The sequence below is a fragment of the Mustela erminea genome, chromosome 3, assembly GCF_009829155.1.
Source record: "Mustela erminea isolate mMusErm1 chromosome 3, mMusErm1.Pri, whole genome shotgun sequence".
Classification (NCBI taxonomy): Eukaryota; Metazoa; Chordata; class Mammalia; order Carnivora; family Mustelidae; genus Mustela; species Mustela erminea.
The window spans coordinates 91,647,132-91,790,782 of NC_045616.1; the positions used below are offsets into that span (position 1 = coordinate 91,647,132).

The 143,651-nt window shown below is 43.0% G+C and overlaps 5 protein-coding genes across 13 annotated transcripts in view; 1 reads left to right on the forward strand and 4 right to left on the reverse strand.

Moving 5' to 3' along the window:
* Nucleotides 1-4,309: 4,309 nt before the first annotated feature.
* Nucleotides 4,310-35,070, reverse strand: CATSPER3 (cation channel sperm associated 3). Of its 4 annotated transcripts, none has more exons than XM_032336677.1 (8): nt 34,562-35,070; nt 32,252-32,405; nt 12,439-12,678; nt 8,004-8,186; nt 7,191-7,331; nt 6,724-6,843; nt 5,699-5,856; nt 4,310-4,760 (listed from the first exon to the last, which is right to left on the reverse strand). In XM_032336677.1, the coding sequence occupies exons 1-8, from the start codon at nt 34,660-34,662 to the stop codon at nt 4,655-4,657; spliced, it is 1,203 nt and encodes a 400-aa protein (XP_032192568.1). In that variant the 5' UTR covers nt 34,663-35,070; the 3' UTR covers nt 4,310-4,654. The 4 variants fall into 4 exon arrangements, with proteins under 4 accessions (XP_032192568.1, XP_032192571.1, XP_032192569.1 ...); XM_032336680.1 differs by having other exon boundaries at nt 12,439-12,646; nt 34,501-34,588; XM_032336678.1 differs by having other exon boundaries at nt 34,501-34,588.
* A 6,057-nt stretch (nt 35,071-41,127) lies between these two features.
* Nucleotides 41,128-92,269, reverse strand: PCBD2 (pterin-4 alpha-carbinolamine dehydratase 2). Of its 4 annotated transcripts, none has more exons than XM_032336686.1 (4): nt 91,590-92,269; nt 88,082-88,213; nt 42,604-42,684; nt 41,128-41,379 (listed from the first exon to the last, which is right to left on the reverse strand). In XM_032336686.1, exons 1-4 carry the CDS (start codon nt 91,671-91,673, stop codon nt 41,284-41,286), a joined length of 393 nt encoding a protein of 130 aa, XP_032192577.1. In that variant the 5' UTR covers nt 91,674-92,269; the 3' UTR covers nt 41,128-41,283. The 4 variants fall into 4 exon arrangements, with proteins under 4 accessions (XP_032192577.1, XP_032192581.1, XP_032192580.1 ...); XM_032336690.1 differs by lacking the exon at nt 91,590-92,269 and adding an exon at nt 86,482-86,689 and having other exon boundaries at nt 88,082-88,187; XM_032336689.1 differs by lacking the exon at nt 91,590-92,269 and adding an exon at nt 69,834-69,892 and having other exon boundaries at nt 88,082-88,163.
* A 3,208-nt stretch (nt 92,270-95,477) lies between these two features.
* On the reverse strand, nt 95,478-111,408 carry TXNDC15 (thioredoxin domain containing 15). Of its 2 annotated transcripts, none has more exons than XM_032336683.1 (5): nt 111,226-111,408; nt 103,132-103,613; nt 101,477-101,640; nt 97,945-98,075; nt 95,478-96,216 (listed from the first exon to the last, which is right to left on the reverse strand). In XM_032336683.1, exons 1-5 carry the CDS (start codon nt 111,290-111,292, stop codon nt 96,020-96,022), a joined length of 1,041 nt encoding a protein of 346 aa, XP_032192574.1. In that variant the 5' UTR covers nt 111,293-111,408; the 3' UTR covers nt 95,478-96,019. The 2 variants fall into 2 exon arrangements, with proteins under 2 accessions (XP_032192574.1, XP_032192573.1); XM_032336682.1 differs by having other exon boundaries at nt 103,132-103,619; nt 111,226-111,407.
* Nucleotides 111,409-118,580: 7,172 nt separating this feature from the next.
* Nucleotides 118,581-120,382, forward strand: LOC116586555 (leucine-rich repeat-containing protein 42-like). The gene is made up of 2 exons (XM_032336681.1): nt 118,581-119,494; nt 119,727-120,382. The coding sequence occupies exons 1-2, from the start codon at nt 118,788-118,790 to the stop codon at nt 120,187-120,189; spliced, it is 1,170 nt and encodes a 389-aa protein (XP_032192572.1). The 5' UTR covers nt 118,581-118,787; the 3' UTR covers nt 120,190-120,382.
* A 14,649-nt stretch (nt 120,383-135,031) lies between these two features.
* Nucleotides 135,032-143,651, reverse strand: part of C3H5orf24 (chromosome 3 C5orf24 homolog) — an 11,499-nt gene continuing 2,879 nt past the window's right edge. For both annotated transcript variants that reach the window (XM_032336685.1, XM_032336684.1), the window contains exon 2: nt 135,032-139,524. In XM_032336685.1, coding sequence (XP_032192576.1) covers nt 138,955-139,521 — 567 coding nt within the window. In that variant the 5' untranslated portion in view covers nt 139,522-139,524 and the 3' untranslated portion in view covers nt 135,032-138,954. The remainder of the gene's footprint in view (nt 139,525-143,651) is intronic.

Sequence of the window (143,651 nt, forward strand, 5' to 3'; positions counted from 1 at the left end):
AAGGGGAGGGGGGCGTTCCGTCACCTTTCCAAACCTCAGTTTTACCACCTGTTTAATGGGAATCATGAAAAACACCTAAGTGTTGTGATATGATTCGGATGGTGTATGTGAAAGTATCTTGGAGGCAGAAATGCCAACAAAATAGATGGTAACGTTTCCACTGTCAACAATGCGAACGGGCTGTACCCTCAGAGCCTGGGCCTGAACTCTGCTTGGACACGTCCTCGGTGAAGAGGTCTTCTCATCTCACACCGCCATTCCAGGCGTCAAGGTCCTATTGGGGAAGGAGGGAGTCAAGGGCCACATGTGCTGACCTGTGGGCCAGTGGGGGGGCCCCTGCTATGAGAATGTCATTGTCCCATCACCACCAGCTTACAGAGCTTGGAGTCAGTCCCCAGTGTCCCAAGAGTTCTGGAACAGATTCTCATCCCCCTTAAGCTTCTTCCACACCTTCCTTTGGAAACTTAGGTTTTGTTTTGCAAAGGGCTAGCCATACGTGGTGCCACCAACCCCGGGGGTGCTTCACCTAGAGGCCTCTGAACCCAGGTCGGGCTTCAGGTGGGGGTTTATAAACCCCTCGTCACGTTTCCCAGTTTTAGCTTGAGAGGTCTCTATTATACCACATGATCTTTGGGCCCCCTAAATATAATCCAGATTCTATGTGGTCAAATCTATTCAGGGGCTGCCATTTTTTTTTTTAAGATTTTATTTATTTATTTGACAGAGATCACAAGTAGGCAGAGAGGCAGGCAGAGAGAGAGAGAGAGGAAGCAGGCTCCCTGATGAGCAGAGAGCCCGATGCGGGACTCGATCCCAGGACCCTGAGATCATGACCCGAGCCGAAGGCAGCGGCTTAACCCACTGAGCCACCCAGGCGCCCCAGGGGCTGCCATTTTTAAAAGGCAGAGTCAGCAACCAAAAATCATCTTTCAATGATTCCAACCACGACTTGCCTCTCTCAAAGAACATCCGGGAGGAGTCCATCCTCACTCCCCAAGGACACCTGTCGTCCCCATTTCTCCACTTTGCAAGCCTCATGCTCCAGCTAGGTCAGAACCTCTGTGTAAAACCTCTGACTCTTGGCCCTCGGCTTTTACTTCCTTTTTCTCTCCCTGTCCCAGCTCCTGATGGTGCAGACCCATCAAACCTGGATGGTCTCATTTGCTCTCTGTTTTGCCCATTACCCTGGCTCTCCAGCATGGAGGAGACCAAGAGAGGACGAATGCTCCCCTCTCCTCCCTTTCCTGATCCATCCTGCCTCTCCCCCATTCCCCAGCACTATGTCACCCAGAGTCTACATTAAATCAAAGACAGAACTTGGGGACGGTGAAGCGTGGGATGGACCAGCACAGAGAGAGCTCCGGGTGGTGGGATGTGGATAGGAGCGGGGCACTCACGTGGTGATAAACCTGTCTCCGTCACATTTACCCCCTTCTCCACATTTCCCAAGCACTTGGACTCGTATTGGCAGCCATCGCCTCTCCCTTCTGGGCAGGCTACTTAAGAATTCAGAGCCATCCTCTCTCTTGAGAGCCTGTGAACCAGAGAGCAGTCCCCGGCAAGCTGGGCCAGGGACAGAGACCAAAACGGGGCAAGAGACCACTGAGAGCAGAGTCTGACTGGGTAAAGGGCTCTTTGAATTAGCACATGGCCTGTCTCACCCACATTTGATGAAAACACAAGGTGTGCAGTTCCCAGCATCTCTGTGTAGGATTTCTAGGGGCTGTTGGAATAAATAGGAGAGTTTATATTCTCACTCCCTGCCTGGATCTCCATCATATAGGGAGTGCTTCCTGCTGGTGGAATCAACAAGCAGTTAAACAAAAACAAAAAAATCCAGCCACCTTCCAAATACCTCCAGCCTTAGATTCCAGATCCTTCCCACAGGAGCTAGGGGAAGGCCTGAGTGTGACCCAAAAAGACTCAAGCCCAGGTCCCCTGCATCCCAGTGCAGCTACCAAGCCACCAGACTGCCAAGATGGAGATGAAAAAGCCATCTGGGGACAGCTCTGCTGGACCCAAGGCCTAGAGGGTAGTGAGAAGGGTCCTGCTTTCCACAGCCAGGCCTGGGCAGGGCAGAGCACTTCTGCCCCAAGCAAATCAATTGAAAGTTGTGGCCAGGCCTGTTTGAGTTGGTGAGAGCCCAAGTGGGAATTCCAATCTGCCAGTGTTTGCTCTGCAGACGAATAGAGCCAAACAGAAACACTGCTTTGGGACTTTGCGCCAAATACCCGCTGGCTTGTTCTGCCAGTAGTGCTGGGCTGGCCCTCTGCACGTCATCCTCTCCAGGCTTCCTGCTTGGTGACAGCCTTCTGCTTGTGCCCTTCAAGGCAGCTTGCCTTCCCCGCTGTGGCCCAGAGCCCTGTGCCTGGGGCTTCCCTGTGGGAACCCAGGCCTTCCAGCTCATTCCATGCCAGCTCCCCATGGAGACCCCTTTACCGCCCACCCCCAATCCTGGCTCCTGACTTCTGCTTCCTGCTCTCGGTGCCATACTGTCCTCCCTGACCCTGACATTGGCCCAGGCCTTCTCGGCCCCTGACCAGCATGGCCCGCTGCGGCTGGCCACCCAGCAGAGGCAGAGCTGAGCCGGAGGAAGCACCAGCCACAGCTGCCTCCAGCCTTCTTCATGCTCTCACATGTATTTCGTTCTGTCCTCAGAGTGGGTCAGTTTTATCAGCCCATTTCTCAGAGGAAAGAGCTGCATTTTCAGATGATTTGGCACCTTGCCCAAGGTCACCCAATTACAGAATCCAGACCTCCCTGCTCCAAAACCGGAGCACTTTCCAACTTACCTCTCTGAGGCTAATTTTTTTTAGTCTTTTGTTCACTTCCAGGGGCTTAAGGCAATTCTCGGGATTCCTGGTGAGAGCAGGGGAATGTGTTTTCATATTCTCCTGAGCAACACAGGCACACAGCAATGCCAAGAGTGTCCACAGCAGTGTGAGCAGCGGGCTGTGTTTGTTTTGCCCCAGGTCTGAACCAGAGCTGTGGCCTGAGGCCTGCCTGTCCTACAGGCAGGGCCACAACCCCAGAGTGCCATGGAAGCCCCCAGCCTTCAGGGTCAGGCACTGTAGGCATAAAGCCCTGGGCCGCTCCCCACTCCACGAGGGTTCACATGTCCTGCATACTTCAGTACCCTCCCTCTCCACTAAGGGCACTGGCATAAAGTTTTCTGCACCTCCAGAAAGAACGAGTCTACCTCTCCCGCCCTCAGAGGGCTCCCCAATAGCATGGTGACAGGTCTCACTCTTCAAGGCAAGCCTCTTCCACATCTTTACATGATGGGAGTGTGAACATTTACAAATGGCAATGATTTGACTCTCTTAGAAGACGCATGCTCTCTGCAGGCAAACAACCATCACTTCCTCAAGGAAATGTCTCTCATCCAGTCTGGCTGGATTACTGATTACCAAGGCCCCCAAGAGGACCAGGACTGGACTGTGGGTTTTTTCATGACAGCACCGCAGCACCTGGCACATCTCAGTAAATAGTAGTCGGATGCATGAACAAAACCACGAGGAAAGGTTTCCAAGTGCACTTGTTCCATGGCCTTGGAGGAGCTGTCACCCATGCCCACAGACCACGGGTCCATTCAGGGGGCCCTTCGTCCAACCGCTCTCCGTTTTACCCCATGTGTTTTCCACTGACCCAACTGCCCAGTGGGTCTGGGGCTTTTTTCCCTCAACTGTATGTGCTGGTGTCCCACCCCAGCTCTGCCCAGGACTCCCTTCTCCCTCTGTCAGACAGGGCCTGCTAAAGTAACGGGCCTCGAGAACAGCCCCCAGCAATGGGAGCAGAGGGGCACCACAGGCCCTCCAGCCTGGCCAGTCAGGGACAAGGGGTGTCAGCCAACCCTGCCTCACCTGTGCCTTCAGAAAATTCCATCACGGTTGGATCAAGGGAGCGTCAGGAGTGCGGCAACTCTGCTAGTCATGTGGCCAGGAGGGACAAAGAAGAGGCCACCTTTCAAGTGAAAAGTCCTAACTGACCATACAAGGGGCAACAACCCAATACTGCTGCTCCTCTGACCCCTCTGGGAGGTCCCCCCTGCACCCACTGAGGGATCACAACCACCATGAGCCTAGAGAAAAACAGAGCCAACTTCCAACAAGGGTCGTCACAGGAGTAGGTGCATAGAGAGAAATGCTACTCTTCCTGCTGTGGGGCACCCACAAAGAGCCACCCTCTTTGGTGGTGGCTCTTTGTGGGTGCCCCACAGCAGGAAGAGTAGCATTTCTCTCTATGCACCTACTTTGAGAAGTTCCAAGATCACTGGGGCTGCACCAGCTCAAAGGAGCCATTATACATGTAGGGGGCTACTGGAGGCCCTTCTTGGTCTGGGGTCCTCCGATGGCTTTCCCAGGAGCCCAATGAGTCCTTGCTGCTGAGGTCAAGAGAGGAGAGAGGCAGTGTGGCCCCTGGATGAGCTGTCTGGCCAAGGGCAAGTCCTGAGCATCCTCTCCCCACCCCCCCAGGCCGAGGGGGGAGCAGACCGGGCAATTGGACTTTATGGGCGCCTACCGGGACCCAACCCCCTGCGGCAGGGCAGTACCATGAGCTTAAGCAACTCAGAGAGGGCAGTTCAAAAAGCCTTTGTTGAACGAGGGCCTGTCACAGCCTGTAAGACCCCTTGGTGTCTCGATGCCCACGTCCCCTATGTCTCTTCAGAGTTTTCGGAGGTCTGGGACCGTTTCTTCTGCGGCAAGTCTTCGAGCATCAGGCTCAATACGTGTGCGATCTCGTAGTACAGCTCCTGAAGCCTGGAGGTAGGGCCAGGGGGGAGGGCCTGGGCTTGGGGTGGGCTCCATGCCCCTTGAGCCCCCCCACCCCACCGCATGCCCACCCCCGGGATTCCCCTGCCTGGTCGTTGTGGGTGCAGGGAAGAGCAAGGGCTGTAGAGGCCAGATCGGGCCAACTGGTCCAGGTCCACTGCTCAACCCATGACCTCCGAGTAAAGTATTTCAGTACATATGTCAGGTTGGAGACACCAGATCCTGGGCTGTAAATGAGGTGACTACGGGGCAGTGACCAGACACTGCCTGGCCCACTCTTAAGCCAAACGTGGAGGTTCCCTGACCCCCTCCTTTGAGTTCCTCCAGGCCATGAAGCCCTCCAGGGGGCTTCTGTCATGAAGCCAGCCTACTGGTGCCCGTCCTCACTCAAGAGCTCACCATGACTCCCTAGCAGCTGTGCCCCCGCCTTTCTGCTCAGTGATGGCCAGGTTTCCTTCCAGCTAATGCACACAGAGCACAGCCCTGGGCTGGGCCAAGTCAAAGCCTCACACACTGCTTTTGTAGCATTGGCTCTTGTGTGACAGGTGGAAAAGGGGCAGAGACGTCCCCAGAGTCACAAAGAAATGTCATGGCATCACCAGGCCAGGAGCCTGAGCTCTTGCCTTGCTAACTTCTGGAAAGGTGGTGGTGAGGAAGGCCCTGAAGAGTCCAGGGCCCAGCACTGCAGGGCCAGTGAGAGCAGGCTGGGGAGGGCCAGGGAAGCAGGGGCCTCTGAGCCACAGGCCTATGTACACATGGGGGTCAGCAGCCCCAGGAAGGGCTGCAGTTCAGCCACTCGTAGACAGAGCAGCGTCCCCTTGCTTTCCCAAGGCACCTGCCGTGCCCCACCCCGCCCCCCGGAGGAAGTTTAGGGACTAGGAGAGGCCCCATCTCCCAGGATCAGGGGCAGTGGGGCAGGTACTGACTTGTAGATCGTAGCGTCCTGGTTGTCCAGAGTGGACAAGTAGACATCGATGAAGGGCAGGCTGGTGCCGAAATCATCCAGGACCATGGGGTCAGTGTGCTGCAGGGTCCTCTTGAAGTTCTCCACGAGCTCACTGAAACTTTTGTAGTCAGCATTTTTCTAGAGAGGATAGCATAAAGAGGGCAGTGAAGAGGAAGGCACAGGGATCCTTCACGAGGGGCCCAGGCATAGGCCTGACCCCAGCCCCAGGAGAGACCCTGCGCCGAATCACAGCTTCAGCTGGACTCCCTCCAAGTCTCAGCCCCCTGACCACAGCAGCCTCGTGAGCCACCATCACTGACATGAGGACAGGTGACACAGAAAGGAACCAGTGAGAGCCTGAGCATGGCTCGGCGTGGTCTCACCCTGCCCTGCACAAACTCAGGCACAGTCAAGACAAGCAGATGACTCCAGCTCAGAGAAGGGGCTCAGGAGGGATGCACTGGCTGCATGGGGGAGGGGAGGGGGAACAGGGGTTCAGGACCCAGCAGAGCACTCAGTGCCCGGCCTGAGGAGGTCAGAGAGCTTAGGCTGAAAAAAGAAGGCTTGCCCCCAGGGTTTCACAGGCATACCCCTCTTGACGGAAGATCTCCAGCCTGCTGTGCTCATCCTAGTTCCACCTGAGAAAAACCGAAGTTGAGGAGCACCTGTCAGGACCTCCATGGCCTTGCCCAATGCAGTGGATTGGCCCCCTATGGCTGCCCAGCGGCTAGGGGCCTCTGTAACAAGAGCATTCCAGACAGAGGGCCTGGCAGTGGAGTTGTGCCAGGAAGAAGGGAGAAACGATATCTATAGTCCTCAACTCCCTGAGAGGTCCAGAGAGATACAAAAATACAGAGAATAAAGCCCAACTGTGGAAAACACAGGGCATCAGAACCTGCCCTCCCTAAGACCGGAGAGGGCTGACAGCACCTGCTGCCTGCATGGGCCCCAAGGCCCCCTTTGTCCATGGGCCTGCCCCCCACCCCCAGCCTGGCGACAGCCTACCTGCATCTGCATCAGCCTGCTGACCTCTTCCTGCTGCCGCCTCAGAATCACCTGCTTCTCTCCCATGAGCGCCATGTGCCTCTCGGCCATCAGGTCCAGCTTGAACTTCTTAAAGGAGGCCTAGAGAGGGGGGAAAAAGGGGGAAGATACAGGCTCTCACCACACACCCACCCACCCCGTCTTTCTTCTTCCCTAGACTCGTGTGGCTCCTCAGCAAGGGTGACACCATACAGGGCCGGCCCCTAACTCAAGCTGCTGTCCACAGCTGCAAGGACTCCTCAGGCCCCTGTCCTGCTGACCACCAGCACGAGGCAGGGAGATGCCCTGGCCCAGGGAGAAGAGCAGGACTGGGCAAGGGAGGGCCCACGGAACCCCCTCCCCACGCACCCCCACCCCGGAAATGGGGGCCTGTGGCTCTGCCTGCCACGAGAGCGCCAACCCGGCCATCCTGATGAGTGCAGCCTCACCTCAGTGTGAATGATCATCACACCCACGAACATACTGAGGAAGATGAAGGTGGCAAGCAAGATGAAGATGATGGTGAACGTCCGGCTGAGAGCCAAGTTGCGATTGTCCAACTGCTCCTGCAGGTCTGTCCAGCCATCGACCTGCGTGGGCAAGGCATGGTGTGCCGAGTGCCAAGGCCCCACGGGGAAGGCCTCCCCATTCCCTGGGCTACAGCAGCCCTGGCCCCACTGAGGATGCGGCTGGCTCTGCCTTCACATCAGCCCCACACCACCAGCCCCAGCCAATGACCCTGGTCTATGCATGGTGGCTGGGGACGCAAGGCTCCATGGGGTACAGACGCTACTAGCCAAGGTGCCCTGGGGGCTCTTTTCCCAAAGGCCTCCCATCCTTCCAGGAAATACACTGCCTCTCTACAAGGCCCTCCTATGCAAAGACCCCAGAGTCTACCCTTCTGGACTTGGGCACTGCAGACCGATTTTGGGTGGAGTTGTGACAGCCTAGTCCCAGAAAGGCTATGTGACATGGCTTTCATTTCTAAAGTAAACTTGATCCAAATGAATTATCTTTTGAGAACTCCTTGAAAGTTTTTATAACCCTGTGGGTCAAATGGGAATGCTTTAGGGAGCCACAAGATCAGAGAGAGGAATGGACCCCTGGCCAGGGCCCTGGCATCTGCTTAGCTCTGGAAGGCCAGCCCAGCTAAGTACCTGAACATGAGGACGATCCCATGTGAGGCCCAAGCTGTCCACACACCCACACCAGCTGGCACCCCCTTCCTAAGGCCACTTCCCCAACCCCTGTTCCCACAGTACCGTGGCCAAGCTGAAGAGAGTGAAGAAGGCCACAGCCAGGTTCCCCCAGTTATTCAGGTCACCCCTGTCTGGAGTTCCAAATAGGCAGAAGCCCAAGATAGCGAAGATGAACATGAGGACGAAGAACAGGATGAGCACGGAGGCCACGATGTAGGCTGTCTGCCCCACGGCAGTGATGAGGGTCTGCAAGGCAGAGGCACAGGGGCTAGGCCAGGCTGCCAGGCTGAGTGGGGCTCAGCGGACAGGTCCAGTCTGCCCAGACCCCAGCTGGTCCCAGCATCCAGTGCCAGGCCCCATAAAGGGATGGATGGATATATGGATGGATAGATAGATGGGTAAATGGATGGATGGACAGACGGATGGGTAGGTGGATGGATGGGTGGATGGGTAGATGGGTAGATGGATGAATGGATGGATGGGTGGATGGGTGGGTAGGTGGATGGGTGGGTGGGTGGATAGATGGACAGGTAGTGGATGGATGGATGGACAGACGGACGGGTGGGTGAATGGATGGATGGATGGGTGGGTGGGTAGGTGGGTGGGTGGATGGATGGGTGGGTGGGGATGGGTGGGTACATGGGTAGATGGATGGGTGGGTGGATGGATGGGTAGATGGATGGACAGGTGGATGAATGGGAACTGTACCCAGACTGAGGGCTGGACCAATCCAGTAGTGCTTGAGCAGTACCTGACCTCTGCCCTCAGTCCCCCATGGGCAGATGGTCCTCAGGCCTGGGTGTCTCCCCATCAGCACCACTAGCAACCCCACTTGAGTCCCAGCCTGCCTCTGTGGTCATCCCAAGTTGTCCCACTCTGCCTCTCAGCTAAGAGCCAGCCCTGTATGCTCTCCCAAGCACAGAAGGAAAGGGGAGCTACCCTGGGAGTGGGAATGATGAAGGCTCAGAGGGATATTGCTTCTTGTTCTTTCTGGGTCCTACTCCACAGACAGGTCTCCATCCCATGACCTCAGTCTTCCTCTAGAAAGTGCTCATATGTCTTGCCTCTCACTGTGTTCACCACTCCTGGGGAGCACAGCATATGGCTCTTCATCATTCATTCTCCACACCCCAGTCTTGCATATGCTTGGTGCTCAAGACATGGTCACCTCCCTAGATGCTGCCCCAGACATTATTTCAAGGCAAGTGGGCATTATCACTTGTCATGTTTTGAGATGAGGAAGCAAAGGCTCAGAAAAGCAAAAATTGTTGGCCAATACAGTGGCAGAGCTAGGACCAACTCCCAAGCCCTTTGCCGTGTAGCTCTTCACCTACCAAGGCCCCCCCTTGCAGGTCAAGAAGCTGTTTACTGGCTTCACACTAGGAATGGAGGCACTTGAGAGAGCTGCGCCCCGGGACAGTGAAGTGTTAGTCTGGGGTAACTTGGGAAGCAGAAAGACAAGGGGAGAGCCCTGGCGCTGCCTTCCACATGGACTGGCTGGATAGCCGCCTACAGAGGGGAACACATCCCTCTACTTAGGAGAAGAAAATCAGTGTCTGGGATTAATTCCAGAGGCGAGATGTACAAAACTGCCTCCCTCCCTGTGAGACAGAGACAGAGCTTCTTCCCCAAGAACTACTTAAAAAGGGAAGAGACAAGATCTCGTGAGAAATGCTGCCCTGGGATATAGTCCACAGAAGAGGCCTGCCCAAGCCCAGATGTGTGGAGAGTGAGGCGCTCCAGGGAGCAGGAGACCAGCACCGGGAGGCTGTCACCAACCCCCAGCCTCTTTGTCCCTTAACTCCTTCATCCCCATTGACCCCTACACCACTTTCGGCTCCTGCTCCCTTGGTGCCCAACACCTGCAAAAAGTAGCCATGCTTCCAACTGTCTGACTGTCCCTCGGTCTGACTTGCCTATCACCCAGCATCCACCTCCCAGGGACCTCTCGTCTTTTCTGTCCACCTGCCTTACCACCATCCCTACCAGCCACAGACTCCAGTGCCTGGCACCTCTGATGCTCCCTTCCCCCGCTCCTAGGACACATTATAGGGTCTATTTCTAGCCTACAAATAAGGGGAGCCACTCTCGGGTTTGAAAGGAAGGCTGCCGTGATTTGAGGTACCCTTTGAAGACTCTCCCCAGCAAGTGCTCACCATCACTTGGCGTCAGGGAACTACAAATCAAAACTACAATGAGATACCACCTCACGCCAGTCAGAATGGCTAAAATTAACCAGTCAAGAAACGACAGGTGTTGGTGAGGATGCGGAGAAAGGGGAACCCTCCTACACTGTTGGTGGGAATGCAAGCTGGCGCAGCCACTCTGGAAAACAGCGTGGAGCCTCCTCATAAAGTTGAAAATAGAGCTAACCCTAGGACCCAGCAATCGCACTACTGGGTATTTACTCTAAAGATACAAACGTAGTGATCCCAAGGGGCGTGTGCACCCGAATGTTTATAGCAGCAATGTCCACAATAGCCAAACTACGGAAAGAGCCTAGATGTCCATCAACAGGTGAATGGATAAAGAAGAGGTGGTATATATATGCGATGGAATACTATGCAGCCATCAAAAGAAATGAAATCTTGTCATTTGCAATGACGTGGATGGAACTAGAGTGTATTACGCTAAGCGAAATAAGTCAATCAGAGAAAGACAATTATCATATGATCTCCTTGATATGAGGAATTTGAGAAACAAGATACAAGGGGAAAAGTGAAATGAGTCAAAACCAGAGAGGGAGACAAACCAAAAGAGACTTTTAATCTCAGAAAATAAACTGAGGGTTGCTGGAGGGGAGCAGGGTGGGAGGGATGGGGTGGCTGCATGACGGACATTGGAAGGGTATGTGCTATGGTGAGTGCTGTGAATTATGTAAGACTGATGAATCACAGACCTGTACACCTGAAGCAAATAATACATTCTACGTTAATTGAAAAATTAAAATTTAAAAAAAAGATTCTCGGCCAGCTGGTGGGGGGGCATTTTTGCCCCAGGGCTATCTAAGGAGTGTGGGAAGCCAGCGCAGGAATCCTGACAAAGTTGGGTGGTGATGGAGAAAAGATGAGGACTGGTCATGAACTACATAGCAGGTCACGCGATAGGACTTTGAGACAGAGACGTCAATGCTGACACTCAAATTTACAACCTGGCTGTTATGTAACGACACAACACAGAAGGATGGGCCAGGGTCTGGGGATGTGAGGGTGGGGGAAAGCGATGACATACAGCTCAGATGGCCTGGGTTTGAGGAGCACGAGAGACGTCCAGAAGGCCATGCATCTGAAGGTCAGAGAGAAGCGTGGGCAGGTGATGATCCCTGAAATGTAGGAAAGATCACCCAAGAGGGTACGCAGAGTGGGGTGCAGGTGAGAAGAACGTGGGGTACAGTCTTGAGAAAACAGCATGCACCCAAAACGTTAAGCTCAAGAGGCTGGAGGAACCCCAAGAAAGGGCAGTGATGGGGTGCCAGTGGGACTGGCCAGGGGACCTGGTGACGAGGAGGTTGCTGACTACCTCAGAGAGGCCAGTTCCTATGGAGGGAAGAAGCCAGGGTACAAATGACAAGTAAGGAAGTGGGGAGTAGCAGTTACGCCCCCCTCTCTCCAGGAGTCTCACCATGAAGGGGAAGGCAGGAGGCCTGTTTGGGAGGTGCTCCAGGGGCCAAGTGACCACATGAGAGCATACAATGAATGAACGGGGGTCTGTGCCAAGGGGAACTCTTCAATGCAGTCTTCGTCTTGTCCCCCAGGCCTGGGGCTGCTAAGTATAGGGCCCAGGTTCCAGACAGACGCCCGGCTGGGCAATCTCTCAGCAAAAGAGGCCAACACATACCCAAGCTGGTCAAATGCAGCCAAGGCCGCCCCTTCCTGGAGAAGCACGGACACGGGGCACAGAGCCACGGCAAACATACTGTGCCTGGGATGGATGCTTCAGGGCAGGCTGGGTCAGCTATGAAACCTTCCAAGCCAAACAAAGACTGGTCACCCCATGACTTCTAGCAGGAGCCCCATTCCTGGAGCAGCCTGAACAAAGTAATGCTACTATTTCCGTCAGGAGAAGCAGCAGATTTTTAGCTGTATGGGGAAAGCACACAATTGGAATTGAGTGGCTCATGCCACCAAGGCGCCAGAGACTCCTGGGAATGCAGCTCGAAGGGCCTGTACCGTAAGCAAGTTTGTCCCTTTGGTAGCATGGGAGAAAGGAAAAGTTAGCGTGGCCTCTGGAGTCAGCCACACCTTTCAAATCTCGGTTGTGATATTTAACTGCTGCGTGACCGTGGGTCTCGATTTCTTCGCCTGTAACACAGAGCTAAGGACACTCTTCCGCAGTTGTTTTAGAATGAAATGAGGTAACATGGGTGAGGAGCGACCTGCCCTACAGTAGGGCTCCATAACCGGATGGTCGGGGGAGACGGATTATTTCCTCGGGGGCTGGTGGGCAGACAGGCCCCACGGCCGGCGCTTCCAGCCCACGGCAGCCCCAGGTCACTCACCCGGATGCCACGGCTGTAGGTGATGAGCTTGAGGATGCGCAGGGACTGCATGCCGTCAGCAATGTTGAGGTAGGGGTAGTGCTTGCCCTTGAATCTGTGCAGCCCGTAGGGGATGAAGATAGTGACGATAATGATGACATCCAGCAGGTTGTAGCCGTCCTTCCAGTAGTTGATGGGGTCCACATAGAGCTTCATGCAGAACTCGGAGCTATAGATGGACACAAAGATCAGCTCGGAGACCTGTGGGGGGTGGGGTGCCGAAGATCAGAGGGTCAGGCCAAGTGGCAGAGCCCCATCGTCCCTCCCTCTCCCTGCAGGAGGGGCCCAACCAGCTGTGTGCATCTCGGCAGACGGAGGGTACGCCTCGGTCAACCACGTGACAGGGAAACCCAGGCAGAGCTGCAGGCACACAGCAGACACACGGTGGGCCCTATTCTCTTCCCGTTCTGCAGCTTCCCTCCCTGCAGCCCGAAACTGGGGCTAGGTCACACCCAGGGGGCTTGAGAACGACAGACTGACTGGAAGACAGAATGACCACCTAGACCCCAGTCTAAGTCAACTGGGCATGTGAGGCAACCTGAATGTAAGCTTTCCCAAAGAAAAGATCCCAAGAGTTTTCTGGCCAACCTGAATTTCCAAACTTTCAGGAACAGAGATGAAATACTCAAATATCTATTAATATTTATCCATTCATCACAAATACTGAAAATCAGTTAATTGTTTTAGAACAGCAAAATATTCTGCTTTTTTCCCACTTCTATACTTTATGAAATAACCTTATTCAAATTCTTCTCATGCATCTACAACCCCAGTGGCTTTGATTTTACCAAAAGGTGCTTCCTGAGTGATCTTTTTCCTTATTATCAAAACACAACAACGAATTAGACAGAAAATATTCAGCCCCCAGGAAGCATATGATCTAGTAGAGGGAGACAGAAATGAAGGCTCAAACAAATACGGAAATAATATGACCCCAGTTGGGTAGGAAGGGGAGTGAAGGAAACAGCCAAAGGAGATGAAAGGGCTGGTTGCGTTGGGGGAGAGTCGTGGCAGCTATTTTAGAAAAGGTGGTGAGTGGAGGCCTTGGAAAGGAGCCGTGCTAAAATCTGGGGCAAAGTTCCCAAACAGCAAGTACAAGGGCCTTCAGGTGAGAAAGGGTTTGCTCAAAGAACAGCAAGATCCACGTGGCTAGAACAGAAAGGGGTGAGGAGGGTGGGAGATGCCATTGAAGGGGCAGGCCACAGAGGGTAGGCCTGGTGAGAGCTTTGAATTTTAACCTCCACCTTGGAGGATTCTGAGCAAGGGAGTGATAATTTATATTTTTAAGAGATCTCCATGGAAAAGCGACTAGTGCGGAGCTGATGAGAAGGGTGAGTGGGGTGGGGGGGGGGGGTGCTTAGGGAGGAAGAATCAGAGAACAGGAGTTCTCTCTAGCTAGTTACCCAGCTAGAGGGGAGGTTAGACCGGACTGGACTGGGGATGGTGTGGAATCAAAGGGAAGAGGGAAAAGTCTGTCTTTTGTAGGCTGCCAAGTCAGGACTTGCTGCTGGAGCTCGGAGTGCACAGGGAAGACAGGAGGCCAGGGAAGATTCTAGGGCTTGAGACAGAGCAACTGGGTCAGCAGTGATGCTTTCCCTGGGATGAGTTTGGGATGCACTGAAATGGGCTGGAGAGAGTTTCTGGAGAGAAACAGGAAGGCTTTTGAGATAGAGCACCTTTTAAATATATGTCAGATACTGCCACTGGAAGATGTAACTGAGGCCACAACTATCCATTCCGATAATATTAGGGCAGCTGGGATTATTTGTCCTGCCTACTTATGTTTGTGGCCCCCTAACTGGCAACTATTTATATACATTGTTATTTTTTAACTACTACCTAATATTTAAGATACACAAAAAGACATAAAGAATATAATGAACAGCCACACACTACCACCCAGCTTAAGAAATAAAATATTATTACCATTGCAGGCAGCCTCCTGTGTAGCCCTCAGGGACCATATGTATCCCCAAAAGTACATGGCATTCTTTTGCATTTTTTTAGACATCACAACAAACAGCATAATGTTACACTGAAGTGCTCTTGGCAATTTGTTGAGTTTTTTCCATTTAAAATTATGTTGGAACACCTGAGTGGCTCAGTCAGTTAAGCATCTGACTCTTGATTTGAGCTCAGGTCATGATCTTAGAGTTGTGAGATCAAGGACCCCCTCATACACACACACACACACACACACACACACGCACTCACTCTCTCTCTCCCGAAAATGAATAATTTTTTTAAAGATTATATTTATTTATTTGAGAGAGAGAGAGAGATAGCACAAGCAAGGAGAAGGAGAAACAGGCCACCACACTGAGCAGGAAGCCTGACACAGACTCAATCCCAGGACCCTGGGATCATGACCTGAGCCAAAGGCAGACACTTAAATGACTCAGCCACTCAAGTGCCCCTAAAATGGATAAAGCTCTCTAAAAATAAATAACACTATGAGATTCATCTATGTTGATATGTGTAAAACTAGTTTATGCAAAACCTAGTGGTTTTACTACTATGTAGCGATACCACTCGTGAAAATACTGTATTTATCTAGTTACCCATTGGGGATATTTGGCTTGTTGGTAAATTTTACTATTGCAACAGCACAACAGTACAAAAAGGGTGAGTAATTGGTATATATCACATATATATTTACACATATCCATGTGTAAAGCTTCCCTTGGGTACAGACCCAGGAGTGGAATTAGGGAGTTGTAAGGTAAGAGCACCTTCAACGTGACTGCAAGGTGAGAAGTGTTTTAACTTTTAATCCCACAATGTTCCTACTGCTTCACGTGCTTACCAATGATTCCCTCTGTGGAACTTCTCCATTTTTATCAGTCTGATGAATATACAATGGTATCTTTTTATGTAATTTCTATAATTAATGAAGCTGGACACCTTTTTATACACTTAATTGTAACTGCCTGTTTCTTATCTTTTGCCAAATTCTCAGCTGGATTGTTTTGTTTTTTTCTTAGTGGTCTGCAAAAGAATGAATTTTTCCAGATATTTTGAATCTTGATTCTTTACCTGTTAGATGTGTTGCAAATATCTTCTCCTCCGCTGACTTATATTTTCACATTTTCAATGATCTTTTGATGAACAGAAGTTTAAAATCTTAATGGAATCAAAGGAACCAAACTGTTTTTTCATGACTTACGCAGTTTGTTTTTCATGACTTACAGAGTTTGTATTTTAAGAAACCATCCCCTCCTGAGATTGTGTAAATATTCTATATTTTCTCTAAACATTTTGAAGTGTCACTTTTCAGGTTGGGTCTTTAACCCAGTCGTGTCTGCCATGAAGCAGAGATCCAGTAACATGCTCTCTCCATACCTACGACCAATGGTCCCAGTATTGTTTCCTGCAGAAGGTGCCCTTTTGGCACCAGCCCACAGGGCCCCCCGACAGGTGCAGGGTCTCTGTCCAGACCAGGATCTGTTTCCCTCTTGCCTGTTGCGCTGGCCTCTACCCTGCCTTCATTACGAAAGCCCTACAGTCTGCTTATCTGGTTAAGTCTAGCCTTCTCTCCCCTTTAAACTTTCAAAGTCATCTCGTTTGCTTTTTCTCTTTCATTCTTTTCCCTAAATTTTAGCATCAGCTAAACCTTCACATATTTGAATTATTTTCTCCTAAAAGATCACACAAATCTGGGGCGTCGGGAGGGCTCAGTTGGTTAAGTGTCTGCCTTTACCTCAAGTCATGATCCTGGTGTCCTGGGATCAAGCCCCATGCTGGAATCCCTGCTCAGCGGGGAGTCTGCTTCTCCCTCTGTCCTTCCCCCTTCTTGTGCTCTTGCTTGCTGTCTTTCCCTCAAATAAATAAAATCTTTTTAAAAAATCCACATCTTTTTTTGATTTATTAGATTTTATTAAATCTTTTGTCAAAGTACTTTTCATATTCCATTAGAAGTGCTGTTTTATAACTGATATATTAAATGTAATTAATTTTATTTATTAATCATATAACCAGCAAACTTGCTGGGCTTTATAATAACTTTATTAATTAGCATTAACTTTATTAGTTAACAATTTTTTTCAGATTCTTTTGGGGGTTCTATGCAGAAATGACATTATTTTTCTGAACTTTGAAAGAGAATACTGCTAAAGTTTCATCACTGTGTTAATTTTGATACAAGTTTTACATAGATACCCTTAATTGGGTTAAAAATAAATCCTTTCTATTCCTAGTTTGCTAAGCTCTTATCTCCCTGTTTTTTAGATTTTTAAAAATTTATTTATGAGAGAGAGTGCATGAGTGGGGAAAAGGGGCAGAGGGAGAAGCAGACTCCTGCTGAGCTCGGGGCCCCACATGGGGCTCCATCCCAGGACCCTAAGATCATGACCTGAGCTAAAGGCATATCCTTAACCAACTGAGCCACCCAGGTGACCTGCTAAGTTTTTATCTTAAAGGATATTCATGATATATATTTTTTCCTGCATCTCTTGAAACTATCTGATGGGCTGTTTTTTTCTCCTTTAATATTTTAAGCTGGTTAATAAAATATGTGGATTTTTCTAATACTTGAATTTCTGAAAAATTTGGCAATGATATATATATATATACTCTTTTTCTTCCATTTTCTAATTCAGTTTCTTAATTTTCCTCTTTGGGATTTTTGTGTTAATGTTCATATAATTTGGTGTCATTTTTCTTTCTCATATTTGTCTAGTTTGGCATGGAAGTTATACTAGCCTCACAAGATGAACTGTCTGTGGGCAAGGCAGATATACTCATTTATCTAATCACTGTAAGCACTGTATATGTTTAGAATGGTATCTTCCATGAAGGTAAAACTAGCTAGTCTGGGTTAGTTCGTAGTTTTCGGGGGTAAAGTTTTGGTTTTTTTGTTTTGTTTTGTTTTAAAGAATTTATTTATTTATTTGACAGACAGAGATCACAAGTAGGCAGAGAGGCAGGCAGAGAGAGAGAGAGGAGGAAGCAGGCTCCCTGCTGAGCAAAGAGCCCGATGCGGAGCTCGATCCCAGGACGCTGGGATCATGACCTGAGCCCAAGGCAGAGGCTTTAACCCACTGAGCCACCCAGGCGCCCTCGGGGGTAAAGTTTTAACTACTAATTCAATGCTTTATAGCCATTAAAGGAAATATAAGGACATACAAAGTTTATTTCAAGTTTTTGCTTTTTTATTGAAAATCAGTTTTGTAAATTTTTTCTAGAATATCTTATTTCAGCTAGGTTTTCAAATTCATTAGCATAAAATTATTAGATTACTGACATCTACTGTATCTGTAATTTTCCTTTTAAATACCTGACATGAGGGGCACCTGGGGGCTCCATCAATCAGGCGTCTCCCTTTGGCTCAGGTCATGATCCCAGAGTTCAAGCCCCAAATAGGGCTCCCTGCTCAGCGAAGAACCTGCTTCTCCCTCTGCCTGCTGTCCCCCTGTTTGTACTCTTGCTTTCTTTCTCTATCAAATGGATAAATAAAAAATCTTAAAAAAAAAAAAAAACCCTAACATGATTCAGGGCTTCCATTTGTCTTGTCTCATGAACAAAGCTATTTCATAATTGTTTCCTAAGCTCTAACTGTGGTGTCGTTAATACTTTCTCTTGAATCTTTGCTTTCTATTTCATTAATTTTTGTCCCTACCTTTATTATTTCCTTTTTTCTATTTTCCTTTATTCTTCTACGTTTCCTTCCTTTTTCCTTCTTTTTGATTTTATTCTGTTCCTCTTTTCCAAAAGGTCAGCTCATTAATTTTCTAAATTGAGGTATAATTCATGTACCATTAAATTTGTCATTTTAAAATGTAAAATTAAAAAAATAAATAAATAAAATAAAATGTAAAATTCAGTGAGGAGGGGGTTAGTTTTGAGTATTTATAACATTTGTTTCTACTTATTGTAAGATATATACATAACATGAAAATTACCCTATTTAACCATTTTTAGATATACAATCAATTCAGTGGAATTAAGTGCATTCACAATATTGTGCAACCATCACTACCATCTATTTCCAGAACTATTTCATCCTCCCAAACAGAAGCTCTGAACCCAACAAACAGTAACCTCACATTCTCCTCTTCCCACATCCCCCAGAAAACTCAATTCTACTTCCTGTCTGTATGAATTTTCCTCTTCTAACTACTTTATGCAGATAAAGCTATACAATATTTGCCCTTTTATACCTGGTTTATTTCACTTGGCATAATGTGTTCAAGGTTTATCCACATTGTAGTGTGTATCACAATTTCATTCTTTTTAAAGGCTGAATAATATTCCATTTTACATATAGACACATTTTCTTTATCCATTCATCAGCCAATGGACACATGATTTGCTTCCACCTTTTGGCTACTGTGAACAATGGTGCTGTGAACACTGGTGTACAAGAATCTGTTTGAGTCTCTATTTCTGATTCTTTCGCGTATACACTTGGAAGTGGAATTGCTGGATCGTATGGCAATTCTACATTTAACTTTTTGAGATGTGTTCTAGAGTGGCTCCGTAATTTCACATTCACACCAACAATGCACAAGAGTTCTAATTTCTTCACATCCACAGCACCAACACTTGTTCTCCATTTCACAGTTTTTGTTTTTATAATGACTGTAATAATTAGGATGTGGAGTTGTGTATTATTGTGAGTTTGATTTGCATTTCTCATTCTAATGACTAGTGATTTTGAACATCTTTTAATGTGCTTATTGGTCGTTTGCTTATCTTCTTTGGAGAAATGTCTACTCAAGTCCTTTGGGTATTTTTTAATTGGGTTATTTTGTTGTTGATGTTATTGTTGAGTTGTGGGAGCTTCTTGGTATAGTCTGCATATTAACTATCAGATTCATGATGTGCAAATATTTTCTTCCTTTCTGTGGCTTATCTTTTCACTCTCATGATGGTTCCCTAAGACTCACAAATGTTTTCATTTAATGAGATCTAATTAATCTGCTTTTCCCTTTTGTTGCCTGTGCTTTTGGTGTCATACATAAGAATCTATTGCTGAGGTCAAGGTCATGAACATTTACCCCTGTGTTTTCTTCTAAGAATTCTAGCTTTTATATTTAGGATGTTGATCCATTGTGAGTTAATTTTTGAATACAGTGTAAGGTGGGCATCTGAGTTATTCTCTGCATGTAGATATCAAGTAATCCTAGAGCCATATGATGAAAAGACTATTCTTGCCCCAACTAAATGGTTTTACATTCTCGTTGAAAATCAATTAGCCATACTTAATTTGGTTTTATCCCTAGAATTTCAATTATATTCTTTGTCTATGTGTATCCTTATGTCAGTACCATAGTTTTTATTACAATATCTCTGTAGTAAGTTCTGAAGTCAGAAAGTACAAGTTTTCCAAGTCTGTTCTTCACATTCAATATTGTTTTGGCTACTCAAGGCCCTTTGCACATCCACATGAATTTGAGAATCTATTTTTTAGTTTCTTTTTTTATTTGATTTTTTTTAAAGATTTTATTTATTTGACAGAGAGAGACACAGTGAGAGAGGGAACACAAACAAGGGGTGTGAGAGAGGGAGAAGCAGGCTTCCTGCCAAGCAGGGAGCCTGATACGGGGCTCAATCCCAGGACCCTGAGATCATACCCTGAGCTCAAGGCAGACATTTAATGACTGTGCCACCCAGGCACCCCAGTTTCTTTTTTTAAAAAAAGAAAAATTTTTCTCTAAATTTGGATAGGGATTGCAATGAATTTCTAGATCACTTTGGGTAGTCTTTGTAAAAAATTTTTTTTTTTTTTTTTTTTTTTTTTAAGATTCTCTCTTCTTATTTGAGACAGAGACAGAGATACAAGCAGGGGTAGGGCCAGAGGGACAAGCAGACTCCTTATTGAATGCAGAGCCTGATGCAGAGTCCAATCCCAAGATCCCGGTATCATAATCTGAGCTAAAGTCAGTCACTTAATCAACTGAGCCAGCAAGGCACCCCTGTAACAAGTCTTAACAGGTATTCTAATCCATGAATTCTAATCCAGGATGTCTTTCCACTAATGTAGGTCTTATTTCTTTCAGCAATGTTTATAGTTTTCAGGACACCCATCTCTCATCTCCTTGGTGAAATCTAGTCCTCGGCATTTTATTGTTTTGGATGCTTTTGTAAGTCAAATTTTCTTAAGTTCCTTTACAGATTGTTCATTGCTAGTATACAAAAATATGTCTGATTTTTGTTGTTGATCTTGTGTCAAAAACTTTGCTCAATTTGTTTAATAGTCCTCATAGTTGTGTGTGTGTATGTGTGTGTGTGTGTATTATTTGGGATTCTCTATACATAACATCAAGTCACATGCAAACAAAGATAATCTCAATTTTTCCTTTCCAATATGAATGCCATTTTTTTTTTTTTTTGCCTGCTTAATTGCTCTGGCTAAGGCTTCCAGCATAATTTTTAAAAATGGTAAAAGCAGGCATCTTTGTCTTTTTCCTGATCTTAGTTAGATTAGAAAGATTTCTAGTCTTTCACCCCTGAGCATGATGTTAACTGGATTTTTTCATAAATGTCCATTATCAGGTTAAGGAATTTCCCTTCTACTTCTAGTTTGTTTTGTTTTGTTGTTTGTTTGTTTTCTTTTTTCTTTTTTTTAAATTTATTTGACAGACAGAGACCACAAGTAGGCAGAGAGGCAGGCAGGGAGAGAGGAAGGAAAGCAGGCTCCTGCTGAACAGAGAGCCCAATGCGGGGCTCGATCCCAGAACCCTGGGATAATGACCTGATCCGAAAGCAGAGGCTTAACCCACTGAGCCACCCAGGCGCCCCTGTTGTTTGTTTTTAAATCATTAAAGGGTATTGGATTTTGTCAAATCCTTTTTTAGCAAGAACTGATACAAACTTGGATTTTATTTTTTCCTTCATTCTACTGGTATATTATATTGACTGACTTTCACATGTTGAAGGCATTCCAGGGATAAATCAAGTAATGAATCATGGTGTCATGATCATGATGTCTAATCCTTTAAAATAGGCTGCTGGATTCAGTTTGTTACTATCTCCATGAGGATTTTTGCATCTATATTCATAAGGAATATCCGTCTGTAGTTTTCTTTTCCTGTGATGTCTTTTTCTGGCTTTGAGGTCAGGGTAATGCTGGACTGATGTAATTAATTCGAAAGTGTCCCATCCTCTTCTATTTTTTGGAAGTTTGAGAAGCATTGGTATTTGTTCTTCTTTAAATGCAGAGGGAAGGGGATCCTGAGTGGTTTAGTTGGTTAAGCATTTGCCTTTAGCTCAGGTCATAATTCCAGGGGCCTGAGATTGGGCCCCAAGTTGGGCTCCCTGCTCATCAGAAAGTCTGCTTCTCCCTCTCCCTCTCCCCTTCCCCTGCCTGTGCTCTCTCTTACATACATACACACACACACACACACACACACACACACACACACACACATAAATAAATGCAGGAGCAAAGTAACTAGTGAAGCCATCTGGTCCTGGGCATTTCTTTATTGGGAGGTTTTTGCTTAGTGATTTTTTTTTTTAAGATTTTATTTATTTATTTGACAGAGATAGATCACAAGCAGGCAGAGAGAGAGGGGGAAGCAGACTCCCTGCTAAGCAGAGAGCCCGATGCAGGACTCGATCCCAGGACCCTGAGATCATGACCTGAGCCGAAGGCAGCGGCTTAACCCACTGAGCCACCCAGGCGCCCTGCTTAGTGATTTAACATCTTTACTTATTATAGGACTGTTCTAATATGTCAGTTTCCTATTTTTTCCTTAAGTCGGTTTTGCAGTTAGTAAGTTTCTAGGAATTTGTCCATTTCATCTAGGTTGTCTAATTTGTTGGCAGCCTATTGTTTATAGTGTTCCCTTATAACCCTTTTTATTTCTCTGAGGTTAGTAGGAATGTCTCAACATTCATTTCTACTATTAGTAGAGTATTCACTTATCTTCTTCAATCTAGTTAAAGTTGTCGATTTTGTCAATCTTTTCCAAAAAATGAAATTTTGAATTTGCTGATTTTGTCTCTTGTCTTTTTATCTCACTCTAATCTTTTTTTTAATTTTCTTCTTTCTGCTAGCTTTCAGTTTGGTTTACCCTTCTTTTTCTAGTTTCTTAAGGTCTAAGTTAGGTTATTAAACTAAGATCTTTTATCTTTCCTAATGCAGGCATCTGCGGGTATGTATTTCCCTCTGAGCACTGCTTCTGCTGCATCCTGTAAGTTTTATTATTATTTTTTTTAATGGAAGTATATTGACATACAATATTAGTTTCAGGTGTAGAACAGTGATTTAATGTTTATGTACATTATGAAATGTTCACCACAGTAAGTGTTGTTACCAGGTGTCACCATACAAAGTTATTACAATATTATTGACTATATTCCTTATGTGTTGTGTATTCATTTTCTTTTTTAAAATTTTTTTTAAAGATTTTATTTATGACAGAGAGAGATCACAAGTAGGCACAGAGGCAGCCTCGGCGGGGGGCAGTAGGGAGGAAAGCAGGCTCCCTGCTGAGCAGAGAGCCAGATGCAGGGCTCAATCCCAGGACCCTGAGATCATGACCTAAACTGAAGGCAGAGGCTTAACCCAATGAACAACCCAGGCGCCCCTGTGTGTCCATTTTCATTTACCTTAAAGTAATTTCTAATCTCCCTTGTGATTTCTTCCTTGACCTGTTGGTTATTTAAGAGTATTTCCATATATTTGAAAAATTTCCAGTTTTCCTGTTATTGATTTCCAGTTTCGTTCCACTGTTGTCAGAAAAGATATTTTGCACGATTTCAATATTTTAAAATTTATTGCATCTTGCTTTATAGCACAACATATGGTCTATCCCAGAGAATGCTTCATGTGCATTTGAGAAAAATCACTGTGCTTTCTTGGTGAATTGACCTTTTTGTTAATATATAATGCCCTTGTCTCCTATAACAGTTTTTGCCTTAATATCTATTTTGTCTGATTTGGGTACAGCCAACCTAACTCTCTTTTCATTTCTACTTGCATGTTATATATTTCTCTATTCTTTTACTTTCAACCTATTTGTATTTTTGGATCTCAAATAAATTCTTTGTAGACAGCATATATTTGGATTTTTTTTAAGGATTTTTAAAAAATTTTATTTATTTGACAGAGAGACAGTGAGAGAGGGAACACAAGCAGCGGGGGAGTGGGAGAGGGAGAAGCAGGCTCCCCACTGAGCAGGGAGCCCAATGTGGGACTCAATCCCAGGACCCTGGGATCATGACCTGAGCCAAAGGCAGACATTTAATGACTGAGCGACCCAGGTGTCCCAATATTCGGATTTTTAAAAAATAACCCATTCTGTCTTAATTGGAGAGCTCAATTCCTCTATATCTAAAGTAATTACTAATAAAGAAGAAATACCTCTGCCATTTTGTAATGTTTTATATACATCCCATTCTTTTTTGTTCCTTAATTCCTCCATTACGACTTTCTTTTGTGCTTGATTCTTTTGTAGTGTACCACTTGGATTCTTTTCTCATTCTTCTGTATACTTTTTCATTGTGTTTTTCATGGTTACAATTAAGCTCTTAAACTTGTAACAATCTATTTTTAATTAATACAACCTTAGCTTCAATAGTATATAATAATTGTTTCCTTAGAGCTCCGTCCCCCCGTCCTTAAAAAATCAGATTCTTCCCTTTCCTCAGAGTTTGTTACTTTCTGTGGGTAGTGTTGTTTGTTTAGTGGCCTGGCTCAACAGTTTTTTAAAAAACTGTATTCTTTGCAGGGTGCCTGACTGGCTCAGTTGGTATGGCATGTGACTCTTGATCTCAGGATCTCGGGATTCAAGCCCCATGTTGAATGCAGAGATTACTTAAAAATAAAATGTTAAAATTATTTTTTAAAACTGTATTCTTTGCCATGGGTGTGGTCTTTGAAGTGTCTTCCTTTAGCTAGTGCTTAAGGAGAGATTTTTTTAAATTACCTCATGCAAAAAGAAAAAGAGGAAGGGAGGAAGGAACAGGAAAGGAAGAGAGAGAGAGAAAGAGGGAGCCAGGGAAGGGAAAGGAAGGAGGGAAACAAAGGATAAAACCTCTCCTAGTCTTTGCAGACGGCTCTGTGTTGAAGAACTCCTCCAATGCTTAGCCAAGTCATTTCTAACTCTACCTTAGCCTTCACTCCCTACTTGTTCTGAGCCTAAATATTAACCAGTGGTGAAAATTTGAGGTCTTCTTAGTTCTTTTTCAAACATATACCCTGTCCTGGGCATTTAGGGCTCTCTAAACTCTACCACATACATGGAAGTTTGTTAATGCCTTCATTTTCCGAAGACTGACTCTCCTGGACTTTCTTCAAGGCATTCAGCATGTCCTTTATGTCAACTGGTCTTCTGTTGTTGTTGCTGTTGTTGTTTTGCCCTAGATAGCAGTCAGTTTTTCATCTGTCTCTCAATGATTTTAAGAAATGCTCTCTGCAGAGTCACCTTTCTGTGCTGAGAAAGTTCCAAGTCAGGCAAAACAAAGGCAATTGCCTTGCATCGGTCCTTCAGGCAGCCCTCAAACAGGTCAAAAGAGACAACATAACTCTTTAAGAACAAAGTATGTTCTGTGGCTTCAGGAACCAAGGAGACCAGAATTCCACAATGAGAACTTAGGCTGCCATCTTCAGGGCCATCACCACGAGGAGGAGGGGACTGGGCCAGGGACAAAATAAAATGTTGTAAAGTTTTCTTATCTTTTGAAAGCTGACTCTTTCTTGGGTGCCTGGGTGGCACAGTTGGTTAAGCATCCAACTCTTGGTTTCAGCTCAGGTCATGATCTCAGTCATGAGATAGAGCCCTGTGACAAGCCCTGGGTTGGGCTCCATGCTCAGCAGGAAGTTTGCTTGGGATTCTCTCTTCTTCTGCCTCTACTCACCCCCCCCCACCCCCTGCACTTGCTTGCACTCTCTCTAAAATAAATAATCTTGGGGATGCCTGGGGCTCAGTCAGGTAAGCATCTGCCTTTAGCTGAGGTCATGATCCCATGATCCAAGTCCTTTGTCAGACTCCTTGCTTGAGGAGCCTGCTTCTCCCTCTGCCTACTTCTCCCACTGCTTGTGCTCGCTCTCTGACAAATAAATAAAATCTTTTAAAAAATATATTTTAAAAAGAATAAAAAGTAAAGGTTGACTTTCTTGATTCAATCTTCACTCATTTGCTATAAATCTTTGACTATTTTCCAGAGTTCTGACAGTTTTTGTCCCTTTTCAGGTACTTCTGTGGACAGATGGACCCTTAGAGTACCTACTCTACCATTTTCACTGACATCATTCATCTCTTTCATTTTTGAAGGATGGGTTTTCTGGATGCAGAAATCTTGGTTGGTTTGTTTGTTTTTCTTTCAGCACTTTGAATACAACATCCCACTACCTTCTGGCCACCATAGTTTCTGGTGACACATCAGCATTAATTTTACTGAGGATACTCTGTATTTGATGAATCATTTCTCCAATGGTACTCTCAAGTTCTCTGACTTTCAACAGTCTGTTCATGATGTGTCTAGATGAATTTCTGAGTCTATTCTCAGAGTTTGCTGGTGTTTTTGGATGTGTAGATTAATGTTTTCCATTGAATTTGGGGAATTTGGGGCCATTATTCCTTTATAATTTTTTGCCCTTTCTCTCATCTCCTGGGACGCCTTGTTTATCTGATGAGGTTCCACATGTCTCTGATCATTTTCAGTCCTTCATTTTTTTTTTTAAGGTTTTATTTACTTATTTGACAGAGAGAGAGATAACAAGCAGGTGGAGTGGCAGGCAGAGGGAGAGGGAGACCCACACTCTCACTGGGAGCCAGATGCAGGATTCAATCCCAGGACTCCAGGATCATGACCTGGGCTGAAGGCAGCCTCTTAACCGACTGAGGCACCCAGGCACCCCCTAGTCCTTCATTTTTCTTTCTGTGCCTCACACTGGAAAATCTCAGTTGACCTATCTTTCTGTTTTTCAATTCCTTCCTCCACTAGCTCAAATCTGCTACTGAATTCCTTTAATGAATATTTTTTTAAAGATTTTATTTATTTATTTGACAGAGAGAGAGATCACAAGTAGATGGAGAGGCAGGCAGAGAGAGAGAGAGGGAAGCAGGCTCCCCGCTGAGCACAGAGCCCGATGCGGGACTCGATCCCAGGACCCCGAGATCATGACCTGAGCCAAAGGCAGCAGCTTAACCCACTGAGCCACCCAGGTGCCCCGCCTTTAATGAATATTTCAATTATTGTACTTCTCAACTAAAGAATTTTTATTTGGCTCTTTTAAAAATCTCTCTCTTTACTCATATTCTCTATTTGGTGAGGTATTCCTCTCATATTTTCCTTTGGGTCTTTAGATAGGATTTTTTTTCATTAGTCCTTTGAACATACTTACAATCTCCAATTTAAAAACCTTTGCATAGTAAGCCGAAGAGATGGGCTTCCTCAGGGACAGTTTCTATTGACTGTACTTTTATCTGCTTGTGTAGGGGCCATACATTCTTGTTTCTTTGTATGTTTTGAGATTTTTGTTGTTGTTGTTGTTGGAAAAGGGACATTGTAAATTACATAAAAGTGGAACCCTAGAAATCAGATGACCCCCTCTCCCTAGAATTTTATTGTTGCCATTTTTTTAGAAGAAACTTTCCAGAATTACTTCTGTAAAGTCTGTATTCCTTGTCATGTCTGGCTAAAGACCCACTCAGCTAACTTAATGGTCTGCTAGTGAATGGGCAGATATTCCTATAAATGCCTAGACCCACTAACTCTCCCAGCCTTTGCCATGAGGTTCTGAGTGTTGCAGCAGACATTTAATAGTCCAGCAGTTTATGTCTCTGCCTTAGCCTTCATTTTCTGCTTGCAGAGTCTCAAGATTTTCCAGAGGTGAGATTTCAGGGCCTTCTCAGGACTTTCCTGATACCTTCGTTGAGATTCTCCAAAATGGTAATAATTTCTCAGAGTTTCACAGTTAATCAAGGGTTTTCATACATGTTATCCAATTACCTCGGCCACCCTGTGTAAATTAATGACATCACTTTATGAATGTTGAAGCGCAACAATTTCGAGATTAAGTAACTTGCCAAAAACCCCGATTTCTCTAACACTGAAATCTGCATCCCTTCCACAGCACAGAATTTCCCCCAGGCTTGCAAACCGGGATGCTATGGGAGGTACATTATGTGACCCATATGGCCTCTGCAGGGTAATCAAAGATTTAGATTCCTCAACTCGGCTCTTCCCCTGACTCCTATCAAGTGCCATACCTAACATGATGCTCTGCAGTCCATTACCAAATGCTGTGGAGTGCAATGCCACACCGACAAGTTCAGAGACGTGGTGCCAAATGGACACTGGCACATTTCATGCATTGACTAGGGTCCTCCACCACCTACCTCCATGGCCTCTGACTGCATGCTGGGTTGATGTTGACCACTTTCACCACCAAGAAAGAAACTTGTTATTTACCATAAAAGACGACAGAGTACATTTTTATCCATTTTATTATACAACAAATCATACATATAGAACCACACAAACAAATATATAGCCTAATGGACTGTTCCATGGCCCACATGTTGTAACTACCACCTAGGTCTAGAAATACAACTTTGTTCACCAGCTATCCCACAAGTCCTCCACGTGTGCCATCCCAATTACAACTTCCTCATTTCCCCCAAATTAACCACTATCCTGATTTTCATAGTCATCACTTCTTGAATTTCTCTATAGATAGGAACACATGTATACATCCCTGGAACTAATACTTTAGTCTTGCCTTTTAAAATCTGTTTAAATTTGGTGTCTTTTAAGTCTTCCATTCCTTTTTTTCCTTTCAACTTACCTATTGATGAATCCAGGCATTCTGACGGGTAGAACTTCCCAGTCTAGATTTTGCTACCTACACACTCATGATGCAGCTCAGCATGCTCCCCTGTCCTCTATCTTCCAGAAACAGGTAGTTAGATCCAAAGACTAGACCGGATTCAGGTTTCATCTCTTTAGCAAGATCATAGCTTCTGTTCTTTCATAACAAGCATATATCTGCTTGTCTCCCTTCTGATGATGGTAGCAGCTACTCATTCTCATTGCCTAGATCCATTTCTTCACTAGAGGCTGAAAATAGTGATACTCTAATTTTATCATTTCCTTTTTCACTTATTAACTGGGATATTTCTATAAAGAGAGTTCTCTCTTATTGACTGTATGGTTACTCAGTAATATGGTTCATATTAGGTCAATAATGCTTGATTCTTTCTCTTAATGTTTTAGAGATAAAAATTAGTTCCTTATTACCCTCCAAAAGTGACCAGTTAGTTTTTGGTATCATTATGAACTTATGGATTATTTGAGGCATTCCAATCCATTTTAATTATCATCCTTATCAAAGCTCAAAGTGTCCCATCTTCCGCTAGTAGCAGCCTCTTTAAGTTGTCTCCTGAGTCCTTTTGACACAACCCCCGTAATCTTTGACATCTTCCTTGCTAATATGACAAGATATTCCTTACTCCTCTGGTATGTTTTTTGCCTTGACTTGTGGTCAATCATTTCTCTAAAAATTCCTAGTTTGTTTTCAGTGAGAAATGGCATTTCAAAATCACATGAATTGTGAGCACTATGGCTGTGTAACTGCTGGAGTGGTCAATGTTTAGGTCTTTCATGGTTAAGGATAAAATACTTTTGTCATTTATCCTGATATTTCCAACTTAATGTCAAACTGGAGGATTTTTACTTAGCATTGTCTGTATTACCTGTTTCTCCTTTCTTCCATGAGTATACTGATTCCCAAGAACAGAGAGGGTAAGAGAATGAAACTGTCCCATGTTTGCCCATCTACTTTATCCCATATGACACATACAACAGTCTCAAAATGATATTACTCTAATATATCTCCACTAATTTGACTCCTAAAAATGGTTTAAAATTTTCTGGGCATTAACTCTCCCCACTCTCCTCCATGTTTGAGTCATACTGTATCTTCACCATCAGAGGACAGATTCATTCTATGGCGTATTCTCTCCTTGTTAGCCCACAATTAGCATTAATTCTACCAATAACTGTATTTAACGCTCATCACCCATCCTAATGTTGATGCGTCTCTAGTCATTTTGGTTGGCTTCAACTTATTCTTTACCAGATTCTGACAGAAGGGCTCAAGGAAACATTATCACCCAAGGGTTTTCATGACTGATGACAGTTTATCTCTGTGTGCATTATACTTGAAATTTCATCAGTTTTAATGGATCTAGAACTCTTGGTTCATTTTCCTCCCTTAAGTATCTTAAATATGTTGCTTTCTTTTAGCATAAAGTGTTAGCAAAGTCTGCCAATACTTCCCCTTTCCTTAGCAGCCTCTTTGCCCAGATGCTTATAATTTCCTCTACCCTCTTTCATTTAGAGTCCAATAATTTTAGTAGAATGTTTCAGTGCTTGTTGTTCTAAATTCATATTTTCAGGTGTGTAACGTGTGCTCTTTCAATATAGAACTTCAGTTCTTTGATTTAAGGTAACATTTCTTAGATTATAGGTTTCTGTTTGTTCCATCCCTTTACTTTGTTACTGTTTCAAATTCAGGGACTCCTGTTATCCTTATGTTGGATCTTTTCTTCCCCCCATTTTCTTTACAACTTTTTTCTTTTCACTTTTTTTAATTTTTATTTTTAAGTAATCTATACCCAACATGGTGCTCAAATTCACAACACTGAGATCAAGTACTGCATGATCCACCAACTGTGCCCGCCAGGTGCCCCTTCCCCCATTTTCAATATTCATTATTTTCTCTTGAATCCTTTTTATTTCTTCATTATTGATTGATTTTAAAATTCTCTTCCTTGGGCACCTCGGTGACTCAGTTGGTTAAGCATCTGTCTTTGGCTCAGGTCGTGATCCCAGGGTCTTGGGATCAAGTCCTGCATCGGGATCCCTGCTCAGTGGGGAATCTGCTTCCCCCTCTGCACTCCTCCAGCTTGTGCACTCTCTCGCTTTCTCTCTCTCAAAAATAAATAAATAAAATTTAAAAAATAAATAAAAATCTCTTCCATTAACCCAATATGTCTCTTAAGCTATTACCTGTTGTGCTTAATTGCTCTTAGCTACATCTTCATTTCTGAAATGTCTTTTATTTCTAATTCTTTCCTGAGTCTTTTCACTTTGCTTCTGTTCTTTCCTTTTTCATATCATTTTCTTAAACATTTACCTTGTTTTGAAATAAGATGCTACAGTTGTTATCTGTTTTGTGGACATGTCTTTGTGGTGGGCTTCTACCATATACAGGGGTATTATTCTCCAATATATTCTCTTTTCTCACTTCACAATGATTGTGTGGGATTTTACTTCAATCTCTTTATAATATACTTTTTTCTATGACATTGGTTTTCCTGAACTTTTAGAAGGTGTGCTTCTGACTTCATGTAGCTCCCTCTTCTCTTTTAAAGACATGCTAGCTTGATTTTTAAGGTTTCTTCATTCCATTCTCCTCCTCCAATTTTATCTAGACTTTCTCTTCCTTCATCTCTGGGTCTCTCCCCTGCTCAATTTTTATTCCACTCCTTTTATTTCTTCTAAGTGGATGGGGATCATGGGGGATATCCCTGAAGGAAACTCTGGCTGGTCAGTCTTCAGAGTTCACAAGATCCAGACTGTTTTAGGTCCTTCAGGAATTCCCAGGAACCTCTTGCACTAACCCAGTACTGGACTGAACAACACCCTTCCCAATATCAAATACTGTTCATCAACAGAAGAAAAAAATATATATATATATGAAATTATAATGTATATAATACATATAATGAAATTATATATATATATATATATATATATATATATATATATATATGGGTATGTTAGTCATCAAAAAGAATGAAATCTTGCCATTTGTAACAATGTAGATGGAACTAGAGGGTATTATGCTAAGTGAAATAAGTCAGTCAGTGAAAGACAAAATACAGTATCATTTCACTCACATGTGGAATTTAAGAAACAAAACAGATGAATATATCGGAAGGGAAGGAAAAATAAAATAAGAGAACAGGGAAGGAGAAAAACCATGAGAGACTCTTAACTACTGGAAACAAACTGAGGGTTGTTGGAGGGGAGGTTGATGGGGGATGGGGTAATAGGATGATAGGCATTAAGGAGGACCCTTGAAGTAAGGAGCACTGGGTGTTATATGCAAATGGTGAATCACTAAATTCTACCTTAAATTAAGTATTTTAAGTTTACTTAAATTCTACCTTATAGACTAATAATACAGTATATGTTAATTAAAAATATGTTCTCATATCAGCCCATATTTTCCAACTAATATTTATTGAACATCCTCTGCTTCCTCTCCCTCAGAGGCTAATACTGTGCAGTTGGGGCTCATAGTAAGGATATGTTTTTAACTAGTTTTGATTTTTATGCTGCCCATGGATTCTGATTTTGCTCCCAAGTTACTCCGTTTCCCCCCCCGCTCCGATTTTATTTATTTATTTTTAGAGGGAGAAAGAGAACATGCACCTACAGGGAGAAGGGACAGAGAGAGAATCCCAAGCAGACTCCCTGCCAATCCCTTGCCTGTCACAAGGCTATCTCATGACCCTGAGATCCAATGACCTGAGCAAAAACTGAAAGTTGGACGCTTAACTGACTGAGCTACCCAGGCACCCTCCAAGGTGCTTTTTTTTTTTTTTAGCAGAAAATTCAGAGAGATTAAAAAACCACGTTACCACTGCTAATATTGTTACCATCTTTCCAGATTTTAGAGTACATTTTTTAAGTCCTTAGAGCTTTCCTATGGAAAATTTTCTTGAACAAAATGCCTTAAAAATCTTAAAATGTTTTCACAAATAAAAAGGATGAAACAGAAGAGACTCTACTCATTTTGTCTGCTTACCTCAAAAAGTCTGAACAAGTTGTATTTTGTATTATAATCAGTCCACAAGACCACAAAAAAGGCATTCAGGGAGACGGTGCTAATCATAATTATCTTAAAGAGACGACTCATTATGACTCTCTTCACAAATGCCTGGCACTGAGTATCTCTCCTCCTGTCAAAAAGTTGAATAAGAGGTATGATTATCTTACAACAGAACTAGATCCCAAATACTACACACTTTTTGTGAGACTAGGTCCTGCTTTCTCCCCTCTGCGAATATAAATTTAAATATACTTTTAAACTGCAACACATTGTAGGACCCCTGGCTGGCTCAGTCAGTAGAACAAGCGATTCTTGATTTCAGGGTCATGAGTTTGAGCCCCACATTGGGTGCAGAGATGACTTAAATGTGTGTTTTTTTCTTAACTGCAACACAATGCTAACATTGAAGGACCACTAAAATATGTATGATGACCTCTGAGTTGATCTGTTCCCACTCAGTTACTTAGTTCCTTCTCTTAAACCTCGGGTTGTGTGGGGGGCGGGAATGATTCCTAGTCCCTCTCAAGCAAAATAATATTCCTTCAATAAATTTTTACTGAGTGGTTACTAATACCAGGCAAGATAGCAGACAGCAGACACTGTGGATATAAGGAGAACAAAACTAAATATTGTCAGTCTAGTAGGAAAAACTGGTAATAATCAAATCATCACCTACATAAGTGTTTACAAATCAGTGATTTAAAAAAAAAAAACTGGACACCCTAAAAAAACAGGCAAAATCAGTCACTTCATGAAACAAATTCAAATGGTAATGAACTTCCCCCAAAATGTTCAGTAGCATTACTAACGGGGAAGGGAGGTTGCAAATTAGGTCCAACCATTATTTTGGCTTATAAAATTAGCAAAGTTTTAAATGTCATATTATCTAATGTTGGCAGTCGTGTGGTGTGATGAGGTATTCTCATAAACTGCCAGGGGGTGTGGAAATTGGCCAGCCCCTCTGAAAAGCCTTAGAACTATTTTTAACCTCTGATCCAAGTAACCTACCCCAAGAGAATGCAATCTGGAATGAAGTGGCTTTGGCCAAACATGTTCATCCCAGCTTTACTTACAGTAGTAAGAACCTGGAAACAGTTTAAAAGTCTAACAAGAAAGACTGGTTAAGTACAGATGGCCGTCCACCTCATGGAATCTTATATACATACCAAAAAATGCCTACGACTTTTTCATGGTTTAAAAAATGTTTATGATCCACCAGCTAGCAAAAAACAAAAACAAAATAAGAAACCAAATTCTCTACTCAGTATTATTTCAACTGTGCAAGAACAGGTGAAAAAAACTGAGCAGGACACCGGCCAAATGCTGACAGTGTCTGCCTATGATGGCAAGCTTACAGTAAATCTTTTCCTTGGTTATTATATTTATCTATGCTTTTCAATTTTTCTCAAAAAGTATGTATTTTTCCCCACTATATGTAACAAATGGACACACTCCTCCTAACAGTAAATAAATACAGAATGCATATACTTTCATAATCTAAAAAACAAGATGTATAGTTTTCATCATCTGTTTTGAGATGAGGTCAATTACCTTCAAATTTTCTTTTTTTTTTTTTTAATTTATTTATTTGACAGAAAGAGAGAGATCGCAAGTAGGCAGAGAGGCAGGCAGAGAGAGAGAGGGGCATGCAGGATCCTTGCTGAGCAGAGAGCCCGATGTGGGGCTCAATCCCACTACCCTGAGATCATGACCTGAGCCGAAGGCAGAGGCTTTAACCCACTGAGCCACCCAGGCGCCCTTCCTTCAAATTTTCTAACACATGGGGTGCCTGGGTGGCTCAGTGGGTTGAGCCACTGCCTTTGGCTCAGGTCCTGATCTCAGGGTCCTGGGATCGAGTCCCGCATCGGGCTCTCTGCTCAGCAGGGAGCCTGCTTCCCTTCCTTTCTCTCTGCCTGCCTCTCCGTCTACTTGTGATTTCTCTCTGTCAAATAAATAAATAAAAATCTTTAAAAAAAAAATTAAAAAAAAAAAAAAATTTTCTAACACAGTAGCTAATAAAAGCAAAGTAATAAGGACAAAAAGATAAAAGGATTAAATAATCAAATTCAGTGTATGGGTCAAGTAAGACCGTGACCGAACAATGACTTAACTAACCAGTCACGATATTAAAGCCAAAGACGCAAACTGTTTGGCTGAGCCTTCACCAACCTCCCCAGTGAGAGCACAGGGGTGAGTGTACCCAGAAGCTAAGAGTATACTGGCACCTTGTTCCCAAGCTGCCATCTGCTCATTTCTTAACAAGCAATAGAAATAAAGAATATTTACTGAAATTTCCTGAATCTCGCACAGAACTCTGCTGAAGAATTATCCAACAGCCAGCTCGAAATGACTCTTGTATCATTCTGGTAATGAAACTGTTGAGACATTATCCAAATTCCCAATCTTTATTCCTTGCTCTGATCATCCAAACAGAAAATCTCTGTTTAGGGATTTCCTTGGCATCTAGATTCCAAGAGGCCACAGACCAGGGCCCACAAAAGGAACTCACGCTTTATGACATCATTCTTGGGTATTATAGTGCGTTACTAGCCTGCAGGTCCCCAGAGTCAAATACTTCCTGTGCTGAGATCCTGTCTTCCCAGGGAGACTATGCACCTCAGATCAGCAAAAGGGATACAAGTACACAGGAACTGTGAAGCTCCAAGCTGAATCTGGGAGATACCAGAGCTAGAGCAGAAAAAAGTAATTTCTCTCTCAAGAAGAATCCACATATGGGGGACACCTGGGTGGCTCAGTTGGTTAGGCGTGTGCCTTTGGCTCAGGTCATGATCTCTGGGTCCTGGGATCGAGCCCCGCATCGGGCTTCCTGCTCAGCCCCTCAGGAGTCTGCTTCTCTCTCTGTCTCTCCCTCTGCCCCTCCCCACTGCTCATTCTCTCCCTCTCTCAAATAACAAATAAAATCTTTAAAAAAAAAAAAAAAAGTACCCACAAAATCCCTTAATAATGTGTTCAGACTAAGTTAAGCATCATATAAGAGGAAAAAGCAAAGTATTCTGAGGTTCTAAGAGCCAAGAGCATACATTGGGGCACAGGACCAGAAACATCAGGATAGACAGAAAAGATGTTGATGGGTTTGGGGCTAGAACACAAGAAAAAGGAGGAAAAGAGAAGGTCATCCACTCCCAGCCCTACCTTATAGGAAGCCTGTAATGTGTATGTATGACCCTCCTGAACAGAGCATAGGAGATGAGCCTGTGGGGCCAAGATATTTTAAGTACAAGAGCCATAGGGTTTTTGCTCTGTTCAATTCTTGGGATTAACTTATTCTCCTTGCTTTCCTTCTTCTAATCCCTTTGGCTTCCAAGGCAAATCTAGACAGAGGGATCTGGGTAGCCCTCCATTATATTAAACCTTTAGTGGCTAAACTAGTCACATTCCTGGAAACATAAATTCTTGAGCTCTAAGAAAAGCAAGTAACCACCAAAATAGCTCTGTAGTCTCAGGCATTCTAGAACAAGTGTATGTTACTATTCCTGGTAGGAAAACACTCTTGTAGGTGTTTTCTACACTAAACTAGGAAACAACATCCTATTTATTCAATTTCTGCATTTAAAATCATCAACAGTGAAGCGTTAAGAATCACTTCAACTCATAGCCCCAAGATTCAAACTTTAGCCTCATCGTCCCACTTTACATTCTGTCCCCCAGGGATCAGCTCCTCCTGTACCTCTTACTGCCTCCTTTGGTCATATGGGCCCTAATGCCTTCTGGGCTCATGCCCCAACATCCCCACAGCAGACTCCTGGAGCAGCTGCTGGGAGAAAGCCTGAATTAGTCCTTCACCTGAATCTGGTTCCACCTGCCCCAGTACATCAGTGTCTACTCAAGTTGGGGGACACAGAAGGCCCTTGGTGGGTGTATGCTGTAGAATTATACAAGTGAATGGCACTAGAGACCCTCATGCTCGCTGAGCATGGTGAGAGTCCATCTCCAGGAACCCCAATGGTCTACTTCCATGCCTTCCCTCATGGAGCATCAAAGCACTCTTTGGGGGAGAAATAGGAGATTAAGGATGTAAAGAATTCTTTCACGATGCTTGGAGGGATGAGGAAAGATGGCCAGCTGGAAGCAGCAGAGAGAAGTCCAGTTGTTGTTAGAATACCCCACAAGCACAGCTAAGCACAGCTGAATGTGGTTTCTGAAGTCACCGATGAACACATCAGTCTGGGAATGGAACTCCAGCTGTGATTACAATCAGATGTGACAAGCTTCTCCAGGACTTACTGAAATCATCCATCTTTTCTCACAGATAAGTGGACACAACAGGCACCCTGTGATACGAAGCCAAAGGGGGCACCTCCTCTGCCCTTTCAGCAGCAAATCACACTGTGCTCACCGTGGGTGTCACCAGCGCAGCCCAGCTGCACACAGAGGGGGACATCAGCAGTCAGCCGGCATGGCAGCTTGGTGACTCAAGTCTTCGGCTAAGAGTCATGTCTTTACTTGTCCCAAGAACCGGCACTAGAACAGAAACCTCACATATTATAGCCAAACCCTCATATAGCTCTTGGTATTTTGCAGGAAATTCCACAAAATTGAAAGTCCCAAAGTTCAACTGGTCTATTTTTGAACACTGGATGAGAGAGCATAGAGACCGCTGTGTACTTCCACCAGTCCTGCAGGACAGTAATGGGAGTCAGTTTGGGTTCAAACACAATATACATGCTACTGCTTTCTGTCTAGAGCAAAAACATCAAGAACCATGCTTATTCTGTTTATCCAAAGATTTCCTTACTCCTATCAATGCCAAAAAGTAACCACTACTTTTACAACGTTAACTTCAATCTAGAAAAGGGAACTGTCAAACATGCCGGCAAGCTGGTTTGCTACTCAGGAAGGTCTTCCAAGGGGTCATAGTTCATGTCTATGGAACTCCTCTCTCCTCCAGAGTTTCTTTAGAAAGAAAAGAAAGGGAAACCAAAGCTTACTGCATCAGAAAAACCACTGCTGTCGCACAAAGATTTAGAATAGAAAGGAACCTGGGAGCCTCCAACTTTGACAGTGTCTTTTGAGGCTGAAATGTCAGTTACTTGAACAGAGTCTGGAAGTTCATTCTGTTGGAATTTACCCCGGTTAGTACTCCCACAGCCTTCTACTGCAGGGGCTCTGGTGGTCTACAGTCAGGTCTGTGAGTTCCAGCAGATGCAACAACCCTTAACAAAGACCTTATGTCAAACCCTCATGTAGTTGCTAATTAGTAAATGCATTCTCGGGTCTTCAGCACTGCAATTACAAGCCAAATCCTGCTCTCTCTGCTGTACTAATATGTGGTGTATGTCCCAGTCAACAAGCTGAGCCCCTCATGCTTACATTCAAAATAAGGGGAAAGGTTTCAGGGTACAGTGAAACAAGCTCAGTGACACCAAAGGGAACAAACAAGTCTGGAAGGTGGGATATTCTACAGGACACCTGATCCCGTTTTTACAGTAAGTCAATGACATGGGGGACAGGGAGGAAGAAAGGGGAACTTGCTCACTCTAGATTGAACAAAAAGACTAGACGTGATGGGTGGACTTCATGTGGATCCTGATTAGAACAAAAATACTGTCCAGATGCATTCCTGACCTTCAAGAAAATGATTTTGTCTGGGTGTTAGATGATACCAAGGAATCATGGTTGATTTTGTTACAAGGTGAAATAATGGCATTATGGTTTATACAAGAAAATGACCATATTTTCTAAAGATATTTACTGAGGGATGTAAGGACATGCTATCTAGGATTTTAAATGTTAAAGCTATTTTGCCTCTTTTAAATGCTTTAGCAAAGAAAAGAGAAATGGAGACTTATGTGAAGTAACTGATGTAAAATCTTGATAATTGTTAAATCTGAGTACATAATGGTTTAATGTACTATTCACTTTATTTTTAAATATGTTTAAGTTTGTTCGTGTTTAGAAATTCATGTGAGGGGGTCCTGGGTGACTCAGCTGGTTAACTGGCTACCTTCGGCTCCGGTCATGATCTCAGGGTCCTGCAATCAAGTTCCAAGTCAGGTTCCCTGCTCAGCACAGAGCCTGCTTCTACCACTCCCTCTGCCCCTCCCCACAGCTCATGCTCGCTCTCTCTCAAAAAAAGAAAATCTTTACAAAAATAAAATAATAGAGACACCTGGGTGGCTCAGTTGGTTAAGCAGCTGCCTTCGGCTCAGGTCATGATCCCAGCGTCATATGATCAAGTCCCACATCGGGCTCCATGCTCAGCAGGGAGCCTGCTTCTCCCTCTGCCTCTGCCTCTGCCTGCCACTCTGTCTGCCTGTGCTCCCTCTCTCTCTCTGACAAATAAATAAATAAAATCTTTTAAAATAATAATAAAAAAATAAAAATTCATGTGAAAAAATTAAAGCACTGAACTAAAAATCTCTGGTAAATAAAATGTATAAAAGTCCCCAAATCTATAATATAGAAAAGAGTTTATAAAAACAAGGCAGGGCACCTGGCTGGCTCTGTTGGAAGAACATATGACTCTTGATCTCAGGGTTTTGAGTTTGAGCCCCAAGTTGGGTGCAGAAATTACTTAAAAAATAAAATCTTAGGGACGCCTGGGTGGCTCAGTTGGTTAATTAAGCAGCTGCCTTTGGCTCAGGTCATGATCCCAGAGTCCTGGGATCGAGTCCCACATCGGCTCCTTGCTCAGCAGGGAGCCTGCTTCTCCCTCTGCCTGTGCCGGCCATTCTGTCTGCCTGTGCTAGCTCTTTCTCCCCCCCTCTCTCTCTCTCTGATAAATAAAATCTTTTAAAAAAATAAAAAATAAAATCTTAAAAAAAAAAAAAAGTTTTGCTTTTTCCTCTAAACAAATTTCTAAGAAGCACCAATGATGCATCTCCTGGCAGTCACAGAAACTGGGCGGCTCTTGTCCCTCTTCATATGGAGGGTGTACTCCATATCCACAGGGCAAACTGAGAGGACCTGTCTCTCCCCAGCCAACAGACCCAGCCAAGAACTGGCTTTGGAGAGCTCAGACTCCCTGTCCCATTTCCATATGGTTTCTCTGACTGGGGCCCCAGTTGGGTAGGGAGGGGAATGTTTGCTTGTTTTAACATATGGATTTTTCTGGTCTCTGAAACAAGGTGAGTTACACAGAGATGATCTCTGTTAAATCCTGGTACCATAATGCTTCAAGAGATTAACACACCTTCTTTGGACAAATATATATATATTATATATGTATTTATTCTTTAAATTTATATTCTAATCTTATTACTAAGTACATTCCATGGGGTGCCTGGATGGCTTAGGTGGCTAAGCATTTGCCTTTGGTTCGGGTCATGATCTCAGGGTTCTGGGATCCAGCCCTGCGTCGGGCGCCCCGCGGGGCAGGGAGTCTGCCTCTCCCTCTGCCCCTCCCCCAGCTCATGCTTTTCCTCTCTCTCAAATAAATTAAGTAAAATATTTCAAAAATTAAATTAAGTTTTAAAAAAGATTAGTACAATCCTGGGGCACCTGGGTGACTCAGTCGGCAGAGTGTCTGACTCTTGGTTCTGGCTCAGGTCATGATCTCATGGTCATGAAATCAAGCCCCACAACAGGCTCCGTACTCAGTGCAGAGTCTGCTTCAGATTCTGTCTCCCTCTCCTTCTCTCTCTCTAAAACAAATAAATAAAATCTTTAAAAATAATAAGTACATTCTTGAGTTTCTTCAAAGAAACACTGGCATTTTAATTTTTAAGTAACAGATTACTTTACATTCCATTTTACTCCTATCAGTGACACACAGAATATAAATAGAGCTCATCACAGGATAAAAACTCAGTAACTTCTTCTTTTTTTTTTTTTTACTTTTTTATTCATTTATTTGACAGAGACGAGAAATCACAAGTAGGCAGAAGTAGGCAGAGAGCCTGCCTGCCTCTCTGCCTACTTGTGATCTCTCTCTGTCAAATAAATAAATAAAATCTTAAAAAAAAAAAAAAAAAGAAGAAGTAGGCAGAGAGAGAGGGGAAAGCAGGCTGCCCGCAGAGCAGAGAGCCCAATGTGGGGCTCGATCCCAGGATCCTGGGATCATGACCTGAGCCGAAGGCAGAGGCTTAACCCACTGAGCCACCCAGGCACCCTGAAAACTCAGGAGCTTCTAACTTAGTGGCCATGTAGACCCTCAGTTCAGGAGTTACAAACTGCATAAGATTTTTTAAAATGACCCTTAGGAAAAAAAAGAAAAAAATGACCCTTAGGGCACCTGGGTGGCTCAGTTGGGCGACTGCCTTTTGCTTGGGTAATGATTCCAGGGTCCTGGGATTGAGTCCCATATCAGGCTCCCACTGCTCTGTGGAGAGCCTGCTTCTCCCTCTTCTTCTGCCTGCTACTTCCCATATTGTGCTCTCTCTCTGTCAAATAAATAAATACAATCTTAAAAAAAAAAAAATGACCCTTAGTTCCTCCTAATGCAGAGAATCAAATAATGATCTGACAAGTTGGTCACTGTGATGGTGAATCCTTATATTGCCCCAGAGGCCACTGTTTTCTCCTTCAACTCCCTCTCTGAAAAAGATAAAACAAGATAGCTTACCCATTTTCTGTGACTTTTGTAATCTAACTACTTAAAAAGCAGCTACACTCCAAATCAACTTCAGCATCGTAAGAATTGTTATAGCTGTGTTAAAACCCTTTACCTACAGAGTTCACCATTCTTCTACTTTCTAATTATTCTCCAACACAATGTATTGGTAAAGTCACCATCATCACTTGAATTTCTGGGTTATAAAATGTGTGCATACTCCCCCATCCCAATTTCTGGGCTTTAAGAATGCTATTTCTCCCGCTGAGTATTACTAATGTAATTCCCTGAGTTGGTTTACCTTATATATATGATTAGAAATAATGAGAAATCCTCAGGCTCAAATTTAAATCATTTTGTAATTAAGAACTGATTGTACAAAACATTGTTCAAAAGGTGAGCTTAAACTGACAAGCGAATTTGTTCATGTGAACTTCCTTCCTCATACATGATGGCTAAGACGTGCGCCAGGTTTGACACGCATTTTAGAAAAAAATCACACAGAAGCGGCTGCTTTTTCAATAAACTTGGCCAGTTTCACATCTCTCTTGGTCAGTCCACCATAGTCGTGCGACGTTAGGGTTATCTGCACCTAAGAAACACAGAAGCAGCTGCAATTCATGGTTCTCGTCTTGGGTGGTTCAGAAATCAATCTATTCTTCAACATTCACATCTGACAACTGGGGAGATTAAATGATTTACAAAATACTATGTTATGAATAAGCACAGCATTTCTAAAACCTAATGAACTCCAGGTACACAATCTGCTTCAGGCTGGGCCCAGCACCTGCCCAGGGACAAAAAGGTCCTCTCATGTGAAGGACAATTCAGCGGCCTGAATCTGAAATCTTGTCTCTCAAAAAAAAAAAAAAAAGAAAGAGAGAGAGGCTAAGGTTTCATTTTAACTCCCATTACTTTAATTACATGACTATTTCCAGGCCACTGAAAAAGACCAAGCTATCAAATGTAGTATCTTAGCAACTACATTCAGAAAAGCCCATTTCTAAATTAGGGAAGTGGGTCGGAGGTGGGGTGGAGGAAAACACTGTGGCTTCTTGAAAAATCAATTAAAAAGCACAAGCAAAATTATGGACAAAGAGAGGCAAGTAGGAAGGAAAAGTTTATCATGGTACCTGCATATTCTGAACTATTCCAATAAATCACAAGTACATCAGGGAATGTTCTCTTTTTCAAAGAGACTTTTTAAAGAGAAAACAGAACCACACAGAAATCTAGATGACAAGATTATTTCAAATGGCATATGACCATAAAGGCAAGGACATTTGGGGTGGGGGTGGGGGAGACCATGATTTTTCTTACTGAGCCCCCTTAAAAACTGCTTAAAATTTTTTTAGCCTGCTCTTTGTCCTAAGAAGGCCAGTTCCTACTTAGAATGTAGAATTTAATAAACAGTTGTTTTTAAAGCACAGTTCTTGAGCATAATTATTTCAGTAAGGTAAATAAGGCCGTATCTCTCTTATTTGCTACCATAACTTTCAAAAATTTATCTTAGAAGGGTTTAACGTGTATCTACATTTTAATTCAGGAGCCTCACTTGGCCCAAATGGCTCATATTAGTTCCAGTAGACGACAAGCATGAAAATAAAGAGTTTGGTCACTGATGTCTTGAGCAGATTGGAAAATTTGTTACTAATTTGCAATCATACCCAGGGATCCTTGAGAAAGAGTAAGAGATGCTTTCCTAAGCACTACTGATCACACTTGACACATGGCTGCTCTATGAGGATAACAAGGAAGAACAAAGTTTCTCAAACTCCATAGCTCAGGTGATCCCCAAATAAGGCAATTTAGTTACCTTGTTGTACACATTGAACCATTCCGGGTGATGATTCATCTTCTCGGCTTGCAGGGCGACTCGGGACATGAAGCCAAATGCCTGCACGAGACAAAGCTGAAAGTGATTAGTGGCACTGCCTTCTACTCTGGACCTGCGAGCAAGAGAGAGAGACCAGAACAATCCAGCCAGATAAAGACAAGGCTCAGATCCTTAGGGAAACCTGGAGAAATCCAATAGGAAGGGGACTGATCTCCACAGAGCTGGGGTAACGGTGTAGCAGGACCGTGACCTGCTGCTCAATGGTGAAAAACAATCAGGCTCAAATAAACAAACCAGGAAATTGGTCTCACCCAGTGACCTGTCTGGACTATTTAATTGTCCTCAGGACAAGACTTGCCAAAATAGCACAGGAATAATTTCCCTTCAACCAAGTGCCCTGGATCTCACTACCTGGCCCCAAATCTTTTTTTTTTTTTTACAGATTTTATTTATTTATTTGACAGAGAGAGATTACAAGTAGGCAGATAGGCAGGCAGAGAGAGAGAGGAGGAAGCAGGCTCCCTGCTGAGCAGAGAGCCCGATGCAGGACTCGATCCCAGGACCCTGGGATCATGACCTGAGCTGAAGGCAGCGGCTTAACCCACTGAGCCACCCAGGTGCCCCCAACCTGGCCCCACATCTTAGGGGCTACTTTTCATGTATCCCCACTCCCTTTGTGTTTGGTTGCTGGGTTGCTAACTAACGCATCAATCCCAAGACCATGGAAAAAAAATCTTACTGAACAACATCTCCCATCCCAGCTCCCAGACAGGACAGGAGGGGATAAGAGACTTTTTTTTTTTTTTACATCTAGAGTCAAACAGGGAAGTCTGCCTTGCCTGCTCGGGGTCTCCTTGCTATTGTCCCCATGCCCTGTGGAACAGGAAGCCTTCGCTCCTCCCCGAGCAGAGAATGGAGGACTCAGGCACACACCTAACTGTGGACCTGTAGGGCTCTATCTTCATTCCACAGAGAAAGTACAAACCTAATTTTGCTAATCAGAAGGCAAACTTGTCCTGAGAGTATGAAAAGCTTTTTCTCTTTTGCTTGCTTTCCAATTTTTATGAAGGTAATTGCAAACAATAGGAGAGTCTGTCTCTACTGTGTCCAAAAGGCAGAAATACTTGGTGAGACTCTAAGGTAATGGTACAGTAACTACAAATTTACAGTGGAATTCACAGGGCAGTAACCACTGTAGCCACATAAATAAATATTTAACTTCACAACCCCTATCCAGAAAAGCTGGAGTGATGGTAGTTGAACTGTTTTCTGAATCACCAAATTGACATTAGAGCACATTTCCAAGTTAAGAATGAGAGGTATGGAAGACGCCATTTTAAACCATTCTATGTTATTCATAATGGTTCTTATGTCAGAATAATTTTATTTAGGAAAAAGACTCTCATTTTGGTCTTTAATTAAAGGCATAAAGGTTTTTCCCTGTCAGGATAAGGAAGAACATTCAAGCAAAATCCATGTATGGAATTATCAGTGGAAAACAATATTCACCCCCCTTCCTCTTCTCATCTCATATTCTGATCTCTAGATTGTGTCAAATGTGAAAGTCTTTTAATTATTCAGAGTTAACCTGCATTAAACTATGTATAATGAGAATTTTTTAGTCTATTTGCCTCTAGTGCCTTATTCTTGTTTAGCTTTAAGACTTCCAAAAAAGTTAACCACAATCTCTGAGAAAGGGTAATAGAGTCATTAAGGGCATAGGCTTTTGAGCCAGGAAGGCCTGAATTCAAATTCCCATGCTACAGCCTGTCGTGTGAGCCTCAGTTCTCTGTTCACTAAACTGAAGATAATAATAAAAAGCTCATGCATTCATCCTAATAAAAAATGAGATGGGGATATAAAAGCTCTTAGCATAGCACTTGGCCCGGAGTAAGAGACCAGTAGTGGCAGATACTGCTACTATATGCTGCTCTGGCAAGGCTGCACAAGGTATATGCATCACACACATTGTCACAAAATGTAACGATAGGTGAAAAGCCCTCCCATAGCCTTAAGATTCTAAGACTCCAGTTGCTGTCTCCCAGAAGAATGGTGCTTTCCTATCCCACATGCCATAAATATTCAAACCCACACACCAGACAGAGATCACACACTACAAGGTAACACCCTGATGCACGCTGCCTGGGGAAAACACCTTAATGACAAGATATTAGGTGGGCAAAGTCAGTCATTACCCAAGTTCTGTGGTCACAATTTGTTTGAACTATGCAATCCTAAAGGTCAAAGTAAGGCTTGGCATCCCTTACTATTTCTCAAGAACCAAGTGGATCAAGGGGATGATTTGAACAGAGTCAGAAGTGTTCCTCAAAGCTTTGATTACCAGCATGCTATCAGCACGTTAGCAAAATCTACTCTATCACAGATAGGGCTTAAAAGAGAACACTCCTGAGCCTGGGTGGCTCAGGCACTTAAGCATCCAACGCTTGATCTCAACTCAGGTCTCAATCTCTCGGTGCTGAGTTTGAGCCCTACAAATGGGCTCCACACTCAGCGTGGAGCCTACTTAGAGAGAGAGAGAAAACAGCCACATCCGAAGAGTTACACTGATCAAAGAAAAACCCTGGGCGCCTGGGTGGCTCGGTCCGTTAAGCACCTGCCTTTGGCTCAGGTCATGATCCGAGGGTCCTGGGAATGAGACCCACATCGGCTCCCTGCTCAGTGGGGAGCCTGCCTCTCCTCTTCCTCTGCCTCCCACTCTAATAAATAAAATATTATTAGCTCTCTCTCTAATAAATAAAATAAAATAAAATAGCCTTCTACCATATCTACATAAAATGTAAAAAGAAAAAAAAAGATACTTTCAAAGATCCTCCAAACTTATGTATTCCTCAGCTTTACATATTTCCCTTCAACTGTCATCTACACTTGCATTTAACAAAATATCATAAGCCTAATAAACCACTTACACAGGATCTACTCCTAATTCTCCCCAAGGGAAAGAACACTTGCTCCTGCTCTGGACACAGGGAGAAAATTTCATAATCCTTCTTCCATATAACAGAACTAAATAGTCCCAAAAATATTCATTTTTAAATCCACAAATTAAAAACATTCACAACAAAACACATTCAAATTAAAGTATAAGTATTTCTGCAAGGAACTGAAATGAGAGGATAGGAGAGGGAAAAAAGCAAAACCTCAACAGGGAATTTTGATTATCTGACATTAATAAAGAAAGAATATTACTTAACAGCAAAACTGGCAGATAGTGAAAAGCATCTGTCCCTTCTTTCCAAGATTTCTTTTTTACAGCCCTAGCTACTTGTTCTCAGGAAGCCAGTTGGAACCTACAGGCCTTAAGCTAGCTAAGACTCCAGGCTTTCTAAAACCATGTCATCAATGAAAACTGCAAAGAGCCTGAGGCAGAATACACACCACTAACAATCCAGCAAGAAGCTGAGGGGCCAGGACTAATAGACAAAATGAAGCAGAAGTCAGCAAGAGTTTATAAGAATTAGAAAATAAGTAGAGAACACAAAGTACATCTAATATACATGTAACTTTAGTGAATAAGAGAACAAACACAGAAAGAAATGAGATACATAATTCAAAAATTTTTTCTAGAAATAAAATATTTCAATCTATAGATTGGAAGAATTCAACCATTTCTAGACATCCTAGTGAAGTTAGGGAATTTGAAGATTAAAAAATCCTTATGGCATTTAGTCAAAAAAATCAATTCACCTACAAGGAATGAAAATAATGTGGCTGACTTCAAACTTCCACATACCAGCACTGAACAAAAGAAGTCAGAGAAACAGTGCCTATAAAGACTTTAGGAAATCAAAGTGCAAAGAATTTTATACCCAGCTAAACTGTTTTCAAAACTACTACAAGAGACATAATTTTTAAAAGACATTAATTCAGGAAATAATTCCCCTTCATCCCTTCTAAGGAAACTTTTTTTTTTCCCCCCAAAGATTTTATTTATTTATTTGACAGACAAGAGATCTCAAGTAGGCAGAGGCAGGCGGTGGAGGGGGGGGAGCGGAAGCAGACTCCCCACCCAGTAGAGAGCCCGATGCAGGGCTCCATCCCAGGACCCATCATGACCTGAGCTGAAGGCAGAGGTTTTAATGTACTGAGCCACTGAGGCACCCCAAGGAAACTTTTACTAAAGGATGAAATACAGGTAACTACAGATGGATGGAGCAACAATATAAAAGTTATCAGCAGTGAACAATTCACTCAGGTCTAGGATTATACTTAAAACAATGTGGGGATTGTAGTCACTGAATAGAATGCAAATGTTATAAACTATTAAAAGATGTGGGGAAAAAAAAGAGAAGAAATGGGGATGGTAGATGAAAGTTTAAAAAGCCTGAAAGCTAGAAGATCCAAAGCATATTTCAAGGTGTAAAACTAAGCACTAGAACTAAAAATATAGTAACAAAACTGCATGGTGAAGGGAAAGTAAGAGAAAGTATGAGTTTAATTTTGACACTGCTTAGTGGGGAGACCACTATCTAAAGAAATGTTATCTAAAGAAACAAGATTAAGTTTACCTTGTAGAATTATAGGTATAACAGCATCCCCAAAATTCACAATTAGGTCAAAGAAAGCACAATTAAAATGAAGCAAACAAAGCACAGCCAGGGCACCTGGATGGCTCAGTAGGTTAAGCATCTGCCTTCAGCACAGATCATGATCCCAGGATCCTGGAATCCAGTCCCACATCGGGCTCTGTGCTCAGCAGGGAGTCTGCCTCTCCCTCTACTCCTCCGCCTCCCACTGCTCATGTTCTCTCTCTCACTCTCTTGCTAAGTAAATAAATTTTTTAAATCCTAAAAAAAAAAAAAAAAAAAAAAGAATAGAAAACACAATTTCACATCACTATTTCAATTTAGGGAGGAAAAAAAAGCATATGGGTTCTGTCATGTTTTACAAGACCAAACATCTTTTCAATCAATATATGTAAAGATCCATATTCCAACTGATTAAAATAAAACTTGGGATCCCTGGCTGGCCCAGTCAGTAGAGCATGCAACTCTTGATCTCGGGCTTGTGAGTTCAAGCCCCATGTTGGGTATGGAGATTAAGCAAATAAAACTTTAAAGAGGAAAACAGAAGAAGAAGAGGTAACTTTACACGGATCACAAAGCAAAACTCAACTGCTGAAAATAGAAAGACACAGGCAAATGTAAAAAAATTTTCTTAACTTATAAAAGTATATCCACAATGAAAATTGAATAATTCTGAGTATCTATACTGCAAGTAACACAGCATCAAAATCAATGAGGCAGAAATGACAGGAAATATAAGACAAACAGGAACATTCATAGTGGAAACTTTAATTTCCATTTCTTAACCCATGGCACAGTAACCAAACAAAATCAAGAATATGGACTACTTATCATTTAAAAGGCAGATCCAACTGGGGCGCCTGGGTGACTCAGTGGGTTAAAGCCTCTGCCTTCAGCTCAGGTCATGATCCCAGGGTCCTGGGATCGAGCCCTGCATCAGGCTTTCTGCTCAGCAGGGAACCTGCTTCCCGCCCCACCCCCGCCTGCCTCTCTGCCTACTTGTGATCTCTGTCTGTCAAATAAATAAAATCTTTAAGAAAAAAAAAAAAAAAGGTAGATCCAACTATATACTTTCAACTCTAAACAATGAGACAATATCTTTTTAAATATCTACTCGACATTCACAGACACTGAACACATATTGGCCCACAAAGAAAATCTCAATTTCAAAAAGAAGAAATAGTGCTGACAACATTCTCAGTTAAAATTAAAAACAAGGGCGCCTGGGTGGCTCAGTGGGTTAAGCCGCTGCCTTCGGCTCAGGTCATGATCTCAGGGTCCTGGGATCGAGTCCCGCATCGGGCTCTTTGCTCAGCAGGGAGCCTGCTTCCCTCTCTCTCTCTCTGCCTGCCTCTCTGACTACTTGTGATTTCTCTCTGTCAAATAAATAAATAAAATCTTTAAAAAAAAAAAAAATTAAAAATAAAACAAAACAAAGCAAAAGTAGAAAAAAAAAAGTACTACCTGGAAAAGTTCTTTTTTTAAAATATTTTTAAAAAGCTTTTACTTATTTATTTGATAGAGAGAGAGAGAAATCACAAGTAGACAGAGCAGCAGGCTGAGATAGGGGGAAGCAGGCTCCCCGCCGAGAAGAGAGCCCGATGCGGAACTGGATCCCAGGACCCCAAGACCATGACCGGACCCAAAGGCAGAGGCTTAACCCACTGAGCTACCCAGGCGCCCCCCTGGAAAAGTTCCTAAATCCTTCTTTTAAAGTCTTAATTCACAGAAGAAATCAAAACCTAAACTGAATAGAAATTAATCATGTATGCAGGACATACAGGACACACATAAAGTAATAATCAGAATAAATACCCTTAAATACTTAAATTAAGAACGTGAAAGAAAATAAATAAATAAAAATAAACTTAGGGAGAACAAGAATGAATATAAATAATGAGAACAGCAGATGTAAATGAACAGGAAAGAAAAAAATGGCAGAACCAATAAATCCAAAGGTTGAAATAATTATGTAACAGAAAATTGGTTACTCCATTTAAAGACAAACAAAAGGCAGGTAGAAAAAGCACAGATAAAGAGAAAATGTGAATAGAGAAGTAACTACAGATAAAAGAAATTTCAAAACATTAAAAAAAAATTTTTAAACAAATGCAATATTTATACAAATAAATTTCAAAACATAAGTAAAATAGTTCTATAAAAATTATCCAAAAAATTTATCAAAACTGACCCCAGAAAAGAAAATCATAAACAGGAGTGACACCAAAAAGTAACAGTTCCTAGTCATTTCACAGAGAAATTCTACAAAACCTTGAAGGCAGAGTTAACTCTACACGAATTCAACTGTTCCAGAGCAGAGAAAAAGACAGACATTTTCAAATTAGTTTTATAAACTACCATAACACTATCCCCAAATTCCCTCAAAGATAGCATGTAACAATGAAAGTACAGGTTGTTTCATATTAAGTGAAATCTTAATAAACAAAACCCAACAATACACTAAAAAAGCAAAGTACCATGAGCAAATGGGATTTATTCTAAGAATGCAAGGAACGTTCAATATAAGGAATATATTGATATAACTCACATATCAATAAATCAAAAGAAAAATTATATAATGAGTTCCATAAATCCTGAAAAGATATTTGATAAATTCAATATTTCTTATTTATTAAATCTCTTATAAAATAAGAATTTATGGGCCTCTCTTTTTTGTAGTTATCAACTGTTTTCTTTATTTTTAACAAGTAAGGAGTACAAAAATTGCTTTATATTTGGAGGGTTATAAAGGAGCATGTAACCACAGCATCAAAATATATATTCCAAAATTGGCTACATGGATAATCATGACTGTTCATAAAAGCAGAAGATAGGAAGAATCCAAGTTGGACACCTCTTTAAATAGAATATATTCTCAGCCCAAAAGGTAATATTATTCTTAAAAGGAAAACACTAGACGATTCCTATTAAAGAATTTTTTTTAAAAAAAAGCCTTTTATCCAAACAATAACTAAGTAGAAAAATATCTTGGAAGAAAAGATTCCATCTAAAGTGGCTCCTAAAATTATCTAGGAGTAAATTTAGTAAGACATATATGAATTCTACAGGCAGAAGACTTTAAAACACTACGAAATAACGGGTAGTTCTTATTACTTTAAAATTTTTCTCTGTATGGCAATAAAAACCAACAAAAAAAATTAAAAGACAAACAACAAGCAGGATTTACTGTACATATTTCCTTGGCATATAAAGAACTCCCACAAATTAATAAGAAAAAGATCAACCACCAAATTTTTAAATGGCCAAAGGAGATAAAAGGTGACAAATGGGAGCAAATGGTTCTTAAACATAAAAACTGCTCAGATTCATACAAGATAAAAGAAGCACAAATAAATACTAACTTTTACATCAACTATACCTCAGGAAAACTGCACAGGGTGGGAAACTAAGTTAAACCTATCAGTTTGGTAAAGATCAAAAAGTCTGATAATATTGCAGGAGAAAAAGCACTTATACATCATTACTCTGGAAGAGAATTTGACAATATCCACCAAAATAAAAAATGTCTGTGCCAGAGGTGCCTGGGTGGCTCAGCTGGATATGCATATGCCTTTGGCTCAGGTCATGATCTCAGGGTTCTGGCATAGAGCTCTAGGTCCCTACCGGTCTGCTTCTCCCTGTGCCCCTCCCCTGGCTCTTGCTCACGCCTTCTCTTTCTCCGAAATAAACAAAATCTTTAAAAAACAACAACAACAAAAACGCCTGTGCCTTTCAGCTACATAATCTCTCTTTTAGGAATTAGTCCTGCAGGCACATTTATACCTGAATTACAAGCCTGGTCACCGCAGGGGCACCAGGGTGGCAAATCGGTTGAGCCTCCGACTCTTGGTTTCGGCTCTGGTAGTGATCTCAAGATCAGGAGGTCGAGCCCCATGTGGGGCTCCACAAACAGCACAGCTGGGATTCTCTGCCTCTTCCTCTGCCCTTCCCCCCACACCCACCCTCTCTCATGGTCTCTCTCTAAAATTAAAATATCATTTTAAAAAATGGGTCACTGCAGGGGCACCTGGGTGGCTCGGTGGGTTAAACCTCTGCCTTCGACTCAGGTCAGGATCCCAGGGTCCTAGGATCGAGTCCCGCATCGGGCACCTTGCTCGGCGGGGAGCCTGCCCCTCTTCACCTCTGGCTGCCTCTCTGACTGCTTGCGCGCCCCCACGTTCTCTCTCACTGTGACAAATAAATAAATAAAATCTTTTTAAAAATTTTTAAAATGAGTCACTACAGCACAGCTTGTAAGGGCCACAGATTTGAAAAAGCCAAAGGATCATCAGTAAGAAACTGATTAAATACAGGATGGTCCATTTACCAGAGGAATACTATGTAGCCATTAAGAAGAATGAAGAAACTATTTGCTAGAAAGACCTCCAAGATATATTGCTAAATGAAAAACAAATGCATAACAATAGTCTGTGCATTGTAAAAAGGAGAAGACACTATATGCTTTAATATCTCCGCAACCACGTATAAGAGATCGGTAACTGGGAGCGACAGTCGCTGGAGAGAGGAAACTGGGTGGTTGAGATCAGGGACCACAAAGGACTTACTATACTCTTTGGTGCCTCTGAATGTGCCACTAAATACCTGTCCTACTTTTAAAAATTAGTTGGGGAAAAAAACAAAGATGCCATGCAAATGAAGATCTCTCTCTAAGGGGAACAGAGATACTACAATGTATGTAACCTGGTTCATATTAAAATATTTTGGCTGATGTTAACTTCTTAACATACGCCTACCTGCTTAGGTGGGTTTTTAGTGCCAATTTACAGCATAGTTTGTCCGTGAGCCATGTTCTGCTGAGCCACGGCCATTTCAAACAAACATATGGCCAACAAATAACATATAATGGCTGATAATAGTTTCAGTCTTTCCTCTATTGCAAATTACAAACATTTTATGAACAAGTCAATGAATGCATGATGAAGTATGACTTTTTAAGTCACTCTGCCATGTTAAGGAATGTAAGCATTACAATCATGGTAAATTGGGCCAATGAAGTTTGTCATTTGGAAATCTCCAAACCATCAGCAATTAAAAGATTTTTCCATGAACCCCAAATCAAGTATTCCTAGGAAACTTTAACTTCTCTTAAAGTTCCTTTTGTTTCATTTTATTCCATGAAAATATGAAAGACTATCAGATGCACAAAACCAAAACAAAAACCGTGTATCAATCTGTGAAATGTTTAACAGCACCCTGAATTTAAAACGCAGCTTCAGTCCAAATAGCATGTATGGCTTATTAAAGTTCTTAGACTTTAACTTCTAGCACATATTTACAATACGAATCTTTCATTACTCCCAGCAATTCTCTTTGATATAAGTTCTTTAAGTCTGCTGCCTTTTATATTTTGATTATAGACTCTTTTAATTATGCACTAAAAAAGAACATATCTCCCACTAAGAAAATGAGCACCAGTGACTCCAAAGTAATTTCCCCAGTACAATCTCCATTAAGCCTCTAAATACTTCCTTTACTAATTCAATGAATTAGAACTCCATTGTTTATGAATCACCTTTATGTTTGTAGGCCTATAACTCTTCTTTTATAAAACACAACTGCTATGGAAGGAAATGATATTTACATCTGATTAGAAATAAAAACACTATTACATAAATCAGTTTGGGCATTTCTTCACGTCTTGAAACATGATCGGCAATTTAGTCTAATTGGTGATCAAGGAAACTATCTTGTGATCAATTAAAGTAATTACCAGATTCCGGCAATACAACCTACCTTAATTTCAGCTAGAGTCTGCACTTCTTCAACTTTAATTAAAAATAATGAAAATTATTAAGCAAAATGCACGGCAAGATCATTGCCAAGCACGCACATGTCATAGGACAGGACCTTCCCGTTGGTGACTGATCGATCACACAAACACTGCTTGGTGCACCAAGGAAAGGCATACTTTGCCCCAGAATATTACATGACTCACCACGACTTTCTCATGGAAAACAGTTAACCGTTCCAGCCACTGCAAAGGGAACATAAGATACTAATTTGCCGGCAACAGAAGAATACTCTTGCGTAGGAACTCGAGAACTGTGAGGAACAGACCCAACCAAAGATGGAGTTGTTCTGTGCTTCTCTTCTCCAAAATACCACTCATGTTTTGGGCACACTGGTCAACTGCAGAAACGGTAGGGTCAGAGACAGAGACTGAAACATCCTAGCGCTGCTATTATTCCTAGCTGTGTGACCTCAGAAAGCTCACTTAACATTTGAAATTATCCTGACTTTCCTAACATGTAAAAATGTAAAAATGGAGTATGTGCCAGGCATTCCATCAGGAGCTCAGTTAATGCTAGTGATTATCATCATGAACAACACTTTAATTCTATAGCGTCTGAAGCCTGGACAGGAAGAATTCCCTTCCAAACCCAGCAGAAGAACCATTCAAGACCACAGAAATCCACCCCTGCAAGGACGAGAAAATCCGAAACATGCGAAAACCTGTTTCTCTAAGTGGGTATCCTCACAGAAAGACTTCCAGTGGAAATGGTCATTTGACAGTGAGCATCTGCAGCCAAGCAGGTGACTCCTGTGTCCCTGAGGAGCCAGACTAAAGACCTTACCTGAGGACCGCCCCCTAGGCTGTCCAGTATGTGTGTCTGGGGACAGTCACTACTCCCACTAATCCCAGGCCCCAGATCTAGCCGCCACCTCCTTGATGCACTGCAGAGCGGGACATCTCCGATAACTCAAGCCAAGAATATCCGGCTCGGATCTTAAAACTGGCTTCCCCAGGGCACTAGAGACAATGCCCACAAGGTAGGAAACAAGCAGCTGGCTCCACTGTGCCCTAGGCTAACCCAGCGCCCCTTCCACTGCTGGTAGTAAGTACACTACCTGTGAGGCAGCACGCTCACTTCTACACACAGCCCTCAAAAGCTGTGCTCACAGGACCATAACATTCCAGAGCCTTACAGAAAAGAAGTTCTTAAGTCACCATTTTTGGCAATTACCATAATATCCCAAACAGCCATATGGAAAAATAAGATAGCTTTTAGCTAATTACATGGTACTACCTTCAACATACACTGTTAAATGAAGCAAGGTGCAGAACAGTTTTCTTTTGCAGAACAAGGACTTATAATTACATAAGTAAATTCCTCCTGAATTCCCAGGCCAGGAAGACTAGTCTTTGGAGGAATAGACTCCTACTAGTATCCATTCTTCTCCAGGCAGCAGAGTTGAATCAACATCAACCCCTCTACCCACAATTTTACCTAAGAGCCCATCATTTCTGTTCCATTGTTAGGGAAAGTCTTCTAATTAGATAGATATCATCTATCTGATGTGTGCCCAAGAAGCATTATGGACAAGACGATCACAGATTGAGAATATCTTATCCCTGAAAAGACACGACTCATTTCTGAATTCCTCTGCACCTAAGTGTAAAGTACATTTTCCCACATCAAAAGCCGCTACTATGGGGCATACCAACAGCTCTGACTGATGAGCTCCTTCTAAAATTTCTCACGATCCTTCAGTTTTGCTCTCTGGGATTCAGCACCTTTCACCAGTTTCCTATCTGTCTTTTCCCTCTAAAGCTGAGTGAAACACGGGTTTCAAAAACACTCCAACAGGAATCCACCAGAGAAGCCATTTACGTGGAGTTCCCTAACGTCCAGTAACTTCTGATGCCTCCCTGTTCCCTATAGTTGCCCACCACGGCCAGCCAGCCGCTTGGGAAATGTCCTGCTGGAGGCTGTCTTTCCTAATCAGCTGATAATCCTTGTTCATTAGCTTTCAGGGGTCTCATGAGGTGAGAGGTATGGCAAAGACCCCCAGAGTTTTTTGTTTTGCTTTAGCAAATTAGAATTTATGAATTAAATTCTTAAATAATAAGAATTTATGCTCCTTGGCATTGTCGTCATTATAAAGTTTATAAAAATTCACACTTTTATAGAAAAATACTCTTAGGCTTCAACGTTATGCGTCCAAACCACTAAGATATATGGACTATCTGGCCAAAGACATTTTTAGAAATCAAATAATAGGCAAAATGGCAGTGTTCTCCCGATCTTTGCTTCTTTACATTCAGCTGGCTCCTCTTAGGAGATGCAATTAGATGCAACTAGTGCTCACACTGAAATTCCAGTATATATCTGACATGAACTTGTTCTGCCCTATTCTTGTACCTAAGTTTCAAAAGACAGAGAGAAGGCTAAAAAGCTTCTGCTCCAACTGGAGTATTTTAAATTAAACTGCAAGTCAAGATCCGCCAGCAATAATTAAAAGGGTTGAGGAAGAGAAAAAGGGCTCAGAGCAGAAAGAATACCCACTCCCCCAGCACAGGGCGGGGTGAGTGGGACTCCAGGAAAAAAAAAAAATTTAAAGAACAAAGCAATACCTAATTTGGCTGAATTGTACAAAAAATACATGTTCTACAAGCAGTACACATTTTGTAAAGCAGAGCCTCATGTCACTTTGCATCACAAAATATCTGAATGTATAAAGAGGTCTGTCACAACAGCAACAAATTCCTACTTAGTCTTTCCTCTGCTTCCTTCTAAATGGGATCAATCCTCCTTTTAACAGTTTTTCAATAGAGTTTTGGCAACATGCGCCAATATTTTCTGTGGGAAAACTACATCACCCAAAAATCCTCAAGCCTGATCAGACATCCTGATAATTTGGCAGAGGACCTCCAGTGATAGATGGCTGCAGTGCATCACCTCAACCAAACAGTCTGCCAGAACCCTTTCTCAGAAAACAGTGCCAATGCAGAAGCAGCCGGTGAGGAAAGGGATCCATCTCCTAAGTAGTCTGTATTTATTTGTTTCAATGTGCACACATAGGTTGTGAACTTGGAAAGGTCTCTGAACCTGTCAGAGTCTTCAGACACTGAGCTAAAGCAAACCACAAATATATTCAGAATTTATCCTCAACCTGTTATGAAGAGGCTTAAGGAGAAACCTTCCTATGGTTAATGGATTGAAACTAGGGACTTATTTGTTTCTGTGTTTTAAACCCTATTACTAAAGAATTAAAGAACAAACTCCGGGCTGGAGACACACAGAGAGTAAAACAGACTTAGCACTTACCCTGCTTTTGGTATCAAAAGACTCAGAAGGTCTGGCGGATGGTGTCATCTCATCCTGAAAAGTTCTAATCCCAGCTCTGTCTCGTTCTATGGTCTTGAGCAAATCCTAAACCTTGCTCACCTCCCCTCATCCCTGTAAATCAGAGACTGCACTACTTCATATCACTGTGCAAGATCTCATAAAAACACACAGAGTGCTCTGCATGCTACTGTGAGACACCAAAAAGGTTCCAATCTGCTTGAATCCTACACAAAGTAATTTTATGCCATTTTTTTTTTTCCGAATCTAGAGGATTTGCTCTGTGTGGCCAAATCAACTAAGTTGCATCCTCGACACAAATGAAAACATTTAAGTGTCTGTGATAAAAATTCACCGAGTAGGCTAGTAATTTAGGAAACAGTTAACAAACAGAAGAAACATTTAAAAGAACAAATGCTTACTTAGGTCAATTCTTTCTGCCATACTCCTATATAAATTATCTTAGCTTCGGCTGTTGATCAAGTTGGGCTTTTTTGGGTTTGGGATATTTTTTTTTAATCACTCATAATACCCTGAGTTGGGGCGGGCGGCGGGTGGGGGGGGGGAATGGCTTGTTTTCCTGGATGCATCTAAATGGGCAAATTTGTTTTCCCTCTTGAGAAGGCTCCCATTTAGTTCCAGCAGAGAGCTGCTGCCGTCTCTGTGCACGTGAGGGCTGACCGGCAGGCAGCACACAGCAAAGCCCCATCTCTGCACCAAGCCCCCGCACACTCACTTGCAATTCCAGCAGAGGAAAAGAACTGGCTCTAAAACCCCAGGACAAAGAAAGCAGAGAGATACTGATGCAGTGGAAGTGCTGTGCCATTTGAAGCAATTCCTAAAGAGAAAGTCTTCTCTTTCGTTCTTATAAGTTTATTATTTCATACCTTATGCAAATCATACTTTATATATTAGGCAGTAATATTTTAGAAATACTCAAGTCAAATTAAAGGCTTCAATAGCCTTGCCAAAAGCACTGTGATTTTCCTATAAAAAAATTATTCCAATTTGTTGATCTTACATAGGATGAAACATACTGTAACAATCTTCATAATTTATGTCCTGTTGGGACACAATGATTTAAAGTAACATAATACAGAGCCGCATCATGGCTAATCTAAACCACCTGACCAGATAAACACCAGCTTCCCTTCTCTCTTCAGCAAGGGCATTTCTGTTTATTGTCATATCATTTCCTCATTCTAGGAACATGCAGAATAAAGGCAGCCAACCTGCATTTCAGTGGAAGGCTAAGCTGGCCTCTCCCATGTCGGGAGGTTTGTGCACACACAGGTACCAGTACAATGTCAAGGGCTTACAAGACAGAAAACAATCCAGGAATTCCACCCTCAAAATCATTTACAGCGAAGCAAATATGGATTCAACCAGTACAATCTGGACCAGGTGTGGTGTTATAAACCACAATCTTCAGGTTTGGGTTTTTTTTTTTTTTTTTTTTTTAAGTCACTGAAGAGGTAATTCTTTCAAACAAATTATGGGGCTTACTATGAGCCAAATTTTTATAAATGTTTCAATCATGCCTCTTGCTATGTGCACAGGCACTCATGATCTGATTAACTAAACTGGAACGCCCAAATTAACCAATGTCTTTTTGGGGCGAGGCATCTTGGTGGAAGAGAAAGACAAAGAGCCCCCACAGCAGGACCTCAGCCATTTCTGGTGCAGACTGCAGACTGCGAGGTCTCTCCAGGGCCCAAATCCCTTCAACCCTTCTCACAGATGCAAACCTTACTGGGCACAGCGAGCCTTTTCAGGGGGACTTAAGGGAAGGGTTTAAAGTTTCAGTCGTGAAAGAAAAAGTGCAGGAACACATGTGCATTCAACAGATAACAATTCCCTGAAAATATTTTAAAACAAAACAAAACGCCTGTCTGACCAAATTTTTATAAACTTGGTTAGGGAAGAGGAAAACAAACAATTGTTTAAGGATGGTTTCAAATACTGCTCTCCGCTATTACTGAGAATTTTCAAAGGTTTTCATGCTCCATTGGAAACAGCTCTGCTTCACAAGCTGTTCTTGCCTGTCCTGCCAAAGAAATGGTCTGATACACTTTATTGCAAGTTTATCAATTTGCTTACCCAGGCAAATATATATAATTATCTGTGCCTATCAAGACTCGGGTACAATAGGATTCCTCCACTGAAAGCAGGGAGATGATTAAAAACCAATGGGAGGAGATGGGTTAGCAGACATGAGGCACATGCATCCCCACCCAGCCCCACGGCAGTGGACACTGCGACACCCTGACCCAGTGCCACCAGTCCCAGATCACACACAACCTGAGCCAACCTGACCGGAGCTGTCCCTCACGGAGATGGGTATGGGAATGGACACAGCAAGCAGATACATTTTTGGCACAACCTAGAGCCCTCTGATTTGTGAAATTCAACAGAAAATATACTTTGTGAAATCAAACAGAAAGTAGCCTTTTTCAGACAACAGACATTCAGTAACTTGGGCTTGAATTTAACACTGTGCATATCTGTACAAATTTAAGGTGACCAATTATAAACCTTTACTATTACTGATGGCATTATCAGTTAGCACTAACCAACAGTGAGTTCTGGTAAAAAGTGGTCTCTCGCCCTAAGGCACTAACACCTTGGACTGCGAGCCCACTTGCTAATTCTTGTTTTCAGTATGTTTGCACTGTATGTACATCGCCCCACACTTCCCGAACCACTTCAAAATCAGCTCACGTGGCTCTGAGGCCAGGACGACTTAGGTCGCTATGGACTTCTCCAGCCTCATGCAAAAATAGGTTTCTCTGACGATGAAGAGCCTTGTCGATGAGCTACAATGTGACTGTCCCCAAGCCCTGACTTCTCACAATCCTGTACATTAACTTTGTTAAGAATCTGTACCCCAGAGAGGAATCCCAGCAATTGCATTTTTAGATGTCTACCCTAAGGAAGCTCGCACATCTGTACACAAGGAGACACAAGGATGCGTGTTATAGAACTGACAGTAATAATGAGCAGTGCCAAGAATCAAAATGTCCATCAATAGGGGAATGGATAAACTTGGTCAACTTATTCACAATTTTATCTGATTTTCAGAGGAACAGAAGATTTAAAAACAATCTACTAGGGATATCTGAGTGACTCAGTCAGTTAAGGGTCCTGGGATCGAGCCCCGCATCAGGCTCCCTGCATAGTGAGGAGCCTGCTTCTCCCTCTGCCTGCCACCCCCCCTGCTTGTGCTCCCTCTGTCTCTAACAAATAAATAAATACAATCTTTTTACAAAATAAAAACAAAATAAAACAAAGAACCATCTACTATATGAGAAGCGGTGTAACGCATGGAGGGAGTATTAGTCTAGGAACCCAAAACCTGGGCTCTGTACCCAAGCCTTGAGCAAGCTACATGACCTGCTGGGTTAAGACTCCATCTGGATACAAGGAGGTGAGGTGTACCAATCACAGATCACAGTGCCTTCACACACACAGTAATGCTCAATTAAAAAGAAGAGCAGCTAATAACTATAGCAGGTTGATCGTTCCTATTTTACAGAAGAGAGAATTGAGGCTCCAAGAGGGTAAGTCACATGCCCAGAGTCACACATCTCAGAAAAGGTGAGGCTGGGATTCGAATGCAAGTACGTCCAACTCCAAAGCCTCCATGTGTATGTTTAGGACAAATCCCTGATGGTTATACTTTTTCCATTTCTCTCCTTTACCTAAAAGCTAATTAGAGCAAAAACCAGTTTTCTATAGTTTCTGTTTTCTAAGTGTAACTACAAGGGAAAAATTAAACATAACAAAAACTTTAGAAAAAGGAAAAACTATTAAAATTTTTTTTCCTGTGCCTTTTCCCCCTCAACTGTCATGATACTGTGTACCTTGAACTTTCTTATAACATTAAAACAACCTACTGATTTTTCAGTTACCCCCATGGTCTTATTTCTTTTTAGAAGCAACACAATCTCAGAGAGAATGGGTAATCTTCTCTTTGAGAAACTATTTCAGGTACATGGCTCAAGCATGTAGGAGAGAGACAGGGACACCAAATAGCTCTTTTTAAGCCAGGCCTTCTGAACATTAAGACTCTTTGAATTCTCTACCAATACACTGTGGCGTTCTAAGAGCAAAACCGGAAGAGTAACTATATAATTTGGGGTCTATGGAATGAATGAGAAGTCTTTCTTTAAATCCTTTTTTTCGGGGCGCCCGGGTGGCTCAGTGGGTTAAGCCTCTGCCTTCGGCTCAGGCCATGATCCCAGAGTCCTGGGATCGAGCCCCACATCGGGCTCTCTGCTCAGCAGGGAGCCTGCCTCCTCCTCCTCCTCTCTCTCTCTCTCTGTGTCAAATAAAATAAATAAATAAATAAATCCTTTTTCTCAGCACCCAGTGACAACATTAGATAACACGATAAAGTCCTATTTAGCTGAGCACCTATTAAAACAACCAATTAGCTCAGGTACTGTGCCAAACCCATGAGAAAATGAACCTGTAAAAACAAAAACTCCACCCACCAAACTTGAAACGACAGGGACGTTGTCATCCAATCTTCCAATCTGCAGACAGTCTGCACTGTGGAAAGATTCCCAGAATTTCTATGGGACCCAAGTTCTTATCCTCGGATACTTCTTCCAGCCACACACGTGCCTGGGGTGTGCCACCCAATCTTCATGCCCAGCTACCCTATTTGTTCAGGAGAGGACCACTCGCTAATGGGCTGTGGAAAGGAGGAGTCAGCATGCGTAACTGCAGTTATGTATTTCTGTCTCTAGTGCTTAGAGAAACGAGTACAGATCTCAGGTGATCTGTGTCTTAGGCTTTCAAAATTATGATGCTGGTAGACCATCATCATAAGGTCAAAGTCTCCATTACCCCATGGGTCCGCCTAATCTTCCTCAGGCACCAAGGGCAAATCTGGGGGACATGCCTGCCCTGGTGTTCTGAGATGTATTCTTCATGGAAACCTTGACAATTGTAAGCAGCTCCAAATCCAAACACAAAAGAATATGGAGAGTGTGCAGGAGGTCAGAAGTAAATTCAGGGTGGTTCTGAAAGATGTGGAGCATCCAGAGAGCCACGTTTCATGAGACCAACAGGGTTGAGGCCAGCAAGGACAGCAGCGGTTACCTGGCCCTAATCCCCAAGGCTCAGAAAAGGATGCCTTGCAATTTCGAGTTTGAATTAATTTTCTTAACAAAAGAGATGTTCTGCTTTAACTTTAAATCCTTCTGGGGGCGCTTGGGTGGCTCATCATTAAGCATTTGCCTTCAGCCCAGGTCATGATCCCAGATGCCTGGGATAGAGCCCCAGGCTCAGTGGGGAGCCTGCTTCTCCTTCTCCCCACACTTCCCCTGCTTGTGTTCCTGCTTCCCTTTCTCACTGTGTCTCTCTCTGTCAAATAAATTTTTAAAATCTTAAAAAAAAAAAAAGTTAAAAAAAAAATCCTTCTGAGCCCTGCAGAATGTTATGGAAAAGTGCCTGAGTCGTCCTGTGTCACAGGAAGTCCAGAAACTGAGAAGGGAAACGTGTGCTTGAAGTACAAACCTAGCATGCCCACCTTGAATACTTACTCCTTCCCCCCCAGCCTTGGCTTCCCTACCATGGCAGGAAGGGGGCAGACCAAGGATGGCAGGGTTCCTCCCACTGGGTGATGTGATGACCAGAATACAGAGATAAGTGATGTATTCCTTGATGATTTAAAAAAAAAAAAAAAAAAAGATTATTCTCAGAGCACAGATTTGGGGTCTCCCTAAGCCAGCAAACATGCTATTTTATTTTTTTTTTTTTTAAGATTTTATTTGTTTGTTAGAGAGAGAGATACAGAGCGCAAGCACAGGCAGATAGAGTGGCAGGCTAGAGGCAGAGGGAGAAGCAGGCTCCCTGCCGAGCAAGGAGCCCGATGTGGGACTCGATCCCAGAACGCTGGGATCATGACCTGAGCCGAAGGCAGCCGCTTAACCAACTGAGCCACCCAGGCATCCCAAACATGCTATTTTAGAAGGTTTGTTTCTTCATGTTACTTTGGGAAGAATCTAGAGGTTTTTTTCTGGCATAAATGACCTATTTGGGACCTCAGAAGTGTTTTTACAAGTTTTGGTAAAACTTTGAGGTAGTTAAGTATCCAAGTTATCTTTCAGTTCCATATATTGGGAGAGTAGACCACAAGTCATAATGATCTGTCCCAGCCTTTCCAGAAAGAGTACTTGTGAACCTTCTTACATGTTTCATCTGTTGCCTTCCTTACATGCAATGAAGGTTTTGGGCCTGGAGATTGTGTCTACATGTGGTGGAGGCAGGATAGGATTTTAGCAGTCTCTGCTTTTTGGCACAGACTGAGGTGAGGCATTACTCTTTCTCCTGAATGCCTCAAGATTTCAGCTAAAACCCTCTCAAAGACGATGAAGGTTCCTAGGACTCAGATGACCCACACACGTTATATGGGCATAACAGGTTATGGATATAAAGTTCTAAAATTTCCACAATCTCAGGGGAAAAAAAAAAACCTGAATGGTAGAAAATCAGTGACTGGGGGCACCTGGGTGGCTCTGTGGGTTGAGGCCTCTGTCTTTGGCTCAGGTCATGATCTCGGGGTCCTGGGATGAGCCCTGCATTGAGCTCTCTGCCCAGCAGGGAGCCTGCTTCCCTCTCACTCTCTGCCTGCCTCTCTGCCTACTTGTAATCTCTGTCAAATAAACAAATAAACTCTTTTTAAAAAGTTAAAAAAAAAAAAAAGAAAGAAAGAAAAAATCAATGATTGTATCAAGATAAGCTTATAATAAAGTTAGAAATCTTGTCTGGCCACTGTCCATACACCACTTTCTAAGAAAGCAGAACAATATCGACCAATGAGAGAGAAAGTTCTAAGTTAGTATATTCTCTTGAAATTCAATACTATTCAGCACTCTCATTAAATGTATACCCTTTAAACAGTAAATATGATCAGGTATATTTCAAATGTGATTTTTTGAAGACTAAAAACACTTGAAGAATGGATTTACTTGAGACACCTGGGAGGCTCAGTCGGTTACGTGTCTTTTTTTTTTTTAAGATTTAAATTTATTCATTAGACAGAGAGAGCATGCACACACAAGCTGGAAAAGCAGCAGACAGAGGGAGAGGGAAAAGTAGGCTCCCCCCAGAGGGGGAGCCCAATGCAGGGCTTAATTCCAGGACCCCAGGATCATGACTGGAGCCGAAGGCCATCCAGGTGGGCGCTCCTGTGCATCTGACTCTTGATTTCAGCTCAGATCACGATCTCAGGGTTGTGAGATTGAGCCTTCCACTGGTCTCCGCACTGGGCATGGAGCCTCCTTCAGAGTCTCCCTCTCTCTCCCGCATCCCTCCCCTCTCCCTCTATTTAAAAACAAAAAATAGATTTAACTTAAGAAAAATCTGCTCACAACTAAGGATAGAGAAGATAAAAGTTATATTAATATAACAAGTATTTACATTCCCTTTAAATAAAGCCTTTGGCTTTTACAAGTATAGGTAGGCCTTACTTCATTGAAAAGCTTAAAAAATTAGAGGTAAACAGATTTTTTTGATGCAGCACCTTTCTGTTGCCACTTGTGAGTTTATGAGTTAGTAACAAGTCTGGTTCCTTCAAAGCAAATGGGAAATGGTTTGGGCTTTAACACAACAATTTAAAACCTGGTAATAAATTCCTTTAATAGCATTCTAAATATACATATTAAAAGTAATTAAACTTTCTAAACCAATGCTTGAATTTCAGACAGCATTCAAGCATTCCTAACTTCACAACCTGCTAACTCTATCCCTTCCCCCTGACCTGCACCGCCTCAGCACAAGCCCCCCAGCCTCTACTAGCACAAAATTAATTCAGAGGTTCATTTCCATTAGCCAAACGCCAATCCAAATTCCAGTCCTGGGCTTCCCAACTACCCCCCCCCCAACACCGAAAAGCACCATGTGACTGTCTCTGGTCCAAAGGGTGGGGGCTTCTCGAAAGGTTGACACCACCCAACCCGGAAAATCAGCAGTAAAACTCAGGGTGCCACTGAGAGCCACCCCGTATTACAGAGGTGAAGCGGTCAGTAAGTGGAAAAGCTACCTCAGAATATCTCTGCTGCCACTTCTCAGTAAGAAAAATCACTTTTAAGAACTAGTCAAAGCTCCATGAGAGGGGAGAGGCTCACCGAGCCACTGCCGGGTTCCAGTGTGGTACCCAAGGTCGGTGGCCACAGGACCAGAGCCTGAGATGCGCGTGACGATAAACACTGCAAGGCAGCAACACGGTCGGCACAGAGGCCACGAAACTGCAGACCAAGAAGCAAAAGCTCGAGCCCCAACGCTCACAAAGCTAAAACGTTTCCTCGTGTGAGAAACAGAACCACCACTAACAATTTTCGGAAATAATGTTTGAGTCTTGGCTCAATTGGATAATTTTGTTCTGCACCAAAGACAATTCCATTCAAATTCCCAAAGTCTATGGGTAGATCTGTACTAATTTCAAGACATAGTTTCCTTCCAAGCCCAAAGAAATGAAAGGCAGAAACCAGCGAAAGAAAAAAAATAGTAACAACATATATGAGAGGGTTTGCCATTTTATGAAAAACAAATGAAGAATTACAGTCACATCACACTGATAAACTGAGAGGCTGCCAGTGGTTTTCAGGTCAGATGTAACATTTTAACAAATGTGATTGTTTGTGAACGAAATAATTCTGATCAAAAACTTAATTGCAGCCAAAGTGAGCCCTGGGCTGTGTCACCATAATCCACTCTGACAGGAAGCAGTGAGTGGAGATTCCTACTGTGAACGGAGCACATGTGAAAGGTCAGCTCTGGCCTGGAACTTCAAAACCGTTAACGTGTAAAACAGTGTGCATTAGAGCCCGGAACGGCTAACCACTGGATTAGCGGATGTCCGCTGTGTGGGTCTGATGTGCTTTTGGCAGGTAATGGTTAATTTGTAAATAGGCAATGTATTGTGACTTTCTTCTGTGCCTCTTCCCAACCCTGGTCAGCAGAGCCCATTCTTAATTACAGACCCAGGGTATTACAATATTAGATAGATGACATGGGCTTGTAACAAAGTTTCGTATTTTAAAAATTAAACTTATTTCTTAATAATTTGGTAAGGAAAAGTTGTGTGTCGCTAAAAAAATGAATGTCTGCTGATATAATGAGCAAAAAAATGTTTCATGTAAAATCTACTTGTCTATCCAATAACAACTATAATAGACAAAATTTGCCAAGTAAGGATTTCATTACTAGAAATCTAAACTTCACTTAGATACTATCATCTGAAAAAAGTTACATAATGTTGTTTTGCATGGCTTAAAACAAAATTCTAAATAAAAATCCAGTTCTTACCACAGCTTTCATTCCTCAACATGAGATGTTAACTTATGAAAGAATCAGGCTCAAAGTGCCTTCTAAGCCAATGCATGCAAAAGTACCTCATACATACTCTGAGCTATCAAGTTGGCCCATTTGACTTTAAATTAGCCATTTCTCCCATATCTAAACCACTTCCAGTAACACGACATTAATAAGAGATAAAAGCTGACACTGTGCACTTCAATTCAGTGATTTTAGGATTTAACTCATTTCTGAGTTGAGAGGAAATAATACTTATCTTTGACAATAAGGTCTTCCAAAATAAGCTTTATTTCTGTTCAAAATCAGCCTTCTAAGGTGGTGTCTCTCTGGTGCCGGACAGATGCAGCTGTTGGGCCCTCTTTAGGCTAAATCTAGGGATATTGACAGAGGCTCTGTGACAAGGTGGCCACGTGGCCAGCACTCTCATGATTCCTATCCCCTTCAGAACATCAAATGACATGTTTAAAAACAAAATCACACACGGGCTTCTAAAGGCAGTGGAAGATGGAGGAGAAAAACTAGTGGCCAGCATAATTCCTCATGTTTCCACTTTCCATACACAATCTGAAACCTTTAACATATCGGGAAGATTTGGGATCTCCTCAACAGTCTGCCCCTCAAAGTACTGGGTATTCAAATATACCAGTCTGCCGCTCTGTCCCCAACAACCCCCTGGCCCCTAGGCCTGCAACACTGTCCCTGCCCCCCGCCCCCTGCCAGGAGCCTACAGTGTGGTGGAGAAGACAGAAAGGCCAACCATGAAGACCTAGTACGGAAAGGAGGTAGAGGACTACAGAGCCAAGAAAGGCTGTGAGAGACTGGTGCTGGGCACACCCGTCTTCCCTCTTCACCCCTCTTTTCCACAGACATCTGAGTAGATACTGCCCTGCCAGTTACCCTAGGAGCTGAGTATATCATAGGTACACACACAGGAAGGAGACGTCATGATTCACCAAAAAAAATATTTTACAAGGCCCCAAACTGGTCATTACGGTATTTTTTCATACTGTTAAGTAACTAATTACACCAGGTAACACACTCAATGTATAATTTTGCCCTCACTCAGAATCATTTCTTCCACTCACCATAACATTTTCAGCCCAATTATTCTTGGCTACCCTTCTTCTTCATCAGTGAGGCTCAAGCTCAAAGAAGCTTACAAAGGTCCCTCCAGAAAGATGAGCAACAAAGCAGAAATGCCTCCACACTGAGTTCCAAACTAACGTGGGTACGCCCACTCAGGGTCGGGAACCCCGTGCTGCAGTGCTGCATGCCACCCAACCCACAGGGTCAACACTTAGGACGCTACCTCTCTCCCAGGAGCAAGAGGATTGCTCAGAAACAGTGTTTATTTCTTAATGGCTTATATTCGTTTACACGTTAAAATAGTGAATGTCCAGAAAGCTGAATTTATATTTTAATTCAGTTCTGGACAGACGGCTGTATGGCTCAGTCATTAAGCATCTGCCTTTGGCTCAGGTCATGATCCCAGGGTCCTGAGATCAAGTCCCACACGGGGCTCCCTGCTCAGTGGGGAGCCCGCTTCTCCCTCTGCCTGCTGCTCCCCCTGCTTGTGCTCTCTCTCTTTGACGAATAAATAAAACCTGAAAAAAGGGGGGGCACCTAAGTGGCTCAGTTGGTTAAGCAACTGCCTTTGGCTCAGGTCATGATCCTGGAGTCCCAGGATCGAGTCCCACATCAGGCTCCTGGTCAGAGAGGAGTCTACTTCTCCCTCTAACTCTCCCCCCTATTCTCTCTCTCTCAAATAAAATCTTTACCAAAACCATTTAAAATTATTATTATTATTATTATTATTATTATTCAGTTCTGGACTGTGAGTTAGTTTTCACAAATACAAAGAAATATGTTACCAGCTTCTTTTTAAGGACCCACATTCAAATGGGAGGACACTGAAGAAATTTATCATTCAATTCTTATTTGTAGAAGCAGATTCTCTGTAACTTGTAAATTATTGTGATTTACAGTGAATCATTATTGTATCCATAAATGCTGGAAAGTTGGTGAACAACATGATATAATGACACCCCAAAACAATTTTAGAACTGCAGGTGCACAAATCATAACATGTGGGAGATGACTCAAAGGATAATGGGGAATAAAACAGTTTAGGAAGGGTCACAAGGAGGAGGGAAAGGGGCGAGGGCACACACCCCAATTTTCTAAGATGTCTGTAAAACCACACTACTCATTTATAGGCAGATGCAGTGGGGCAGGCAGGCATGGGCCACAGAGTCAACAGCCACGTTCAAACAAGCAAAGGCAAAATGCTCCGTAATTTACAACAACCCAATCACATCGCTCATTCTTTTGAGGTTAAATGCTACTGACATAAGTTCCACCTGAATCCAATCAATGTGGAGACGTTGAGAAGATTCACACGAAAGGACTAAATTTGTCACAAATGGGTTGGTTTCCGATCTTAATGTAGCCAAGTTGCTTTACTCTGACCTCCATTGAACAAATCAACTTAATGGGCACTAGGAGTGCTATAAAACTTAACAATGGAGTGATTTTTAACTTTTAAAATATAGTTATGAAGCAAAATGTTGGATAGCTTCTACAATACTGGAAATCAAATTAAATCTAGATGTTTTTTAACAGTCTTGACAGATATAATCCTAGTTACCATGTAAATTTATGGTAAGCTGCTGTGATATTAGCCACAGGTGCTACTTTTAATATATGAGCCGCATCTGGCTGGGAATAGAATTTCTCAGAGGACTGAAAATGACCTCACTATCAGACAATGGAAGGAAAAAAACAAGACCACTGTGGCATATAAAACGCTGAAGATGTGGTCCACAACTAAATATTTCACATAAAATTCATTTTAACTCTGCAGTTATAGGTTAAAGGATATTATGCTTTCAATATGTAAGAGGCGTAGATATATTTCAGCCAAATAGCCAAAAGATTAAGAACGTAAGACAGTTATGAATGCCCTGGCTACACACAGAATGCTGGTTTTCCAACCTTTGATCAATGTCAGAAAAATGATGCAAGAAGACTTGAAAAGAAAATTCTTTCATGGTTCCCAAGAACGCGACGTGATTAGACACCACCGAGCATACCAAACCAAGATGTGACAATTACGGATCTCCATGCAGCAGCAGCTCTCCAGTGCCTGGGCAACATCACTGGCTGGGTTCTTAAACTTCTGTGGAGTCATTCATCATGCCCAAGAAAACATTCTCATCAGGCGAAGTTTTTGAAAAATCACTTCAAGTAATTACCATTCTGAGTTTAAAACCCACCAATATCACCCACAAATACAGGCAGAGAAGACAAGTTTCTCTTACCTCTCCAACTCAAAAGTTAAAAGACAAGTATGTAGAAAACACGGGATTGTTTCCTTTTCAGAAACCCTTCCTGAGCCATTTGAAAGCCACCATTTGCCAGAGAACTGGCAAGTGTGGAAATGTGATAGAGGGTTTACAAAGATTTAATTTCCTATGAAATAACTCTTCCTGAATTAAACAAGCCTTCTTTATCTGGAAAAAGAAAAAAGAGAAACATTTCTTTGAAAATATTCCCTACATCATTGCACTAAGCTGTGAGAATGGTAGCTACAAAGCCCTATAACATAACATTCTCCTTCTGACCTTCTCAAGTAACTTGAAAGGGCTTGATTTTTTAGCTTCAAGAGATCAGCTCAATCTAGGTGATGATTTTTCTTTTCTTTTTTTTTTTAAAACAAGTAACTGGATCCAAACCTAATCTGCGAGGGCATCAAGACCCTGAGTATCTTTAACAAGAAGAACCCAGTATGACTCCCTGATGCTTCTGTGACCAGCTGGAAGCAAGAATATGGATCATTTAGAAAAGGTAGCTCACAAAGCCTCATCTGTGAGATGGTTAGTCACTGCAGAAAGGGACTGGTTGAACTAAATATGGCCTTTCTGTGCAATGGAATACTATATAAATATCCCACCATTAAAAGTCATGAAGTAAAATATTTTACTGACAGAGAAAAATGTTCCCTATACACGAAGGGAAAAAAGCAAGTGAGCAAACTACATCTACGACATGACCCTAAATATATATGCATACATACCTATGTACATAGTCATAAAATACAGATTCACGTATACTGCTTTTTAAACAGGCAAAAGGATTACAAGTACATCTTGCTTCTTTGTACTTTTTTTGCTTTCCAAATTATAAAACACAGTATACCATCAAGAAAAAAAAAAAAAAAAGTTGTATTTTATTAACAAGCTAAACATACCACACGAGTGTAACTGGTAGCCATCGTTCCCAGAAGAGCAAGAGGGGCCTGGCTGATGCCTGTGGGGTACACAAGCCATGCATACATGTTAAGCCCTTCAGTGAAACCTTGCAGTTTTAAGTAAACAGCAAGATGGAAGAAACTTGTCCTCAAGCTAACATAGCAGAATCTCACTTTAAGACACTGAGAAGTACAACGGCCCTCTCTTCTACACATCTGTATCCACAGCTGTGGTCAGGGGCTCAGAAAGCTGGTGTCTCTCAGTGCAAGACAAGCTTACCCTCTCTACACAGAGTTCTAAGTTGCCAAGTAAAGTTTGCTAATTAGCTGCTCTCTGCAGACCTTGTATCTGGAAGTGACTTCCCTCTCCAGGTACAAGCTGACTTTCATCCGGAGTCAACTTAGGGCCAATAACTGAATGATCAAGTATTATAAATGAATGCTATCAGGGCAAGGCATGGGGAGCCATATAGCAATTTACAGGTCAAAAGTCAAACAGTATCTGGCTTCTCTTTTCTTCAAAATATAGCCTCCTTTAGGCCCTCCAAAATAGATGTTTTATCCTAAACAAAGAAACAGATTCAACTTTGAACTCAACAGCAGAATTGTTCATTCAGAGGTCTAAGACGTTCGGAAACAAAAAGGCAATCCGCATCCTGAATTATTCCACAAACCTTCAAAATCCAGATCTGTGTTAGACAAGAGCTTTGGACTTAGGGCAGGAAGCCCGGCCTGGGAGGGAAACCCACTGCCTCCTTCCTCTGTTAAGTCTCAGCAGGGTCCTTAACTTCCCTCTTTCCACCATGACCAAATTGGGTTACAACACCTAACCCTGTAAGAATGCTGGGGAGCTTCAGTGAGATAGAAAGAAAGTAGGAAGAAAGGAAGGAAGGAAGGAAGGAAGAAAGAGAAAAAGAAAGAAAAGAAGGAAGGAAAAAAGGAAGAAGAGGAAGGAAGCAAGCAAGCTACATCATCTTCCAGGTCCCTAACAGAGACCCACTATCACCTACTAGATGCTCAAACACTCCTTAGTTCATAAACATTTCTGTGACTCTCCAAACTCACAAAGACAACTGGTGTGACTGCATTTCAGGTAAATAACACAACACTGAGTGTTACCTACATACACTGGCACCTGGGTGGCTCCATCAGTTAAGCCTCTGACTTCCGCTCAGGTCATGATCTCAGGGTTCTCGGATTGAGCCCGGAATCATGAACCCCCGAGTCCCAAGCTCCCTGCTCAGTGGGGAGTCTGCTTCTTTCTCTTCCTCTGCCCCTCCCCCTGCACGTGCTCTCTCACTCCCTCTCTCTCTCAAGTAAATAAAATCTGTTTAAAAAAAAAAAAGTTATCTGTATATAGAACGACCCTAAAGCAACATTTTTCATTTAATTAAAATTTCTAAAAGTAATTCCTGAAAAATGTACCCAATGAATTTATAAATTTTTCTACCTAAAACACCAGGAAGTTACTATTTTTTTAAAAAGTCAACCAAGAGTAGTAGACCAATGAACACAGAAAAATTTAAAAAAAAAAAAAAGGATCTAGGATTAAAAGAATTGTCTTGAAACAAAAATGAATGCCTAATCAATATTAGTAAACAGGCCTAGGACAGTATCCCAGTAAGACACTTTGTGGAAGCTTGGAAGAATCTTCCATGAGCTCTCAGCACACCGGAATTCACAAAAGACAAAAGTTGTGGGTGGCTGAAGCTGTGGAGCCCAAATTCCAAGTGCTAACCTCAATCTCTCATTATTAGAGGCAATTTACTACAGATGCCCGTCTGCGGGCATGCCCGTCTATAAGGGCCCCACTTCCTTCTCTGATACTTCCAAACCACAAGCTGCACAAAGGCACAATCAATTCTGTTCTGGGAAGCGCCAGCAGGCCATTACAGATGATCCCATCGTACTCAACTACTTAGCCACCAACACCACCAGTCACCATTAGGAACCATCTGTGTCCAAGAGTAAGGAAAAGAGGGAGGGGACAAGTCCCTGGTGAGAAAGGATTTTAGGTATATAAATAACCTGTAGGAGACAAAGAGATGAAAAACACAACTCCCTGGGGCCAAGGGCACGGGCTAGGATCACCTATGGTGAACCCAATCAAGGGACCTCGTGCATTCAAGATACATGTAAGTCTATCTAAATCAAAGCAAACAAGCAAAACACGTACACGTACGTAACACTGGGCTGGGTACTGTGAGAAATGTACACCAGCACAACCTGAGTCTCTGCCCTCAAGGTGCTTGATTCTTAGGTGGGGAGAGACAAAAGTGAGTAGCTACATCTCCCGGCGGCAAGATCTAATTGGAACTTAGTCACATTCTAATTCTCCCACCAGTTCATTGTTAATGTGGGCAAACTACTTCACCCCTTAGCCTTGGTTGCCTCAACGCTTCTAGCTCTAATGTTCATCGATTCAACCTCAAAACAAGGCTGAAAGAATACCACAAACAACACAACCCAGAATGGAAGAACCAACAAGACTAATGTCTGTGGATACGAAGGACTGTATAAGGCACCTGAGCTCCGAGTCCTGCCAGGGCTGGCCTGTACCATCGCATCATCCAGCCACCCTCACCAAAGATGTCATTGATGACATCCATGCCACTTAATACAGTGGTCATCCTTTGGTACTACTTGGACTCTCAGCACAACTGATTCCTACTCCCTTTTAAAACACCATCGTTAGGATTCTGTGATAGAGTAGGGGCCTGACTGTCTTCCTGTTTCACTAATAAGTCTTCTTCAGTTTTCTGCCAGCTCCTGCTCTTCCTTCCAACCCCTAAACAGACTGCATCATGATCCTTCTTCTCTCCTCACATTACACTTTCTGCCTGAGTGGTCTCTTCCATTACCTTGGCTTTTTTACACACATACCTAAGACTTCCCAGCTACCCACAACCCAGACCTCCACTCTAAGTCCCTAACTCAGACATAAAACTATCTTCTTTAAGTTGAAGTTGGGTATCTCCCAGCAACTCACACTTAACAATGTTCCAACCAGAAGACTTCCATCTCAGCACCCCCACCATGTTCCCCGCCCATACTTCCCCAGCTTAATGAATGCCACTTCTGACCACCCGCATCCTCTAAAAGTCTTTTTTTTTTTTTTTTAAGATTTTATTTATTTGTTTGACAGACAGAGATCACAAGTAGGCAGAGAGAGGAAGGGAAGCAGGTTCCCTGCTGAGCAGAAAGCCCAATGCGGGGCTCAATCCCAGGACCCTGGGATCTTGACATGAGCTGAAGGCAGAGGCTTAACCCACTGAGCCACCCAGGCGCCCCATCTAGAAGTCATTTTTAACACTCCTTTCTCTTCTTCCTCCTCACCCATTACCACTCCTCCCTAGTCAGAGAATCTCAGGTGCTCCCTTTATAAAAGGTATGTGTGGCACCACTGGTCCCTGATCATGTGAGCTCCGAAATACAGCTTCAACCCTCTAGCTCTCTGCTTGTCCTCTGTCACTACCACAGTCCACAGGCCCCTACTGGGTCCACCCTAAAGACAGGTCTCACCTGGATGACTGCACAAGCTCCTTACTATTCTCCCTATATGGCCTTTGCCCCCTCCCTCTTCCACTCCATCCTCTAAGAAAAGGCATCAGTCCTTCACCCTCCCCCCTCTACTTTCAGGATATCATCCTGCCCTTTCCACCCCTCTGAGAGTCTCATGACAACCTTTCTGCTTCCCATAATACCTCGCACTTGACTCCTAGTCATCTTCCCACCATCTTTGCTTGCCACTGTCATGGTGCCTGTGGATGTCCTCACAGATGCTTTCAAGTGTGTCAACAATGACAAAAGGAGAGGCAAACACCACTTTCTTCTTAGACTGTGCTCCAAAGTCATTGTCGGGTTTCTGACTGTGAAGATGAAGCATAGTTATGTTGGTGAATTAGAGGTCATGGATAACCATGTCAATCAGGAAATGGTCAACCTCAGGGGCAGGTCAAATCGGTGAGGAGTGATCAGCCCTAGATCTGATGTGCAACTCAAAGATCTAGAAAAACAGCTAAATAGGGGCTCCTGAGGGGCTAGTCAATTAAGCCTCTAACTCTTGATCTCAGCTCAGGTCTAGTTCTCAGAGTCCTGAGTTCAAGCCCGGTGCTGGGATCCATGCTGGCTGTGGAGCCTACAAAGAGAGGAAGGAAGAAAAAAAGGCTAAATAACCTGCCTTCATCCTTTTGATTTCATTGTACTGACAACCTCAGCTGGCATCATGGACCACTGAGAATCAAGAAGTAAACATAGGAGGGAAAAATCCCAGGATTCTTTTCCCAGGAATGTAATACATCTGTGCATATAAAATGCCTCAAGGGACCAAGCAGTAGGGGGGAGAAAATGCATCAGCTTCTCAGTTCCTTAGGGAGAACTTTTGTGAATTAGGTCTTAACCATTATTCTTTCTCATAACAGTCTTTTCTATTGGAGGTGCAGCATCCATTCTGGCAAATGATTGGCAAGTGATTGGGAACTGCCTGAGGTCAAGTTCCAAGTCCACTGGACTAGCTGTGGGGCTTTGGGCAAGTCACTTAATCTAAACCTCAGTTTCCAATCTGTAAAATGAGGAAAACAGTCTCTAGTTCACAGGGTTTTGTGAAGATTAAGTGAATAAACACATAGAACATCCTTACAAAACAGTGCCTGACCCAAGGTTTAGGTGTTCATTAAGCATTAGCTACTAGGATTTTCCTTCATGACACTTATCATAACTTGCAATTATACAGTCATTGCTTTATTTATGTTCTCCCTCCACTCCAATTTCTAGTGAGCTCTGTGAAAATGGAGACAATATCTGCTTTGCTCATCACTGCACCCCTGGGGTCTAGCACAGTGCCTAGACTATGTAATAGCTTATTAGTGCTGGGTGTATGTCAGGAAAAACTTTCTGGAAGTGGGTGAGATGCAGACATACGAAAGAAAGATAGGTGGGATGGAATAAAGAAGGTGAAGAACAGCTTAAATAAAGGTAGGAAAGAAATGAACCAAGATGTTCGAGGTCTTGGCTCCAGCTCCAGCATTGCCACTGTTTCCTGCTCCCTCTATCTGAACCTGTCTCCCCACTTCTTTAGTGAGGAGGATGACTAAGTGACCTCTTAGTTCTAATCTCTAACAGACTAAAGAGGCCTCTGGCAGAGAAATTATGAGAGGTAGGGTTAAGGGCCAGCCTGTGGGCAGCTCTGAAAACCTCTGAACAGGGGAGCCTGGGTGGTACAGTCAGTTAAGCATCTGACTCTTAGCTTCAGCTCAGGTCATGATCTCAGGGTTCTGAGATCAAGCCCTGAGTTGGGCTCTGCGCTCAGCAGAAAGTCTGTTTGGGATTCTCTCCCTCTGCCCATAGCCACCCACCCCCCAAGCACACCCTCACATGCTCTCTCTCTCTCTCTCTCTCTCTCAAATAAATAAATCTTAAAAAAAGAAAAGAAAACCTCTGAGAAAATGGTGTTTTGGGGCCCCTGGGTGGCTCAGTCATTAAGAGGCTGCCTTCAGCTCAGGTCGTGATCCCAGAGTCCTGGGATCAAGCCCCCTGCTCTGCGGCGGGGCCTGCTTCTCCCTCTCCCACTCCCCCTACTTATATTCCCTTTCTCATTATGTCTCTGTCAAGTAAATAAATAAAATCTTAAAAAAAAAAAAAAAGAAGATGATGATGATGTCTTGTAAGATAAAATAGGAAGGAAATGGGATTTTCTGAGTAGAGATCAACTTCGTCACACCAAAGCAACATGGAGACCAACACACGAAGGGAGGTAAAAGGCTGTAAGAAAGCTTACACAGGAACTCAAGGGGGAGACAAGGTGAACCCAGACTAGAGCACAATCTTGGGGAAAGACACTGAGTTCTCAATAACTGATAACCAAGATAGTTCTTCACTTTTCGGTCAAGGTGCTCAAGAAAATGGTGGCACTGCTGAGAGTAACAAGCAAGTTGGAGGAAAGAAAGGTAAGTTTGTTTTCAGATACTCTAAACCTGAAACACTAAACTCAGGAGAGACAGCACCACAAGGACCCACCTTTCCAATCTTCAGTCCATCTCACTGAACCACACTTAGGGCTCTCATTTCCCCAACAGGTTACAAATAAAAAAGACATGCCCCGCCCCCGTCCTTGACCTACATACTTCCTTAGCCCCTTCACTCAAAAAAACCTATCAGACTTTTTCTTTTTTCCCGTACCTATTGACCACCTTTCTCCAATTCCCTCTTTCCCCACCCTCCATCTCTGGTAACCACAAGTCTTGTTCACTTTTTATGTAAGTCCTTTTGTTTTCAGATTCCACGTATAAGTGAGATCATACAGTATCTATCTTTCTCTGACTTATTTCACTTAGCATAACGTCCTCAAGTGGTAGGGTTTCCTCATTTTTTTAACGACTGAATAATATTCCATTGTAATATATACCACATCTTTTTTTTAATGTTTATTTTAATTTCAGTATCATTAACATATGGTGCTATATTGGTTTCAGACTTACAATATAGTGATTCAATAACTCTAGGGTATGGGCGCCTGGGTGGCTCAGTGGGTTAAGTGACCTACTCTTGGTTTTAGCTCATGTCATGATCTAAAGGTCATGAGACAGAGCCCTGCGATGGGCTCCACACTGGGCAGGGAGTCTACTCAAGGGTCTCTCCCTCTCCCTTTGCCCCTCCCCCTGCTCCAGTGCCCACTCTCTACCCCCCTAAAATAAATAAATAAATAAACAAGACGGTTTTTAAAAATTCTATGTATCAGTGCTCATCACAATAAGTGTACTCTTGTTCCCTTCACCTATTCCCCTCACTCCCCCACTTGCCTTCCCTCTGGTAACCATCTGTTTTTTCTCTCAAGTTAAGAGTCTGTTTTTTGGTTTGTCTTTCTTTTTTTCCTTTGTTCATTTGTTTTGTTTTGTAAATTCCATATATAAGTGAAATCATATGGTATTTGTCTTTCTCTGGCCGACTTATTTCACTTGCTGTTATATTCCCTAATGCCATCCATGTTGTTCCAAATGGCAAGATTATGGCTGAATAAGATTTCATTGTGTGTGTGTGTGTATGTGTATGTATGTATATATATATATATATATATATATATATATATATATATACACATTTATAAACAAACAATTTATAACATAGGTATGTACTACATCTTCTTTATCTGTTCATCTATCAGTGGAACTTAGGCTGCTTTCATAACTTTGCTATTTTAAATAATACTGCAATAAACATAAGGATGCAGATATCCTTTCAAATTAGTGTTTTTATTCTTTGGGTAAATACCCAGTAATGCAATTACTTGATCATAGGGTAGTTCTATTTTTAATTTTTTGAGGAAACTCCATACTGTTTTCAGAGTGGCAGCACCACTCTGCATTCCCACTAACTGCAAGTTTCTCCACATCCTCACCACCTGTTGTTTCTTGTGTTGTTGATTTTAGCCATTCTGACAGGTGGGAGGTGAGATCTCATTGTAGTTTTGATTCTTATTTCCCTAACAATGAGTGATCCTGAGCATCTTTTCATGTGTCTGTTGGCCATCTGGATGTTTTCTTTGAAGAAATGTATGTTCATGTCTTCTGCCCATTTTTTAATTGGATTATTTGGTTTTGGGTGTTGAATTTTATAAGGTCTTTATGTATTTTGGAAACTAATCCTTTGAGGGTATGTCATTTGCAAGTATCTTCTCCCATTCAGTAGGCTTTCAGTTTTGTTAACAGTTTCCTCCACTGTACAGAAGCTTTTTATTTTCATGTAGTTCCAATAGTTTATTTTTGCTTTTATATGCCTTCCCTCAGGAGACACATCAAGAAAAGTGTTGCTTCGGCTAATGTCAGAGAAATTACTGCCTGTGCTCTTCTAGGATTTTAACTGTTTGGGGTCTCACATTTAAGTCTTTAATCCATTTTGAGTTAATTTTTGTATACGGTGGAAGGAAGTGGCCCAGTTTCATTCTTTTGAATTTAGCTGTCCAGTTTTCCCAACACCATTTGTTGACGAGTCATTCTCCCATTGTATATTCTTGCCTCTTCTGCCAAAGATTAATTGACCAGGGGTGCATGCGTGGCTGAGTGGGTTAAAGCCTCTGCCTTCGGCTCAGGTCATGATCCCAGGGTTCTGGGATCGAGTCACGCCATCGGGCTCTCTGCTCAGCAGGGAGTCTGCTTCCCCCACCCCCTGTCTGCCTCTCTGCCTACTTGTGATCTCTGTCAAATAAATAAATAAAATCTTTAAAAAACATTAATTGACCATATAATCACAGGTTCATTTCTGGACTTTCTATCCTATTCCACTTCTTCTTTTTTTTTTTTTTTTAGATTATTTATTTATTTATTTGACAGACAGGGATCACAAGTAGGCAGAGAGGCAGGCAGAGAGAGAGAGGGAGAAGCAGGCTCCCCGCCGAGCAGAGAGCCCGATTCGAGGCTCAGTCCCAGGACCCTGAGATCATGACCCGAGCCGAAGGCAGAGGCCCAACCCACTGAGCCACCCAGGCGCCCCTATCCTATTCCACTTCTATTTTTGTGCCAGTGCCCTACTATTTTGATTACTACAGCTTGGTAGTGTAACTTGAAATCTGGACTTGTGATACCTCCAGGCTTTTCTTTTTCCAGACTATTTTGACTATTTAGGGTCTTCTGTGGTTCCATACAGAGTTGAGGATTATTTGTTCTAGTTCTTTGAAAAATGCTGCCGTTGTTCTTGTTTATTAAGTAAGCTCTACAAGCAATGTGGGGCTTAAACTCACAACCCTGACATCAAGAGTCACATTCTCTATCAACTGAGCCAGCCAGGTGCCGCTAATGCTGTTGGTCTTTTGATAGGGATTGAATTAAATCTACAGATTGCTTTGGGTAGTACGGACATTTTAATAATACTTGTTCTCTCAACCTATGAGCATGGAATATCATTCCATATGTTGGTGTCATCTTCGGTTTCTTTCATCAGTGTTTTATAGACTACGGTCTTTTCCTCCTTGGCTAAGTTTATTCCTAGATATTTTATTATTTTGGGTGTAAATGCACATGGGATTGCTTTCTTAATCTTTCTGTTGCTTCATTATAGTGTACAGAAATGCAACAGATTTCTGTATGTACACTGATTTTGTATCCTGCAACCTTACTGAATTCATTTATCAGTTCTATTAGTTTTTTGGTGGAATCTTTAGGGTTTCCCACATATAATATAGACCACAACTTCTGTACCCATTCACTCGTCAATGGACACTTAGGTTGCTTCCATGTCTTAGTTGTTGTAAATAATGGTGCTTGAACAAGTGCCTGTACCTCTTTGAGTTAATTTTGGATCATTTCCTTAGGATACAGTCCCACAATATATATGTTATTGGAACATATGGTAGTTTTATTTTAATTTTTTGAGGATCCTCCATTATGTTTTCTAATCTGGCAATACCAACCTGTCAGACCTTTAAGGACCAACTCAAAACTCCCCTTCTCTAGGCAGCCATGCTAGAGTACACCTTCTGTTTATTAGTACTTCACATTTTAGTGCCTCATCAGTATGAAAATTTAAAAAATCAACTATCTTGTATAATTCATATATGCTACCTCCCCAATAAAACTGGAAGGTCCTGGAGCACCTGGCTGGCTCAGTCAGGACAGCATGTGACTTGATCTCGAGGTTGTGAATTCGGTCCCCATACTGAGTGTAGAGATTACTTTAAAATAAAATCTGGGACGCCTGGGTGGCACAGTCAGCTGAGTCTGTCTGACTCTTGGCTTCAGCTCAGGTTGTGATCTCAGTGTCATGAGACTGAGCCCCACATCAGGGTCTGCGCTGAGTGCAGAGTCTGCTTAAGACCCTCCCTTTCCCTCTGCCCCTCCCCTCTGTGCTCTCTAAAATAAATAAGTAAATCTTTCAAAAATTAATAAAATCAAATCTCAAAAAAAAAACCCAAAACCGAGAAGGTCTTCGGTGCAGAAATGGAATCATGTACTTTACTTACATTGTCCTCCTTCCACGCTCAGAGTAGAGCTAGACCCTCAGGGGTGACCAGCTCAAAGACCACGCTACATTCCCTCATCCCACCAGAGGTAGGCTCTGTGGCTCTCAGTGGGAAGACCACATAGCTCCCTGCCCAGCCCTAACTGGATCTTCTCCAGGTGCCTGGCATGCGTCCACAGCCAGGGCTGCAATGGTGAGGACAGGGCACTGGAAATCAGTTTGATGAATGATAACAGTAGAAGGCCACAATCCTGCCTTGCCAGCTGAGGGCATAGGAGCAAACAGATTCATTAGCGGCGATGGCTGTTTTGATAAGATTGATTTTAACAATACAATTCAATGACCTGATTGCTCAACAGTGATACCTGGGTTACTCTTGAACAAGTACAGCTTTGTTTGTTTTAGCTGGTGAATAGTGCCCTTCTCAGGGAAGTGTTGTCAAACCCTTTTAAGGTAGAAAGTAATCCAACAGGTAGTCCTTGGAAAAAAGGTATCTCCTAGGAAAAAAAAGAATGTAAAAACAAAACAACTTTCTGTGTCACTGTGGTATCAAAACATGTTGCTGTAGGAATCAGAGATGTGAGTGTGACACCCACTGTGCCATGATCCAGAGTGACCGCAAGCAATCTCAGGGTCTCGGTCTGGTTCAGGGTCCTTCTGGGAAATTCAGTGAACTAGTTAAAATGGCCCATTCCAGCCTGGATCAGAAGGGCAATACAACAGTAAACTATCTACAAAATGGGGGAGACGACGTGCTGTTCTGTTTACAGTGATGTAGGGCAAAGAGCAGAACACAAAGACCTCCAAGCCATGCAAGAAGCTCCTCTCCCACCTGTCCACAGTTGTGGGCTGACTCCCTCCTGGGAGAAGAGGTTACCTGGTCACCACCCCGGCCACAGAAACAGTAGTGCACCATTCTACTTGCTGCTAGGTAGAGATGACCAGCTGCTGAGGCTGCTCCTTCACGTACCCAAGATCCATACTTTGAAAGAGTTGAATATAAGTTTCTACATCACAGCCATAATGCACCAAAACTCTATAGACAAAACTCTTTGCAAACATGGACACTGTTTTCAATGGCTGTATTGAAGCAAAAGGCTGGTATGCTCAAGAAAAACAGAACAGAAAAGAGCAAGACCAAAATACATTGAAGTTATTATTTGAGGTCTCCTTTAAATTATTTTCTGTAATTACTGAGCCGGCAGTCCATTGTTATTAATTCATATTCAACCTATTTAAGCAGTCCCAGCAATGCAGGCGGAAAACAAATGCCTCGGTAATTTCCTAACTTTTGAGTGTTATTTTCTTGTCAGTTAAATTTAAAGCAACCCATTTCTGACCACATTATACCAAGTTAATCTCATTTAAAGTGCTTCACAAACCCTAACGGCTACACTAAGGTTTTGTACTAATGAAAGCAATTTACATAAATGAAATTTATGTCAATGCATTTCACGAAAAATTTTTTACTTTATAATAACTATAGTACTTATATGATAACATCTGTTGATATTCACAGTCTAAAGCTGGCAAAGATTTAAACCCACAACATTTTCCATGCATCATGTACATTATCTGTGAAAAGCAATAAAAAAAAGCAATGAATGCATTAATCATACCAATATCATCTGCAAAGCATAAATCTGAAATACCTTTCACGTCAGCTCAAACTGCTTTTTATTTTTTACACACCTGATTTTACGCCATCTGTAAAAGGGCAAGACAAAGACTGCTGAGGAAATTCTATTTCTTGGCTGTTTGACTTTCACAGAATATTTTGGCTACGTTCTGTAAACAGAAGATTTACTATACGACTAAGAAAACGCGAAGCAGTTGAAAGTCCACTTTTATGAAAGGCCGGGGTAGCAGCCCCAGTGTTTTCACGCCACACCGTGGCGCCATATTTACATGTTGGACACCTGTTTTACATTTCCCCTTGTCTGTCCATTACATGTGTTTTCACAAATACACATAGGGCCTAAACCCATTTTATGAGATAAACAGCAGAAGCAAGATGCCCAATGACACCTTTTTAGTCTCTAGTTTCGCACCTCTGAAGTACACCAACACTGCTGTCCCAGCCACCGCCCGACACCACGAGCATCACCTGCCCACAACTCCCGGGAGCCCAGCATGAATACACCACACAGAAATTTTTTTTAAAAGATTTTATTATTTATTTGAGAGGGAGAAAGAAAGAGCTAGAAAGCACCGGGGAGCAGGAAGCCCGACGATGCGGAGCCCATTCCCAGGACCCTGGGATCATGAACTGAGCCGAAGGCAGACACCTAACCGACTGAGCCACCCAGGCGCCCCACCACGTAGGTATTTTTAATTAGCTCCTCCAATGTTAGGTAAAGTTTGCTCAGATGTGTTGCTCTCCATTCCAGTGACAACGAAGGATGCTTTCTGAGGTTTCGAGTCAACGGCAGCCACAGAGCCCATTAGTGGGCACGAGTGACGCCAAGGCCACCGTGTGCAATAAGCATACAGGTTTTCACCTGACCTGGTTCCCAGACACACAGACAGGAGCCTCTAAGGTAACAGCAAAGGACACTCTCTAAGCTACATGATGAATCAGCCTTGGGAACACCCTCCTGGGAGTGTTCCCCTACCTTCAACAAGCAGGGTACGTTTCCACTTTCAAGAGCACTCAGATGTGACATTTCTATTATTGCATTACTGACTCAGAACTTTGCACCGAGTTTTGGCTTACAACAATGAACAATGAAACCTGAATTAATTCTTCCACAACGAGAACTGTTGAGAGCTGTGTCCCATTGAGGACTGTTAAGATTTTCATTAACAGTTGTCTTTCTTCTGGTATTGAGCTTTAGACTTCACTAAGTGTTTCAAAATGTTAACCATAAGCCTATTATCAAATTCCTCAATAAAACATTTTTATAAAGTAAGTGAGCAACAGTAACTTTCAACAGCTCTACAGCAGGAGCTCCAGGGCACAGGAAGGGAAAGATTTTACCAACCCCAAACTCACATATGGTGCTACTGCTGCTAGATGCACGAAATAGTGTTCCTTGGCACCCCACCCTCACGGCCCCGCCACTCAGGGGGCCCCTCCCCAGGCCCCACCCTCTCAGCAGCAGCAGTTACAGCAACCACAACGTGAAGAACAAGAGGCCAAACAAACGAAGCTCGGGCCTTGCCTGCAAGCTACACCTGAGACCAGCTATGCAGTTGAAAAGGGCCATGTTTGTAGGTCAAAATGGGCTGAGGGTAAACCAGTTCCTATGAGCACTCTAAGAAAATCGAATGCCTCAAGGGCCAGTCCACTGGAGGCAGCCCTGGCGGGCACAGGAGCTCCTCTGGGAATGCAGGGAATCCCAGGTCCTTGTCGCAAGGCTGTATCCCCTTCTCCTGAGTCAAAAGTGTTCTCCATTACCAACTGGAATCTCCTTGTAGCCTTCTCCTGGAATTCTTCATTCACCCAAGAGATACCAAATCAGGTACAGTATCCCACGGCAGCTTCTGGCCTATTCCCTATACTCGCTCCTCTCTACCCTGAACAAGGGAGGCTCAGCTCCCTGAGGGAGAGACGGGGAACGGTCCCCAGGGGCTTGAGCTGCTGCACAGCCACTCAGAGCTCCTGCCCAGGAGGGCTCCACCTGCTGGCATCTGGGATAGCTGTTTCCTGGGTTCCAGAGCCTTCTTCTGCACCTACCTCCAAAGCTTCAAACCGCACCTGATTCTGGAAGCTTCCCACTTGACCCGACCCATAACACCTAATACAATTTACCTTTATAAGACATGTACCCCGCGTTTCCAAGAAGACATCTTGTTCTTTCCATGCAGGCACCCTGCAACTGCCAAACACCGAAGAATCAGTTTGTCTCTGAGAGACCTCTCCCTCCTTAAGTCTACAAGAACAGAAGAAAAGCATCTAGCGCTCATAAACATCCTCACAAATGCCAAGCCCACCCTGTGTGAGTCCAAGCGCTCCAAGCACAGACACCTGTGGCTCCAAGTCCAGGCAGCACTATGCTCTGACGGCTCAAGGAGGCTCGCCGTGCCCATCATGCTGCCCCGCGACCCTCCACGCCTCCCCCAGGAAGACTCAGCGGCTCCTGGCCACACAACCTCTGCCCCGGCGGCCACCAACACTGTTAGAACCCCTTGGGAATTCTGCTCTTACAGTCTCTAAATATTTGCACCCATCTGAGCTATCAAATGAATGCGGACCATTTGGAACTAACCATATCCTAGAATAAAACCACTAAGAAAAAAAAAAGTTCCACTGTATTTTTTGCTGGCTACTTATTGTTATAGTGAAACCTAGAATAACCCAAAGCTTTGAGAATTAGGTCTCTCACCCAGGGTCACTAATTTTTCTCCCTCCCCTCCTTCCTTCCTCCTTTCCTTCCTTTCTTAAAATTTTACTTGAGAGGTAGAGAGAAAAAAAAGAGAGAGAGAGAGCAGGAGCGGGAGGAGGGGGAGGGAGAAGCAGCCTCTCCACGGAGCAGGGAGCCCACCTTGGGACTCGATCCTAGGACCCTGGAATCATGACCTGAGCGGAAGGCAGACACTTAATCCACGGAACCACCCAAGCACCCATGAAAAATATTTCTAAAAGGTATGGTTCATTGCCTATAGTAATAAGAGAAATGAATTCTAACGCAAATTTGTGACAACATTTCATTACACATACTACATTAGCAAGCCCTTTAAAAATGGTAACACCCAGCAAGTGCAACCTTCCTCCTGAAGAATTATTTTAAGTAAAAAGACAATGTAGAGAACTATAAAATGTCCATAACCTATTAAGATAAAAAAGAACAGAATTTTTAGCTGTATGTTCAGCTCAGACTTTTAAAAATATATACTGACATCCAGTGTGGGCTGAACGCCGCTAAGGGAAAGAGGGGACCAGTTCGGACAGCAGCTCCCTCCAGTTTCCAAAGCTGAGGCCAGGAGAGGTGCTGCCACTGCCAGGAACACAAGGGGCATGGGGGCCTCCCCAACTCTTGCTAAGGGAAGGGCCACACCAAGGGAGACCTGGCCTCATGGAACTGTGCCTACGCACATGGAAATGCCTCCTCACAACAGAAAATTCTAGGCTAACATTCTCACTGTCCATTTTGCACACACACAGGATAATACCTAGAAGATAAATTTCTAGATTCAGACAATGGGTATGTGCATTTTAAAAGCGGATACACAGGGCGAGGGGCGCCTGGGTGGCTCAGTGGGTTAAGCCTCTGCCTTTGGCTCAGATCATGATCCCAGGGTCCTGGGATAGAGCCCCTCATCGGGCTCCCTGTTCAGCAGGGAACCTGCTTCCTCCTCTCTCTGCCTGCCTCTCTGCCTACTTGTGATCTCTGTCAGATAAATAAAATCATTTTTTAAAAAATAAAATAAAAATAAAAGCAGATACACACTCCCCAACTACCCTCTAAGAAAGTTACACCAATGGACAGCCCCACCTCTTGCCTCACCGTCTCCCACATCACAGCCCCACCTCCCTCCTTACCAGCTAGATTACAAGTGCCAATGTTTTAATTCCTGCCCTTACTTATGCGTTACTTCCCTTGCCCCTCAGTTCCTCCACTGGACTCAAAACCTTGGGATCATCCTTGACTCTCCCTCCATCCGCACCATATCCAATCTAACAGCAAGTCTTGTTTGTTCTCTCTTCAAAATATACGAGGAATTGGGACGCCTGGGTGGCTCAGTTGGTTAAGCAGCTGCCTTCGGCTCAGGTCGTGATCCCAGTGTCCTGGGATCGAGTCCCACATCGGGCTCCTAGCTTGGCAGGAAGTCTGCTTCTCCCTCTGCCTCTGCCTGCTGCTCTGTGCTCGCTCACGCTATCTCTCTCTCTCTCTCTGACAAATAAATAAAATCTTAAAAAAAAAAAAAAAAAATATATATATATATATATATTCACTGCCATTTATTCATTTGCTTCTTGTCTATCTTCTGCACTAGAACAGAACTACCTGAGCTTAGAATTGTGCCTGGCACAGTGAAGATGCTTCATACATATTTGGTGAGTGAATAAATACCATTTTTATAATAAAAGTCAAGCTGGATTTTAAAACCATCACTGCATGAAAAGTACTATGTTGTGGATAAACTCTATCAGAGGAAAAAGACTAGAAAATAAACACTAGATGAAAGAAGTTGCAATGGGACTTTCTCTTAATGTACAACATCCTATTTTAGTGTTTCCTATTATTGTTTTATAATAAAAACGAGGGACCTTTTCTGTCCTAAATAAAAGGTTAGTGAGCATCTATGAGGAAGAGAGGGTCACGACTGTAAGCATCAGCTGTGAAAAAGAGAAAGGTAACTCTGAGAGCTGGAGCTGGCCTGGCAGGCGCACCAAGGCCCTGAGGTTACACACGAACAGCAGACAAGGCCACTCCACAAGCAGGATGGATTCAAACAAAAACAAGACCAAGTGCAAGGTTAAGTGAACACAGACAAAACATGAACCCTGTCCACACCACAAAACACCAAACGTCCCCCCTCTCCCAGCTAATGAGTGAGTGTTGCTTCTCTGCCCACTTCAGCTTTGGCCCCACTTTAGTCTACCCTCCCTACGGGTAAGATGGATTAAAATACTGAAGCACAGAACTGCCCATTTTCTGACAGCGCCCAAGCCAGACCAAACTATCTTCCCAACACCACCAGTTCCCTGATACGAGCAGTCTCCCTTTTGCTGCAACAAGCAATTCAGTCCCACCTGCTCCAGGAAGCCCAGGGGTGGTCCTGGTGATCTTGGGCGGGTGGGCAATGACAGGTGTCACGACATCAGCTGCAATTACCGGCCACTGGACATGCAGAAGCCCTAAGAGACCCAGCTGGAAAACTGACCCCAGGAGATGATCTCAGGGCTGGTTCTCTGAATACACTCCCTGATTTTCTTGTCATCTGCCTCTTTCTCCTAAAAGCTCAGTGAAGAAAATTTAAAAAAAAATTTTTTAAGTCAAATTAATAAAATGTCCCAATGAATAGTATTACAATTAATCAAGGATGCCCTGCACAGCTTCTCTTTCCTCCCATTTCTGAAAGTCGCCCCAAGCACAGGGTTAGCGGGGGCTGGATGACTGACTCTTGGGCAGAGCCTGAGGCAATGCTACCCAAATACTTTAAGCCACATGTTCAAGCCCAATAAATTAGCCCAGGCTTAAAGAAGTCAGGCTGTACACATGTAAGAATTTTAATAAGCCCGGAAAATGCTACCTAGAGCTTATGCATGAGCTTACTGTACCAATGGGATTCGCTGCCACCAGCCACAGAGTGCTAAGCCCCTGACAAGAGCTGTCGAGCACATGGGAAAGCAGGGACAGGGAGCCGGCTTGGTCTAGGTCTCCTCAGGAGCTGAAGACTGAAAGAAGGCTGGCAGCCAGATGGATGGAGAGCAGAAGAGGGCACGCAGCTCAGTGGAGCCAATGGCATTTCCTAGGAAAACATGTCGAAGGTTTGTTTGGTGGAAACCTGGTCCTCACACACCCTTCCAGAAACTAGCAAACACTGTAATCAATGTCTGCATTTATCAAATGCCTGTTTGTATCCAGAACTGTGTTAGCTACAATAGAGAGTTATTGAAGCAAACATGGTCTCTGCCTTCTAGATGCTGACACCTAATATAAATAAAAACAAATTCTCTCTGTCCAGAGAATTACCAAACTCACTGAACAAACACGAAATAGTCAAAAGCACCGATCTTGTACAAATGCTGTGGGGTAAGAGCTGCAGGGTAAGTCATGGGAGATGACTCTCTAAACAGGGTGGGGCTCTAATGGAACAGTCACCTTGTTAAAGCTGAGTCTCCAAGGGGGAAGGTCAGCTTTTAAGAAAAGAGGCAAGGGCTGGGATAAAACGAGCCAATCAGAGAAAAGCGTGCAGCTTAGGGCTTGAATTAGAGAATGAAATACATGTACACAGAGAAAGAAAACTTGACAAGCATCCAAGAAAAGTAGGGGGAAATCAGTCGAGCAGGTGTATGTTTCTGTACTGCTGTTCCTCAAGCCCTCTTCTGATATGCACAAGAAACTCACATATCCTTTTAATGTCATTTAAACTTTGAAAGGAAACTAAATGTCCTAACCCATACCAAACCAGAGGGTTCAGAATCTGATTTTCCAGATGACAAAAACCTCTCCCTTCCCCTAGAGCTGGGACTCACCCAGCTGGATGGCAGCACCTGTCCCCAAGGACAGTGCAGCTGTCACTGACTTCTTAAGGATCCACACAGGACCAGACCACCAGTAGTATTAAAGAGCCGCAGCCTGAGAGGACACAGACAGACCAGGGTACTAGCAAGGATATGTCATATTTACCTGATTAAAATTTTTGAAGGAAAATTCCTTGTAGATGGCATCTCTCTCATGTAATTCTGACCATCCTGCTGCTTTCAGGTCAAGGATAACTTGGTTCCTCTCCTCTGCTGTCAAATGGCAAGCATCTGCTGCCTATCAAAGAACACACATAATACCTGAAATGTAGAGGTTCAGTCAAACTCGAATGCATAGCCCTTTTCCTTATGAGAGATGCAGAAAAATACCTTAAGGGCAACAATCAGTGACCATTTTGGATTCCTCTGTTCTCAAAAAATAAACAACGAGGCTAGCTCCATACAAAATAAGCTGCCTCCATGCTAAGGTGTCTCACACTTACTGTTGCCTCACACTTCACAATTCTGTGTCTCTGGTTTATCACAGATACGACCATCAGCCGTTACCGCTGGTCATCTTACCATGACTGTATTACTAATGGCCAGCATGCCCAGATGTGGGAACTACGGTAAGCATACCCATGCAAGGAGACCCTGCAAGTCCACTGTCAGGTCCCAAATTAGAACTCAGGGCTCTATACTCCTGGTCCACTGCTCTTTGGACAGTCCCACACACCTTGGTGTTCTTCACTGCCTATTCACATGGCTCTTAACTCTCTGGGTGCACTATCCCCTTTCTGATGAAAACTAACCTCCAGGGGAGAAAACACAATCACACACTTAACACAGGATTTCGGATAATAACTTCTGGGGGTCCACAGATCCCCTGCACTACAGGCAAAAAGCCCTTGCCTTAGTACAGTGAGTTTTTCCAGGATACCAGTAAGACAAATCCCCCCAGTCTGGCCAGAGCACTGTCCACCTTGTTCCCACACTCACCCTGGTGACGAAACTCACAAACCAGAGTCCTGTTGGCTAACATGCCTCCACTTCCCATGCAATTTGTTTCTTAATTGAAAGAACTCTATACATCATGGCCAGAGAAAGGAGAGGACACTCTAGCAGAAGTCAGAGGAGCTTAGCTCTCGCTCCAGCATAAATGCCAACCAATATCTCCAACCATACCTATTTGCAGGTCTACTGAAGGCTCAGGTAAGAAAGGGATTGTCACCCAGAAAGACAAAACATATTATAAAGGGCTCCTCATCAAACAGCAACTGGGGGCTTAGCTGCATCCCCTACCATGAAATTACAACTCATTCCCACTTCAGAAACCCTGAAACAGTTCATCACTGACATTAAAGTAAGTAAAAGGGCAGAATAAGTAAAACTACTTTAAGACAATTTATTCTGGGACACCTGGCTGGCTCAGTCGGTTAAGCATCTGCATTCAGCTCGGGTCACGATCTCAGGGTCCTAGGATCAAGCCCACACCAGTCTCCCTGCTCAGTGGGGAGCCTGATTCTCCCTCTGCCTCTCCCCCTTTTCCCATTGGTGCATGTTTGCTAATAAATAACTAATATCTTAAAAAAAAAAAAAAAAGAAAGAAAGAAAAGGACAACTTATTCTAAGAAGAGGAAAAAAGGTTGCTAATGAACCAATTTTCTTGTCTCTCTTCCTTGCTAGGTCAACCACCTTTCTCCATAACTAACGTAAAAAAAAGGGGGGGAACCCTCTTAATTAAATAAAAACATGGGGCGCCTGGGTGGCTCAGTGGGTTGGGCCACTGCCTTCGGCTCGGGTCATGATCTCAGGGTCCTGGGATCGAGTCCCGTGTCGGGTTCTCTGCTCCGCGGGGAGCCTGCTTCCTCCTCTCTCTCTCTCTGCCTGCCTCTCTGCCTACTTGTGATCTCTCTGTGTCAAATGAATAAATAAAATCTTTAAAAAAAAAAAATAAAAATAAATAAATAAATAAAAACATTTGAAGACCTGTTATCAAAAGCACTTAAACTATTAAGATCCAAAACATCTCTTCATTACTCTTACCGTGACCTGTTATAGGAAATAATCTAAAATTTTATTAGTCACTTAAATATGTTAAGACAACTCAGGAAAGTATGGAAAAGAAATTAAATTATGTGTCCACTCTGAGTAGCTGCCAGGAAAACTCTTAACCATGCTGTGGGCAGTGTAGCAGTCACCTGGAGTGAGTGAAACACGGCCCCTGCGCTGTTTTCCTCCACATTCTCTGCCATGTACATCCCCAAAGAGGGCAATGGTATGCACTCTGTGCTTACCACAGGTGTCTGCCCAAGAACAGGGACCATGTCCAGGGTTGTGAAATGGAGCAACTTCATCTATGAAACACAAATGATCCCCTTGGAGATACACCTTCTGCAGAACCCTTTATGATGGGCTTTTTTTTTTTTTTTTTTTTTTCTGTGGGAGATGGGGATGGGGATAGGCAAAAGTAGAGAGGATTTGGAGAGAACAAACTTCATCCAAGGCCTCACTTGGTTACTTTCAGCTATGGGGATGCTGAACAAACCACTTAGCTTCTCTCAATACCAGTATCTCGTGTCTATGGCAGGGGCATCACAACCTCTACCTGTCGACACTTTTTTAAGATTTTATTTATTTATTTGAGAAAGAGAGAGACCACAAGCAGGGGAAGTGGCAGAGGGATAAGAGAACCAGACTCCCTGCTGAGCAGGGAGCCCAATATGGAACTCAATCCAAAAACCCTGGGATTATCACCTAAGCCAAAGGCAGACACTCAACCGACTGAGCCACCCAGGCGCCCCGAGATTTTTTTGAGAGAGTTAAATTTAAGGAGATCTTGAATGTGAAGGCACCCAGCATTAGACCCTGGCACGTGGCAGCCTCTCAAATCCTGTTTGTTCACTCCTCTGAACCCCATATTTTTACTTAATCATCAGCACCTTCGGTACAGGTATACCCTGGGACACGCTTAGGTGACAATAAGCACAGAACTCGTGCTCTCACCTTAGTGGCCACGAAACAGTCTTCAGCTTCCTCCACCATCGAGCTATCTTCAATGTGTCCTATTAAAGACTTTCAAAGGGCCAAGGGGCTCCAGCCAGCCTCTTAAGATGACACACGAAATTTGATACAACATTTCCCCACTAGGTGGTGCTGCGTGTTAAAGCTTCCCCTCAGTTAATGCATCCCAATATATTAATTTCTGATACCAGAAAAAGGACGAAACTCCCCGCGGAAGAAGAAAGAAGTATAGATTTGCCTCCCCCAAATACGATAATTTGTTACTAACTCTTCCCAAACATCACAGCAAAACAAGTGAGCTAACTCCGCGCTGAGCCAGCGGCTTTTCGGCGAGCGCGCCGCGCCTTTGGTCACTTCAAGTGACCCTCAGCGTCAGACAGCTTTGCAGCTACTTGTACTTTCTTTACACAAAACTCGTCCTTGGTTTTCTTCCGGCAGGCAGCTTCGCAGACAACGACAAACGATGATGCTGCGGAGCCCCTGTCTCCGGCCGGGCGTCTGGCAGGTGCCCGGCGCCCGAACCCGGCTCCCCGAGGTCCGACACCGGAAGCCGGGCCCACTGTGGGGCCGGCCCGGGTCCTTCCCCCACGGCCACCAGCCGGCGCCGCGGGGCCTCGCCCTCCTCCCGCACCGCGGGCCCCGGCACTCACCGTGGCCGAGAAGCTCCGGGCCCGACCCCGCAGCGTCGCCAGCAGGAGCCGCGACGCCCCCCGCGCCCCTAGGGCCGCCGCCATGGCCGCCGGCCCAGGGCTGCCCGGCGCGCTGCCTGCCCGCAGCCAGCAGGCGTCTGCCCGGGAGCCGAGAGCAGTGCGGGTGGCCCTCAGCCGCGGGCCAATTGGTCCTGCAGGCGCCCGCGCGGCCCGCCCCGGAAGGTCCCGGGAGCTTCAGGGCCGCGGACCGTGCTGGCATCAGGCGGGCGGGCGCCGCAGGCCCCCGCGCTCTCAGGTCCCGCTCCGCGCCGGCCGCGTCTTGCCCGCCTCGTGGCCGCTCTCCCGCCCGCGTGCTAAGGTTTAACCCCCGGTGGGCTCTTCGGTATCCGGGCTCCGGCTCGCCGCTCTCTCGAGGACAGTCGGTGCTGGGCTCCCTGCTAGGCGGTGGGGCCAAGAGCCCGAGTCGGTGGCAGCATTATGCGGGCGGGCACGGGGCGAAATAGGCTCCGGTGGGTGGGTGGGAACCAGTCCCTTCCGCGCTCGCGGAGGGCAGAGAACCACCGTAATTCGGGTCTGGGCATGTAAGGCAGGGAGCCGTGGGTGCTGCTGTGCCTGCCTAGCCGCTGAGGCCTCGGGCACGCTGCTTCATCGGTGCTAGCCCAGATATGACAGTCTGGAAACTCGGCTCTTCAGGTTTGCTAAAGAGCAGCGTGCAGTGCGCGCTCCGGTGATGAAGCAGACAGTTACAGGATTCCCTCCCTGCCCCCGCGCCCAAAGAGGTGGATTCTTTTATGTATATATTTACTAGTATTTTATTCTTACTCTTTTTTTTCTTGCCTTTTTTTTTTTTTTTGACATGTCACATACAATTTACTGGCTTTTAGTATATTTACTTGCACCTTTTTTTACTAGCTTAAGCAAATTAATAATATAACCAAGTTTGCTTAAGATTTAGCCGTCTACTCAATTTTTTTAATATCAGAGTCCATGTAAGTTCAACTTAGCAGTTGCTAGCAGTTAATTTTATATTCCATATGGAGTTGGGGGAGGGGGCTTTCTTGCCTCAAAATATCCTAAAATTCAAACATGGCTCAATATGCATTCTTAACATTTGCCCACTTGACAAAAACTCAAGGGAGGAATCTTGCTGCAAACTCTGATCAGATGTCACTGACCTCAAGGCATCCAAGGCACTACAGTTTCCGTTGCCTGATGCCTCAAGTGGGCAATGACTGGAGATGGAATTAAAAGTTTCGTTTCCAGGGCGCCTGGGTGGCTCAGTGGGTTAAAGCCTCTGCCTTCAGCTCAGGTCATGATCCCGGGATCCTGGGATCGAGTCCCGCATCGGGCTCTCTGCACGGCAGGGAGCCTGCTTCCCTTCCTCTCTCTCTGTCTGCCTCTCTGCCTACTTGTGATCTCTGTCTGTCAAATAAATAAATAAAATCTTTAAAAAAAAAAAAAAGTTTCGTTTCCAATACTTAATCGGGTGTATACAATCATAAATACCCTGTAGACTTGCTTATTAAAGTGAGAACTGCAAAATGAACTGGTACGTGTGAGGTAACAAGACTCCTCATTTTCCTTCCCTAAATCCACTTTAGGAAACTGGTGTCTCAGCTCTAGTTATGAAAAGCAGCAGCGGTAGCATGCCAGTAGGGCCTAGGGCAAATGATGTTCACCAGTAGGGGCTGTGGATACTCAGCCTTCACATGTACGTCTCCAGTTAGTAGGATTTAAGTTCCTTACCAAGGATTTATTGAGCAAGTCCTCTATAGTGGGTACTCTTGGGAAAGGCAGTCAGTCTCCTGCTCACAGTCTTTTAAGCCCTGCTCACCCATGTAAGAATGGGCCTTAGGCCTAGAACACTCCCTTACTGATTGTTACAAAGAGCCCATACAGCCTGTTCCAGGCTTAACACCTTGTGTGGGAATATCCTTCCCTGATCCAGGCTCACTCAATATGTACTCCTGTATTCTGCTTAAGCAGGCAAGTCAGAACCCTGGGGCATGCCCCCCTCCTCCCAGCCATCCCCTCCCCCTTTCAGTATTACAGACTCCACTGGGTTGGGAGGAGCTTGTGCTAAGACACTAGAGGGGCACTCTGGCCTTTCACTGTTGGGGAGGATCCACTTGCCTTGGGGACCACTGCACACTCCTAGAGTTGATCTCGCTCTGTCTCTTGTTGAGTACAAATGCTGTTCCATCCAGTATGGGACTGTGTTGTGTCTTCCTTGGCAACTGATACTAACCAGGAGTGAGCACAAGTGTCTGGATTTATGTCCCCGATGACTGGCTTCTCATGATCTTTCTGTCTTCCATGTAGCTGAATTCCCGCCCTCCCCATCCCTGGCATTGGTACCAGTGCACAGACATTGACTCTGCTGCACAGACACCATGCTTGGCTTGAGATGGTTTACCTGATGTTGGACCTTTCGTCCTGCCTCCTACTTCCCGTTCCCTCAGCACCAGGGCTTTCCAACTGATGCTCTCTACACTTGAACCTCCCCTCTAGGGAATGGCCCTGCTCCACCTTCCCTCCAAGGGAAACCCAGGTAGCTTGTCTTAGCTTAGTATTAGAAGCAAAGCCATGGATCTGTTGGCCACACTAGGAGCCTGTCCTCATCCTCCACACCAGCATAGGGCCCCATTACATATCAAAGGCATGAATATGCCTGTATCTTTAATAAGACAGCTTTCTCATCTGGGAGTGTGCCCCCCACCCCGGGAAATAAAACTATATACAGTCATAAGTTTAAAAAAAAAAAAAAGTAATGCTGAACCTTCTCAAAGATCTATTATGTAGTCATGGTTAGGAAATCTCTTGGCAACAGTGAAATATTTATCATTTGTTAAGCAAAACAAAACAAGGTGCTAAATGACAGTTATGTTATGACTCTAACTATGGGAAACAAAGGAGAGAGACAAGAGGGTAATGGATTATGATTGTCTCTCAGCTCACTCCAGTCACCATGCTTAGTTTGGAACATGGGTCCCCCTACTGGAAGCTGCATGACCCAGAGCAGATTATTTGGGGCCTCATTTATTACCCTTCTATAAAACAAGGATATTTAATACCAGTGTCAAGCTCAGAGCTACTGTACCAGTAAATGAAACGGTAGGTAAAGAACTTAAAATAGTAGGAACACACACAGTTAGACTCAAGTGTTCGTTATTGTTATAAAAGATGGAATCACTGTAAGTTTTTCTTATAAGTACACACACACACATACATGTAAAGGTTCAAATCCAGCTTCATCAGCTTATTGTTTATGTAACCTGGGCAAGTTACTCAGCCTCTCTCCATGCCTCAGTCTGCTCATTTGTAAAGTGAAAAAAATACTAGTACCTTTCTGAACCACCGTCCCTTCCACCAGTGACCACCCCAGCCATAGCTGTCCACAACTTAAAGTTGTAAACTCCTGCCCAACATTCAGACAAGGTGACTCAACTAAGATTCTATTTCCATAGAATTTAGGGTGCATGATAAAATGAACTGCTCTATCTGAAACACTGGAAACAGTCACTACAAAGGTTACTTGTCATTATGTGGTCAGATGTCTTATATCTGCATTTAAGGGATCTTTTAGAAACAGCTTTTCAAAAAAGTTGGTATAAATTACACATTGTCTCGTTTCTACCTGTGTCCTAAGCTAGACTATAATCAACTTGCAGGCAAGAACAGTGTTACGTATTTCTTTTGGCTCTGACAAACTAGCACAGTGCCAAGAACGTTTTAAGGTTGAATCAGTGCGCGCTGGTTAGGTAATGACTAAAATTTGAGTTATGCTTTAGCCTAGAACTGTTAATAAATAAGCTTTAGTTTGATGATAATATTTGCTTTCTCCTAACATCTGCCCTATCCAGAAATTACTTATACCACTTCAAATTCTTCCAGTGAAATTAGAGATCATAAACACCAAGTACTTGACTCTTTTATTTTCCCAGTTACTTACAAGGTCACACTTATCAATTCTATTTCTTCCACAACAGAACATTTTCCTGCTTACAGGCTCTGAGAGAAAAACTGCAAATGAACGGAAACCAACCTTCTTAGACATAAAGACTTTTTAGGAATCAAGACTTTTCTAGAACTATACTGTGAAAAGTCCTATTTCCTCCTCCTATGAAGCCAAATATCATTCTACGCACTGTTGCACCTGAACACAGCTCCCATTTGAAACTGGATTACCCCCTTAAAATATTGGATTAGTAAAAACAAGAATGGTGACTTCTGTTGAATTTGCATTTGTTTTTTGCGGTACTAATTAAAAGACCAATTTATAATTTTTTAACACATTCAACAGTTCAACAAATGCATGATCCTTTTAATCTGACTAAAGCTGTAAGTCTATACTTCACTGGAGAATATGTAAGGAAGTGCAGCATTAATTTCTGAAATTTCTTGTCCTGACGTCTCCTTTCAGTCCGTTGCTATTCAGCATGTTCCTGCTCCTGTCCGGGAATTAGCCACCGAATGCTCTCAGTTCGAATGGTAGCGTACATAATAAAACTAATCAAAAAGAATAAGGAAAATACAAGCAGCCAGTCCACACTTTTTATCAAAGTGCTGGGAAGAGGGCCTATTTGGTCAGCTTGAGTTACCACCACATTTTTCTTGGCTTCTATACCTGAAAGAGAAATCAGCTGTTTCAAATCAGAGAGAAAACATACCCGCTAAAGATCTTTCTGAAGTATTTTGCATGGTATGCAAAAAGATATGCAGTCTTAAAATAAACACCACATGAGTATATCTGGGATGGGTTTCACTTGCCTGTTAGTGTAATTTGTAACTTGCCTTTCTCCCACCACATCAAAGGAACAGGAACCCATTCAGCTGTTCAAACCTAAACACTAGAATTTCTGTGAACTCCTCAGAAGGGTCTTCAGGCATGGTGAGAGTTGTCTTTTGTTCTCTTTGAGATCAAAATTCAATAAGCAACTGTAAAGCTACTCTCAGGAGTCTACAGAATGTTTTCACAGGTGAAGGAATGCTAAATCCAAAATGCTTTTAAATAAGTCACTGAAAAAATTGTTAGGACTAACCACCACTGATACCAGAGATTACCAAAAATGCTGTGACTCCTCAATTTCTTTTAGGTTCTAGGTTTTCTTAGAATGTTGAGCAAAATGGCTCCCTCTCTCCATTTTAACCTGATTGACAGTCATGGGTTTGGTACTATAATACTTGAATAGCTAATTAACTGGTAACAACTCTTTCACTCCTATGAGGTAACTCAGTTTTATGTTCTTTACTGTGAGATATAAGCAATGAGATGCAACTTAATACATATGGAAGGTATGTTATAACTCATTTTGATTTCCAGTGAATATACTTCAGGAAGAAGTAGGGTGCTCATAATTAAGGCATTAAAGCTTTTATGGAGCAAAGTTTTGCAAAAAAGATTTCTTCAATAGTCCGTGGTCAGAATTTTACAGAATAAAAAATATGGCCACATGTTTTGGCAAATATTAAGGAATTAAAATAGCATCTGCATATGGATGAATAAATGGAATACTGCACAGCGACAAAAAGGAAGAAAATATAACCATATGCATCAACGTAGGTGAATCCCACAAACATAATGATGACTGAAATGAGCCAGACACCAGGGAATCTATTATATGTGACTCCATTAATATAAAGTTCAAAAACAGGGGCGCCTGGGTGGCTTAGTGGGTTAAAGCCTCTGCCTTCGGCTCAGGTCATGATCCCAGGGTCCTGGGATCAAGCCCCACATGGGCTCTCTGCCCAGCAGGGAGCCTGCTTCCATTCCTCTCTCTCTGCCTGCCTCTCTGCCTACTTGTGATCTCTGTCAAGTAAATAAATAAAATCTTTTAAAATATATATATATAAAGTTCAAAAACAGATAACACTAGTCCATGGTGTTAGAAGTCAAGATGGTAATGTTCTCTCTGGGTCAGATTCTGGTTATCCAAGGCATTCATTTTGTGAAAATTCATCACCCAGCACACCAATATAATGCACATATTTGTGTAAATATTACACTTTAGTGTAATATATGTATGTATGTAAAAAGTTAACTACAGGTGTATATTATTCTATATAATGTATGTAAAAAGTTAACTACAGGTGTATATTATTCTATAATTGGTGAATTATAGAATAATAAAGCTGGCTTTTTAAAGGTATCAATAATCATTAAAAATACCTATTCGTGTTAAGCTTGCCGCTGGTTGAGAGACTTTTAACAGAATCATGGTAGTTCTCATCAAAAGAAGGTTTACGCCTGAAATCCAGTCTTGATTCCTTCACTTAAGAAGAGCAGACAGGAACCCACAGAAGACATATACCTCCAGCAATAAAGTCCCTTCTACAGCATATAATTTGTACATACCTGTCTGGTTAAAAAGGAAGACTTTCAGTGTTTCCAATGTTCGGTCTGTATGATTAAATCTAGCCATTGGCTTAGCTCCTTGAAATAATAAAATGTTAGGAACAGCTACGGTGCCAAACCTGGTAGAAAGACTATAACAGAAAGCAGTCAGTCACACAACCTGAACTACCAGCGGGTTTCCTCACACAGTTACCATATCAGAATGGATGGCAATAAATGAGAAAGTATCATTTTCCTGTGACCTACAGAGGTTTCTGACAGTCAAACTATATGCTTATAGCTATTTCTGAACTTTTTCCTTATGGGTTGAGGTTGGGGGCATTCCTATTCTGCTGAGCTGCTTTCTGTTACAACAAGGAACTACCCTTGACACAGTTATTCCACTTTTTTTTTTTTTTTAATTAAGTAAACTCTACCCCCAATGTAGGGCTGGAACTCACCACCACAAGATCAATGGTCGCATGCTCTACTGACTGAGCCAGCCAGGCATCCCCTAGTTATTCTGCTATTTAAGTTGCAAACTGCCAAAAGAGATCAGACCAGAAAATTCTAATTCATGGACAAAACAAACTGTGTCAATTAACTTGACAGAAGAAATTTCAAACTCTCCAGGATGCCCATCTCCATCCCTCATACAAGAGTAATGGGAGTCTGCGGTCTAGCAGACACACCAGGAAGTTCACAACTGGGCCAGGATGTAACAGGATCTGAGTGGGACTGGTTCATCTTTACATAATACAAAGTCATGGTAGGGGCGCCTGGGTGGCTCAGTGGGTTAAGCCGCTGCCTTCGGCTCAGGTCATGATCTCAGGGTCCTGGGATCGAGTCCCGGGTCGGGCTCTCTGCTCGTCAGGGAGCCTGCTTCCCTCTCTCTCTCTCTCTGCCTGCCTCTCCATCTGCTTGTGATTTCTCTCTGTCAAATAAATAAATAAAATCTTTAAAAAAAAAAAAAAAACAAAGTCATGGTATAAGCTCTGGAGTCAAAACACATGAGTTCAAGTCTCAGGTCTGTCACCTACCCAGCTGTGTGAGCTTCGGGTGGACTATCTAACCTCTTTAAACCTCAGTTTCTCCTGTTAGTAAAATGATAGTACTGGATAATCAGGATTTTTTTCTTTTGTAAACATGCTGTCACTTAAATATTAACACAGGAGGCGGGGCGCCTGGGTGGCTCAGTGGGTTAAAGCCTCTGCCTTTGGCTCAGGTCATGATCCCGGGGTCCTGGGATCGAGTCCCGCATCGGGCTCTCTGCTCAGCAGGGAACCTGCTTCTCCCTCTCTCTCTCGGTCTGCCTCTGCCTACTTGTGATCTCTGTCAAGTAAATAAATAAAATCTTTAAAATATATATATATTAACACAGGAGGCAAACACATGTCGCAGGCCAAATAACAAGGACAAGTATCCTCTACTCTCCATGATTAAGGCACCATAGGAGGCACTGAGAAGGACTCACGGAGATGACCAAATGAAGCAGATGATAAAAGCCCGCAGGGAATGGAACCCCAAATCCAGAGTACTAAGCTGGTGCTGGGACCCAGCCTGGCAGGCTTGGGGCAGGGGAATGCCCAAAGTCTGACACTAACCTAGACCATCCTTTCCATCAGTCTGCTCCCTTGGGCCAGGCCACGTAGATATTCCTCTGAAGCCCTTGTGAGAATTACTAATTTGCTGTGATACTTTCTCCCTAAAAAAGTTTAGGTAAATATTAGCAGTTACATTATCCACACTGAACATCAATAGAGTGTAAAGTTTTACTCAAAATTTTTACTCAAGGGACACCTGGGTGGCTCAGTGGGTTAAGCATTCAACTTTGTGTCAGCTCAGGTTGTGATCTTGGGCTCACAGGATCAAGCCCCATGTCAGGCTCTGCAGGGAGTCTGCTTCTGTCCCCCTCTCTCCCCCTCTCCCTGTTCACTCAGTCCCTCCCTCCCTCCCTCTCTCTCAAATCAAGAAATAAATAAATCTTTTAAAAAAATTTTTTTACTCAAAAAAGTTTAACCAACTTCATTTTTACCAACACACAACCTCCTGCGCCCTGCTAATGGGCATGTGATGTAGAGGAGGAGGGTCACACTTTATAACCCAGGCACAGTCACGGCACTGGAGGGAAATAGAGAACATGTGAACATAGATCTTTATAACGCAGCTCACTCAACATCTAAATAAGACAAGAGCCCACTGAATAATATAAAACAAAAGTAAATGTCATTTTAAGGGCCTAAATTAATTCATTAATTGATTCACTGTGCACTAAGGAACATACACGCAAGAATAAATGTAAACAAAAGGAGAGAAGAAAGGGGGAGGGAAAGAAAGAAATCCTGAGCAGACATACAACAGGGTGCTGAGTTGGGGCTGCCAGGAGTAGAAATCTAAACCGTGATTGAGTCTCAGGAGGGTCCCACTTGTGATACCAATTTTGCTAATTTAGGCTGGCCAACACCCTAAAGAGTCCTCTGGCCTGTCCACTGCCATCAGGTGGAGCCACCTTTAAATTCCACCCTGCAAACTGGTGCAGACCCTATGGAAAACAGTGTGGAGCTTCCTCAGAAGGGTAAAAATAGAACTACCCTAGGATCCAGCAATTGCACTACTAGGTATTTATCCAAAGGATAAATACACACACTCACACAACAGAATATTACCCAGCCATCAATAAGAATGAAATCTCACCAGGTGCAGTGACATGGATAGAACCAGAGAGTATTACGCTAAGTCAGCCAGAGAAAGACAGATACCATGTGATTTCAGTCATACGTGGAATTTAAGAAACAAAACAGATGAACATAGGGGAAGGGAAGGAAAAACAAAATAAGATAAAAACAGAGAGGGAGGCAAACCTCATAAAAAAAGAAACTCGTAACTCTGGGAATCTAAGTGAGGGTTGCTGGACGGAAGGTGGGTGAGGAGACCAGGTTAACGGGGTGGTGGGTACGAAGGAGGGCACATCATGGAATGAGCACTGGGCATTACATGCAACTGCTGAATCACTAAACCCTACCCCTGAAACTAATAATACACTATATGTTAACTAAATTGAACTTAAATTTTAAAAGAATTATTAACTCAGTCATAACAACTCATTCATTTATATAATACAACCTAGGGCTAGTTACTTACTTCTGTGCAAAATGGGAAGAAGTTATAGTATGTAACCACTCCCCCTGTTTTGAGGACAAAATGATATACAAAATGAAAAGTGCTTTCCCCAATATCTAGAACCTGGTAAGCCCTCAGTAAACCAAGATATGATTAACATAAAAATAGGTTAGATGGATAGATAGATGATTGACAGATAAATTCCACTGTGCAGAGAACAGTCCCTCCCCTTCAGGGGCCTCCAGAAAGTGAGGCCTCAGCTCCCTGAGGAACGTGACCACCCTCACCACTCACCCTTGTCTATCCCTCTCGCTAGTCCAGCTTCCATGCTCACACCTACCTCCTCGGCTTCAAACTTAACTGATGACAACCTCCACATAACTTCAAGCATCAGCCAGGGGGGTGACACATAAGCTCTACTCAGGGAACATACCTGCTGTGCTGAGATGCATCCAGTGCCAAAAAATGAAGAGCTGGAAATGCCCGGGGCAGAGAATTAAAATGAGGGGCCAAACTGGCAGAAAATCGGCACCACGGGGTGTAAAACAGGACTAGCGTGCAGTCACTACCATTTGGGTTTAGAAAATCCATAAGGTCCTGTAGTAAAAGAAACAAGTGTGAAAGTCAGCAGAAAGTGTTCACGTACATTCCTCTGAAAGAATGCCCAAGAAACTGGAAACACTGCTGCCTCCAAGGAGAGGAGGCAGGAACATGAACTGGAGAGAGTCTATAGGTATCCCCTTAATAGCCTTTTGTGTTTTGAACCATAGGAATACATGAATCAGCAGAAAAGTATTATCAAATAACAAATCATAAACTTTCCTATAAACTTCCTTGATAGTACTATAGAGCAATTTTATTATTTTTCATAATCCATCAATTCAAATACTAAGTACCGACAAGGCACAGGCCTCTCACACACTCTAATGGCATTATTAAAGCACTGAGATCTCAGGCCCCAATCATCAACTCAGCAGATCCCATAAGCAGTTGAATCAGTCTATTCGGCCAAAGGCTAGTTCAATTTAAGGGTACACCCGCCCTGCCACCACCCTACTCACACTGCTGAAATAGCTCTCTCCTAGTCAAGTGTGTGACACCCTAGAAACAGTCCTACAGAGCTAAGGCACAGGGTTCACCGGGCGCTGAGGGGATGGTGTGAGGCCAGCGCTGACCACTGCACATAGAGGGGCTACAGACGCTCAGCGTACCACATACCCTCATTTAAAATAAGCAGTCACAGTGTGCAGAGCGAGGATTTTTTCTCGTATTACATAAACAGCCTGAACTCATCCTGCTACCTAGCTTAACAATCCCACAGAAACAGTCATTATCCCAGTATTCTCTTCAGAATTATCCTTTATCCAATGGACTGGTAAAGCATGGCTGGGCTGGGGACAACTATCTCAGCTCTCACTCCAGAGAAAACACTGGAGTCAAACTCTTTGAAGGAAAGAAATTTTTCATTAACATAAAATGCTCCTCAGGGGTATCACCACTCTAAACAACGCTAAATCACAATCTTAGTAATTCAGATTTTTTTTAACTTGCCTCTGTAATAAATACCTCATTTAGAAGAAGAAAAATGTTAGGAATTCTAATCCCAAGCGCCTATCTGTTCATTGGGATTTTTTTTTTAAAGATTTATTTATTTACTTGCGAGAGAGTGAGAGAGAGGGCATGAGAGTGGGGGAGGAACAGAGGAAGAGAATCTCAAGCCGACACTGTGCTGAGCACAGAGCCCAATGTGGAGCTTCATCTCATGACCCCAAGATCACAACCTCAACCTAAATCAAGAGTCCCACTTAACCAACTGAGCCACTGTTGGTGCCTCTGTCTGCTGGGATTTTCATCATGAGGCCTGGTGGAGAGAGGACCCCAAGGGTCAATGCGTCTAAAAAACATAATTGACACTAGTTCTATCACCTCCTCTCCCTACGGACATCATAGAAAGCCAAATGAATTTTCAGTGATACACCCATTAGATGCCGTCCCACCTATAAAATGATAAAAATTCTGACCCAGCAGCTGAAAGTCTATAAAATCAATAGCAGAAAAGGAGAAAAGCGCTAAACCATTCTTTCTTACCTGTGACATATTTAAAATTTTCAGAGTGAAGTTTTCTAATCCCGTCACATTTCTCTCCTCACAGTTCACCTTGGGGGATTTCAGACTTTCCGTGTTATTGGAGTCCTCGGGTGGGGCCGGGTCGGATTCGGCCACTTCAGGCTCTGAGTAATACTCCTCCTCCCTGTCCTGGAAGCCGGGTCCCACGCCATCCAGAGAGAAGATGTGCTCCCGGAGACTGCACCTCGAGTCCTCCTCCCCTCGGGCCCCACAGGTGCCACCGCTGGGCTCGGGACTCAGCTTGTCCTCGGTCTCCCCGGGGATTACAGACAGCATCACCACGTGGTCGCCGTCAGGGTCCAGCCCCAGCACAGAACCAGCCTCTCCTGCCGACATGTCCTGGCCTGCGAGGCCGCGAGGGGGCTCCTCCTCACTGGCCAACACAGCTCCCGCCTGCAGGGAGGGAGCACGCTGCTCCTCCGACTGCAAGTGACCGCTGTCCTCTGCAACTGAAACATGCCAGCATGGGCCCACTCATAAGTCCCTTCAAAGTCCATGAACCCCCCAGAATTACGGTTCTCCTCAAATAAGAGATTCTCCCCAACAGAGAAAAGAGGTAACCTTCCCATGAAACTATCAGAGGGCCATCCACCATTCTCAATAACGAAGAAGGTCAACAGGAGGTACCAGATTAATGAATGTCAAATACAAAGTGGACAAATACACATCTTCATGTGATACCTGCGGCTTGCCGTGCGGATTATAAGCAAAAACATCCCAGTGCAGCTATCCAATAAGGAAATCCAATGAGGAAAATATAACACAAACATCTTAACAAGTTCATTTGTTTGATGAGAATATCCAACAAAAAAAATGCTGCCTTTATAGAAGATTCTACTCTAGCGATGCATCCTTGCATACATTCTAACAGCTCTTAGCCTGGCAGGACAAGGGTTACCATCCCCACTTAGCGGAGGACCAAGCTGAGGTAGAGAGAGGCGATGTAACGCCCAACAGCACACAAGCTAATAAGGAGCAGAGCCAGGTCTCTGAGTGAAGTCTTCTGGCTGCTGTGCCAGATTGGGCCTTACCCTCCCCTATGATACCTCGGGGCTGAGATGATGCCTCGTGGCCTGAAAACAATGCTCCAGCCATACAGCAGCTCCTGCCTGCCTACCTCTCTAGCCAGACAGAGCCTACTCTCCCGTCTGCTGCCCTTGGGAGTGCGAGGAGGTGCAGCCCTCAGGGCCAGGGCCACGGCAGGGCGAAGGAGGACCTTCTTCCCACTGTGGAGCCACAAGATAGAACTTGGGCTGGGGCGCCTGGGTGGCTCAGTGGGTTAAGCCGCTGCCTTCGGCTCAGGTCATGATCTCAGGGTCCTGGGATCGAGTCCCACGTCGGGCTCTCTGCTCAGCAGGGAGCCTGCTTCCTCCTCTCTCTCTGCCTGCCTCTCTGCCTACTTGTGATCTCTCTCTGTCAAATAAATAAATAAAATCTTTAAAAAAAAAAAAAAAAAGATAGAACTTGGGTGAAATGCTCAGGTAAGGGAAGAGTCTGGGGAAGTCTCATTCAACCACTGAGCAACCTCCACTCACCTCTGCAACAGGGACTCCTGCCCTCCAACTCCCATTAACTCAACAAAAGCTGCCAGACTCAGTGCCAAGCACTGACCAGGGGGGAACCAATGAGCCCAGCTGTACTGAGACAAGCTCACCATGTGGCTGGGAAACCACCAGCCATGCAATGGGCTCTGCCAAGCCAACAGCATGTCATCAAAGTGTAAATAACCAACTGGCTTTAAAGTTAGGGAAGCTTCCTAAGGTATGCACACTTGCACAGGTCTCAGAGAATATCCCCATAGAGATTTGCAGATTCATTCAGCAATTCAAAAACCTTGTCTGAGAATTCTGCTCTGGCTAAGCTGGAGTAAGAGTGATCAGATTCACCTTCCTTAGTGAAACAACCCAAAAAAGGTCAAAAATGTGAACCGGTTTCAGGAGACTAGTTAGCAGGCAACAAAGGATAAGGATCCCTGAGAAACAGGAAGAGGAGAGCCCTGCAGGTGTTCCAGTTTACCACCAGAGGGAATGCCTGCCATGGCTCAGGGAGTGGGGAAGGAAGCAAGCAGAGTCCAGCACTCCTCAAGTTGAGGAGATGGCACTGAGGGTTCACAGAGACCAAGAAAGCTAGAGTTCGTGAGACAGAATAGTAGAGATGGGCAAGCTCCAGAGACCTGCAGAGTGACCCCAATCTAGTACACTGGTCAGCATTTACATGTGGGTAAGCTCCCAAAGCTAAGAAAAGAACCACCCAAAAGGATCAGAGGCAACAGTACCCAACCCTCACACAGAGCTGGGAAGCATATCTGTTCCCACCAGCTAGACTGGAAAAACTCACAGTTCCCTGAGCACTGGGGAGCGTACACAAAAGTAGTGGGGCAAAATTGATCCTAGAGTAAATACAGCTCTGCTCTTGCCTAGCAAACCTTAAAAGCAAGGAACATACTATACTCAGCTAACTTAACTGTACCCTAGAACAAAACTCGTGAATATTTAGAGGAATACTAAAATATCCAGCACTCAACAAGGTCAAATTAATGTCTGGCATCCAATCAAAAATTACCAGGCATGCAAAAAAAAGCAGGAAAATATGATCAATATTGAAAAAGGTAATTAACCAATTAAAACTGACCAACAGCTTGCAGATGTCAGAATTAGGAGATAAGGATATTAAAACAGTAATTATAACTCCATTACATATGTTCAGAAAGTTAAACAGATATAGAGACAAAAGATATAAAAGATCCACATCAAAACACAAATCGAAACCACAGAGATCTCACCTCCTACCTCTCAGATTAGCTATTATCAAAAAGACAAGAAATAACAAGTGCTAGAGAGGATGTGGAAAGAAAAGGAAACCCTTGTACACTCTTGGAATGAATGTAAATTGGTGCAGCTATTGTGGAAAACAGTATGGAGGCTCCTCAAAAAAGTAAAGCTATAACTACCATCTGATCCAGCAATTCCACTTTTGGGTGGAACAAAAACACTAATTTGAAAAAAATATACGTACCCCATATTCACTGCAGCCTTATTTACAAAAGCCACAGAAGCAACCCAAGTGTCTACCAAAGGATGAATGAATAAAGAACACAGAATCTATACACACGATATTATTATTCCGTCACAAAAAGAGGAAACCTTGCTATCTGCAACATGGATGGACCATTACACTAAGTGAGGTAAATCTCAGAAAGACTAATACCATATGCTCTCACTTACATGTGGAATTTTTATAAATAAATAAATAACTAGCTCATAGATCCAGGGAACAGACTGGTGGTTGCCAGAGGTGATGGTGGGGGGAGGGGATGAAATGGGTAAAGATGGTCAGAAAGTACAAATTTCCAGCTACAAAATAAGTCATGGCAATGTAAAGTACAATATGGTGACTCTAGTTAGTGATACTGTCTTGCATATTTGAAAGTTGCTGAGAGTAAAAGGTAATTAAAGTTCTCATCACAAGGCAAAAAATATAACTATGCATGGTGTCAGATGTTAACTAAACTTACTGTGGTGATCATTGTGCAATTATACACAAATAATAAATCATTATGTTGTACACCTGAAACTAATATAATGTTATGTCAATTATAATATGATTTTCAAAAAGACTCAGATTGTACTCTGGCAACGAAAACTACAATGTTTGAAATGAAAACTACACTGGGTGGAATAATAGCAGATTAGGCAATGCAGAAGAAAAGACAGACTAGTGAATTTGAAGGATAGCAACTGAGTTTGAATTTGAAAGCACAGCAATAGAACCTATCCAAAATCAAACACACAATGAAAACAAGAATCCAAAGAAATTAAGAGAATGAGTGAGCTGTGGGATCATGAGAATACCCAGAAGGCAGAGTAGGGAGGTTAGTGTGGACAGAAAAAGTTTATGAATTAATAACTAAAAACTGCACATACTTGATAAAAATCATAAATCTATTGATCTAAGAAGTTCAGCAAATCCCAAGCTCAATGAACTACACCAAGATATTATCATAATCAAATCGCTCAAAACCAGTGACAAAAACAAAAATCTTAAAAGCAGCCAGAGAAAAAAAATATACTGCATCCAGAGGAAGAAAGATAAGGATGACAGCAGATTCCTTGATGAAAACAATGCAAGCAAGATAAGTAGCAACTTCAGGGGCACCTGGGTGGCTCAGTGGGTTAAAGCCTCTGCCTTTGGCTCAGGTCATGATCCCGGGGTCCTGGGATCGAGCCCCACATTGGGCTCTCTGCTCAGTGGGGAGCCTGCTTCCCCCACCTCTCTCTGCCTATCTCTCTGCCTATTTGTGATCTCTGTCTGTCAAATAAATAAATAAAATCTTTAAAAAAGAAAAAAAAAAGATAAGTAGCAACTTTAAAGTACCGAAAGGAAAAAACTATAAACCTAAAATTCTATACCCAGGAAAAATATCTTTCAAAAACGAAGGGAAGGGGCACCTGGGTGGCTCAGATGGCAAGTGTCTGCCTTTGGCTCAGTCCCACATGGGGCTCCCTGCTCAGCGGGGAGTCTGCTTCTCCCTCTCCCTCTGCCCCTCCACCCTGCTCATGCTCTGTCTCTCTCTCAAATAAATAAATAAAATTTTTTTAAAAAGAAAAAAAAAAAAGAAGGGAAAATAAATACCTTTTCAGAAACATTAGAAGCTAAAAGAATTCTTCACCAACAAACACCCAGAACAAGAATCTCAAAGGAATTCTTTCAAGCCAAAGAAAAATGATACTGGATGGAAATATGGATCCACACAGAAGAATGGTGAGCACAAGAAACAGTAAGGACACTGATAAACAGACAGCTTTTCTGAAAATGTAGCTAGGAAGGGGACAAGAAAGCCAGGGTGGGTGATAAGGGGCCAAAGGAGGTTTCTGTTTCAGCTGTTAGAACAGAGAAGTTTAAGGATATATCAAATTGATGGGAAAGGTGAGGAGGGCAAGGGAACAGCAGAGATCAGACAGGGCAGAGTATATGGCATCAGCAGCAAGGTGTGTCCTTGACAGAAGAAAGTCAAGCTCTTGTATGACTGTGACTGTGACTCAGAGAAGGCTCTGGGTGCCTCTGCAGGAAACCCTGCCAATTTGGTGGCGGTGGGATCACAATGACAGTCTTTCTGTAGCCTTTGGTTGATGAGCATGTACCACTTATATAATCAGAAGAAAAACATGTTTACTGGGGTGGCCACAAAACAGAGGAGAAAAAAAAGCCAGAAAGGTTTCATGTCTGGAAAACAAAGGGTGCCAGGTATAGGGGCCAACCCTTCTCCCAAATGCCCCAGCTCCACAGACATCTGCTCTCTCTGAACCTAACCAACATCTTAGGTCTCATAAGTACTTAGAAAATACCAAGATCCACCTCAGGAGGAAAAAAAAAAAATTCAGGGCAGAAATTAGAACCTGGCTCTTTCTAATCACCCTCACGAAAATGGGTAGATATCCCCTGCAAAAAATCAAAAAGGAGTCTGAGTGATGCACACACAGAGCTGGTATTTTCAGTTCAGGAGGGTTATTCTTCCCTCCTGTAAAAGAGTTAAGTAGACAGCACACATTAGGCACCATAATATTCTTATGCCCTCAGGTACCAGTGTTTTCACTTAAGTATTGGAAAGAGAGGAAACTGAATTATTCCACACCAAAACAGAAATGACGGGGCGCCTGGGTGGCTCAGTGGGTTAAGCCGCTGCCTTCGGCTCAGGTCATGATCTCAGGGTCCTGGGATCCAGTCCCACATCGGGCTCTCTGCTCAGCAGGGAGTCTGCTTCCTCCTCTCTCTCTGCCTGCCTCTCTGCCTACTTGTAATCTCTGTGTCAAATAAATAAATAAAATCTTTAAAAAAAAAAAAAAAAGAAATGACATAACGTGTGAGAGCTGCTGAACCCTTGCAGCGTCACGTGCCTTTTAAAAGAGAATGCTTAACCTCAACACACTGACTGCGTGTGAGCCACGAAAAAATGACAATCACTGCATCACTGGCAGCAAGAAAAATATCTGGTGGGGCACCTGGGTGGCTCAGTGGGTTAAGCTTCGGCTTTCAGCTCAGGTCATGGTCTCAGGGCCCTGGGATCGAGACCCACATCAGGCTCTCTGCTCAACGGGGAGCCTGCTTCCCCCTCTCTCTCTCTGCCTGCCTCTCTGCCTACTTGTGATCTCTCTCTCTGTCAAATAAATAAAATCTTTAAAAAAAAAAAAAAAAGTGTGGGGGGGTTAAAGTGGGTTAAAGCCTCTGCCTTCAGTTTGGGTCATGATCGAACCCCACATCAGGCTCTCTGCTCAGCAGGGAGCCTGCTTCCCCCTCTCTCTCTCTGCCTCTCTGCCTACTTGTGATCTCTATCTGTCAAATTAAAAAAAAAAAACTTAAAAAAAAATCTTTTTAAAAAGATCTTTAAAAAAAAAGAAAGAAAGAAAGATATCTGGAGAACAAGGGTGGGGGCACAGAGCCCACACTGCCAGGGAGCCCTAGCCTAGGTCAGATCCTTCACACCCTTCCAGTTTTGCTCAGAAGGCTCTCTACCAGCCGCAGGTTTTTCACAATGGCTTCTATGGCAGCAATACCAGGCCCCTCATGGGGTGGCCTCTGTCCACACTCTGAACGAGTTCACCAGACATCTTGGTCCCTGAACACTTGCAATCTCTTCCACCTACCTCAGTGTTGTCCCGAGGGCTGTTTCTTTACCAGGGAAGCCCTCTACGGGCTCTCCTGCTGGCTAATTTGAATCATCTTTCAGATCTCACCTTAAACTTCACCTTTGCAAGGTGACTTTCAAGGTGAACTTCACCCTCCCTGACCCTTAGACCAGAGGGGTTTCCCATCACAGCACCCAATAATACCCTGGGACTCTCACTGAAGCATTTTCCACTGTTGGAGTTTACTTAATTATTTGTAGTCATTTAATTCCTATCCTCGCCAGCAGATAGGAGGGCAGGCCTGTTTCTCTGTCTGGCTCACCACTGTACCTCAAGCGTTCAGCAGAGCATAGGACATGTGATGTATGCTCAGTAAAAATCTGCCAGTTGACAGCCTAGGGAAGACAGGCATGGGGGTGCTGAAGCCAAGAGGTGGTTCCTGTGCTTTGACACCTGGACAGCACTGCTACCTCCAGCTGCCAGTAGTGTCCACTACAGGCCCCAAAGCCTTAGATTTCCAGCCACCCTAAAAAGGACCCAGGTGGTGAAAGTCCCTCTATCTTCACCCCATTCAAGGCCACACCATGACGACCAATGGCCCACCCTATGGCTGGTGTTATCCTCAGGTCTGCGTGCACGTGGCCCAGACTGCTGAGGTAGGGGGGTAGTGTTCACATCACACTACATCACACTGACTACAAGTCGGTCCCCCAAATCAACAAGATTCTGCCTGGAAGGGTGCCTGGGTGGCTCAGTGGGTTAAGCCTCTGCCTTCGGCTGGGGTCATGATCTCAGGGTCCTGGGATCGAGTCCCGCATCAGGCTCTCTGCTCAGCAGGGAGCCTGTTTCCTCCTCTCTCTCTCTCTGCCTGCCTCTCTGCCTGCTTGTGATCTCTCTCTGTCAGATAAATAAATAAATCTTTAAAAAAAAAAAAAGAAGAAGAAGGGATCCATCAAGGTGCCAAGTAAAGCGTGGGCTCTGCCACGACCCGAAGGGCAGATGCGACCCTGAGCTCCGCGCCTCCGTCTGTGCAGCCTCTCTCCTACGGCGGGTGCGAGGGCTAACCGCTGGAAGGCACAGTCCGGCCTCCTCGAAGGGGCGCCGTAAATGCCGGCTCTTCGTTGCGGTTTGTCTCATTCATAATAAAAGGTATGTCTCAGTAGGAGCTAGTACACGGACACTCCCGTGACTGACGCCCGCTGCGGGGGCCTGCACGGGCTCCCCGCCACCGCGGACCACCACTCGGGGCCACACGTTGGAAGGAGGAACGACGCGGGGCTAGGCGCGCCGGCCGGCGCCAGGAAAGGCCGAGGGGCGCGCCGCGAGACCCGGCGCAGGTCAAAGAGCGTCGTCCTAGCGGACCTCCCCCTCGCCCTGTCATTTCACTCGCCGCCGCCTGCCGCCCCCGGCCGCAGGCTCGGCCCGCACTCACCCTCCAGGCCGCGGGCGGGAGGCCCCAGCACCCACAAGAGGACCTGCCACCACCCGAGGAGCCGCATGGCGCGGGTCTAGAAGCTGCCGGGACCACCGACCCGGACGCAGGGTAACCGGCGCACGACGACGCGCGTCGCGCTCCCGGCCTCCCGGGCGCCTGGGGGGAGGGGAACCGCGAGCGCGAGCGCAATCCCGTGCGGCCATCTTGGAAGCTGGCAGTGCCCGTTGGCGCCATCTTGGAGTCGGGCGGCCTGCCTCTGGCCTGTGGTCTCCGGTGTTTAGGATTCGCTGTTGTTCAGAAGCCGAGAGCCGGATACCTCGGGTCGCATCGAACGTTCCTGAGCCCTGAGCCCCGGACAAGGTTCCAGCCCAGGCTAGCGGCCGTCTTCGCGCGCGAGCCGGTCTGGCTGCTGGCAGCACACACTGCGCCCTGTCACGCTTCACTCCGGGCCCCAAAAGGCCCGGAAGCCTCCTCCTTCGAGCGCCCCGAATCCCCAGCCTTACCCCTGTTCCCCTACCTACGGGTGCCAGGTGAAATACAGGGTGCCCGGTTAAATTTGCATTTCACAGAAACCACGAATTGTTTTTTGTTTTTTGTTTTTTTAAAGATTTTATTTATTTGACTGTTTTTTGTTTTTTAACTCCCAAGAAACATACGGATATTCCAGTGTAAATATGTCCTGTAATTCTATTTGTTGCGTCTGGTCACCCTGACCCTACCTCCTGTGAACTTACGGCGGGCAGTTTTGGTCTGGTGGTTGGTGGATTTGCAGGGCAATCTCCTGCTAGCTGGGCCTCCCCTAGCAAAAGCAGCTCGGAAAGGACCTAGAGTGTAGAAAGGCCGGGATGGGGAGGGGTGGTGTGCCCCACAGCAGGGTTCTGCATTCCAGAGCGCGGCGGGGGTGGGGGTGGGGGCGGGCGGGGGAGGGCAGCGGAGGGACCTAAGAGACGATGCTCAGAGATGAAAAGAATGACTCTCCCAGTTAGCAGTTAAGGGAAGGGCCTCCTAAAGTCAATAAAGCCACAATAAAGCAGTGGGCAGGGGCTATGCAGAGGGCTGCTGTCAAACTTATTTGAAGAGGTTGATTAACACAAATAGATTTCAAAGGCCTTTACATCACATCGCTGGTAGTTAAAGCAACGTGAAGAGGAATCTAGGGGTTTTTTGGCCATATGGTGAATCCCAACTCCAACATTTATAGGGATATATGGTCAGTCAGCAAATTATGTAACTTTCTTAAATTCAGTTTCTTCATCTATATAACGAGATGAATTTATGTGAGTTTAAATGAGATGTAAAGTGATGAGCACAGTGCATAATGCCCAGTAAGCACATCAGAGCGTTACCCATTATTTGGATCGTACAATTCTAGTGCAGTAACCACAGTCCCCTGTGCCCATCGAAGAGAGTTAAACCAGGAAGATGTATCATCAATCTGAACTCACTGATTATTCTTCTATTATAAATAAACCGCCAGGGTTTTACTATGTAAGTTCTCAGATGCCTGTGGGTCCAGGAGACAAGGAACAACACAGCCTACATTTCTAGGGCCGATCTCTACAGTCATCATTTGGCTGAACTACCTCCCTTGCCCCCTACCCAGTAATAACAAACCTTTCCCCTTCCTTCCTTTCCTTCCTTCCTTCTTTCTTTCTCTCTCTTTCTTTTTCTTTCTCTCTTTCTCTTTTTCTCCCTTAATTTCTTTCTTTCTTTCTCTCTCTCTTTCTTTCTTTCTCTCTCTTTCTTTCTTTCTTTTCTTTCTTTCTTCAGTAAAGTCTATGGAGCTTGAACTCACCACCCTGAAATTGAGCTTCATGCTCTACCAAGTGAGCCAGCAAGCGCCCCAAACCTTGTCTGCTCTAACTTATTCTCTCTCATACCCTTCATATCTAATTTGAAGGTGCATAAAAGCCAATAGGACAGAGGATTAAGGGGTTTAGGATTTATAAAAAGGAGAGTGATTTGATTTGTCTGGACACTCTGGAGTGGATGCTCTGTTACTCCTTTTTTATTATGTCCTTTCCCTCCCTGTGTTTGTGCTTTGGCTGTTTGTTTGGACAATACCCTTGCAGATGTTGGAATTGTTGCCTTTCCATAAATACTGTGTATACACTCTCAAATGACAACTCGGAAAATGCTGTCAACAAGACAGAGTTCACATTTGACTGTCTCACCACCAGATGGCACCTGGACTTATTTTCTCTCTCTCTTTCTTTCTTTTTTTTTTTTTTTTTAAGATTTTATTTATTTATTTGGCAGACAGAGATCACAAGCAGGCAGAGAGAGAGGAAGAAACAGGCTTCCTGCTGAGCAGAGAGCCCGATGTATGGCTCGATCCCAGGACCCTGAGATCATGACCTGAGCCAAAGGCAGAGCCTTTAACCCACTGAGCCACCCAGGTGCCCCTGGACTTATTTTCAACACAAAAATTGCCTTCAGGTTTGTCTTGAAACTTTATTTTTGTTTCTGAGGGGAAAAACATTGGTATCATCATCTTTGGCTGAAATGAACACTGTGTACCACCATTTGGCCCGGGATTGTTCATTCGTATGAATGATAATAATTTGATAATAATTGGAATTGTTATGCATAACTACACACCGGCATGCCAGGTGTTTAGTTTGTCCCCTTGATGGATTTGCTTAATTTGTTTTGAATCTGATGAGTCATGAGAGCTTCTCTTTAATGGTGTCTGTGTCTGTCTCTCATGGGAAAATAAACAGTATTTCCATTCCCTTAGATCACTGCAGCAGAGTATATTTTCCAAAGACAGCCACAATAATATCCTTCCTCCCACATGCTGCTCTACAAAGTAATTTTGCCCCTGCCCCATCAATAGATAGAATCAAATTCCCCTTCCCTTGAATCTGGGTGGGGCTGTGATTCACAAGGAACCAAGAGGATGTAATAGTACATGAAGCCATTCTGTATAACTTCTGAGGCTATACAGCCTTACACTTCTTTGCTGGAAGATTTGCACTGAAGCTCTGAGCCACAAAGTAGGTGGTTGGACTGTCTAAAGCTGCCATGTTCTGCGGAAGTTCAAACCAGCTTGCTGAGAGAAGCCTAGACCGTATGAAGAGAAATGCCCACCACCACTCACTGATCCCAGGCCCACTCGGTTCCACCTTTGGCTCTCACTGGACTACTACTGCCTGAGAGACCACAGCCAGAAATGTTGTGACCCACAGATACAGAGATCAAAAAATTATTGTTATTATGAGTCATTAAGCTTGGGGTAATTTTTTTTAGAATAGATGAGTGGATCATTTTATTTTGTAATTTAGTAACTTTTAACCTGAAGATACTATGTGGATTAATTTAATAAATCAGTATGTTGGGCATATATTCATATACTTATTCTGCCAAGTTTCTTTCTCTTCTTTATGATTTTAATGTTATATTTTGATGGACTTCAGTTAACCCACTATATTCATTATTATTTAATCAATACTGAATATTCTGTGCAGTTATAACAAACTGATTAAACTGAGGTCCTTCAATAATTCAGTATCTTCCCAAGGACAGTTCGTCCTCACAGGGCAGATCAGAGTAATGTATAGTAGTTAAGAAAACCGTAACAAAAACCCACAAGCTCTCTTTCCCAACTTTATTTATTCAGGATATATATCCTAAATTTCATTCCTAATCGAAATCATGCTTTAGTTATATTAGGTGCTCCCTAGTGTACTCACAAGTATGAACCGTCATAGGAGCCCTCTGCATTTCTAACCTGAGTACTAAGCTCTTGGCATTTATGTTTTCACTCGGATGGTTTTCTCCCAAATATACCATTCCGATTTGACATAAGAGGAAACAAAAGCACAGAAAAAAAAATGGTTTAGAGTCACAGAGGGAGTTTCTGACATAGCTAAGACAGAATACCAATCTGAATTCAACACTTTATACACTCTGGTATACAATCAGTAACTCATTTCAAATGCTAGCACACTGTTAATCAATACCTCTGTAATGACTCATGTAAATAAATACTAGATTTAAATAAATTCATTGTATTCAACTAATGAGAAGGATCCTGTGGCAAGAGGTTGAAGATCTAGGAGAGAGGAAAAATTCTGAGAAGAAAGTAGAGAAGGGGATCTGGCGAGGGATAAACCTGAAACAGTAAAAGGAATACAGTAAGAGGAATACGCCTCCATTGTAATAGGAGGAAAGGGTGAAGGCAGATAAGCTATTTTCTCTGTCAGGAAGGTGGTAGGCTGAGAGAGAGCCTGTGGTGGTATCTAAGTATCTTAAGAGCGGAGAATGGGAATCCAAAATAACCTAAATGAAGAGTGCCATGAGACCTGACTAAGGATACAAAAGAACATCCTGGCAGCACTGGGGATCAAGCTGTGTTTGGAAAGCAAGAATTTATAGTGGCAAATGGCACAGGTATTTTTCTCCATTTAGCATTTAGCAGCCCAGGAGTAAATGGTAGCCAAAATTAGACCAGAGTTAGTGTTTTGTCAAGCTTGAGTGATATATAGACCAGGGGCAAGTTAACTGAACATAATGATAGTTGCTAATATCTTTATGAGCCTAGTTGAATCCTATTTTTACCATTTCTTAAACTGTATTTTTTTTAACTCCAATATAGTTAACACACAGTGTTATATTAATTTCCAGTGTATAATACAGTGATTCATGAGCATAGATGAGTCTTAACATTATCTTGAAAGGGAAATTTCATGAGTTGGCCATTCCTTAGGTAGAAGAATACTTCATATAACCTAATAATTATTTATAATCAGTATATTAGTTACCAGGGCACCTGGGTGGCTCAGTGGGTTAAAGCCTCCGCCTTTGGCTCAGATCATGATCCCAGGGTCCTGGGATCAAGCCCCACATCGGGCTCTCTGCTCAGCAGGGAGCCTGCTTCCTCCTCTCTGACTGCTTATGATCTCTGTCTGTCAAATAAATAAAATATTTTAAAAAAAATTTTTTTAAGTATATTAGTTATCTATTGCTACATAACAAATTACATTAAACTGGGCTCTTAAAACAGTAATAATCAAGGGCGCCTGGGTGGCTCAGTTGGTTGGTCAGCTGCCTTCGGTTTCAGTCATGATCCTAGGGTCCTGGGATCGAGTCCCACATTAGGCTCCTTGCTAAGTGGGCAGTCTGCTTCTCCCTCTCCCTCTACCTACTACTCTGCCTGCTTGTGCATTCTCTGTCTGTCAAACAAATAAATAAAATTTTTTTTAAAACAGTAATAGGAGCTCCTGGGTGGCTGAATCGTTAAGTGTTTGCATTCAGCTCAGGGCATGATCCTGGGGTCCTGGGATTAAGCCCCGCATCGGGCTCCCTGCTCAGTGGGAAGCCTGCTTCTCCCTCTCTTACTCCCCCTGCTTGTGTTCACTCTTTTGCAGTGTCTCCCTCCATCAAATAAATAAAATCTTTTTGTAAAACTACCAATAATTATTTATTATCTCACACCTTTTATATGGGTTAGCAATTTAAGCACTGGCTTAGTTAGGTGGTTCTGGCTGAGAATCTCTCAGGATTTTACATTCAAGAGGATGGCAAGTGTCACAGTCATTTGAATACTTGATTGGGAATGAAAGACATGCTTCCCAGATGGCAAGTTGTTGTTGACTGATGGGAGAAGGTCTCTGTTCTTAACCATGAGGGTATCTCTAGACTGTTCGTATGTTCTCATGACATGACAGATGGCTTTTGCCAGATCCAGTGACAGAAGAGAGCAGCAGTAAAGTTGCAAAGTCTTTTATGTTCTAGCCTCAGAAGTCATACACCATTATTTCTACAATATTCCACTAGTTACACATGTCACCACAAATAATGTAGGAGTAGACTATACACGGACATAAATACCAGGAGGTAAGGATCATTATGAGCCATATTGGAGGCTGGCTTACCACAAGTGAGTAATAGTACTTGGATTTCTATAGTATTAACCCTTGAAGATGTTATAAATAACACTGTGTTGTTTTTTTTTGTTTGTTTGTTTGTTTTTAAAGATTTTATTTATTTAATTGACAGAGATCACAAGTAGGCAGAGAGGCAGGCAGAGAGAGAGGAGGAAGCAGGCTCCCTGCTGAGCAGAAAGCCCGATGTGGGGCTCGATCCCAGGAGCCTGGGATCATGACCCGAGCCAAAGGCAGAGGCCTAACCCACTGAGCCACCCAGGCACCCCAATAACACTGTGTTAATAAAAACTTTTTAAAAAGTAATAGCTGAGAAGAATACTGTGTTATAAATAATATGAAAATAACATAGGGGCACCTGGGTGACTCAATTGGCTAGGCATCTGCCTTCAACTCAGATCATGGTCCTGGAGACTTGGGATTGAACCCCACATCAGGCTCTGTGCTCAGTGGGTAGCCTGCTTCTCTCTCTCTCCCTGCCTGCCTCTCTGCCTACTTGTGATCTCCGTCAAATAAATAAATAACATCTTTTTTTTTTTTTTTAAGATGTTATTTATTTATCAGAGAGAGAGACACAGCAAGAGAGGGAACACAAGCAGGGGGAGTGAGAGAGGGAGAAGCAGGCTTCCCGCTGAGCAAGGAGCCTAATATGGGGCTTCATCCCAGGACCCTGGGATCATGACCTGAGCCAAAGGTAGACACTTAACGACTGAGCCACCCAGGCACCCCAATAAATAAAATCTTAAAAAAAAAAAAAAACCCTTATCCAAGCCATTACCTAATGGTCAATTACCTGCTTACCTAATATGTTCTTCCTTCGCTTCTCAACTCATTGAATCTGATTTGAGAAGTACTTGGGCTTACAGCATATTTGTGAAGCTCTATTAAGAAAATACCAAATCTTCGTGGCTCAGGTGGTTGAGGGTCTGCTTTCAGCTCAGGTCTTGATACCGGGGGCCCTGGGGTTGAGTCCCACAGCAGGCTTCCTGCTCTTCAGGGAGCCTGCTTCTCCCTTTGCTTCTGCTTCCGCCTCTCTCGCTCATGAATAAATAAATAAAACCTTTTTAAAAAGAAAAAATACCAAATCTTCAAGCAATAAAGAAATCCTTAAACTGTGATTCACCTTACTGTGTTTGATAGTGTATCCAACATAGTATTTGGAGAAACTGGTTGACTAATCCTGCCTTCACAATATTAAAACTGACATCAAAATGATGACTATAAAAGAAAGGCCAACAGGCCATATATCTTCTGTTTTAAAAGCAGCCCATGCAGGGGCACCTGGTTGAGCAACCAACTTTTGGTTTTGGCTTAGGTCATGATCTCAGGGTCCTGGGACCGAGCTCCACGTCAGGATCTGTGTTAAGTGTGGAGTCTGCTGGAGATTATCTCCTTCTGTTCTTCCTCTGCTCATGCTCTCATTCTTTAAAATAAAAATAAATAGCTTTTCCCCCGCCCCCCCCCCAGCCCCTTGCCAGCCCCGCGGTCCCACGGCGCCAGGTCGCCCCCAGCCCCCTCCCTCCTCCCAACCTCTCTCGGTCCCACCCTCTGTAGCTTTGTGCCCGCAGCGTCGAGCCGCTTCCCCCATCAGGCGCGCCGCGGGAGGTGGGAGCCGCCACCGAGAAGCTGCCGCTCGCAGCCCCGGGCAGGGGCACAGTTGCAACCAACGCAATGTCTTACTACCTCAACTCAGAAAACCACCTGGACCCAGGACCCATCTATGTACGAGAAAATGGTCAGCTGCACATGGTCAATCTGTCTTTGGATGGTGTCAGGAGTAGCCTGCAGAAGCCAAGGCCTTTCAGACTATTTCCCAAAGGCTTCTCTGTGGAGCTTTGCATGAACAGAGAAGATGATACTGCACAGAAAGAGAAGACTGATCATTTCATCTTCACATATACCCGAGAGGGGAATCTTCGGTACTCTGCCAAATCTCTCTTCAGCCTCGTCCTGGGCTTTATCTCCGACAATGTTGATCACGTTGATTCCCTTATTGGCTTTCCTGAGCAGATTGCTGAAAAGCTGTTCTCTGCTGCAGAAGCCAGACAGAAATTCACAGAGCCAGGTGCGGGGCTGAGGGCTTTACAGAAATTCACAGAGGCCTATGGAAGTCTGGTACTTTGCTCCCTATGTTTGCGAAACAGATACCTGGTGATTTCAGAAAAGCTTGAGGAAATTAAGTCTTTCCGGGAGCTGACCTGCCTGGATCTTTCCTGTTGCAAGCTTGGAGATGAGCATGAACTTCTAGAACATCTCACTAATGAGGCACTGTCTAGTGTAACTCAGCTCCACCTGAAGGATAATTGTTTATCTGATGCCGGTGTGCGGAAAATGACAGCACCAGTTCGAGTGATGAAAAGAGGCCTTGAAAATCTAACATTATTAGGGGCGCCTGGGTGGCTCAGTGGGTTAAGCCGCTGCCTTCGGCTCAGGTCATGATCTCAGGGTCCTGGGATCGAGCCCCGCATCGGGCTCTCTGCTCCGCAGGGAGCCTGCTTCCCTCTCTCTCTCTCTCTCTCTCTGCCTGCCTCTCTGCCTACTTGTGATTTCTGTCTGTCAAATAAATAAATAAATAAAAACTTTAAAAAAAAAAAAAAAAGAAAATCTAACATTATTAGACTTATCTTGTAACCCTGAGATCACAGATGCGGGAATTGGATACCTCTTCTCTTTTAGAAAACTAAACTGCTTAGATATTTCTGGGACAGGGCTCAAGATTGTTCTGCAGTGGGAACGTGTGACTTCAGAAGCTGTGAAGCCACGAGAAACCGGGGAGCCTCGAACAGCAGCTCAGCACTTCTATGGCAAGCGGGCTCGGACAGAAGCCCCCGTTAAGTGTCCCCTGGCAGACACCCCCGTGAACTCTTCTGAGAAACTCCAGTTCTATAAAGAGAAAGCCCCAGACTGCCATGCACCATTGTTAAAGCGGGAAGCTGTCTCGAGCCAGGAGTCAAAGAGCAAGAAGAGAGCTTTTGAAGAGCCAGAGAAGGACCAGAGCAACTCTTCGCAGTCTTCAAAGCAGAAATACGTGTGTCTTGCTGTGGAAGACTGGGACTTGTTAAATTCCTACTGATTGGTAGACAGGAGTTGACCTCTTTCCCCCGACTCTAATGTATGAGGAAAGGGGGCTGATGGTGTTTTCCCTTTTGTTTGCCTTTACCTATGGTATTAGCATAGCAAGCGGATATTTCTACTTTTGTGGTGGGGGAGGGGAATGCTATGGAAGTATGTAATAATTTCTAATGTATATTTTCAATACATAGTAATTTTTTCAAATAAACATTTTTGCTGTCCTTAAAAAATAAATAAATAAATAAATAAATAAATAAATAAATAAAATCTTAAAAAAAAAAAAAAAAGCAGGTCGCCTGGGTGGCTCAGTGGGTTAAGCCTCTGCCTTCTGCTCAGGTCATGATCTCAGGGTCCTGGGATCGAATCCCACATCAGGCTCTCTGCTCAGCAGGGAGCCTGCTTCCCACCCCCCTCTCTCTGCCTGCCTCTCTGCCTACTTGTGATCTCTCTCCGTCAAATAAACAAATAAAATCTTAAAAAAAAAAAAAAATGCAGCCCATGCAAGTAAAAAAAAAATAAACAAGAAATAAAATAAAATAAAAACAGCACAGGATATTTTTTTGTTTAAAGTAATCCCTACATCCAGTGTGGGGTTCAAACTCACAACCTGGAGATCAAGAGTATCATGCTTTACCAACTGAGCTAGTCAGGCACCCCTGCAACTCTTGAGAAGAAAGATAAAATCATTTAAGGTTTGGAAATACCTTTTTAGCCAAGCCTCCCGAGTAAAAATAACTGTGCATTAGCGGATGTCCCTCTTCTTTCTCTCCTTCATCCCCACTCCAGATCACCTTCAAATAACCTGAAGTTGAAAGGAATACCTCATGATATTGTTTGGTGTTCTGCTGATACCGATACCCACATGCCCAAAGGAATGGGCAAACTTTGCAGATCGAAAAATCCAGCATCTAGGGGCTCCTGGGTGGCTCCAGTCAGATTAGTGTCTGCTTTTGGCTCAGGTCATGATCTCAGGGTCCTGGGATTCAGCCCATGTGCCACCCCCCACCTCCACACAGCAGGTAGTCTGCTTCTCCCTCTCCCTCTGCTCCTACCCCCCATGCTAAATCTCTCTAATAAATAAACAAAATCTTTTTTTAAAAATTCAGTATTTGGGGGCACCTGGGTGGTTCAGAGTGTTGGGCCTCTGCCTTCGGCTGGGGTCATGATCTCAGGGCCCAGGGATCGAGTCCCACATCGGGCTCTCTGCTCAGAGGGGAGCCTGCTTCCTCCTCTCTCTCTCTCTGCCTGCCTCTCTGCCTGCTTGTGATCTCTGTCTGTCAAATAAATAAAAATAACATCTTTAAAAATTCAGTATTTGGGATGCCTGGGTGGCTCAGTGGGTTAAGCTGCTGCCTTCAGCTTGGGTCATGATCCCAGGGTCCTGGGATCGAGTCCCACATCGGGCTCCTTGCTCGGCGGGGAGCCTGCCTCTCTCTCTGCCTCTGCCTGCCTCTCTGCCTGCTTGTGTGCTTTCTCTCTCTCTCTTTCTGACAAATAAATAAAATCTTTTAAAAAAACAAAAAAAATAAAAATTCAGTATTTATCATCTATCAGCTACATTTTATTAAGACACTTGCATATTAAAAGATGTTTGGGGATTTATAAAAACAAAAATTAAAATTATTGTACTAAAATATGCCAAGTGCTGGGGTGCCTGGCTGGCTCAGTTGGAGGAGCATGATACTCTCAATCTCAGGGTTATGAGTTTGAGCCCACATTGGGCATAGAGTTTAATTTAAAAATAAAAACAGATTCAATAAACAATAATTAAAAGTGCCAAATTCTGGATTAAGTATTTTAGTTTGCCTAGATATCCCATTGAATTCATGTAATATTCCTGGCATAGATACTATACATATTTTTTGAATGAAGAAAATAAGAGTAAATAATTTGCTTAAGGTCCCACATTAAATGGCAGAGCTTGAATTTGAACCCAAAGCCAGACTGTGTCAGTCTGCCAAATTGCCCAGATGCGTTATTCTCATTTACTTCTCAGGACAGCCCCATTTCTGAGGCTTGGAAAGATGAAGCAACAACTTGAGAAAGGTCGCACCAGTGAGAGACTGTGCAGGTCCTTCTCTAAATCCCACGCGTCTTGCTACCAAGATAGAAAGGAGCACATAGTATAAATATTAAATTACAAAGAAGAACCAAATAGACAACTGAAATAGGCGGCGAGTGCCCTGGACACTTCAGGAGGGCCCAACAGAACTACAAGAAACCAGGGTTCAAACATGTCACAAAGGCCAAATCAACAATATCCAGCTTCATGCAAATACAATGTAACAAAAGTGCTACTTTGTCAAATGCCAAGAAAAGAACCAGTCTTGATCCAAATGTTTCTGCTCCCATTGGAAGGCTGCAAAGCTGCTGTGGGGGGAACAAATCTCAGGCTGGATGCAGCATTTCAAACTAGGGCTGTTATGAATCATTTGCTTTCTTTCCTTATCCCATCTTTCTTTAAATATTCTTTGTTTCCAAAAAAAAATTAACATCATAAAGTCATTGTAAGGATTCTTTCAAGCAGTTAAATATTTTATAAAATAGCAATTTCAGAAAATACACCCTAAAATTCAAAACAGAGCACAGAGCTTCCCCAAAGTGTCTCAAAAGAGCTTTTGCTGAGTGTGGAACATCCTGTAATACCAAAACACAAGGAAGCTGGCAAAGAACACTACGGTTATGACAAAATGAATAAGGAGCCAGTCTAGCTTCCACCAGCCAAAGATGGAACAGTCTGAGTATGAGACTGGATAACTGCAATAGATAGAGAGACATCACATATGTTAAAATCAAGTAAATTCAATAGATAGAGATATAGCACATACATTAAAAACTTTTAATTAATTACCTTTGAAAGATGCTAGAGAACCCAACTCATTCTGAAAACTGGTAGGAAAAGGAAAGAATCGGGCGTTTATGTGCCTTTCTTGCACAAAGTTTTTATCAGGGTCACCACTTATTTGATGAAGGGAAGTTTTTCTATATAGAAATATGTAAGCTAGTGAATAAACAAGAGAATTTAAAATTGCCATTTTGCAGCCCTTAATGAAGTAATGAAACTAGACTAAGATCAGCAAAGGCTACTGTGATGGTTAATTTTATGTGTCATCTTGACTGGACTAAAGGATGCCTAGAGAACTGGTAAAATATTATCTCTGGGCATGTCTGTAAGGGTGTTTCTGGAAGAGATTAGCGCTGAAATTAGCAGACAGAGTAAAGAAGATTGCCCTCACCGATGCAAGTGGGCCTCATCCAATCTGTTGAGGGTCTTCATAAAACAAAAATGTGCAGTCAGGGCAAATCTGCTTTTTTGCTCGAGGTGGGACATTCATCTTCTCTTTTCCTCAGACGTTGGTGCTTTTAGCGCTCAAACTTTCAGGCTTGAACTGGGACTTAAATCATCGGTCCACCAATTCTTGGGCATTTCAACTGGGACTTAACACCACTGGATCCCCTGGTTCTCAGGCTTTGGACTCATTTTTATTATTTTTATTTGGACTCAAATTTTATCACCAGTTTTTCTGGTTCTCTGACTTGCAGTGACAGATCATGGGATTTCTAGGCCTCCTGAATCTCATGAGCCATGCCTATAAAAATCACCCAGCCTTCCTTCCTTCTTTCCTTTCTTGCTTGCTTGCTTTCTCTCTCTCTCTCCCTTTCCTTTTCCTTCCTTCCTTCCTTTTCTTCCTGTCTGTCTTCGGTTCTATTTCTCTGGAGAACCTAGACTGATATAGCTACCAAAACCATTCACTAAATGAAAAGCTGAAGAGGAATTTTAAACTGGATGAATCAGACAAAAAACACCTGAACTCATAGAACAATTTTTAGTATCAAAGTAAAAGACAAGTTATTATTATGAGAAAACTAATATGATGTAATAGGAAATACAAAACACCACCTAAAGTGACCAAAACATCAAAATGGAACCTCATCACACCTCTAGGTCTCATTACCAGTTTACAGAAAATACAGAGGTTAGAGAATTTAAAATAATACCATGTGGATACAATCAACAATAACCAAAACTTAGGGGAAAGTGACCTAGTTTCAATAAATAAATTACAAGTTGGGGGGAAGAGAAGTGGAATCTATAAGAGAAACTTAAGAGACATATCAATTGAATGCAGGTGGGGGCCTTGTTTTGATGTTGATTCAAACATTTATGTGGGGGCACCTGGGGGGCTCAGATGGTTAAACATCTGCCTTTAGCTCAGGTCATGATCCGGGGTCCTGGGATGAAGCCCTGCACCCAACTCCCTGCTAAGCAAGGAGCCTGCTTCTTCCTCTCCTCTGCCCGTCCCCCCTTTCTCTTTCTGTGATTTCTCTCTGTCCTGTCTTCTCAAATAAATAAATAAAATATTTTTAAAAAATTTATGTGGTGAAAATTCTTAAGAAAATATTAGCAGGGGCGCCTGGGTGGCTCAGTGGGTTTAAAGCCTCTGCCTTGGGCTCGGTCATGATCCCAGGGTCCTGGGATTGAGCCCTGCCTTGGGCTCTCTGCTCAGCGTGGAGCCTGCTTCCTCCTCTCTCTCTGCCTGCCTCTCCACCTACTTGTGATCTCTGTCTGTCAAATAAATAAATAAAATATTTTTTAAAAATTAGCAAACAAATTCAGCAAAATATAAAGGGAATTATATACCATGACCAACTGGGGTTTATCTCAGAAATGCAAGACTAGTTTAATTTTTTTTTTTAAGATTTTTATTTATTTATTTAACAGACAGAGATCACAAGTAGGCAGAGAAGCAGGCAGAGAGAGAGGAGGAAGCAGGCTCCCAGCTGAGCAGAGAGCCTGATGCAGGCCTCGATCCCAGGACCCTGGGATCACGACCCGAGCCGAAGGCAGAGGCTTAACCCACTGAGCCACCCAGGCGCCCGAGACTAGTTTAATATTAAAAAATCTATTAATGTGGGGCACCTGGGTGGCTCAGTGGGTTAAAGCCTCTGCCTTTGGCTCCGGTCATGATCCCAGGGGTCCTGGGATCAAGCCCCACATTGGGCTCTCTGCCCAGCAGGGAGCCTGCTTCCTTTCCTCTCTCTCTGCCTGCCTCTTGGCCTACTTGTGATCTCTGTCTGTCAAATAAATAAATAAAATATTAAAAAAAAAATATGGGGCACCTGGGTGGCTCAGTGGGTTAAGCCTCTGCTTTTGGCTTAGGTCATGATCTCAGGGTCCTGGGATTGAGCCCTGCTGAGCAGAGAGCCTGCTTCCCCCTGCCCCGCCCCTGCCTGCCTGCCTCTCTGCCTACTTGTGATCTCTCTGTCAAATAAATAAATAAAATCTTTTTAAAAAATCTACTAATGTAATACACCACATTTGTAGAATAAAGTAGGATAAACCAGTTATAGGATAATGAAGAATAAATCAGATGATCAATAAATGCAGAAAAAGCATTTTACAAAATCCATAGCCCATTCATGATTTTTTCCTTAATTCTCAAAAAACTAAGAACACAAGGGAACTTTCTCAACCTATAAAAGGCCAAATGTTTTATGTACCATAAACACAGAGCTGACATCATACTTAATGATGAAGACTGAATGGTTTTTCCCCCAACATCAGGAATAAGGCAAAAATGTCCTTTTAGACTATTTCTATTTAGTAATATATCGAAGGTTCTAGCCAGTGCAGCCAGCAATAAAAAGAAATTCAAAGTGTATAGTTTGGAAGAAATGAACAACTATCTTTTTTCACAGATAACATGCTCTCAAATGCAGAAAATCCTATGGAAGCTACCCAAAAAACTATCAGAACTAATAAGTGAGTTTAGCAAGGTTATAAGATACAAGATCAATATACAAAAATGGACTTTATTTCTATACACTAGCAAGGGAAACTAAAGTGAAATAAAGAAAGCAATACCATTTACAAAATCATCAAAAACAGTAACACAGGCGACTCCGTTAGTTGAGCATCTACCTTCAGCTCAGATCTCCGAGTCTCAGGATTGAGCCCTGCATCTGGGTCCCTGTGCATAGGGGAGTTTGCCCCTTCCTCTCCCTCTGCCCCTTCCCCAGCTTATACTCATTCTTTCTCTCTCTCTCAAATAAAGAGTCTTAAAAAAAAAATTGCCAGGAATAAATTCAACAAACACAGTTTAAGTTCTGTACACTGTTAGTGAGTGTGTAAATTAATGGAGACACTATGGAAAATAGTACAAGGGTTCCTCAAAAAATTAAAATTAGGGGCGCCTGGGTGGCTCAGTGGGTTAAGCCTCTGCCTTCAGCTCGGATCATGATCTCAGGGTCAGGGACTCTCTGCTCAGCGGGGAGCCTGCTTCCTCCTCTCTCTCTGCCTGCCTCTCTGCCTACTTGTGATTTCTGTCTGTCAAATAAATAAATAATCTTAAAAAAAAAAGTACTTTAAAAAAATTAAAATTAGAATCACTAATATATTTATTTTTGTAAGTGATGGTCTGTGGTGAACATGGGGGTGCATATATCTTTCTGTATATAGTGGTTCTAAGGATCCAACAATTCTACTTCCACGTAATTATCAAAAGAAAATGATAACACTAATACAGAAAGATAAAGGTACCCCCATATTCACTGCAGCCCATTACTTACAAAAGTAAAAATATGGAAGCAACCCAAGTGGGTTGAACAGTGGATGAACAGATTAAGAAAATGTGGTGCATACACACACACACACACAGGAATATTATTCAACCACAAAAAAGGAAATATTGCCATTTGTGACAAGATGGATGGACCCTGAGGGCATCAAACTATGTGAACCAAGTCGGACCGGGGAATCCAAATACCATATGATTTCACTTATATATGGGATCTGAAACAAAAAAACAAAACAAATGTACAGATATAGAGACTAGATTATTGGTTGCCAGAGGCAGGCAGGAGGTGGGCAAAATGGGTGAAAAGGACTAGCTACAAAATATATAAATCATAGGCATATAATGTACAACATGACCACTATAGTTAATACCATACTGCATATTTGAAACTTGCTAAGAGAGATCTTAAAAGTTCTCACCACAAGGCGCACCAGGGCGGCTCAGTCTGTAAAGCTTCTGCCTTCAGCTCAGGTCATTATCCCAGGGTACTGGGATTAAGCCCTCTGTTGGGCTCTCTGCTCAGCGGGGAGTCAGCTTCTCCCTCTGCTGCTCCCCCTGCTTGTGCTGTCAGGTAAATAAATAAAATCTTTAAAAAAAAATAGTTTTCACCACAAGAAAAATAGTACAACTATGTACGGTGATGGATGTTAACAGACTTATTGTAGAGATCATTTTGCAATATATACAAATATTGAATCATGTTGTACACCTGAAACTAATATAATGTATTAGGTATATCAATTATACCTCAGTTTAAAAAGAAAGAAGGGAGGCCTCAGTTGCTCAGTCAGTTGAGCATCTGCCTTCAGCTCAGGTTGTGATCCCAGCATTCTGGGATCGAGTCCCACATCAGGCTCCTTGCTCAGCAGGGAGCCTGCTTCTCCCTCTGCCTGCTTGTGCTCTCTCTCTCTCTGACAAATGAATAAGTAAAATCTTTTAAAAACAAAAAATAACATAAAAAGAAAGAGAAAAAGTAGTTCCTTATGCCTTGCAACTTTCCATCAGCTATAAAAACCAGTATTTACTATCATCCATAAAGGGGTAGACCCTGGGCTATTTTAGAAAAAAACATTTTGATGTAGGCAGAGGCCATCTTAGTTGTCATATTTGGCTTGGATATGCTCCATCTAATCACTCCCCCCATGCAAACTTTCACACATTCTTTCAGTCACTACTATGTCATCACTCATTATTTTAATTTGTCTTAAAATTTTAGTGTTTTTTTTTGTTTTAAAGATTTTATTCATTTATTTGACAGACAGAAATCATAAGTAGGCAGAGAGGCAGGCAGAGAGGGAAAGGGGAAAGCAGGCTCCCCGCCAAGCAGAGAGCACGATGCGGGGCTTGATCCCAGGACCCTGAGATCATGACCCAAGCTGAAGGCAGAGGCTTAACCCACTGAGCCACCCAGGCAAAATGTTTTTGCCTTTTTTTTTTTTTTTAAATTTATTTATTTGCCTTTTGTTTTGTTTTGTTTTTTTTTAATTTATTTGCTAGACAGAGATCACAAGTAGGCAGAGAGGCAGGCAGAGAGAGGAGGAAGCAGGCTCCCCACTGAGCAGAGACCCCGATGTGGGACTTGATCCCAGAACCCCGGGATCATGACCTGAGCCAAAGGTAGAGGCTTTAACCCACTGAGCCATCCAGGCGCCCCAAGATTTTAGTTTTAAGTAACTCTACACCCTCTACACCCAGCATGGGGTTTGAATCTACAAGCCGGAGATCAAGAGTCACATGATCTACCAAGTAAGCCAACCAAGTGCCCCCTACCACTTACCATCTTTGATTTCTTTTCCCCTCAATACTGACACCAGGTTTTAACAACTACGTGTCTCAGATCACAATCTCTCCCCTCTCTCTTCCCCACTGCCCAAATTTAATCTTAATATCTCACCCAAATGAGACTTGACCACTGTGCCTGCCTCTAATCTCTCCTCCCTCCAAGCCAACCTAAACTACAAATGTAAGTTATCTCCTTATTTAAAACCTTCCAATGGCTCACCATTGTCCTCAAAATAGAAACTCTTTAAATTGATTTTCTGGGTCCTTCTATAATCAGGTCCATTTCATCCCTCCTTCTCAACCCTTGTTCACCAGTACTACTCACCATACAGCTATTCGTTATTGAGGAATATCATGCTCTCCAGGCTTTTGTGTGTTTTCTTCCTGTTGTCTCAATACTCTCCCCTCTTCCTTACATCAATCCATCTCATCTTTCAGTGCCTAGCTTAAATGTCATTTCATTTTAAGTATTCTTACAGTCTTCTCCTCCATTTACTCCAGAAATAGCACTACTTATATTGTGTAATTGTCTGTTTACTTGGCTGATCCTTTCATTATACTACAAACCATTAGTCTAGTGTACTCTGTTAAAGTGTTTGACCCAAAAATGGTACTCAAATCTTTAATGAATAACATTTGTTTTAAAAAAAATTACATCTAGGGACGCCTGGGTGGCTCAGTTGGTTAAGCAGCTACCTTCGGTTCAGGTTGTGATCCCGGCGTCCTGGGATCGAGTCCCACATCAGGCTCCTTGCTCCGCGGGGAGCCTGCTTCTCCCTCTGACTCTGCCTGCCACTCTGTCTGCCTGTGCTCGCTCTCTCTCTGACAAATAAATAAATAAAATCTTAAAAAAAAAATGACATCTAGTAATGATTTAAATTAGCTTCAAAAACTTGAGTTTGGTTTCATGTAATCTGTAGCATTTTGCTTCCTCATTCTACTCCAACTTTAGCTCACAAGACTTACCTATAAGGCTGTGGTAAAGATAGCCACTAAAATCCATTCTCTCCCTCCATAACTGATCGTGCCTGGCCAAGAATGAACTACATTTCCCAATGCCTCTTGCAGCCATAAGCAGTCATGTGACCAATCCTTAGTCAAAGAACTGTGAGAAATGACACCACTTACTTAAAGGGCCTGAACTTCCAAAGCCCCTTCCTTTAGGCCAACCAAAAGAAAAACAGAATAGTCTTGGAAACCATGTTTTGAAAATGGCAAAAGTCACTTGGAGACCAAGTCTTTGAAAAACTGCACAAGACATTTATGTGGTGAGAAAGTCTACCTCTATTAGAGCCATTGCATTTCAGGGTCTCTGTTACAACTATCATTACTGTATGGGCACTGGCTGGCTCAGTTGGAAGAACTGATCTCAGGGTTGTTAGTCCAAGCCCTATGACAGGTATAGATATTACCTTAAAAAAAAAATCTTTAAATAAGTAAATAAAATCTTTTTTAAAACCCTATCATGGCACCTGGGTGGCTCAGTGGGTTAAAGCCTCTGTCTTTGGCTCGGGTCATGATCTCAGGGTCTTGGGATCGAGCCCCGCATTGGGCTCTCTGCTCAGCAGGGAGCCTGCTTCCCCCTCTCTCTCTGCCTGCCTCTTTGCCTACTTGTGATCTGTCAAATAAATAAAATTAAAAAAAAAAATAAACTCTATCATTACTGTAAATCCTAATACATGGGATATACAGATGAGAAGAAATGAGAAACTTCAGATATTCAGAAATATATTAACCTAATAAAAAGAGATTAAAATTTCCAGTATCAAAAGCAGCATTATTATGAACCAAGGGTCATGTAAATATAGAAACTAGGATTCTTTCAAAACTAATTAAAAGCATATTCCTTGAAGAGATTGATAGGTTATTTGAGGCAAATTAACAAGTAAATTTTAGCAAGTAAAACCAATACAAAAATGACAAAGTGGGGGTGGGGGGGCACCTGAGTGGCTCAGTGGGTTGAGACTCTGCCTTTGGATCAGGTCATAATCTCGGGGTCCTGGGATTGAGCCCTGCATCCGGCACTCAACTCAATGGGAAGCCTGCTTCCCCCTCTCTCTGCCTGCCTCTCTGCCTACTTGTGATCTCTGTCAAATAAAGAAGTAAAATCTTAAAAACAAACAAACAAAAAAACGACAAGGGGAAAAAAAGAACTGTTGTGAGGGCTGGCCCAAGGACAAAGGGATAGATGATAGACAATATGTATCAAGTACCAACTTCTTAGCAGTCACTAACCAGTACCAGGCAGCTCAAAGACAAAAATGGGCCAGTTGTACACAAAAACATGCCTAGCTCATATGGCTGTAAACACCTAACAGAAAGGACTAAAGATTTTAAGAGTAATGAAAAAGATAAACTACTGGGGCACCTGGGTGGCTCAGTTGGTTAAGCAACCACCTTCAGCTCAGGTCATGATCCCAGGGTCCTGGGATCAAGCCCTGGATGGAGCTCCCTGCTCCCCCAAAAGCTTGCTTCTTTCTCTCCTCTGCCTGCCACTCCCCCTGCTTGGCTGTCAAATAAAGAAATAAAACCTTGTTTTTTTTAATGCCTTTTTTTTTTCTTTCAAGCAGCATTTTTTTTTTTTTAAGATTTTATTTATTTAGGGGCGCCTGGGTGGCACAGTGGGTTAAAGCCTCTGCCTTCGGCTCGGGTCATGATCCCGGGGGTCTGGAATAGAGCCAGCATTGGGCTCTCTGCTCAGCGGGGGGGCTGCTTCCTCCTCTCTTAAGAAATCTTAAAAGAAAAGATTTTATTTATTTATTTGACAGACAGAGATCACAGGCAGAGAGAGAGGAAGGGAAGCAGGCTCCCTGCCGAGCAGAGAGCCCAATGCTGGCTCGATCCCACGACCCCAGGATCATGACCTGAGCCGAAAGCAGAGGCTTTTACCCATTGAGCCACCCAGGTGCCCCAAGAAATAAAACCTTAAAAAGATAAAAGAAAAAAACAAATTCAAGAAAAAGAAGTCTAATTTTTCTCTCACTCTCTTTGTTAAGAAGCTACTTTGGAGCCCCTGAGATCTCAGAAGAGAAGAGCTACTGGCATGAAGACAAAATGAATATATTAGTTTTTCAAAGCAACATTTATTTTATCTCAGGGTCAGTACAAAAATACCTACTACTAAAAGCAGAACCATTTAAAAATTTTCCAATGGTGAGTAGAAGATTGTGGTTAAGAGCCCCTGCTGACTACTATTTACTGGGTGTATAATTCTGGGTAAATTATTTAACTTCCATGAGATTTAAGTTTTCTTACCACTAACAGGGGTGTTCCAATTCCTCTGACACCATTCAACAAAACAGCAGTAATTTGACAGAAGCAGTGAAGTGTTTTATTACTTATGCCAAGTACTATACTAAAGCCATTATCACTGTACCCTATTATACTTGGACTCCAATGGGGGTTTTGTGCTTTGATTTTTAGAAAAGATTTAAGTTTGACACTAATACTGAAGCCACCAGAAGTTCCTTTAAGGGTGACGGTTTTTTTTTTTTACGATTTTATTTATTTATTCATTTGACACAGAGAGATCACAAGTAGGCAGAGAAGCAGGCAGAGAGGGAAGCAGGCTCCCCACTGAGCAGAGAGCCCAATGCTGGCTCGATCCCATGACTCCAGGATCAAGACCTGAGCCGAAGACAGAGACTTAACCCACTGAGCCACCCAGGCACCCCAAGGGTAACTCTTTAAAATGCTATCACCAAAAAGGCCACATTGTAGTGTATTCTGTTCACCAACAGCTTACCCCATTTCACCTCTGTCTCTTGACCTCTACTACTCTAATGCTTTTACAGAAATCAGGCATTAGAATTCCCATACACTTCATGAGATACTTGTGATGCACATCTTTTAATTTTTTTAAAATAATTTATCAGAGAGAGAGAGAACAAGCAGGGGGCAAGGCAGGCAGAAGCAGCAGCAGACTCCTGGCCAAGCAGAAGCCTGACACGGGACACAATCCCAGGACCCTGGGATCACGACCTGAGCCGAAGGCAGATGTTTAACCGAATGAGCCACCCAGGCGTGATACAAATCTTGAAACAGGATATTAAGGATGAAACCCTCATAAACTCAGAACAAAGAAATCTGAGTGCTAAGAAAGGAAAGGGTATGGTGGCAGCAGACCAACTTTCATTCTCGTAGGACATCGTTAGCAAAAGTGTAACATTCTGTGTTCGTCCAAAATTCATGCTTCTATATTGTTTTAAAAATTATTAAATTCCAATTGATGTACATTTTCCCAAAGGTTGATTCGTGACTGACTCTCACACACCATTGGTGACTAATGGGATCAAAACCACAAGTTTGTTAATTTAATATTCAAGGCATAAATTCCAGATGGTAAATGGAGACTGCTTTCTCTTCAACCCACAAATCTTCAATTGGCTGGCTGTCAAACCAAAGGGGACACTGATTTGCTTTCTGACTATTGTCAGAGAATGAGAATTTTGGAATTACAGTGAACAAATACGTTTTTCCTATAAAACTGTATATAAAGATCTACAGAAAATGTGGTAAAGACATTGTAAGTGACTAAGTAATCCTTTGAGCCACAGCGAATGATCCAGTACTATGATGGTATAGATCTCTTCCCAGATTAGAACAGTTTCCCTAACCAACAGCACATTCTCATGGAGAAGTCCAAGTACTTCAACAATTCGAGGAAAAGCACACAAAAATGTTTTAAAGCATAATTTGAAGAATATTTAAAACAATTCAAAAGCAAAAAAAGCCATTTGCACAGGTTTTGAAATTCAACATCAAATTTCATGTTCCCTACTCCAATTTATCTTTCTAAATGAGGGGTCAGCAAACTTTCCCATAAATAAATAATTAGTAAATAATTTATGCCTTGCTGATCTTATGCTAGAACTCCTCAGCACTGCCACTGTATTACAAAAGCTGCCATATACCTTTGTCTGAGAATGGCTGTTCGGCAAAACTCTATTTACAAGAACGGGCAGTGGGCCTTAGTTTGCAAACCTCTCATGTAGATGATCTGCAGGTTTTGGAGAAAATAAAAAATGAAGTTATATGCTCAAAAAATTAGGAGAAAGTGGGGTGCCTGGGTGGTTCAGTGGGTTAAAGCCTCTGCCTTCAGCTCAGGTCATGATCCCAGGGTCCTGGGATCGAGTCCCGCATCAGGCTCTCTGCTCAGCATGGAGCCTGCTTCCTCCTCTCTCTCTCTCTGCCTGCCTGCCTCTCTGCCTACTTGTGATCTGTCCGTCAAATAAATAAATAAAATCTTAAAAAAAAAATTAGGAGAAAGTGTTTCCCTTTTATAGCTCCAATATTTAACAAAGTATGCACTTACTGTTCTCCCTAAGGTTAACATCAAAACGGAGGTGCCTGGACGGTGCCTCAGTTGGTTAAGTGACCAACTCGTGATTATGGCTTAGGTCATGATCTCATAGTCATGAAATGAGCCCCATACTGGGCATGGAGCCTGAGATTCTCTTTCTCTCTCTTCCTCTGCCCTTCCCTGCCATACCCTCCCCCCCTCCTCCTGCAAGCTCTTTGTACCAAAAAACAAAAACAAATCCACATTAAAACAACAGCAAATTAGCCATGTTTAACACCTGAAATTTTTTGGAAATATTTTATTTATTTGAGAGAGAGAGAAACCACAAATGGGGGAAGGGGTGGCAGGAAACAGAGTAGAAGGAGAGGGACAAACAGACTCTAGGCCAAACGCAGAGCACGACAGGGTGCTTGATCCATGACCCTGAGATCATCACCGGAACCAAAACCATGGGTCTGACACTTAAATGACTAAGCCACCCAGGCACCCCCATCCGAAATTTTTTTTCAAGATTTATTTATTTGAGAGAGAGAGAAAGAACGCGCACACACAATCAGGGGGAGGAGCAATAGGAGAGAAGAGAAAGAAAATCTTGAGCCGACTCTACATAGAGAGTGGCACTGGATGTAGGGCTCAATCCCAGGACCCTGAGATCATGACCTGAGCAGAAACTGAGAGTCAGACACTCAACCAAGTGAGTTGCCGAGACATCCTACTACCTGAATTTTATAAATTAAGAAGATCAACCACACTTAAAATTTAAATATAACCCTATGGCAGAACTAGTAGCCTGCTGTATCTTAATAATGCGAAGAAAAAGCAAACAACACGAGATCTGTTTATAAGTTGGGATTCTAAATTTCAGATATATAAATATTACTATTTTTTTTAAAAGATTTTATTTATTTATTTGACAGAGATCACAAGTAGGCAGAGAGAGAGGAGGAAGCAGGCTCCCTGCTGAGCAGAGAGCCCGATGCGGGGCTCGATCCCAGGACCCTGAGATCATGACCTGAGCGGAAAGCAGAGGCTTTAACCCACTGAGCCACCCAGGCGCCCCTAAATATTACTATTTCAGGAAGCACAGCCAAGAAAATATGAGATCCTGTCATGATAAAGGTTTACTTACCATCCGTCCACTTCACAAATATTGTGCTAAGAAAATAAAGCAGTAAACATAATTGGTTTTAAAGCAATGACTTTATTAATAAATATACATCCATATGATGATGTAGATACAAATCATGAACACTACTCCATTCCCATACACATAATTGCACACGAGTAGCTCAAGTTCATGGACATAAAAACATACACAGTATCTATTCGGACTTTTTACAGCAGAGGACAGCGTGCTTATATCAGTTAATTGGTAATTATTTTCTCTGTAATTATCTGTGGAAAAAGGAAACTGTGAAACTTAAAGAATCAAAGTGGTCTGATTATTATAAATCACACACTTGATTTACTATAGCATTAAATTTTCCAAAAATTAAATACATTGTATGTGAGAGTACAGGTTTACCTACTTCGGAGGAGGGGGAGGGAAAAGCAAAGGAAAGATTTAGATACATCCTAGAGTTTAATAGCATATAGTTAAGCCATAATAAAAACAAAAATATAATAGCATCTCAATATTTTAGGTCCAAGGAAAAGTTCTGAACTGTTGTGAATTTTTATATTATGAAGGGATAAAATTTTACTGCATATAGAGACAATGACCGACAGAGCAGCAGTTATCGCCAACATCCCCTGAATTATTTTTTAAAGCTTCTTAGAATAGAAAGAAGGTTTTTTTTTGTTTTTTTTTTACTTTAGCTCATACACTGGTTTTTCTTACACTGGCTGGATCACCTTTAACCTAATAAACGGATCCAGATCATTGTTTTTTCCTCCTTAACTCAAAGAAACTCTATTACATCATGAAAATATACATGTAGATTCACACAAACATCAGTTTGGAATGAAGATTACTTTTATTACTTTAACAGATATTTTCTTTTAAAAAGTAAATAAAAAATATAAAGAATATTTTAGTCTAATTGAACACTGATTTTAAAAATGTCCCCAAATATTAAAAATTAATCAGATACTTATTTTCTTCCAATACATTGTGCCAGTATTTTTTTAATATCCAGTGCAAAACTCCAAAGATAGTATCAAAATCATCCCATACTAAAGATTAGTTATGCAAGGTTATATCTGTCAAAAAATGAAAATTTCATCTGTATTAGCTGCTTATTTGTTAATATGATAATAAATAAGGCATGTTAAAATAGTTTTCAAAGAAAATAGTAAAGCAAACTTACTTGGATAGCAGATCATTTTCTGACCAACAGTTTTAATATAGAACAGTGAAACCTATTTTGTGAAGAACAGAATTATACAATATAAAATTAGCAATTTACCTTTCAAGGAACAATCACACAGTTGGAGGAAAAAGCCAGTTTTCCCCAACTGATTATATTAAAGTATAGGCAATTGTTTAACATGCTATTTCAGTGTTTATCATGACAAGAGACAGTGTTACAAAAGATGCACAATGTAGTCTTTATAGAGAAGTAAAAATATTTTATATTTTAAGACTTCATGTTATCACTTAGATGTCTTTCTCTTCAGCATGGCACCAATAAACTGTTCACAAGGAGAAAAGGAAGTGGAATCAGGAGATGCTCACCATCATACAGGTCTAATACTCCAGGTAAATGCTTACATGAACAGAAAATTCAGCTCTCTAAACAATGTTAACCATTCACAACTGTAGCCATTTGCCCCCTCTTTTTCCTGGGACATAGCTCCTGATATTAATAAACACTGTTATGAACAGAATTCCTTTAGCTGATTTCACCATTTCATTAACATGTATACAAAATTCATTATACAATAATACACCTGCTTTATCTTCTGACACACAGCACAGCACCACTGAGTAGATGTGCTGGAGGATGGGGAAAGAGGCAGGGCAATGAATGAATGAAGCAAAGGCAAGAGAAAGGGAAGGGTATGTACAACAAAATCAGGAACGAAAATAAACTGAAAGGGAATCGTCAAACAGACATAGTATAAAACAAAAGTCAACCAAATCCTAGACCGTGATCTATATTACCCTACCGTAGAACATTTAATGAAACAACCGTTTTCAGGAACTCAAAAGAGGGTTTCTAAGTCACCATGTGCTGAACAACAACTTGAGAAACAGGTAAATGACAGATATGTATCAAACGTGGATAAACATATGAATAAAGATGTAAGCATTTGCGTGTGTCAGAAGTTATACTGTTCTGAGTAAATTATTCAAAGTTTTATATTTTAAGCTTCTGCAAAGAGAAACTCTTGTAGCAATTTAGCTGCCAGAATGTTACAACTGATTATATAGTCATCCAATATTGTTCTCTATGGTTTGTGCAAAGCTAAAATTGTTGAGGTCACTGTCTTAGATGCCAGTGGAAACACAGTCCCCACGTACAATGTAACACCTCTTACTGTAAAGAGCAGCGTAAGTCCAGCTCATTGTGTCAGGTATCACTGGAACACCTAAAAGCTTGCTGCTTTTTTCCTGATGAAAAGGTACGAAACATGACATCCATTTGCAATGAGAGTTTGCATTAACTGAGAGCAAGCCCAAATAACACAATGTGCGCCCTTTTAAAATTTTAGTTATTTAAAAAGTTTTTGGGTCCTGCAAATCTACACTAGAATCTCAAAGGCATTTAAAATTCCACAATTTGAGTGGAATTTTCTTTTTTCAAATCCAAAGTTTGTAATAGTTTATTTAGAAGAAACTCAGAATAAATAAAATGTGTATTAACAAAGACTATCCCTTTCAGAAAGGGGAGAAAAGTGATTTCTCTCTGTCCCTATCATACACATCTACACAATACTTTTTCTTTGCTATCTTACTTCTAAAGCAAACGTTGCTGGAAAAGATCTTCTTTTGGATGAAGTGGTCCCACTGGAGCCACAATTAGATTTTTAATTAAACTAATCAACATATTTCTACATGATTCATGCATAGATGGATTCCTATATATTTCTTAATATTTGGGTTCTGACAGACAATTGCATCTTGTTTATACCAGTTTTAGACTCTACCATTCAATTTGTGTCCTTTGGTAGATATAAACCTGAAACCACAGTAAGTGCTAATGCAATGGGACAATTTCTCAGGAAAACACTAAAAAATTTTTGAATAAATGAGCATTAATAAATGTTTTAAGTATAATGCTTTAAAACTAAATATTTAAAGGCAAAATGTAGTGACTACAGCTACATGCAGACCTTAAGAATATTTCTTTTTCTATTATATTAAGTATGCTATTCTCAGAATGCATATTTCACCAGAAATGTAATGTGCAGTTTTTCTTAAAAAGTTTAATTTTTCTGTAAATATGAATTGCTTGTAGTGTTTGGTATATATGCTCTCAGACAATTAAAGATACACAACGAATCAATGTTGAAAGGCAAACATAAGAATTCTTTTAGGAATAATGGTTAAATCAATTAATACCATGTAAATCAATAAAATAAAATAAATAAGCTTCTGCTGCTTAAACCTAGAACATTAAAAGATTGTTAACATCTGAAGTCTATGGAAATGCCAAAGCATACAAATATCTGTGTCCTGTCTCATGAAAATAAATGTTACAAAAACTCACAGCCATTACCTCAAGTAATCCTGAATCATTAGTTTGCTTTGTTCCATCAGTTAAAAATACCTTGGATATTATCTTTATTATATTGTAGGCTTACTTCACAAACTAATAGGTATAATGGTTTCAGTTGTTTAGCACATAAAGCATCTATTTAGAATGGCCCAAAAGGAGTAATGAAATATGAAACACAACCAGAACTCTAAAGGAAAAGCAAAAATGACGTAGTTAGGTATTACACTTGAACCTATATACAAATACAATGCCACTGCTCATGCCCTGAGTGCATCTGTCAGCATATGGCAGTTTCTGAGCAAAACCAGGAAAACAAATCAAACAGGAAAACAAATTTGGAAAGCCCAGGCCACAAAATCATCTATGTCAAAATAAAACCAAGAAGCTTTGGGATTATTCACACTACTCCTTCTAAACCTGGCCCTCCTTTCCTGCCTCATTCACTCATTGGGTGGCTTGACTTCACTGCTGGTTTCCTCTACCCCATGAACTGCTCTGCCATGTATCATAGGGTAAGGAAAAGCAGCGGTGCCACAGCCATAACCAAGATCGGCAAGACGGGATAGAGCTTTAATGCTACCTGGAGGTCTCCCTGGGCTGACTTTGTATCCAGCAGCTTTAGTTGTACCCAGAGGTCTGCCTGGACTTGTCTTAAATCCAGCTGCTTTGGTGGTTCCCAGGGGTCGGCCTGTGCTGGTACGGTATCCTGCAGATTTGGTGGTTCCTGAAGGTCGGCCACGTTTACCAGATCGGTTGAGATTTTTCTTTTTCTTTAGTTCATCTTTTATCTCTAGACTTCTGCCACTTGTAGTCTGCAAGTGTGTTTCATTTAATGGGTCTTGCCTCTGACAAGCCATTGGTTTGTGGCTGACTGTGTGGCTATATTTGCTTTGCTGGGAGGAATATATGTCAAACTGATCAGCAGCTCTCATGGCATCTTCATTGAGGCAGGAAGGCTTGCCAGGCCCACAGAAAGCTGGATTACTGCTGGCAACAGGATGCATCATTTTCTACCAAAAATAAAAGACAAATATGCATAAATACACATATACAAATATATACCTGTATGACAGTATTCAGTGAGAAAATAGTCTGTCTTCCAAAACGGATGCAGGCGACCTAAAATTAGACTGACAGGCAGGACTCCAGACCACTTATAAACAAACACGCATCAGCAGATTCAAAGACACTTGTTTTCTTCAACTTAATCAAGTGTATGGACATAAGTCACGCAAGATAACTCAACTATAATAGGCATTAGTAGCCATAATGTTCTCTGCTTAGGAACTGGAAAAGTTCCTAAGGGAATGAATCTGTTACATTTTAGAGGTTCTTTTTCCCTAGATTATGAAACCCTGAAACAGTAACAACAAAAACAAGAACTCTTATTAACAGTATTCTTTTTTTTTTTTTCATTTGCCTAACATTCTTAGAGTATCTTCTTTTGGCCCTTTATTTCTCACATATACACTTCTGACCTAGCCACAGTTGCCACAAGGTGGACATTTCTTCCTTATAATTTATTATTTATCTAGAACCCTCAAGTGTAGGGGCACTTGAGTAGCTCCCTTCAGTTAAGCAACTGACTCAGTTTCGGCTGAGGTCAGAATCTCATTGGTCTTGAGACAGAGCCCCTGCTTCAGGCACCGTGCTCAGCAGGGAGTCGGTCTGCAGATTCTTTCCCTCTACCCTCCCCTCCCCCACTCGCGCATGCGCTCTCGATCTCTCGTGCTTGTTCAAATAAACAAACCTTTAAAAAAACAAAAAGGATCCTCAGCAGTGTATGCTACACTTTACAAACCACGGAATGTGCCAAGCAAAGAACACAATCTCTCAAGATACTCCCTTTAAATTAACTAATCCATTAAAAACAAACAAACAAACAAAAAAAACCAAACCCCCCAAAACAAAGTTTTAACCCAAACTATCCAAACAGGAGGAAGTACGAATAGGAGAGGTGAACAAAGGTTTCCATTAGCTAAAATGAATCTACACTTATACAACTGAGAATTACACTACAAAAATATGGGTAACAATCAACAAAAATACTTCCTATTTTAAAGGTATGATTATCAAGACAAAAAGCTGCATGTGCAATTTCTTCCTGATCATAAGTATGTGTGGATCTTCCTCCCTTAAAAGAGCCCTGTGACTAATTAACAATGAGTCCAGTCTCTGTTTAGTCTGTGAAGACATCCCTGTGATTTTTTTCTCTTTATGAAGTATATATTATGACCGGTACCATAACAGGCCAGCCCTAAACAGCCATATCATTTAGACGCACAGAAAATGTTTGTTTTTTGTTTTTTTTCTTTAAAAATTTATTTATTTGACAGAGAGAAAGAGCATGAGCTGGGGAAGAGGCAGAGAAGGAGAAGCAGACTCCCCACTGAGTAGGAAGACCAGGACCCTGATCTGGGACTTGATCCCAGGATCCCAGGATCATGACCCAAACAAAGGGCAGACATTTAACGGACAGCCACGCAGACGCCCCAGAAAATGGGTGAACTAAAATATAGTATTTCAGTAAGATAAAAAAAATAAACATATGGGTTCCAATTCAGATTTAGAAAAAGAGTCACAGGTGTACAGTAAGATCTAGCCTATTGGGCACCTGGGTGGCTCAGATGGTTAAGGGACTGCCTTCGAGGCTCAGGTCATGATCCCAGAGTCCCAGGATCAAATCCCGCAGCAGGCTCCCAGCTCCACGGGGAGTCTGCTTCTCTCTGACCTTCTCCCCTCTCATGCTTTCTCTCTCTCTCAAATGGATAAATAAAAAATAAAAATTAAAAAAAAAAATCTAGCCCATAAGCTGTTAATGTTTGCCTATACCACACATGTAAAATCGCATCAAAACCTCAGTTATAAAGGCAAAAGGAAATGGGAATCAAGTCACAGAACTGAAAATCAACAGATACAAAGCTATTCACCAGCTGGCTTAAAGTCTTTTTTTTTTTTTTAAAGACTTTATTTATTTATTTGACAGAGAGAGAGAGAGAGAGAGAGATCACAAGTAGGCAAAGAGGCAGGCAGAGAGGGGGAAGCAGGCGCCCTGCTGAGCAGAGAGCCAGATGTAGGGCTTGATCCCGGACCCTGAGATCATGACCTGAGCCAGGCACCCCACAGCTGGCTTAAAGTCTTAACTATAAAAGAATATCTACAATGAGAAGCTATTTGTTTACAGCAGAAGCCTTACAGACTTGAGAACACAAAACAAATTAAATGAATTACACAAATATTAAAAGGAGTAATTCTTTGCTTAATCCCAAAGATACAATTAGAAATAGGTTATTATCACTTCATCAGCTCAAATTCTAATTTCAGCTCAGAAATAAAAACAGATCAAGATGTGTTCCAAATGTAGTAATATTAGCTGAAAGTTAAGTTTTTGAACATTTCCTATGTGTCACGTAAAAAGGTTGGCATTTTGCACAGTATCTGATTTAATCCACACAACTCTGTGAGGAACATACTATTATTAGCCCTATTTTACAGAAATGGGAGGGATTTTTATCAATTTGCCAAGGTCACACATTTGGAAATGGTAAAGCCAAACAGGAATTCAGGTAATCTGACATCAGTAACAACAATTCCAGCATAATATAACTACATCAGGATTTCTCAATAATAGCACTGTCATTTGAGTCCGATAACTCTTGGGGTTTGGGGGGGTGGTGTCCTGTGTATTTTAAGATGCTTAGGAGCACCCCTAGCCTCTACCCACTAGATGTCAGTAGCTACACTCTCTTCTTCTCCCTCCCAATTTGACAACCTAAGTTTCTCCATACATTGCCAAATATTCTGGGGTGGGGTGGGGATGGGGGGGGGAGGAGTAAAAATTCACCCCTCACCATGAGAATGACCCAGCTATACGAAAATGAAAACCTAAGAACCACTTTAAAATATTCCTGTTTTGGGGGGTGCCTGGGTGGCTCAGTGGGTTAAGCCTCTGCCTTTGGCTCAGGTCATGGTCCCTGGGTCCTGGGATCAAGCCCCGCATCGGGCTCTCTGCTCCACAGGGAGCCTGCTTCCTCCTCTCTCTCTCTGTCAGCTTCTCTGCCTACTTGTGATCTCTGTCTGCTAAATTAAAAATAAATAAATAAATAAATATTTAAAAAAAAAAAATCCTGTTTTGGGGCACCTTGGTGGCTCAGCCGGTTAAGTATCTGCCTTAGCTCAAGTCAGGTTGCTGGACTCCCAGATGGAGTCCCACACAGGGCTCCCAGCTCAGCAGGGAGTGTGCTTCTTCTCCCTCTGCTTCTCACCCAGCTCTCATGCTCTTTCTGTCTCAAAAATAAAATCTTTAAAAATAAAATAGGGGCGCCTGGGTGGCTCAGTCTTTAAGCGTCTGCCTTTGGCTCAGGTCATGATCCCGGGGTGGGGATCATGATCCGAGCATCGGGACCCCGCTCGGTGGGAGGCCTGCTCCTTCCTCTCCTACTCCTTGTGTTCCCTCTCTGTATTATCTCTCCGTCAAATATAATCTTTAAATAAATAAATAAATAAATAAATAAATAAACAATATTCTTTTTTTTTTTTTGAAGATTTTATTTATTTATTTTGACAGAGAGAGATCACAAATAGGCAGAGAGGCAGGCAGAGAGAGAGGGGGAAGCAGTCTTCCTACTGAGCAGAGCCCGAGATGGGGCATGATCCCAGGACCCAGAGGCTTATTAACCCACTGAGCCACCCAGGTGCCCCATATTCTTGTTTTTTATTCACCTCTGTCGCTCATACTTCTCCAAACAGCCACAAAATCTTTCTGTTGATAACATCTACAAAGTCAAACAGATTTGTTTTCCAAACTGAAGAAAAGCTAACGTTGGAATTTGTGAAGGGACTAACCACATTCTTTTTCCCTTGAAGTTATAAACTAATTGAGACATATAAACAGGAATTTCACAGGAATCAAAATACCAGTTTATTGCCAATAAAGTTGGACTAGAGACCACATGCAAAAACAAAGATAAACACAGACCTCTGAGAAGATTTTAAGAGAAGAAGTGAACCCGTTTTCAATTTTATCATTCAGAAATCACCCTGCTGAACGGAAAACTCTAGTAAAAAGAGGTAGAAAGGTACAAGTTCCCATCTACAACCAGCACTGACAGTAAAAGAAGAAAATCTTTCTTCCTAC

Bases quoted from the DNA above. Each gene is read 5' to 3' on its own strand.
- CATSPER3 (XM_032336677.1), bottom strand. From the start codon at position 34,662: ATGTCTCAACAGTTTCATTACCAGAATGATACAAGAGTCATTTCGAGC. The intron at 12,679-32,251 runs GTAAGCAGACAA...CACCCCCCACAG, and splicing joins ACTTGTTCAGACTTTTTGAG to GTCTCCGAGCTGATCTTTGT. The intron at 6,844-7,190 runs GTGAGGCTGCAC...CCCCCTCTCTAG, and splicing joins TGATGATCATTCACACTGAG to GCCTCCTTTAAGAAGTTCAA.
- LOC116586555 (XM_032336681.1), top strand. From the start codon at position 118,788: ATGTCTTACTACCTCAACTCAGAAAACCACCTGGACCCAGGACCCATC. The intron at 119,495-119,726 runs ATTATTAGGGGC...AGAAAATCTAAC, and splicing joins AGAGGCCTTGAAAATCTAAC to ATTATTAGACTTATCTTGTA.
- TXNDC15 (XM_032336682.1), bottom strand. From the start codon at position 111,292: ATGCGGCTCCTCGGGTGGTGGCAGGTCCTCTTGTGGGTGCTGGGGCCT. The intron at 103,620-111,225 runs GTGAGTGCGGGC...GGCATGTTTCAG, and splicing joins TCCCGCCCGCGGCCTGGAGG to TTGCAGAGGACAGCGGTCAC. The intron at 96,217-97,944 runs GTATGTACAAAT...TTTCTCTTTCAG, and splicing joins CTTCCTTTTTAACCAGACAG to GTATAGAAGCCAAGAAAAAT.
- PCBD2 (XM_032336686.1), bottom strand. From the start codon at position 91,673: ATGGCGGCGGCCCTAGGGGCGCGGGGGGCGTCGCGGCTCCTGCTGGCG. The intron at 42,685-88,081 runs GTAAATATGACA...TGTCTCGTGCAG, and splicing joins CCTTCAAAAATTTTAATCAG to GCATTTGGCTTCATGTCCCG. The intron at 41,380-42,603 runs GTAACTAAATTG...TGTGTTTCTTAG, and splicing joins GGTTCAATGTGTACAACAAG to GTGCAGATAACCCTAACGTC.